At 44.7% G+C, this 121896-nt stretch overlaps 5 protein-coding genes and 1 long non-coding RNA gene across 15 annotated transcripts; 4 read left to right on the forward strand and 2 right to left on the reverse strand.

The window, feature by feature from the left end:
- Window positions 1-17926: 17926 nt before the first annotated feature.
- Window positions 17927-21088, forward strand: LOC148223018 (uncharacterized). The gene is made up of 2 exons (XR_015805147.1): window positions 17927-18081; window positions 18170-21088. It is a non-coding gene; the product is annotated as an uncharacterized LOC148223018 (long non-coding RNA).
- A 2394-nt stretch (window positions 21089-23482) lies between these two features.
- On the reverse strand, window positions 23483-44077 carry SCD (stearoyl-CoA desaturase). Its single transcript, XM_014875417.2, has 6 exons — window positions 43946-44077; window positions 39938-40223; window positions 33344-33474; window positions 29879-30084; window positions 28443-28675; window positions 23483-27239 (listed from the first exon to the last, which is right to left on the reverse strand). The coding sequence occupies exons 1-6, from the start codon at window positions 43970-43972 to the stop codon at window positions 27040-27042; spliced, it is 1083 nt and encodes a 360-aa protein (XP_014730903.1). The 5' UTR covers window positions 43973-44077; the 3' UTR covers window positions 23483-27039.
- A 552-nt stretch (window positions 44078-44629) lies between these two features.
- On the forward strand, window positions 44630-78702 carry PKD2L1 (polycystin 2 like 1, transient receptor potential cation channel). 6 transcript variants are annotated; one of them, XM_088169053.1, is made up of 16 exons: window positions 44630-46510; window positions 46892-47901; window positions 63779-63892; window positions 65214-65341; window positions 66479-66735; window positions 67564-67788; window positions 68167-68395; window positions 68777-68947; window positions 69635-69816; window positions 70782-70902; window positions 71477-71575; window positions 72309-72430; window positions 72746-72863; window positions 73089-73225; window positions 73978-74125; window positions 75122-78702. In XM_088169053.1, exons 3-16 carry the CDS (start codon window positions 63868-63870, stop codon window positions 75305-75307), a joined length of 2148 nt encoding a protein of 715 aa, XP_088025179.1. In that variant the 5' UTR covers window positions 44630-46510; window positions 46892-47901; window positions 63779-63867; the 3' UTR covers window positions 75308-78702. The 6 variants fall into 6 exon arrangements, with proteins under 6 accessions (XP_088025179.1, XP_088025180.1, XP_088025178.1 ...); XM_088169054.1 differs by having other exon boundaries at window positions 47716-47901; XM_088169052.1 differs by having other exon boundaries at window positions 44630-45515; window positions 46322-47901.
- Window positions 78703-85032: 6330 nt separating this feature from the next.
- On the forward strand, window positions 85033-104533 carry LOC106852651 (broad substrate specificity ATP-binding cassette transporter ABCG2-like). 4 transcript variants are annotated; one of them, XM_088169056.1, is made up of 17 exons: window positions 85033-85217; window positions 87121-87176; window positions 87739-88022; window positions 88583-88642; window positions 89931-90045; window positions 92252-92404; window positions 93110-93267; window positions 94333-94484; window positions 95698-95814; window positions 96644-96909; window positions 97476-97558; window positions 97927-98016; window positions 99447-99571; window positions 99933-100087; window positions 101477-101566; window positions 102703-102815; window positions 103654-104533. In XM_088169056.1, exons 1-17 carry the CDS (start codon window positions 85163-85165, stop codon window positions 103799-103801), a joined length of 2220 nt encoding a protein of 739 aa, XP_088025182.1. In that variant the 5' UTR covers window positions 85033-85162; the 3' UTR covers window positions 103802-104533. The 4 variants fall into 4 exon arrangements, with proteins under 4 accessions (XP_088025182.1, XP_014730909.2, XP_088025183.1 ...); XM_014875423.2 differs by lacking the exon at window positions 87121-87176 and having other exon boundaries at window positions 85079-85217; XM_088169057.1 differs by lacking the exons at window positions 85033-85217; window positions 87121-87176 and adding an exon at window positions 85473-85681.
- Window positions 104534-105151: 618 nt separating this feature from the next.
- Window positions 105152-108736, forward strand: BLOC1S2 (biogenesis of lysosomal organelles complex 1 subunit 2). 2 transcript variants are annotated; one of them, XM_088169058.1, is made up of 5 exons: window positions 105152-105253; window positions 106018-106134; window positions 106955-107074; window positions 107567-107745; window positions 108193-108736. In XM_088169058.1, exons 1-4 carry the CDS (start codon window positions 105202-105204, stop codon window positions 107728-107730), a joined length of 453 nt encoding a protein of 150 aa, XP_088025184.1. In that variant the 5' UTR covers window positions 105152-105201; the 3' UTR covers window positions 107731-107745; window positions 108193-108736. The 2 variants fall into 2 exon arrangements, with proteins under 2 accessions (XP_088025184.1, XP_014730898.1); XM_014875412.2 differs by having other exon boundaries at window positions 107567-107671.
- Window positions 108737-111334: 2598 nt separating this feature from the next.
- Window positions 111335-119079, reverse strand: LOC106852644 (cytochrome P450 2H1-like). The gene is made up of 9 exons (XM_014875411.2): window positions 118785-119079; window positions 117663-117825; window positions 116662-116811; window positions 114751-114911; window positions 114182-114358; window positions 113614-113755; window positions 113194-113381; window positions 112592-112733; window positions 111335-112144 (listed from the first exon to the last, which is right to left on the reverse strand). Exons 1-9 carry the CDS (start codon window positions 118959-118961, stop codon window positions 111963-111965), a joined length of 1482 nt encoding a protein of 493 aa, XP_014730897.1. The 5' UTR covers window positions 118962-119079; the 3' UTR covers window positions 111335-111962.
- Between the last annotated feature and the right edge of the window lie 2817 nt (window positions 119080-121896).

Consider the following 121896-nt stretch of genomic DNA (forward strand, 5'->3'; position numbering starts at 1 on the left):
CTGAGCTGGGGTGCAGTGGATGCTCTAGGGTGGGGGGATTGGGTTCAGGCTGTCTGCATCTGCTGCTTGGGTCACAGATACGTGATCGTTGTCTCTGCCTCAGTCTCCCCCAGAAGCCTATGGAAGACCAGGGCCAGTTCGTACCTCCATCTGCTTCTCCTTCATCATGGTGATCTGCTCTTTCTTCCCATGTCCTGTTTGCATCAGGCCATCCTCACCCCAGGAGAAAGGCCTCTGACTAAGCCTACCTATTCCCCCTTAACTTTTTGGTTTTGGCATTTCCTATAGAGCCCATGGGAGGGGATCTTTGGTTTGGAAGGGTTAGCAGTCTCTCACTAAAGGCTTATCCCAGGCCAACAGCTGCTGGAGCTACTTAGAAGTGCATCCAGCCACATGGGACTTCCCAGTTACTGTCACAGCACCCACTACAGATACCCCGACTGGCCCTAAACCAACATGACTAGTTGTATCACTATGCCCCAAAGCTATAGGAAGATCTTCTCCACACTATACAATTGAATTTTGTGCTGTGGACATGATCAGCCAAAACATGGGCTGAGACTAGTCCAACTCATTTCATCCATAGCACAGCTACCAAGCAGAAGTGCTGGAGCCAGGCAGGATTTGAAGAGGACTGGGACCCTGTGGCTGAGCCATCAGGCAGGGCTGGTGGGAGGCTGAACTTTGCTTAGGGATGCCTGAGGTGGACCAAATTCCCTCCTGGGTTGCACAGCCTCAGGAAAGGAAAACTGCCTGGCAGAGATTTGCTGTCTGATGGATTTGGGCCATCCCACACTAAGCTCAGTGGTGCTCAAGCCAGGGAACCCCAGCTAGGCACAGCATGTAGGACACTGCTGGCAAAACACTACCTTTGCCCAGAGTGCTGCCTGTCCAGCCAGGGCACCCCTCACCCCAAGGGTGGCTGGGTAGCTTGTGGACACCTAGAGGAGAAGAAAATGCAGGTGGCAGCAATTTATCCCAGGACAGCTGTGCCCCCAGCTGTGTCCTATTACAGCAAGACCGATGGTATTTGCACTCATTAAAGCCTCAGGTCTTGGAGCCCTGAGCATTTAAAAAAATGCGTTATGTATGCTGAGAAAAAGCTTGAGAATTTGTTTAGTAGAAGATAAAACTGCAAAAACTGAAAGGGAGGGAAATTAGTCCTTTAGTCTTAAATTATTTTTTAAGAATGCTATTTTTAATTATTAGTTATATTGAAACAAAATTTCAATGCTGTAATGTTTAGAACAGTTCAATGGTTTTGGTGGTCTAATTCAAGTAGCAGAGGTAGCTGTGCTCCCCCTCCCAGGCTGTCCTGGACTCGGTATAGAGAGCAGCTGCAGAGGCTGATGCTGCCTCAGGGGAGCTGAGGGTTTGCCAAGGGGCTCATTCCCACTGGGACAGCACTGGTGAGAAGCAGGAGATGCCACCATCCTGCATTTGGCATCTATTTCTGATGGTAGAAAGGGGAAGAATTTTCCGTTGTTTCTTGTAAGTCTCCAACAGTCTGTTTCAGGATTCTTGAGCTGGAGTTTTCACATTTCTCATGTCCGGCAGCAACAGCATTTTGAAATCATGCAACACTTCAGACATTTCTTGACCAATTGGAAAGGAAAGACACCATTTGGTTTGCTGGTATGAGCTGTTTTTGTTACTCCAAGACAAATTAAGTAAGAAGATTACAAAAAGTAGGAAAAAAATAATAGTAGGTGGATCCAAAATAAACAGATGCAATTAACTGTTTTTTTTTAACTGTTGCAAGAGGCACCCAGGCTTTTCTCCAAGCTCACAGAAGCACCAGCAGCTTTGGAAACATCAGCCTCCTCTGCCAACATCTAATTCCAATTAAATGCAATACTCTACTGGAAACAAGCGTGTTTTTCAAACCAAAGAAGCTGGAGGCAAAGTCTGAAACAAAACTATCCCAAACATGTTTCAAAGTATTTAATTACAGTTCACAAAGGCTATTTAAAAGATTCTATAAAGTACTATCTAAAGAAACGGGATGCAAAATTGTTTTATAATATTCCTCAAATTTTGTTATTGTTACTGACAAAAGCTCTGCAAATTTACTAAATGGATGCAGAGAGAAGTAAAACACATTTTATGGCCAGAACTGGTACCTTACCCCAGTTGACCTGCTGGCCAATACAGATCTTTTCTGACCTTTGCACTGAGTACTGTAATGTGTGTTTGACTATTTGTTCATCTCCCAGAATGGCTTGAGGACAACAGCAAATAGAGAACCTGCCACCATCCGCAGAATTGCTTCCAGTTTATTAAAAATAAAATAAAATAAATATTTTTTTAAAAAATTTAAATCACCAAAATTTTAATATAATATGTCTAAGTTTAATTTCCAGAGTACAGAGAAAATGTGAACTATCCTAAAAGAACTTGTACAAGTAATCACAAAAGTCAGAGAAAAAGTGGAAAATAAGGCCTTTAACACTCCTCTGCCTTCTACCTCAGTACCAATGCAATTGATGGATATGAAAAAAACAGTTAAGAAATAGACATAATAATTCGAAGTCTGGCTCACTGATATCTCAAAAGTTTCTTTGTGTCAATGCAAAATGGCCAAAAGATATATTTGTTGAAACAAAATGGCCACTAAAAAAGGTCAAGAAATAATTCAACATTTCTTCTGTTAAAAGATATGTAAAAGGTATGAGATCAAAATAAAAGGAAATTAATCTTATCTAGGCAACACACATATTTCAAACCTGAAAGGGCTGAAATAGTCCCAGGAAGGTCCAGCTTCCAGTGCAGTAAGTGAATTGCAATTACTTTGACAGAATTTCAATTGCTTTGCCTTTTGGACCAACTAAATGCATCTTCAATAGTGCCTAAAGTCTGTCAAAATATCCATCAGCACCCCAAGAAGGTGTACGTGTTGCTCACGATCCTGTACTGAACATGCCACGTGCTATTCTGCTTCTTCAGTCAAGTGGCCCCAGAAACAAAGCCAAATAAAGGCGGGGGAAATGCAATAGCTTTCATGAGATGACTGACATGCAATGGAAGCAAACATGGAATTTTTATCATTTTGGCCCTGAAAAGGCAGGAAAGGTGCTGGTGTGCCCAGAAGCCTCTTGTTTATTTTTGTGTTTAGCTATATCAGTCCGAGATTGTGCCATTAAAGACAGTATTGACACACCAAAAGATGACAGCAGTGATGTGACCTCTTCGCTGTAAGCTTGATTTTGTAACCTAGCACTGTTCCCCCACGCTGTTCTCTGCCTGGGTGACGCACGCAGAGCAGCCTCCTGTGAGGTCTGCTTGTGCTTTACCAGCACTGAGAATATCCTCACATTTGTAGGTTCTCCATAGGGTTCATGCAGGGACAGCTCAGTGGATCCTCGTCCACTGCAGTGAACTGTGGGATGGGACACATCCATTACACATCATAGGAAGTGACTTCACCTGAGGAAGCAGATCTGAGGAACCCCAGAAAAATCTACTTGGGAGCTGCTTAAGCAAGTCCACTGTCACAACATAGATTTTCTTTCCATTTCAGGCTCTCAATGCTCACTTCAGTATTATTATTATCAGGAATATTTGTAAACAAAAGTACATTTCGAACTGTAAGAATGAAGCATTAAAAAGACTGCCCAGTGCCGTGCTTCAAACTTCTTTAGCTGAAACTGTTCACAAGCTCTGCAAGAGCCCTAAATAATTCCAGCAGACTTACAACTGGATCTCCTTCACCCAAGTCAGTTTGTTCGGCCCTAGTGCAGAAAGACTGGCTGGTTTGGAGTCCCTTTTGTGAGGCTGACAGGAGGAGGTTTAGCTGAGGGATTTGTCCAACCCTTTGATTTTTCATCTCTGATTTGCTATGCAGTCTAATGAGCATGCAGCAGCATACGCAGCTATGGGTTACCCTGTAATTTGTCCCTGTGACGAGCCAGCCTGCCGTGTCAAAGCCGGCAGATGGTGCTCCCAGCTTGGCCTGCGGCTGGGCTGCGGCTCAGCACTCCTGTGGAAGAGCGTCCCTGCATTGCAGGAGTGCAGGGAAATGCTGCTCTGCTAGACATGGCCATGTCCAGCACAGACAACAGGCTCTGAACAGGATCCAAGCTTAAAAATTCTCCTTTCCTCCTCCCTATTTCTCCAGACCAAGTATCTTGAGGTCTCAGAGTAGGTAAAGTGCAAAGATGATTCTGATTGGTTGTGTCACAGCAGTGGTGTGGAGCTGCCGGTGGCTGTGCCCACATCTGGAGGTCAGCAGTGCCACAGTGCAACCACCACCCGTGTGCTGCAGCATGCTTCCCACAGCCAGCCACTGTGGCAGCCAATGAGACTCCTACCAACATCTGGCCTTAGCCCAGGGATGAGCAGATGCTCACCAGCTCCCGGCAGCAAGGTGGATGTAAGGCTGTCAGCAGTATGCACAGATCTGTATCCACACTTTCTCACTGGTGTGCCCCTTAAGAGGTGCTGGGACAAACCCCAAGGTCAGGGACAAGCAAATCTGGTTTAGCTCTTTGTTCTACAACAGCAATGAAAACTGCACTGGGTAAGTCTGGTCAGGTCCTTCCTCTTTGCCTACAACTAACTATCGTGACTAACCTTCTGCATTTATCCAGAATGAGTCAGACCTGTAAAATCACAAGACCAGCTTGAAAATAATACACAATGCAAGCTATTTGTGTCCAAATCTTTAATGTACTCTTGGGGCTTGTTTCCTCTGGAAATGGCAGAGCTGGGAACATGCTGTTCTCTCATAAAAAACGCAAACTGACAGTGCTGGGCTCCAGGCAATTGGACTTTCCAATGAACATCCAATGTCAAAAGGCTTGCCAGAAATTATGGGGGTAGTGAGACTGAGCAGGCATATAAGGCCTCTCTGTGTTGACCAAAACTTGCTGAGCGTGGGTCCTGGCTGTTTGCCTGAGAGATCTCACACGTTCAGTGTTGGTATACTAAAATACTGGATACTTTTTGCTCTGTCCTTGGCCAAGAACTCTTCTTTGGCCTTGCATTGCTATACTTGTTGCTACTCTTCACCTTGGGAGTGGCTGCATTTTAGTGGTGAACATCAGATCAGTCCATGGGGTGTGGTGGCTCCCAGTGAGCTGGAAGGAAAGCTGAATCACTTTCCCATAAAACCCAGGGTACAGGATCTGGCTCCAGCTTCAGTGTTCCCCAGTGTCATCTGCATTGACGAGGACTATTTCTTCTGTCAGAATAGTCAGCTAGTCCCAATAAATAGTGATGGTGATGATGATGATGAGCTTGGCGGCTGAATCAGGCAGCCAAGATGAAGAAACAGCTCCAAAATGGTCAGGATAAACTGGCACCACAAAATCTGTCACCAATCCTTTGCAAATGTCACTGCTGACAGAGCCACTCTCAGGCTTTCTGACACAATCTTAAACATGAAGCACTTTTAATTATGGTTGCTGGAAAAATGTTACAGACAGACTGTTGTTGGACAGCCCTGGCCCCTTTTATAAGTGTCCCAAGAAAGAGGCGTAAATAATAAAGCATCACTTTTGTTTGCCTGTTTGGAACAACCCCTTGGCTTTCATACTGCCAGCCTGGACAAGGTTTCACCACTGATGTGGGCCAGCACAAAGACGTGCTTTATTGAAGCATAACACTCTCTTAAGGACATGTTCTTTTTCCCATCTAAAATGAACCAGATATTTTGGTTACAAGTTAAGAGCACGGTCTGTGTCCTAAGCAAGATTGTCCCTGAGTCCTAAAAACCAGAGATGCAGAGAGTGAAGGAAAGAGAATTGTGGCTAGAAATAATAAGCTTTTTAGAGTGCCACTGTTGAATCACAGAAAGGAAAGAGGGCTTTGTGCTGTCAGGTGCTGCTGAGGGGAGTCAATACATGGCGATGAACTTTTGGCTGGTTATGTTCATTTGTCACAACTGAAAGCAGTCAAGCCTACTTTGTATAAATCTTTTGCAAAGTCATTCTTATCTCACCTCCATCACTGCAGCATCCCAGGACATGGGCTACTGCAACTTCTCAGTATATCTATGAAGTGTCAGCTGTTAACTAGAGGCTGGTAACTGAGGCATGACAGAGGAAATTATTTGCCCAGACTTAGGCAGCCAAATGCTGTCTCAAATGGTACATCTGAGATGAAAACCAGGATATAGCCTGCTAATAGTGAAAAGAAGAGGGAGCTGAGGGTGCCCATACAACAAATCACTGCTCAGAAGGAGGGTACCCTACAGTAGAAGATGTAAGAACATCCTGGCTTCTGGCCAGAGTTTGCTGTGAGCTGAGACCCCAGTACATTGGGATGGCACTGCCTCAGGAGTACAAGAGGATCCTGTATAAAGTGAGCTTTTCCCAAGCACTGGCATTTATACGGGGACCTGTATCTGATGTCAGAATGAAAACCAACAGCAAAGTTTGTATTGATTTCACATTAACATATGCAAAATAGGAATGAGCCCTACTTTGTGGAGGACAAAGCATCTCTTGCCGTGACAGAAAGCAGCAAAAAACCCCAACCACAGCATTAGAAGAAACTATGTATATAGTTTCTTTATACAAATGTTCATATTTACCCATCACAGGGTGGTATTTTTTGGAATAATGTACTTTACATAGCATTATCCTTACCCATTCCCACTGTGAAAGACGAGCTAACTCCCAGACTTTGTGCTGTCAGATTGCAGTACCCGTTTAGAGACAGAGTTCAAGTTTTCCTCTCCTCAGTTTTCAGAAATTTGGCAACAAAATTCAGACTTCATGCCATCAAGGTGACCGAAGGGGAATCTGTAATTCAGACACATGGCGCCTGCAGTTCCCTGTCCGACTCCAAGGTGGCGGTGCTGCCTCAGCTCTTACTCCGGCTAATAATGCTCACTGTGCACTCCGTGAAGGGATTTTTTATTAGCACCACAGGGTGTGCTGAAAGGTGATTGCATATGGAAGGAGTAATTCTTACAACCACGGTCCGCCTGTTTTTGCTACATCTGAAGCCTTGCATGTAGCTTCTGGAACAGCCCTTACCTGCCCATGGATTGTTACCAGAGGAAGAACGGAATGTCCTAAGAAATTATACATGAGATGCTTTTTATTATGAGTATTTACAAATGGTGTCAGTCATTGGTAGGTGGTTATGCTAAGAGGAGATAACAGATCCCACCCAGGACACAGGCTCTTCTAATTCCAGGTCAGCCTTTGATCATGGATAAATTATTCCTCTTTCACATGCCTTAGTCTCTCTCCCCATTCAAATGTCTGCTTAGACTGCAAGCTTTTGGAGACAGTGGGTGTCTCATAGCGTGGAGATACAGAATGTAGTACTGATATTGTACAGCACCCAGAACAATGGAGACCTTGATCTTGATGGAAGCCTTCACTCATTATCTTAATAGAAGCATCCAAGTCAATACATGGGACAATTTATCTGAACAATCCTTTGGTCATACTGACTTCAGATCAGACACGTGATAAGAAGTGATAGAGGAAGCTGTGCGTGTGTAAAACCATTTTATGCCTTTGAAATGACTGAAGATGTAACTTTTGCAATAGGGGGAGAGGTGAGCATCCTCCAATGAGCATCGCTGCACCTCGCATACATTTGTGTGTGCCATTTCTATTGCCTGCTAGAAGCTTTCTCCTGAGCAGAGAAAATAAATTAACTCTGTCTTGGATCCCAAAGGGCAATTTTGTAGCAATTATGGTGGCTCTCTGCAGGGAGCAAATCCTTAGAGAGCTGAGCTAATCCTACACTGGCACCACAGAAGGAACCAGTAGCTCCCTTGCATGGGGACATTCTACCCATCTGAAGAGGGAGCAAAAACACAGGCTTGAGGAGACTGGACCCTCCAATCCCTTTTCCAGTTTCAAGTACACTCTAGAAACACCATGGGAGATAGGGATCATCAGTTCTTAAGGAAAACTTCCTTTTGACTAAAAAAATCTCACAAAGGGCATTTTAATGGGGAGGTTTTGAGCACAAGTTAATACCGTTTCACCATCATTAAGAGAGTGAACTTCCCATCTTGTGTGGCAGAAGAGCAGACCTCACAGTGTCCCCCGCCTCCAAGGGTATGTCTTCTAGCTTTGCTGGGCTGCGGGGAACAGATCTGTGTGCAACCTCTACTAGAGTTTGTAACACTGGTGTACTACTACCTATCTTAGCCAAGACATCAGTCAGTCATCCAAAAGACCCGGTAGTGCTTCCTCAGGCCAGTTTTGTGTCTTATGTGTCTCCTCCACCTCAGCTCAGCAGACCCATATCCACACTGTGCAGGATCCTCCTGGCAACACTAGGCATAGCAAAGCAACAGTGAACCTCTGTTCCTCATTTGCCAGGCACTTTCTAATCCAAGCCTTGCTATTTTTATCCAGTTCAGATTTCTTCACTCCTTTATTAAATAAATAATGTGGCAATCTCTCAAATGTCTGGCCAAAGGCAAAGCAGTTTGCAGTCATTTCTGGTCCCACTGCCAGAAAACAACTGACTAATCAAATGGCATCTTGCTTGCTAAGCTGACCCCAGTAACAAGGTTCTCCTCTCAGAGGAAGCACCTGCATATCAGGACTCTGTCAGTATTTTCACTAAACTCAGGGTCTCTTTCCCCTTCTCTCCCAAAGCAACTGCATTAATCATGTAGTAGAGGAGAATTCAGCAGAATCCTACCATGTGCACCATTTTGCCCAAACACCAAAGCAGCAAGTGTCTTATATGCCTCTAGGGAGTTTACAGGACCTCCAAAAAAAATCACTGAGCCCTCTGAGATTCCTGCCCTCGATGTCCCAACAAATGGGAACAGTGTCCAGTGCCCTGTCCTCTTGTGACCTTGGTCCCAATGTGCCCTAGATGTGATACCTCTCATTGAGAGCTGAGTGTCTCTTCTGGCTTGGACCACCAGCAGACACAGCTGGGGCTTCGTCTGAGATGAGTCAAAGCACACACATTCAAAACGTGCTAAGCCCTATAATAACAGGGAGAGGGTGGCCCCAAATATGTTGTTTGTAGCATCAGCTAAATGCTAATTTGGAGCTGGTTTTCCTCCCACTTTGCTGGGTTATCTTGACAGAACAAAAGCCAGAGGAACTAGCAATTACTACTGAATTTCCAAGGGCAGAACTAGAAAACATCTAAGGAAAAAAAAACAAACCAGCCATAAAAATCTCTGATTTCTGAAAAACAGAGTTCCTCCCCTCTGAAAACTCTGCTTCACACTATCTTTGGTAGGATTTCCAAAATCATCTGTATATAAAAGCCTTGGGCTGGGTGTCCTTTATGCAAGGGTAATATGGTGGATCATTCTCTTATGGTCAGTCAAATATGTTAATACATTTCTTTCAGGCCTAATTAGGGGCTCAGCCTGTGCATTTTAGGGTTTGTACTGAAAGTAGCACAAGGTGGCAACTACTCTGCTGAAAAAAGGTAGACTGACCCCTTCTGAACTTCAGCTATGCCTTATCCCTCCTTTCAGGTGGGGGGATTTCTAGAGAATAGAAGGCAGCTGAGCAGTTGGACTTTTCTATAAAAGGAGACTATGGGAGTAGAACTTCTGGAAGATTGGGGGATGTGGGTATGTAGGGTATTGATGATGGTAGGGAAAGATGGGTTGCAGCAAAACTGTTTGGAGATTATGCCTTAGAAACTCTGTGGTTTAGGCTGTTGTTTAAGGCTGGTGAAGCAGCTGCTATAGAAAAGGGGAAACAGATGAATTTGAATACTTCTTATTATAACTGGTTCTGTGAAGGGGAAGGGAAGCAAAGCAATGCATGGTCTGCTCTAAGGGAGGGAAGCATACTTGGTTGAGTAGAGCCTACCTTTTTTAATTCTCCCTTGTTTCTATCTCTTTTCTGTAATTAGGTGTGCTCTGGATAGTGTAAGGGAAACTTTTCTGCTCTGATACTGGGAGCCTGCAGCAACCCCGAGGCCCCAGAGCCTATAAATGTTTCTGAGAGTTTAGGGTCTCCTGCTGTTGTAGAAAGCAGTGCCCTCATCCCTAGCCTTACACGCAATGAAGGATTGTGAAAGTCTCCTGATGATGATATGGCAGTCTGACCTCCCATGTGGCCTTTCTCTACTTATTGCTGGGATATCATCAGGGTCTAGAAGTTTATGAATTACTTCTGGAGACAGAGCTGGTATTTTAAGTGCCTTTGTTCCCTCTTCCAGAGGCATAGGAAAACTATGGTTTTCAGGTCTCTGAACATCTTAATAGCTCATTTGTAGGCTCTCCCTATGCCAGAGCAGGTCTGCTGTGGGGTCTCTTTGGGCAAGCCAGGAGTATTTCTCAGCTGATAACCTCTCAGATATCGGGGTGGAAGGGGCAGAGCTCCAGGAAGTGCCATCAGAGTGCTGGAGACTGAGGCCACCCTCGGATGAGGTCTGTCACTGACCTGCTATCTTGGTGGGGTGATGTCATCCTTAGTGAAGGTTGGTGTGCTGGCAGTGCCTGCTCAGGACATTTCACTTAAGTAACCCCTTGTTCCTCACACGTCAGAGAGTGTGGGGGTGCATCAACCAGCCATTTGTCTGGCACTGCTCTTATCTGAGGGTTACTGTGCTCAGGTTTCTGTGCTCAGATAAAGATTTGGCAACTCCCTAGTGCTTGTAGCCAAACAAAATTTGGCACATGTGTTAGTGTGACCATGTCCCTGCAGTGGTTGACAGAAACTGGTCTGAGGGAAAATGACAGATTTTGATCTTCAAACAGTGTGCAAGGGGACCCCTACTAGATCTGAACAGTTATCATATCTCTGATATCTGAAAAGCAGGTATTAAGGTGAAAGCCTGCCAGCCGCTATACCTCTGTTCTTTAACACTAAGCAAATAAACAATTTGCAAACCTTTTTATTACTTAATGATGTGAAATTTTTAAAGGCTTTTGGGCCTGAAATTTATTTTTTCATTCATTTGCACAAAGATCTTAATAAAGACTGCAGAATCAAATAGGCTGTGAATGGTTCAAACCCAACTGTTCTGCCAAGCCTCTGGCCATCTAGGATAGGTCCAGTTATTCCTTTATTGAATGCAGCCGGATCACAGGCTACAGCAGGGGTTTGTTGCACAGGACTAAGTGCAGTTCCTTCGTGTGAAGAAAGAACATGTAGACATGGCTGAGGTTGCTCAGCTGATCAGTGGCAGAATGGGTATGAGCTCCAGTTCATGTTTTATGCATCAGGTGAAAAAAGCACATTTTAAAAATCCTCATTAGGCTTTTACAGGGGTAAAGGGGAGTTGGAAATTTCTTCCCTATTGATGGAGAAGCTGATATGCTCACCTTGTTGCATACAGAGCCAGACCAGAGACACTTCTCTGAAGGGAGGGAATAGATGTAACTGGGTTTAACTTGAGTAGGTGTATAAATTACCTCATACATGTTCCCTTCCTCTGTAATTAATTAAAGTCCTAAAGTGATGGGATTTAATCTTAGTATTGTTGCTGGCTTCCCTCTGGCATTTCTGGCAATATAGTCTTGGAGAACTCTTGCTTGATACCCTAAGGCTTTCTAAATGCCACAAGAGGTGACATCTGTTTAGGTTGCTGGCAGCAGCAGTGTGGAAGATTAAGAGGGCACTGGAGCCATGCCATCAGCTGCCATAATGCTGGCGCATGGGGAGAGGTAAAGGCACGTTGCATTCTGAAGTTGGGAGGCTTCTGCTAGAAGTGTGAGGTTTTGACAATGTTTTGGCATTGGTAGAGAGGATTGGAAATTAGTTCCTCTAGTTCTACAGGTGCTTACACCCCAAAGGCTTTCCTTAAAGTCTGAGGCAGAAGTGGAAGCAACAAAGCTAAGTAAAGTTATCAGGACTGTCTCAGCAGGACTGATAGCACCCATTTCACACAGATGAAAAAGATTAGAGGAAAAAGGAAAGCAAGCACTGAGAACATTGAGTGAGTGTCGGGAAGGACGAAAATTTAACAGAAAAATTTTACAGATATACAGAAGCTTCTATAGGAATGAAAGCAAGTTTTGACATATAAAAGATGCTTTTAGGGCCAGTTGTTGCTGAAACAGCTGAGAGAACAAAGGTTTAGTCGACTTGGAAGGAGTTTTATGACTAAAGTCTAAAGACTAAGTGGTCTTCAAACAAAAGGATAAGTCTTTTTCAAATAAGGCATGTTTTCTACCAAGCAAAAAAGCATAGGCAGAGAGAAAGATGGTTTTTTACCGAAGCTAGAAGAAATTTCCACTGCAAAACAAGTCCCAAAGTTTAACATGTAACTACTAACTCAGATGATTGGCTAGTCACTAACATAATATGGTAATTTTAGCAGTTTTGATAGGTTATATGTAAATGTAAAAGGTATTGTGTATGATGTTGATTAGTTGTTATTAATAAGATGCACAGCAGAGAAAGAGATATAATGCTTTGTAACATGAATAGAATCAGGCTTCAGGACACACAGCTTGCCTATAGCCAGCAGCTATAGGCTCATCCACGACCCTCAACTGCTGTAACCTCGTCTATGCAATAAACAGCATTTTAAGAGCCATCTGAAGTCTCCATCTCTCCGTCAGGCTCTTACAAGTGAGTAAAAATTTGTGACTAATATCATTAAAGCATAGCTGAGCCAGCTCATTTTCCCTGATCTTCGATCACACACTATTTGGCTTCTTTTACCTGAGCACTAAACAAATCTAACAGCTGTAAGCAATGTGTAGGCTCAGGAGGTCCCACAGCCTGGGGGGGCCTTCCTTTGCCCTCAAAGTGAGGTGCTGGGCACAAAAGCTAGCATTTCATTGTCTGCCCATGCAGGCAGGTGACAGTGGGAAGTCAGCTGCTGATTGCAAATGTTTGCTGACCACAGCTTGCCAGCTCCAGCTGCCAGCACCCAGAAAGCTCTCAAAGCCAGGACCTCATTAGTGATGACAATGGTGGGGGAAAAGAAACACTGGAAAAACTCTGTTGCATGTCTTAATAAATCATAATGTTGCTGATAGCAGTGTGCTGGTCCTGAAGGAGTTACTGGAGGCAATAGGCTCATCAAGCAGAAAGTTTTGCTTGAATGGCTGGGCATGAGCTAGCACTGTGCTCATGCACACTTGGAGGTCAGGTGTGCATGAGGGATTTCAGTGATCAGGCTGAAACAGCATCAGAAAATCTGGAAGGAAATTTCATCTGTCAAAGCCTTTGTTCCTTTAGTTTAATCACTCTCATTATGTTTTGGACAGATAGTTTTGAAAATATATCCCAGTGGCAAGAGACTGCATTTGAGTCTCAGCTTTGCCATGAATGCTCTGGGCTGTCCCTTGCGAAGCAGCTCTGTGCCTGCATTTGTAGATGGGGATTTTGCCTCTTGGGTTATGGACTCTCTCTGGGGTAGGAGCTGCAAGATTGTCAGATCTGCTCAAACCTTTCAGCACTTACGTGGAAGGAGTGCTTCACAGAAGGTGAGGTCATTGGTAGTTATTAAAAATAGAGGTCCAGATATAATCTGGCTGTTCTTCTATAGGTCTCAAAGCATCTGCTGCTGGCTGTGGTTAGTCAGAGGATACCTTTGGTCTGACTCAATAAAGCTAGTTTTGTTTCAATAGTTAGTTAAACAGCCTCACATTCTTTTTATGGATGGAAAAATCTGGATGTTGCTTAGTTGGAGGTACAAACTTCACAGTCCTGGAGAGATGGGAATGCAGATTACCTGGAGGCAAATAAAAAGGAAGGCTTACAAGATAAATTGTCTGGGTCTGACTTATTTGCAGCAGCAAGACTTCCAACACTTGCTACTTCCCTGCATTAGAAGTGATGAGTTTGCACAGATTCTCTGGACATCTGTGGAAGCCACAAGGCATATGTAGATGCTTTAGTAAAACAGCAAACAGCAACGCCCATGTTTGCAGAGTGCACTAAGTGGCAGAGCTGAGTCTGCCAGTTCATGGTCCCCAGTCATGCATTGAAGCATGAAGGGAAGACAATATGTGGGTGACAGAGCAGAAACCACTTAGCTGGCTCTTACGTGGGACCTCCTCCTGTAGAACAGATCTTGCTCTTACAGACATGCACGTGGTTCCTGTCAAGTCCCTTCACAGGGCTGAATTTGACTGAATTTCCTATGGTACATTTCAGGAGGAGGAACATGTTTCCCACAGCTACCAATTCTCTCTGGCAAACAGTAGCATGTGTTACACTGGGCTTTCCACAAACCATTTCATGGTTTGTTTGGTCACAGAAGCTGTCCTGTGCTAGCACTGTCTGTCCTAGCTGGATCTGCAGGTGCCACCATGAAGAGTTATGCGTGCCACACTCTCTCTAAAATGTTTTTCCCAAACAGGTAGTATAAGGTCCTATTTTCTTTGATATGGAATACTCCTGGGAGAAAACACAGATTACAACTGCTATTTCTTAAAATATCTTTTATTCATTAGCTGCCGTTAATAGAATCAAGGTATTACAAGTAAAGCAGATAACCATTCACACAACACATCACTCATTCATGTTCACTCATTAGTGGGAGCAGCCATTAGAATGCCAATCCTAATGTGAATGCTTGGAAGCAGAAAGTCATCCTGACGCACCACTGCCTTCTGGATAGGTCTTTAGAAATTCCTTCAGAGGGCACTTTGTTTCACCAACTGTATACATAACTCTGTATTCTTAATCTGTGTAGAGCAGCCACTGCCCTCCTGGGTGTGATCCAAGTTATGCAACCTGTTGCAGGCTCTAATGTGTACTGGCAGCCTTGCAGAGCATTAAATGCTGGTGGTCCAAGTTTATAATTTCCTGCAAATTCATGAGGACTAGTTATCTCTGAAGCTTATCAGCCCCTAGGAAACTTTCACATAATATCTGCTTAGCATATATCTGTCTTGACTTCAGCCTGTAATATTTCTTGTAACCATTTCTCCATCTGAATCTATAGAAACATACAAACTCGTACAAAGGAGGCTTTTATGACACCAGGAAATAATACTTCACTGGGGTAGTGGTGGAACATGTACATCCTCTGCAGAATATGTGATACTATGCCCTGAGGTAGGCTCAAATTCATTTGGAATAAGCTGGATGGATAGCAGTACTTGGGCACACTGGTGCTGTCATCTTCTCGTGGATAGAGCTGACATTTACCTACTCCAACTGGTTTAAGAGTATGTGACACACAGAAAGACTCTCTGCCACTTTCTCTCCTTCATGTTTTGCAGGCTGGTTGGGGTGATCCAACTCTCTCACACATGGAGGGATGACCTCCTCTGACAGCTCCAGCATGGCTGCTGGTGCAGAACAGAATTCCCTGCAGACCCCAGAAGGGTTAGGAGGAGCAGTGCAATTGCATAGCACCCAATAGATACCAATTTACATCTCTGCCCTATATGGGAACTTATCAGAGCAGGATGGCCCAGGCTTCCAAATCAGGAGAGAGCTCTGTGGGATCCCAGCCATATGGCATGCAGTGCTGGTTACTCATGAATAGGTTTGCTTGGGGCTTTCCTATACATGTGGTTAATGAGACAGTCTGCTCTTTTAGCAGGTCTCAGTCTGGCTCCTTTTTTTGAGCAGTACTAGCTCACACTGGTGCATTTGCTAGTGCTCCTGGTTGGCTTTCTGTGGTCTTGCCCAGACGAGTCTTGGTCCTCTGCTGCTGAAAGAAAGAAACGTATTGCTGACTGCACAGCAAGCATCTCCAAAGAGGTCTGAGCTGTAGCTAGTGTGGAGCTGGCCGGCCAGCTAGCCTGGAGAAAGGAGTATTACCATCCTTGGTGCCCACAGTGCAGGAAAGGGGTAAGTTTTCTGAAATTCTTCCTGAATCCAGCCTTGCCTTTTCACCTCCACGAAGTCTGGCCCTCTGAAGAGGCCCCTGTCCTGAAAAACCAAAGGGGATGGGAATAAGGGTTGGGTTAAAGGAGCACTGAGATAGAGAAGTTTGAGGGCTCCTGATCACCATTACATGGGCCCTTCCCTACTGCAGAATGCCTCAGATCTTGTTCCCCGTCTTACCAGGAGGGCTGGCTTTCAGTGCAACTGCAGACCCTGTGGATCTGATCTATCAGCAACCTGGTACTCTGATCCACACAGCCACCATCAGGGCAACCAGGATGCATGGGAGAATCTGACTACTGTAACCAGGAAACAGGAGGAGTGGGCTTTTTAGGAGGACCAAAATGGAGAAATATTCTGAACTAGTAAATTCATTCACCACATAGCACAGTGGAAAAAACCAAGAGGGTTGTGCTGCTGTGTGTGACAGCTGACTGTGTAGCTATTTCCTGTGATGGTGGAGGTGAAGTCGACAGGTGTGTAGGTTAGCATACGTTCCATGTCTTTCCATCACTGGCATTTTCTGTTAGTTTTCAACAACATCCAGAAGTCTCACACAGAATTATAAATTTAAAACATGTGGTAGCTTGTGTATCATATGATAAAGAGTATAAACCAGCAGGAAAGTGTGAAAAGACTACGCTGACATGCCAGTGAAGCAGAGTCACTAGCTGTGGATTTAAGTGCTAAGTGAAGTGCTACAGGTTATTTCACAAAGCCAAGTTTCTTACCCAGCTTACTACAGAGCTGTCATTTGGGAAATCAGAGACACATGCAGCCCTTCTTGACAGATCATGTTCTGCATTGACTTCACTGGAGGTTTGCACTGTTAAGTGCCTTCTCTTCTTTATTTATTTGTCATTATGATAGACACCCTGCCAGCCATGGCAACTAAAGCATGTTATCTGTCATGCCCTTAACTGGAATTAGCTCCCACCCACTTTTCCCTGCCGGTTCAGTCAAACAGCTCTTCGGCACCCAGGTTATTTCTCAGCCTCTGCTGATGGTTTCTCTGCAATAGCACTCTTGTAATCTCTATTTTGTAGTAAGAACATTTTTGTATCAGTGCCCCTATCTCCCCCAATAGGAAGAGCTGCCTAACCCTGCCCTCTCAGCCTTGGAAAAGTTATTTGCAAATACACCAAGAAGGAGGGACTTTTTCAGTCGTTACATATCTGAGCTTTTACCGGGAGGTGCTTTATCTATGCCAGCTAATCTAGAGTGTCTCAGTACTTTACACTGAGGATGAGGGTAATTAAGTTAACTCACTTTCTAAGTGAGCACCATTCTCTTTTATGGCTGCACTGTGGCCTCCTCATGACCAGGAATCAGTTCTTTCTCTGCAGTAGTCTCCTCACAGAAGGGAATGAGTACATTTAATAAGCTAATGTGCTCTGAAGTGGAGTTTGTGTTAAAGATGCAATACCTGATCACAGACTGATCTTATAAATATTTATTATTTTATATGCCTGGAGCAGTCTTATGCATTTAAACACTGGCAGTGAACAGCAAGCAGATTTATAAGGATGTGTGTGGTACCACCCTTGTGCTAGAGCTGATGTCATGAGGCCAGGAAAGTTCTCTGCCCTATCTCTTGGGGACCAGAGAAGGCCAGAGGCCACTGACACCATACTCTGAGCCCAGGCAACATTCGGTCTGGAAATGTCTGTATGTGCTGGCCACATGGGAAGGAGGTATATTTTTAGGATGCAACTAAAGGGCGAAGAGGCTGAGCTGAGAGTTCTCCTGTGTCCCAGCTTAGTGGCTCTGCTGCTGCATGGCAGAGTAGCACTGGGCAGGAAATGCAGAAGTGTTTCTCCAGCCAAACAGAAATCCATCACACCACAACACATACTGAAGCTGAATGAAAGTAACTCACCAGGGCAAGGAAAACTCAGGTTACTGACAAAAATGTGTCAGGCAATTAGTGATCCTTGCAGTATGTCCTGTACCTGCTCAGATAGCAGAAGGAGCTGACAGAAAACATGCTCTTAAGAAAAATGTGTCCAGTTCTCATGGCAGAAGCATTTATTATCAGTCTGTGCTGCCCTGTTAGCTCAAGGCATCCAGATAAGGATGAGGGCATAGAACAAGCTAGGAGAGCTGTGCCTCAGCCCATCCATCATTCAAAAGAATTATATATTTAAATGTGCAATCAGAACTGATTTGAGTCTCTTGAGAAAAAGAAACAAACCTGTACTTGCATCTCCTGGGAGAAAGTGCTTCGTTTCAGTGTCTTTCATTGCACAGGAGTTGTGTTATGGCAAGGTTTTCTGCAGTAACAAAGGGCTCCGATTTTCCTCAAAGATTGAGGGATGGCCTGAGGACCTCCCTTGTGAACTTCAGAGAAACAAGAATGGCTGAACACTTAGTAAAGCAGGTATGATGGAAGATTTCTATGACAGCTCTTTGTCTAAAACCTCCCTAATCATGCTCCTGCTTCCCAGTGCTAGATGTAGAACATGAAGTCTTTTGTCCTCAGAGCACAGCAGAAAACCTGGGAAGGAGGAAAGCAGCATTTTCCCACTTCATGGAGGATTAAGAGACCTGCACAGCATCACGTAGGAAGTCAACAGCAGAGTGGGAACCAAACAAAATCACTAGTAGTGAGTCAGACTAGAGGCTGGCCCAACCCAAGTCATATAAAACTGCATCATCCATCTAACAGGATAAATTCCACCGAGGGAGACACCTGCCAGCAGAAAATGTAGGCATCATAATTGAAACACCGTTTGAAACCAGAAGGAGAAAAAATACGTTGTGGACATTTTGAAATTTCCTCGTTTGGGTATTTTCAAAATGAAATGCTTCTGGATGTTGCTTGGAAAAGACTCTTCAGCTGTATTTGTGTGCAAAGGTGGTGTTCTTACATACTACTACGTGGAATGGAAGGAGTCAAATCAAAGACAAAGGAAAGCAAACACTTAAGGCTGAAACTGCCTCGTGAACAATCAACCACACAAGAAAGCTGGGAACTTTTTTCTGTTTTCAGATAAATCCAAAAAGGTTTTGTAAATTTTTCACCTTTCTGAATTCAAATTAAAGCTAATTGTGAAACAAAAATTTCTTTTTGATGCTTCTCTATTATAACCTCTTACGCTCGGCCAGCATATGACTCAGCTTAATTGGCATTGGAGAGACTAGAGACAAAGAAAAATCTCATAAACACAGAAAAAAAATCCCACACAAATATTAAAACAAAGCTACATTGTTACTAGCAGTTCAAGAGACTTATTTCCTGAAAACTCTCATGTCTGCAGTATCTTCCACAGCATCAATCCCAGTATGTTACTGGGTTACAGTGGTCATTAGTCCAAAGAACAAATTCATTTATGAGTCCTAGATGGCTTTGTTAGTCAGGAGTGGCAAACTCAGTTATGAGTTTTTTTCCCAAAGATTCAATATTTATTATGTGCCATCAAACATCTTGATAATTCGATGGCTGGCCTTTTTAGAGGCTTGGAGTACTCAAACAAAGCCTGGGGAAGAGAACTGGAAGATCTGGAAGGAATGACATGGAGGAATAGGAGTACTGCCTCCAAAGCTGAGTGGGATCATGGGATCCACAGTGATTCCAGCCCTCTGTGTCCCCAAGCTGCAACAGGGGCTGTCATGAAAGCAGAATTTAGAGCAGGGTAGCTACTGGCAACTACTCCTGATCCTGCTGTACATGCCTGCCATGTCATACTTTCCATCAGTGGCAGCCAGAGAGGCTGTTTGAGGCTGTTCCACGTCTGCTCCACTCAGAGCACCAACGTGTGCCCGCAAACCTTTTGTATGTGTTAGAGTGCACATCTTTGCTTTTACTATCTGGTTATGGACCTTGTTTGCTGTGAGTCTCCCTAAAGCATGGGTGAACCTGTTGATGCTGTGGAAATTGGAAACAATTTCCAGGAGTTAATCACCCCCAGTAGGAAAAACCAAATGCTTGTATGTCAAGTGCATTTAAAATTTCCACTAATTCTTGGGGCATTTTAAAACTCCTTAGCTTCAAACAAGGATGCTTAGTCATAGAACAAAGCCACTAAGATGTCTCAGATGACATGTTTCTCACTCTGAGCACTCAGAGCCCATGCTTAGAGCTGAGGGCTCTCCTCATTAATATTCAGGTGTAGAAGCCATTGTGCCAAACTCACCCAATTGACTCATGTCAATAAGACAGGCATCCAAAAACTAATCCAGGTATCCATATATAGAAGTTACAGATGCACCACCAGCAGATGATCCACCCTTTTCCAAAACAGGTAGTCTCAGATTACTGTTGTGAATCACTGTGAGCACCACCTCCCTGTCACCCCTGACTAGAAGATGCTTATTTAACCAAAGTGGATTTCACACATGTTTAAAATTGCTGAAGTTAATTGAAACCTGTCCCCACTATCCTTGCCCTGTGAAAAGAGACACGTGAATTCTGAGTCATCTTGAAAGACTTTTGGCTGAAGGGGGATAGTGGACAGGTGAGTGAAGGGCAGCCTGATGTTCCTCACCTGCCTGAGATGAGAAAACATCTTGACCTCAGCCACAGTTGTTGTCATTCAAGGCTTTTAAAGGAATTATCTTGGTTTTCTAATGATGCACCTACCAGTGATCCCCCAAGAACAATGCATCCAAGCATAACTTCTTTGGCATGCAGGATCAGGCCAAATCTATTTTAGCTGATAATATTGTAGCAAAACATGTGATATTTGAATCACCAGTATGTAATTAGGCAACTCAAAAAGACGAGGAAAAAGAGAAATATGATTGTGTAAGTCCCCTCCTGTTTCTGAATGTTAAAAGTCACATGACAGGGGTTACCAGAATTGTGTGATTAGCTTAGAATTTTTAAATTTTATATAACTGTGTAAATGTGACAGAATGTTAGACCTCTCTGCAGATGAAGGAACACGTAATTAGGATCATTTTGTCAAAATTACAATTTCACTTAGTCAGCATATAACGTGCCTGAAGCTCATAGGCATTTTCAAAGGGGATAAAAGGGCATTTCTTCTGTTTGAGTACTAAAGACCAGAATTTTGTAAAAAGCTATTTTAGGAGAAGTGCGGGGGAAAAAAAAGTAAACCAAACAGCTGTGTTTGTTACAAAGCCAAAGTGGCATGTAAGAGCTGTTGTCACTGTGTTCTCTATTATGAAATACTATTTGTTCTGCAAAGTTTTGTATCTTTCCATGCAGTTTAAAAAGAAATAAAAGACACAGTTTTACAAGGTTCTTTTTTCAGTCAAGAATTAACTGAATAAAAGTGAGGATCTGTTTTTTTCATATAAGGCCAACTTTCAAAATACAGTTACAAAATTACCAGATTATAACACAGCTAACATTTTAATGTATGAAAATTGTAATTTTAAGCCTCTATGCAGAATCTAAATATTTTGCTTTATGAATGATACTTTTGTGTTATTTATGTATGTATATATGTCCATATTTGAGCGTGACTGCATGCATCCACACGCATGCTGAATTACAACTTTTTGCCTCCCGGATTTTTTTCCTACGGTCTTTTTAAAGCTAAAACTGGAGCTCGGTTTTAAACACGCGCTGAAAGTGCTCGCATTTCCCACGACTCCGGCATCGGGCGCTTTTTTTCAGCAAGGCCAGGGCGGGCTGGGGCAGGGCCGGGAATGGCGCTGGGGCCGGGCCAGGCGGCGGGCGGGATTGGCCCGGCGCGGTCAGGCGCCGTGGCCTGTTCACACACGCGGCTCCGGGCCCCGGTGACCGGCAGTAACCCCGGGGAAGCCCGGCCCACTGCGGGTGTTTCCCCCGATGTTCCCTGCCTGTGCCCGGCCTCTCCGTCTGTCCCGGGGCCTGTGCTGCCCCCACAGCCCTGCCTCGGCCTTGGCAGCCGTGGGACAAGAGCTCCCTCAGCGGCTGGGCTGAGGCCGTGGCCGTTCAGCACATGCCATTCCATCCATCCCTCTGCCCTGCAGGGCTGCTATGGTGCCATGTCCTCCGCGTGCTCTCTGGGACTTTGTTCCCTCTTTCAGAAAGTCCCCACGGGCCTGTGTGGCCGGCATGGAGGGTCAGCAGCAGCTGGGGCTTTCTCGCTGTGGTTGGAGCGTGTGGCTCGGAGCAGAGCGGGTACCCAGTCCTCTTCCTAGGCAGCTCTTGGGGGGATTGCTGCCTTCTCTAGGCCACCCTCCCTGGCCCTGCTCCTAGGGTCCTGGGCTGGACACACTGCGTTCCTCACAGCTGTGTTCACTGCATCCCACCCCTGGGGAGTGGATTGCGGCTGGAATCTGGTCTCCCCCTAAAGATCACCTTGGCATCTTCTGCACGTTGTATTCAGAGTGAAAAGATGTAGCAAATTCTCCCCTGACAGCCTGCAGCCCTCCCTGCTCTCCCTCCCTTGGGTCTGAACAAGCAGGCACTTGTTTGCATGTTCTCTGCTACTCAGCAGAGCTGGCTTCAACATTAACTCTTCCTTTCCCTCTCCCCTGTTGGGTGGAAGATTTTCAGAGGAGCAAAGTTGGGGTGCACTGGAATTGCAACCCAAATGTGCAGATTACATAGGAAACCAAGAACGATCGTGCATTAAATACTTCCAGGCAATGTCCTAAAAATGCTGAGCTGACACTGCTGGAGGGCTTGATAGTATATGAAAACATATTTTGGGCAGGGGACTTAATAACAGTCTTTAACGAAGAGGGAGAGGCTGCGATTGGAGTTGTACTCATGAAATCGAGGCAGAGGGATCATTAACTTTATTTTTAGGCTTGGCTGAATAATCAGGAGTTTTGAAGACTTGACTAGCCTTCTCTGTTTCACTTGCTTTAAGGAGGGGCTGTGCTGTGGCAACTGGGATCAAAAGTGCACCAGATTACCAGAAGCAGTATTTCTCTTGTCACTTCCAGGGACATAGTGCTGTGACCAGCTGATGAACAGGAGTGTATGCTTTGCTTTTTTCTACAGCTCAAAGCAGCCACATGTCAGATTGGATGGGCTGGTCACATACCTCCAGGTGAGAGCACAGCTGCTGGAAGAGCGTCAGCCTTGTCTGAGTAACTCTCTTTTCACTCCCTTGCTCCAATTTGCAGTGTGCTGGCTCTGGCCTTCCCACCCAAAGGGCTTTCCAGCAGCAGTAGCTGCAGCTGGAAACCAAAGCACGGGCCTGTTTTTCCAAGGGATTCAGCGTTCCCAGCTGCAAGGGTCTGGCAGTGCCAGCAAGCATGGGCTGGATGAGGGGTCCCTGTGTGCTGCAGGTGACAAAGATGGCACAAACAAGGCCATCCCCTCTGCCCGCTGGTGCCATGCAGAGATGGCCTTACTCGCCACTGTGATCAAAAGGAGTTTTGGGTGGGGGTGCAGGGAAGCTACTGTCAATTCAAGTGATACTTGGTCAGGGGATTTCCCACTTTTCCTTTCACTTCCCTCCAGCTGCAGAAGGGGTGGGGATAATGAGGGACACTCGCTATTGCATGAGGAAAATTCCCCTCGCAGAGGCTGATGAACCCGCCTGACGGGAGGCGGCTGCCGGTATTACGTGTTGTGCCGCATGTGTATCCGCCAGCCACAAGGCCCTGGCAAGGGGCCCCGGCTGGAATTAACCTGCAGTAACCCCGGGCGCAGGGGCAGCCTTGGCGGGGTGTGCCTGCCTGGCCTGCGCTGGAGTATGAAAGCCATTATAATCCACTCATTCATGATGCTTAAAGAGCCAGAGGCATTTTTCCCCTGGTTCTTCTGGAAGAGAGAAGGGTTTGGAAACAGTAAGGCACTGCGTTCCCCATCCTGATGGAGCATCTCGTGCTTTACCAAGGCCCGCCCACCATGTCATCAGTCCAACAAGTTTTAAAGTAACATTTATCATTTTTATTATGAACAAATAAAATTTCAGATCAGCACAACCAGATGTCTGTTTCCATATTAGTAGAAATTATTTCAAAAAGGTTTTTTTTTTTCAGTACACAAAACAGAGATACTACTATGCAGAAATCCCTAAGCTGTGAAAAATCGTATCCTACTCACATTTCAACAGTGACAGAGCTTAGACAATGTGCAGATTCAACTTTCCAATCCTTCCCTGAACACCCAACACTTAGACTTCTGCTCTTCACAATGCCAGCAGGGCTGGGAACGGTTTTGGAAAACAAACCAGTCCATGCGTCTGCCAGCAGCGGTGCATGTGGTTTGTACTGTTCCTTCCTGTGCTCGGCTGCTCGGCAGTGAGCCTCACCACACCTCTGGGAGGCAGGGTGTAACCTCCGTTACAGATAGGGAAACTGAGGCACAGAGAGTTTTTAAGTGACTTTGTTCCAGATCACGCAGTGAGCGAGTTGTTAAGCTGGGAACAGGTCCCAGCTGCTTTAATCATGAGGTCCCACTGCTGCTTTTTCTGCTTCTACCTTTCACAGACTCATTTAAGCTAAACATACAGACAATGCGTCCAGGACGCAAACATGCCACCAAAAATATATATATATATTTATAGGTATATATATATATCTCAAAGTTCTACTTAAAGTGTTGTATCTGTTTCTTAATCTAACAGAAATTCTAACTCAAATACATTCAAAATCACCTGCACCCACAGTTCAATGTAGGCAATTAAATAATTAAGAAATCCCTTGAATGTTCATAACTCAGGAAAAAAAACAAAAAACAACAAACTGCAAATAGCTGTCAATACTTCTATGTATATTAAAGAAGGATTTAAGGCACCCAGAGATATTTGCCAATCTACCTTTAAAGTGACTGGACAAACACCAGGACTGTTTGGTTACTGCTCCTCAACTTCCACTCTCATTCCAGATTCTGGACCCGAATCAGCACTTGAAATTTGAAAGGAACCCTTGATGTCAAGCCCTGCTTCTCTGCTAAGAGGATGTGAAATACTGCTGCATTTCACAGCATGCATCTCTGCTGTAGGGTATGTCACACTACACCTTAAGGGCACCAGGAGCAAGGAAATCATTCTCCCCTTCTGCTCTCCCCACACCCCTTTCAAATTACTGGCTGGAGCAAATTCATCCTCTCTAGGGACTTCCACGAGTTCAAAGGGGTTTACACTAGAGCAAAGTCAGCCCACAATTACAGAGCTAACAGTGTTCCTCTTTTTTTGGAGAGCTTTTTCTTTTTTTCAAATGGTAGGATACTGCTCTAGCCACAACTCCCTTTGCTCCAGCCAGCAATCAGGCAGTCAAGAGCCTCAGAGCAGTGAGGACACTGTCTCCTGAAATCAGGAGCTGAAGGACTCTCTTCTCCATTTGTCCTTGTTCCTCTTTGCTGGAGACCACATCACTCCTTACGACTCAAAAACTCAAAGGGTCCCATTGCTGAGCAAAAACAAGGTCATGGTGGTGGTAGGGAGGGGAAGGTGAGGAGACAGACTCATTTTCTGAGTAACAAGCTTGTTCTTGTTAAGGAGAACATCACAGAGCTATCCTGGCTCCTGGCGAGTTTCACTGCAGCAGGAGGAAACAAAGCTGCAGACACTCGCTCCCGTGAAGCTTCCCTGGCTGCAACATGGCAGAGCTGAGGTGAGGAAGTTGGCATCTGCACTGTCTCTGCCTTCCCTGGCCTGCCTGAATAAGGGAGACGCTGCAAACCCCACTCCAGTAACACTTTGTTCCAGCTACCTCTTGTGCTTTCCTCCAGCTCCGATTGATGCATTGAAGCAACAAAAACAGTACTATTGCTACAATTAATAATAATAATGGTAATTAAAATTAATAATAACTAGGAGAATTAAGGGGGAAAAAGCATGTTCAGCTCAGTGAGGGGCGTGACGCCATAACATCCAGAATGTAACCGACTGCCTGAACTCAAGCTGGTCTCTGCAACTTGCAGGAAACAACACCCACACGGACTTTATTCCCCAGCGCCCTCCAGCTGCATGCCCACATCGGCTCAGTGATGTAACTGACCTTTCTGCAGGCTCAGCCGCCCTCGCTGCCTGGCTCACTGGCAAAGAGTGAGGTGGCGAGATGGCTCGCCGAGGGGGCTGGGAGGCAAGCTAAGGGACTGCTAAAGGACTAACAAGGAGCTGGTTTTGCCTCTCCTTCCCACTCCCTCTGGGCAGCAGGGAATGGCAAACCAACACAGTGGACCCTGGGCAAGAAAGCACAGAGGTAGCTCACACTGGTGGCAGTGTCTCACCCTGAGGTCTCAACTTCCTCGAGCCCCCTGTGCCATCTGACCTCACACTGGTGTTTCTCAGGCACTTGTTGAGTGGAGCCCCCAAGTATAAAAATACCTGCTCCTGTATCCTGTAATATCACCTCACTCCTTCCTACACCTGCAGGTACTCCCTTGTCCTGTGCTGTGCTCAGCAAAGATGTGGATCTACCTGCCACCCAGAAGGGACCCTGTTATTCTAGCACATAAAGCAGCTTAACTCAGAGGTGGAGCTTTGGTTTACATGCTTCTCCTCCTCTCCATTTTGGCAAAGTCCCATTTGCCAGCAAAAATCTTAGCAGTGGAGGTGAGCAAAACTCACTATGGGCTGGTGCTGCCCCTTGGCAGCCAGTGGCACACCCCTCCATCTGTCCTCCTCCTTACTGTGGCTCTCTAAAACAACTGTGGAGCTCGGAGTCATACTCTGCCTTCAGCCCCTTATGGCACAGAGGGCAGTGCAAGGAGGGAGGCTGTGACACCAGAGGGAGTTGGAATTAAGGCCACCAGCACTCCCCCTCCAGTGCCCACTGCTGTTACCACATCCCCTGGTCACTGGTGGACCTGTCTGGGATCTGAGAGAGTCTGGGCACTCTCCTCTCCCCAGCCAGAGTGGCTAGATGGTGAGGAGCAGGGGAGAACACTTCCCAAGAAACATCATGGATGATGGCAAGAACAAGGGATGGGGCTGCTTTTCCCAGGAAGAGCAGTTTGGCCATGTCATGTCTGTCAGCAGCCCTTGAGAAAAGAGTAGGGACAGTGGCAGAAACTTTAGGGGGAAGGTAGTGAGAAGAGGGTCACTGACTTTGGCTCAACTCTTCGTCTGGCTGGTACAGGCTTCCCTTAACTAAATATTACATAGCCAACTGCAATGGGCCTCCCCAGGCGACTTCCCACCAGCTTCTCTTCCAGGTAGAGACTGGGACAATGTATAGCAGGAGACAGGTTAGAGAGGCTGGAGAGGAAAACAGAGGAAAAGGAGAGGAGGGAAAGGGTGGCCTTGTGTTACAAAGGCAGAGTCCTAGATCTTAAATACATCACGCAAAATGCAGCGTGGGAGGGGGGCATTAAAACTCATTATCATTATCTTAAGCAAACCGGTAGCATTATTCAGTAGTTAGTTAACAAAACATTAAACTTTTGTCCAGCGTGTTTGGAGGGGTCAGGAAGGAAGAAAGGGAGAAAAAAGGAGGAAGGAGAGGTGTGGATGTGTGTGTGAAAGGGAGCAGGAACTCAGCCACTCTTGTGACTTCCATCTCCAGTCCGCATTTTCCGAGCCAGGATGACCTCCTTGGAGACCTTCTTGCGATCGCTGGCCAGCCCCAGGAAGCACATGAGGTCAATGAAGGCCGTGGTTAAGTTGAAGCGCCAGCCAAACTCACTGGTGGAGTAGTCATAGGGGAAGGTGTGGTGGTAGTTGTGGAAGCCTTCTCCTGAAAAACACAACCAGGGAGAGGATGTTGCAGAGCTCTAGGTGATAGACCCTTTATCTTGACCCAAAGCACCATATTCCTGTAATGGGCTCTGGCCTGAGTCCAGGTTCCTTTCTCCTCTCAGCCCAATTTCAACCTTCTGCAATTCACCCCATCTCGTTTGGGCTTGACTCAGCATGCCAGGGCTGGCCCAAATGAGGCAATGACAATCACAGAGGATTTTTGGTGCTTTAGAGGAAAACAAGCATGTGGCAAGGAACAATGGAAGGCCCTGGGTCCCCAGCTGCACCAAAACACCTGGGGATTCCTAATAGTTTTTCCCCTGCTACCACAAGAAATCTTCTAGTATTAATTCAGCTACCAGCTAGACCAGCAGCAAACCCCCAACAAACCAGGTTAATCAATACTCCTAAAACACTGGCAATCCTAATGCCAAATCCAAAGGACATTTCCAGATGGGGAAAAAAGCAGATACTAAGCAGACGCTTCTACTAAGCAATCTATACCAGTCAGCCACCATCTGTTCTGGACACTGTCAGTATTGGCTTCAGAGCTTACCCCTTCAAAGGCACTGCCTCAGCTCCTGCTCCTATCCCTGAATCTCTGCAGTTCAAATCCCTCTCTACTAAAATTCCACAAGCAGATGCTTTGGTGGTAGAAATCAATGGAATTTCAGTGGCGCAAAACAAATGAGGATTTAGGCATGGGAAAACAGATAAGGGCATATGCTGGTATTGGGATGTACTTTCCTAGATCTCCAAAATTTCAGTAAAGCCTCTATCTTGTCTTACTCTCAAGTGCCATTAAAACCACCAGCTGACCTGAGAACATGTCAAAATGTGAATCTGCTGGTTTTCAAGTTGACACATCTCAGACAGATAGGCAGTGACTGCAGCACGCGTTTTTCAGTCTAGTGAACATGGCAGAGAGACCTCTGAACAGGGTAAATAAAATATTGCCATTGAGATAAGAAGGTGCTAAGTGTAGCCTGGAAAGAGTCTGATGGGAGCTGATAACCCCAATGCCCTTATGTACTCACTGGCCAGCACGGGAAACACCCCCAGATGCAAAGGCTGGAAGGGAAGGGTGCAGGGGAAATAGGGACACCTGGATTGATGGAAATTCCTAGAAGCAGTTGCAGCCCCAATACGCAGTCCCTGTTCTACAGTTCCCCTGCAGCAGAGACACAGATGCTGAACATACCTAGGGCCCCCAGGCTGACCAGGGGGTTCTCCCGTGGGTTGATGTTCTGGTCATATGGCCGGTTGCCAAACATGTGAGCAGCACTGTTCACTAGCCAAGTGGCATTGAGCCCTAGGGTGTAGCGCAGGATGGCTGGAATGAAGAAGCTGATGATGATGGATTCATCCCAGAAGTACCAGGGCACTACAGCTGGCAGTGTGAAGCACAGCAACACCACTGAGGGCTTGTAGTATCTGGAAAGGAAGGAACCAGGAGGAAGGTGTTCAGTGGCAGAGGCGGGACAGGAAGGACTGATTCACTCCTCCATTTGGAGGATTCGTGCTCAGCTGTACAGGGAAAATCAAGTGCAGAAATGCCTCACTCCTGAGCCTTGTATCGTTTGCTCTAGATGTGCAGAAGCCATGCCTGGAGATTCCCAAGTCCTATCATCAGGCAAGAGACTCAGACTAAACCCTGGTCTCCTTACATATGCACAAAGCAATGCCCCCATCACCATGAGTCCAGACACCAGCTGCTGCTTTTGGCCTCATCTGTCAATTTTTTCTCAGTTACACTGGTCCCTGTAAAGGCAGCCCCATGCTTCCAGAGTCCCATACATGGTCCTTTCTCTGGCTTTGGCCCAGTGCTGCACCTCCTCCTTGCAGACTTGGCTCTGCCTACAAATACACCCCATCAACAAGTGCAAGCAAGTGCCACAGATGAGCATACAGATGAGCATGTGTGTTCTCTCACACTAGAAGAGTGGGAGTAGAGGAAGGTTAACCACTCTGATGGCCCACAAGAAAAATCACTGAACTAGGGACTTCTTGACTTAGGCTGGTTACTATATGGGTTCAGTCCCACATCCCTGCAGCCCTGGTAACAGGCTTACCTGCTCTGGGTGTCAGTCCTAGTATAGCTCAAGATGGCTGAGAGATACCCTACCCAGGAGGCACCAGTGAATCAAGACTGTCCTTCTCATTTACTGCCCCTCTCACATCTCCATTTTCAAACTTTCTTTCACCCTATTGTTTCCAGAAGACTGAGGGAAGGGGGGCACACACATGGCCTGGAAGGTGTACAATCTCCAAAGATGTCTCAGAGGCACCTGTGTTTGGGCTCTGGGCCAGCCAAAGCAGCAGCTGGGCTGTGGGGTGAGCAGGTGTGTGGTGGGAAGCTCAGCCTGCCTTCCTGGCAAGATGCTGCAGGGTAGGCAGGCAAGAGAAGGGTGTGGGAAGGCTAGAGGTGGCACTGGACTCTAAACACTTCCCATAGGATAGGAACAGCTCATTTCTCACAGTTCATTCACAGCAAAGCCTTGGGCATGCTGAAGAGTCACATTTCTCACAAGATGCCCTCAATCCTCTCACATTCCATCAAAGCCACTTGAGATCCCAGCCCATTTGTCCCCGCTCCATTCCCCATGGCTCACCACTAGGGTTGACCCCACCACTCACCTGCGCTGGAACATCACCACTTTGTCAGCCTTTATGTCACTCAGGTCCAGCTTCTGTCCCTTCTCGATGACATCCGGGTGCTTGCGCACCAGCAGCCAGCCAATGTGGGAGAAGAAGAAGCCCCGCATGGCGTTGTGTGGGTCCGCGTCTGTTTCCGAGAACTTGTGATGGACACGATGGTCCCGGACCCACTCATAGATGTCATTCTGCAAGTCAACAGGAGCCAAAACTTAATGGTCAGGGCTGGAGACGTTTTCTTCAAATGACAAAATGGCCTGAAATGTTTAAATACTTAAATCCTATTGACCTGAACTTGTATCAGTGGCATAATGCCTCATCAGGGTTTGGGGTTTCTGGCCTTTAAAACAGAGATTGGGTTTTGGCTGCACCTCTCTGATTTTTTGCTAAGCTTCTCCAGGGGTGCCTCAGTACTGCTCTTTGATTGGCCAACTCAGGGCTGGGGGTTGCACCACACCCATGGTGCTGCAGGCTCTGATTGGTCAGCCTGTGCCCCACCCCTGCAGCAGCCACTCTCATTGGCTGGCTGGTGCCCCACCCTCCTATACTCAGCTCCTGTCCCATCCCCATCCCTGTCCCCATCCCTATCCCTGCACAGTGCCAGCCAGGACTGACCTGCCCCTTCCCTGTACCTGACATTTCCCATAGGTCATCCTGCCTTGCTTGTCCTGGGATTGCTTAATCAGGTGTTTAACTTGGGGCCAAGGCTTTTTTTAACTTTTTTTTTCCATTGGAAATCAAACAGTCTTAAAATTAAGGTCTCTTTTTAGAAAGAGAACAAACACACCATTTCAATGCCATTTCTCAAAAATACCTCTCTTCAGCCCCATTGCTGTTCCTCTTAAGCAGCAAAATCAATAGAGTTTGGAAAATGTCAATGCTTTTATCATTTGTATTATGAAATGATTGCTTTGGCTGGTTTTAAGAATAGATTTTCATAAGCCTGTGATCATTTATTTGTATCAAGATTTCAATGAGCTTAAAGCCATGTATTACACCATCCTAGAAAACATGAAATAGAGATCCAACCATGGCTCTATTACCTGTATTACACAAGAGGCTCCTTAATCTCCTACATACCCAGGACTTTTCCTGAAAACACTTTGAAGGTAGGGAAGTGGCATAACCATCCCTATTTCTTGCCTCAAAAGACTTAGAGGCTTGTCTACACAGGGAGCCTGTGACAGAGACACGACTCCTCAAGTCCCTTTCAAGTCTTGTAACCACTCCTCCTTTAACTGAGATAAAACGATTTACCTGCAGGCCATTCAAGAAGGCAATGATAGACCTGGGCCAGGATTAAACTCTCACTTGTTTCCAAATACTGGGAACCGCTGCCTTCCTTCCAGCCAAATATCTCCAAGTATCAGCAACCTTTGCTGATCTTGGCCAGAGCTTGGTCACTCAGCATTCCCCCAGAAGAGGGTGGCTCATCTTCCCTCCCTATCCAGTAAGCAGAGAAACTCAACCAGTACCCATGCTGGAAAAGTTTCACCAGTGACCCTACACAGCATCATGTAACATGAGAAAGCCCAGTCTGAAAGCTGACAGACAACTTGGGTTTGCACATAGGGGTTTGCACATCTTGCTGGAGGCAGGAGACACAGCTTTGGAAAGAGACCATGTAATGCAGCTGGATCATGGTATGACTTCATCCACCACACCCTGTCTACAAACAAAATCAGGAGTCTCAAACCTGAAATATCTATATCTTCACCCAAACTTTAGCTTGGATCCCAAACTTTTTGGGATCACCTCTAACTGTGACCCTGACTGAAAATCATTACTTTCTGAGAAGAGCAAGCAAAGCCAAGGAGAATGTCTTCCTTGGGAGTTTCCAGCTACAGGCTATAACCATGACAGCTTCTGTTGTGCTGCAGCTGACAGGTCTTGCAGGTGGAAAAGCCAGTTAGAGGCAGAATTCACAAATTCTCTGAAATTACAAGTCATAGGTCTCTGAGCAGCCAACAGGCGTTTTCTGGAGGACCTAAGATAAGACAGTCCATAAACTTCTACAGTCTTAAGTCACTATCTCCTCTGTTGCCACTAATAGGAATGAGATAAATCTTTTCTTGATCTCACAGAAAGTAACTATTAGAAAAAAAAAATCCATGGGGAATAGTATCAAATTTTCACTAAAACTTTGGATTAGTTTCTATTGAAGCTGAAATATCTGTCTGTCTCTCATCTTTGTCTATTCCTATCCCCTACAGCAATAGCTCAGCAAATTCTTTCCCCCTCTGCCCTATAACCCTGTGAAAGATGGTCTTTGTACAGGACTAGCTAATACACAGCAACCCATCCTGTTGCCTTGCTCAGTACTGGACCACTGGCTGGCATCAGCAGCTTGGTCCCTCCCCTTCCTCATCAAAGACTGCTGTTTGGTACCATCAGAGAAGAAGAAATTCAATTGTTTTAGAAAGTTTTTCAAGGCTTAAAAAATTTTACTCTGTTTTGGTTATATGTAAACAAAGTGATATACTCTGGAGAATTACTTAAGAGCACAGCACTGATACTTTAGTGTTCACCTTTTTATAGCAGAAAGTGCTGCATTCTGACACCTTCTGAGTACTTGCCACAGACAAGCAACTCTTCAGTACAGCTGAAGGATGGAGTGTTGTTAGGACTGACTTACAGCAGCAAGCTGGAGAGGATTTATTTTTCTGTGCCATGCCAATCTGGGTTTTCACTCTGACTTCTACAGATTTGCAGTTTTGTTTGCTTTGTGGACTGTGAAGTACTCTCACAGTAGTTAGGCAATATCCTGAGGTTAGTGCTCTTTGAAAGGTGAAGTAATCTCCCAAGGTGCTTAACAGTGCCCGCAGTCACTTGTGCCACTCTGAATGGGCCCAACCCTTCTCTCCTTAAAATATCACTGACCTGGGACAACTCTCTGGAAGCCAGTGGTGTGATTTATAACATGATTAGTTCTAAATATCACTCTCCTGACCGAGAGAAACATCCCCTAAGTGTCAACAAGTTCTTTGTCTTGATGAAGTAGCAAATTCTACATCCTGTAGAATTCTACATCCTTGGCTTTGAAAATGTCTTCTCCTTTTATCAGCCACACAGCAAAAGGAGAGTGAGGCAACACCAGGAGAACACTTAACACTTCAACATCTCTTTCATGGGACCCGGTGCAAGCACAGGGAGACCACACCTTGAGAGATAGGTACATTCCTGCTTTAGAGAGCTTTCTTACCCCTGGTCTTGGCCAGTTGTCCTCTCTCCATCGTGTTTGTCTCAGAGCCAACCTCTGATGGGACAAGGTAAAGGCAACGAGACAGATTCTAGCACTGCAGTGTTAGATGGAAAGGGCCAAGTTTTTCCTAACAAGAGGTAGTAGGAGAGAGGAACCTCTTCATCAGATTGTGTCCCATATCTGAGACATGGATTCATGGGAGCACTTCCTTCTGAGGACCAGTGGCACATGGAGGAAGCGCTTACCTGGAAGGCCATGGAGTTGGCAATAGTCAGGAAGATGCGCAGGGGCAGCGTGGCTTTGTAGGAACGATGACTCCAGAGGCGGTGAGATCCAGCTGTGATCCCCAGAGCACTCACCAGGAAACACAGAACAGCTACAAAGGAAAACAAAGTGTTTAAGCAGTTAGAGCAAAGCTTCAGGCAGAGCAATACAAAGGTGGGCCTTCCGTCAAAGCTGTATAAGCAAGAGAGCAATCCACAAATTGGGGCAATAAAACTCAATGTGAGAGTGCCCAAACTACCACAGGCTTCCTAAGCAATGTGGGGCAAATGAATTCAGCTCTTCATCTCTAACAAGGAAGGAGGCTCCCCCTTAGAAGACTTGTCACAAGGGTTGGTTCTTCAGCACAGTGCCATCTGTCACGGTGCAGAATAGTCAAAACTGTACAAAGTGGCTGCTTCCATAAAGCACTGTGGTAAAAGCACTGCAGTCCACCAGGGAACAGCTTCTCCCTTTCAGTCCATCCCAAATAATCCAGGCTCTTGCTTTCCTATCTCACCACTCCCCACTAAATCTCTTTTGCATTACTTTCACCTAGAGATGGTAGATAATCTTAGCATTCTTGAGGGGGACAGCTCAAGCCCAGGGTTAGGCTTTTCTTCTGCTCCTTTTCTGAGCAAAAGCTGGCTAAAGAACAATCTAACCTATCCTCCCACTGAAGCCTAGGCTTCACCTTCAGCTCTAGCACTGGCTTAAAATCTGCCCAGAGGTTACCTTTCCTAGGTAATCCCCCCCACTGCTCAACTCCTGCACCTTTCACAGAAGGAAATCCCAGGGCTAACAAGTCATTGCAGGTTGTGCCCCTGGCAGGGGCAGATGTTACTGGGCCCTGTTGAGCTTTGAGGCTGCTTCATATGCTCCCTCTTCACACAGGACAGAAGGAATTCCTTGCCCCTTTGGCATCTAGTAAAAAAACCACATCCCTCTCCCAATACATCATGTGTTCATATTTGCCCTGGTCTGTGTGTCCGTTTGTCCTCCTGGGAATTTTGGAAATTAACCTCAGCTCCAGCATCTAAAACTAAAATGGAGAAAAGACTCCAAGAGTTTCATAGCAGCATTACCCTAGGAAAGTAGGGTAAGAAGAAAATTGGTTCTGCAAATTAACTCTTCCTCTAGGAAGGAAGGGTCAGGAAGTTTGGCAGAAAGAGAACATTCAACAGCTGGTTTGCTCTGCAAGCTCAGACACAAAGAGGGAAGGGTGCACATCTGTCAACAGGTCAACTGATTCACCTCTAGTCCTCTGGGGAAAGCAATGCCTTCTTACCAGTCCCCCAGGGAAAGCATTCCTGGTATAAATTTGCACATTTCAGCCCAATTGTACCATTCATGAAAAGAGTTCCTTATTCTAACACATAAGTCCATGGATAAGAATTGCTGGTAGTATGCTTGACGTTCAGCCATTCAGCCCAGCCAAATGGCTTTAATCAAGTTTACCTTGAACCCAGAAAACCAGATACTCAGAAACTTGTCTGGAATCAGAAATCTGTGACCTGTGCCAGGCATGGCCCAGTTCTTTCATTCACAGTAGGGAAAGAGCCCATCTGTTCACTGTAGGGCAAGCAGGCCCTATGAATTGATAGTGTACCAGGGACACAAATAAACTATGTGATTTTTCATGATCTTCAATAGCACAAGAAAGCAAATGCCAGGTTAGATGAGAAGAGGCCTGATTCATAGCCCTGAGTTTTCAGCTTTTCTTATCTGGTGAATCCTGACATGCTGACTGAGTATATTTTGGTAAAAGAGGCCTCCAGGAAGATGACTCTGGCTGACAACTGTTGTATTTAAGCTTTGAAGGAAAGAAAGCTCATCTGTATCTCTTTTATACAGACAATTCTCAGAATCTGCCTGTGAATATCCCTGTTGGGAAGAGATGACACCAGCAACAAAGATATTATCAGCAAGCACAGGGAATCACAAAAGAGATGTGATCAGGACACCAACAGACTCCAAACCCAGAAAACCCAGTATCTGCCTTTGGGTATCCTTTCCTGGAAGCTTTTGTAAAAAATTGGAAGAGTACCCACTGCTTTTGGGTGTCCTGGTATAGATCAGACTCAGCCTCCATCCAAAGCCCATGAACCTCAGCAGTTCATGTTGACTTCTCTTGGAGCTGCATCCCAGGTCATACAATGGCCATAACTCTCTAATTATAATCATGTGCTGCCTGGCCTCTTGCCCATATACAGAAGCTGTAGTTTATCTAAGGGACAGACATTTTCTGTGGGAAAGCAGTTGATTCTCAGTCTATGCATTCGTGCTACCAGCCCTACAGAAAGCCAAACCCTACCTGGAGACAATTAGGTCCATCAGCCATCTCTAAGAGTTTATGTGACAGTGACAGGATATGCACAATGACTGAAATCCTTGTAGAATATAAAAGAATCCAGCACCCTTATGATTCGCAGAGCTCACCCCCACAAACAGGTACAGTGATGATCATTGCATAGTCAGGGAATCAGCATCTCACAGAGAAGAAGAAAAACTCCTCCAAGATAATCCACTAAGAATTCAAATGGAAAGAGAGTAGAGAAGGTAAAATAAAGTAGCACAGATTTTCACACCTGCCCTGTGATGCTGCCCCAAACTGAAGGACTTAGGGACTCCATCAGCTGAGGATTCAAAGTCATCTTCTATACTATGCTTTGAACTACACGAGATTCAAAAGATTGGCAACTCACAGGTGATATTCCCAGTGACCCATTCAATTGGAATACAAAGAATTATGACCACTGGAAGTAATAAGCACTCAATGCTCCAAAAATTAAACAGAAAACATTCCACATTTAGTCATAGCTATGACTCATTAGGCTTTACCTCTTTAAGGGCCCAGATTCAGACCCAAGTTATGATGAGAAATTAGGAATGTGCTGAGAGCATTGTCACCTGCAGTGGACACCAAGGATGTTTACATGAAGAGGTGTTCCTGCTCCAGAAGGTGTCCTTGGGCTTTCGCTCAGTGCAAGACTGTTCCCTCCTTGCTGCCCAGTCCCTGTGGGCCAGGTGAGTCCTGCTATCGTCAGGAGAAGGATACCAGGGGCAATGAAATTTACAGCATTTAAGGGGAGCAATAGGATCTGCTGTCACTGAAACCTAACTTCCCTGCCACACTCAGAGGAGCACACCACCTGCTACTGAAGCCTGGAGGGAACGCTAAGTGGAAAGGTGTTGGCACTTGTAGTCTTGATGGGAAAGTAAAAAAACTACTGTAAACACTTTGCTGGTCCTATCTCTGGGGGTAGTATGGGCTGAGATTTTCAGACTGTCAGAATTGCCTAAATTATCCAGCAAGATTCACCTTGGTCCAAAGATAATACAGCAACAACAAAATATAGTATCAACCCATGCTTCTAGAGCCTCTGGCACTGCAGGGAACTGAGGTGTTGACAGAGCACCATGTTGAGAGGAACCAATACTGTTTACAGACACTGCTGTCCAGGCCAACAGGAGCTAACACAATTACTGTCAGTCTGCTGCATCCGAAGGCTAAAAAGACTACCCACAAATCACTTTCTAAGGAGGATCTGAGCAATTAGAGAAGAAACTGTCCATCACCTTTGCATCCTGCCCTTTTAGACTCAGTCTCTGTGCCATTTGGCAAATGATATCAAATCCGCCCATGATCCTTGAAAAGACTAAGCAAGACTTTGAGAAGTGCAGTGGAGAAGACAAATAAAAGGGGAACTGACTAGAAAGCCAGTGCTGGACAGGCTCGGAGAGCTCTTGTGATGGTGAGCTCTCACCTGATCAACAACCCGAGCTCATTCTGGGAAGCTCTGTACCAGAAAGAGATCAGGGGATACAATGCACACAGCAACGCAGAACAGCAAACAATGATGAAGGCAGGGCTGGGCAGCTTGAGAGACAAAGAGGAATCAGCACATAGAGAAATGAAAACAAAAGAGGGCAGTCACCAATATAACTGGTTTCAAAGGGACAGGAACATCAAGGAGATGGTGGCCTGGATGAAGTGAATATAAGCAATGGATAAATTATAGAAGGTAGATGAGCCACCAGGCCCCCCAGCTATCTGTTGTAACACAACAGAAAACATCTGGTACTATGTTAATCTTGTATTATATGTACACAACCTAAGGAAGAAATTACCTGAAAAACAAACAAAAAAACAAGCAAAAACTCGAGCAGCTCCAGAACTCCATTGCTAAAGCTAGTCTGGTACGAGCACATGGTGTACTGCCAGGAACAACCTAAGTCTCTGCTGCACTATCCTTGTGTGTAACATGGGAGCTGTAGTCCTCTCCTTGCTGCCAGAGGGTGATGGGAAAAAAACAGCAAGTCACTGACATGATAGCCACAGATGCCTTGTATATGCCAAATAAAGGTATGAGCTGAGAAAAGGGCAATGCAAGGAGCATTCTTGCTGAGAAGGTAGATGTGGAGGATCAGAGTATTCCAGTTCCAGTTGGTGCTGGAGGATAATGGACTATAAGGGAACTCTGACTTGGCTGCAAGGTGCCATGAACGATGGTCCTTTCCAGGGGAAGGGAACAGGAGTGCAGGACAGGGAGCTTGGTGGAACTACTTCAGATTTGGTAAGGCAGGATTGATCTTCAGCCAGTCCAGAACAGTGCAGCTCTGCCAAACACCATGTCCTCCTCCCATTCCCAGAATATGTCACTCCAGAATCTACCAAGGAATCTTGCAGTGCCTCACAGTGGCAGGAGAGCAACTGGCACTTCACATCAGAGTTGACTGAGCAAGAAGAGCAGGAAGGATTGACATCAGATAAAAAGCAAAGCAGATTCCTAGGAAGTGCCAGGAGATGCCATACAGACACACACATGGTTGCAAAGACGCTGCCTCAGAGACCATTTTGGGGTTTAGCAAAATGCAAAACAGCATTAACTTTCTGGATAAAGATGCTCAAGCCCTCTTAAGTATCCCAGGGGAACTCAAGGGAGAAGGGTTAGATGGATTTGGGAATCATGGAGCATATTAGCAGCTTGAAATGAAATCAGTAAATTCAACTCACTTTTCTTCCTCTTCCTTGTCCCAACATCCTGAGGTTATCTGACTGGAATTGGAGGACCCAGGCTGTCAGCCCAGTGAGTGAGAGAAGCCAGCAGTCTTTGCTTAGCCTCCAGCCCAGAGATGGGACACACAGAGAACAGGACCAAGAGCCCTGAAATTCTCCTCCAAGGTCAAGCTGAGGCTGCATGTTCTGCCCAGCTCTGACAGGCCAGGGGAAAGTACAGCCTGTCAGGTTTTCATAAGGGAAAAGCCCAGCAATGTCTTCTTTCATAACATCCTCCTGAAAGGCCATGCTGGCTGCACAAGGGAACACATCAGTGCTTCTGCTTTTGCAGATGCTGTAGCCAGACTCTGGCTTTTGCCTGCAGTGAAGTCCATCCCCCAGACCTCTGCCTGTGAGAGGCTGATATGGCTCAGGAGGAAGAGCCAGCCTGCCCATCCAGGAAGCCATCTCCTTCCCGGTTCAGCTGTGACACTTGTTGCACATAGCCATCAGGAAGACAGACTTTGAGAGTGTGACAGACTAGGTGGATCGCCCAAGGGCCCATCCATAGCCCGGCTGACCAGGAAGCAGGAGCACTACTGAACCCAAAAGCCACCCCAGCAGGCCTCAACCTAGACTGCTGCTTTTTGTTTCAGGATGTTCTGTTGCACAGGGAGGCAGGGGCTGGATGAAATCTCTGACCTCCCTACTGGGAGCCATTTGGCTTCTGGACTCCTCCAGGGGTCCACACAAAGGCTCGAGGAAAGCGAGCTCTCCTGCAGAGTGGCCCTGGGCCCAGCTGTCTTTCAAGCAGTCAGAGGAGAAGTTTGGTTCCTACCCAGGGCCAGATCTCTGAGAAAGCAGAGTTTTGCCTAGCTACCCTCTGCTGGGTTGTACTTGCCACTGGAATTTGCTGCCTGGAGAGATGCTTATTTATTTTCTGAAAGTTGTCAGCCATAGTTCCGGGATGACGGTGGCTAATCTGTGCTTTTTTAAGAATGGTACGAGACCTGAGCTTCAGAATTAATTCTTTACTTTTATCTTCAGCACAACCGTATTTTTCTCTTTCCCCTCATACACACATTAAGGCTCTGTGGGATTTATATTTCCCTGGTAAGGGCAGGAATGGTTCTCATGTCTGGGCAGCAGTCTCATGCCAAATAGTGCTCTGTACCTTGCTTCCCCAAACACCCGTTAATGTGCTCTTGCTAGCATCTATCTTCCTAACTTTCTGGCACTGTCACAGTACTCTATCTAACAGTTTTTGTGCATCACCCCAGAAGCAGCTGCACATTCAGGATATTTCCAAGCCTAATGTCTGTGAATCAAGTTTGTTCTTTGAGCAGACAAGCCAAATCCCTGCCAAATCTTCCCCTCTCATAGATCACCTTACAAGAGACACTAGCAAGCTCTTCCACAGCTTGCTACAAATCTGGCTGAAGAGCTGCTTCTAGAAGAAGCCCACTGCTTCTTTCTCTCTCATCCCCGAGTCTGTGGGCCTGGAGGAAAAAAAAAAAAACCCACCCAACAGATTTTGGGGGTTGCAGATGCCAAGAAACAGATAGAGGAATGTGCTTACCCCATGCTAGTGTCTGGATCTTCGCAGAAGGTATCAGTGTCAAAGCGAATAGGGCCCCGAGGTGCAGCAGGCTCATGAGGATGATATTCCTCCACACATATCGCAGCGGGGGCTTGGGGCCCTCTTTCTCCTGGTAGGTCTCATCAAAGATATCATCTACCATGCCCCGGTCTCCTGCCAAGTCCTCATGATTGAGTAAGTCCTTCTCCACGACGGCATTTCCATTCTTGGTCACCCGGGAGGTGACTGTGCCAACAGCAGTGGTGCTGGAGGTGGAGGAGAACTCCTTGAAGAGGAGCATTGGTATTTTCAAGAAGGGAAAAAAGGGAAAACAAAACAAGAAGTTGGTGGTTATCAATTCAAGAAATAGAAACACATGTATCTAGGCAGTGTAAAGATTCACAGCCTGTAGTTTCCCTGGAAGGCTCCATTCTTTCAGCTGAGCCCTTGGCACAAAGAAGAGCCTGCTCTGGCCACATGGAGTCATGGCTGAGAGGATGGGGACCTGGTCTTTCTGGAGAGGAGGCGAATAGTAGGTAGGGTGCCAAAAGTAAAGAAAAATACTTGAAAGCCAGTGGCTTTCTCTTTTCCACCAGTGGCTTTAGTGAGATCATTTACAGACTGCAAGGATTTTCATTTTGCGTCAGTTTGACTAGTGGGTGTTTTTAGGTGGGTTTGTGGTCTGGGCTTGTGCATAAGCAGACAACAATAAATGAAATCTTGTAAATGAACAAAGAGGTGGGAGAGAAATATGGTCTGAAACGCAGTTTTATAATAAATCAATGGGCTGCTCCTGATATCCTACTTATTTGTGCCACCCCACCAGGGATCACAGGGGGACAGCAGTAAGATCCATAGGGGTATTCCTCTGTGGTGCCTCCTTATATCCCCTGCCTCACCTTCCAGGATGGGATGTGGCAACACCAACATGCTTGAAGATTAGGGGATAGAGGCAGTCAGGTGAGGTACTTCTAGTTAGAACTGCAGCTACTTATCCCATGCCTGCTGCTAAGACTCTTATCCCTCTCTCATTTCCCACCCACAGGCAAACTGAAGCAAGAGAAGACAATCCTCTGATCTCTGGCCACCAGCATGCAGAGAGGAAGTTTTAAGAAGCAAAGTTGGCTCAGCTTGGCTCCTGGCTCCCTTCTGTAACTGTGACACAACATTCCCTCAGAACACGCTTGTTTGCCCTGGCTGAGTGACAGCCTGCCCGATCAGGCATGCATGACAAAAGGAGCAGGCAGGACTGACCCTAATGAGACAGGTCACTGAACCCTGAGTCACTGATTTCCATCTCCATCCAGACTGCCATGTGCTTGTGTGCTTGCTGGTACTCGCAGCCCTTTGTCAGCACCGAGTCCAAGAGCCCAGCACGGCTCAACCCTGGGGGTGCCAAGCACGTGGGATGGAGCGGTGTGTCCCGCACACATCACCCCCATCCCCTGCTCCCTGGGATCCTGCCTAAGGGATACATCCCTCTGCTGCCTCCACGGGGAAGGGGCACTAAAGGTCAGGCAGCAGAACAGGAGAGCTGAGACTGTGGGAGGGAGCATGGTCAAGCTGCAAAAGCTCCTTTCCCAATAGAAATTCTCCTGAATTAACAAGAGATTGCCACTCAGGTGTTCAGGATTCATAAAAGACCACCATCCTGCCATGGCCTAGTTTCCTGAGGGAGGCATTAAAATCAGGCCAGGCAGCTTACGTGGCCACCCCAACTCCTCCCTTTCCCAAGGCTTGAAACTAGAGGGTTACAGACATACCTTCCGATGGGGAGGAGCTGGCAAGGCTGACAGATTCCCCACGTTTGGGAAGTAAAATGATCTCTACAGAAAGAGCGCTTTTAGTTTTTCCTTGGGGAACAGAAGGTTCAAAAGGAAAAAAACTGGACACAAAGTATCTTGCTGCCTTCACTGCAGGCAGGCAAGCTGCTGATCTTGGGACTGGCTCTTCTGCATCCTGGCTATAGGCTGTCTCTGCCTGCTTTCCTAAGTAATGCTTTGAGGCTATGATACTCTCATCTGCTGGAGAATTTAGAGGTAATCCCCACACCAAAAGGGCCATGAGAAATGGCTTCTAATCCAGACATTAGGCAAGGAGAAGTCCTGCCCGTTCCCAAGTGTTAGATATTCTCATCTGGATTTTGGCAGAAAGATACCATTTTCCTTCTTGGCTGCAACACAATCTACCAAAAAGACCCAAGACTTGTCTATGCAAGAAAAATTCCCAGCAGTGACTGGTGGTATAATTAGACGGGTAACACACACCCCATATGGACATGCTGCTTCCAGAGTACGAATATGGGGCTGGAGTTGCATTTTTCTCCTCCATGATAGCTTATGTCACTGTCAAAGTTACACAGGGGCAGAGGAGGAGGAGAGAGAGTGCAAAGAAAACAGCAGAGAGGAAAAAAATCTCTTCCAGAGTTGTAGTAGCCACATGAGGAATTTTACCAGCATACCTATGCTGCTGGAATTACCCTGATATAATCAGACTGGTCATTTCTCACATGTAAACTAACCTTGAACAAAAGTGTTATAAAGTAGCTGTGAAACAGACTTGGTAGCAGGAGCATGGGGGAAAGAGGGGGGAAGAGAGGGGCAGCTATTTAGGTAGAAACGGGGGAAACGAGGAAAGAAAGAAGATTTTTATCCCCTTATGACCATAGTGGCTCCTACCGAGGAAAAAGGGATGGAGATTGATCTGGGGTCTAGGGCTGAGAGAGGGAGGAAGCCAGCTAAATAATTTTCATTAGCTTTCCCTCATTTCTGAATGACTTTGCAGCTCTCATCTGCAGAACAGATGTGTTTCCCCACCTACACCCCCACCTCTCCATCACTGAACATGCCATAGGTGATCCTGGCACCCAGCCAGCTTATACAACCAGCTGCAGCTCAAAGGCTCCTGCACTGGGTACAGTGGACAGGCCCCAGGGCACTGAATCTCGGGTCCAGTTTATTTGAATATGCCCAGCATGACCCAGGGACAGGATTCTTTCCAGCTTCCAGGATATGACCCAAAATACATGCCAAAACCATGAAACATGGTTTGAGCACATTGCCCTTGACATCCATTTTGGGAGGGGAGAAAAGTAAAGTTCTTTACATCACAGCATCCCTGGAAGGTCATGGCACCTGCACAAAAGGACCAAGGGAGACCCCGTGTGCTGGTGACACGAAAAGAGCAGGGCTATGATTTACATCCACTTCTAGGCATTGGCAGAGGGGGGAAGGATGAGAAGGTGAGAGCACAAACACCAGAATCAAGCCCTTGCCTCCTCCCCTTGGGCAAAGGGTGGCTGCCATAAGAGTAAAAAAAGAAAATCTTTAAAAATCCAACAGCTCCACACATCTTACTGGTGTCAGGTTGTTATCCAGACCTTCTTATGCCAAAAATGGGCAGTCTCCCTATTGTATGCTTGCTTGGCTCAAGCAATGAAGACACAGTCATTCATTTAATCTGGGCAGTCGGCTTTCACCTTGCGTGTGTCCTAGAGACGCTTCCTGCTGCAATATTTGGTTTGAAAACACTGCGAGTGAAGCCCCTTTCTTTTTAAAAAGAAAATTAATTACGAACATTTTTTAAAATCCCAGTCTGAGTATTATGAAAAAACCTATTACTTCTTGGCACAAAAGATTTTCTTGAATTGCCCTTCCTGCTATTCAGGCACCCAGCGTGCTTCGATGGGTGTTTTCAAAATAAACCTGTATTTTATGCTCAGTCTACCGAGAGCATAGGATCCAGGAAGATCACCTCAAAGGCGGATGTCTCCGCTTCATCCCCGGGCTCCGCATCAGGCTTGGGTGATGTCTTAAGTAACCACGGAACCCTTTGCCTCACGGCAGCGAAGCGGTGCGGAGAGGACACGGGCACACACGTGTGAATACGTGTGTGTGTCCAAACCTTCTTCCCCAGCACCGCAGCAGCGCAGCGCTGCCGGAGCCGCGGGGATGGAGGAGGAAGGGGCGAGGGGGAGACAAAGCACCCGCAGCCCGGGGCCCCGCTTACCTCCTCCTGCAGCAAGTGCGCAGGCATGGGGCGGCCCTGTCTGTGCTCCTGGGCGGCGGAACGCGGGCGCGCAGCTCCCGGCGCTGGCGAGAGTCTGGCTCCGGTCTGCTCCTCGCTCGGAGAGCTGTGCGGCTGGCGGAGGCGGGTGCGGAGGTATTTAAGGGGGGCTGCTTGCTCGGCGGCTGGCGGGGCCGGGCTCTGCGCGCCCCGGCCTCCCGGTGACCCCCTGCCCGCGGCTGGGATGCGCGGGGTCAGCGCGGAGGGCGGCGAATCGAGGCGGGGGCTCGGCTCTCGGCGTAGCCGGGGGGAGAGGCGGGGCGGAGCGGGCAGGGGGGCGGGAGGGAGGAAGGATGCTGAGGAAGAGGAGGATGACGAGGGCCAGGCTCTCTCATGATGCCTGGCTGCTTTTTTCTTTTTTTTTTTCTTTCCTTTTTTTTTTTTTTTTTTTCCTCCACTCCCTCCCCCTCGCGAGCTGATTGGTTGAGGGAAATTTGGTGCCACCTCGGCTTGCCCTCGCCATTGGCTGCCCGCAATCTGCTGTTCGCTCCCCGCGGCGCGCACCCTGCGCGCCCCGCTCCGCGCCCGCCGGGGCTGCTGCGGTCCCCCGAGAGCCCCGCGGACCCCCGAGAGCCCCCTCCGCCGCCGCCAGGGCTGCCCCTCACGAAATAAGGGGCTCCCGAGGGGTGAGGGATGGCAGGGAGCCCCGCGCCCCGTCCCCAGCTGGATGTGGGTTGCGGCGGGGGAAAAAGGGGATCCAGCGTGAAACATCTGCTCTGTACTGGGGATCTGTCTGGGGAGCATTCTACATGTATATGCGTGTATAGAAATCATACATTTCTGCAAAGAAAAGCACTCCACAACTTGTGTCCAGATAAGCATGTATGTCTGTGTAGATGTTCATCACGATATGCACAAATAGTTTGGAAACTGTTGGTTGCAAGGTTTTAAAAAGAATCCTGTCTGCTGTCCCCAGAAAACAGTGCCTTCAGCAGAGGATGGAAGGAAAAAGTAGTAGATCAGTTTTCTATCAGCTATTTTCCATAACAACCTCCTCGCTAGCCAGTAATGCTAGCAATATCCGGCCTCTGTCCAAAGTCCAAGCTCTGTCCGAAATTCAAACTCTATGCCACAGAGATCTTCACCATTAAAAGTGAAAAGCAGGGCCCTTACAAATCAAACCTTTTCGGTGACAGAGCCCGGAGGCAGCTCTCCTAACTCCACCGTGTGGTCACTGTGCCAGGCACCCTCAATAATTTAGCACCAAGGCTTAGGGTACCCTAATGCCATCGCCTTGGCCAGGACCTCTTGTAGCTCCTTCCCCTACTCAATAGTTTGTCCCGTGTTCCGTTTCTGTCCCCTGCTGACACATGAGTCATTTTGGGAGTGGAGCAGGAATGTGAAAAGCTAAAAATGTGCCCATATCCTTTGACATATATCCTGTCTGGAGCTCTCCTGCAGTGATGGAGCTGACCACACGAGGTGAAGACAGACAACCAAGATCTTGCAGAGTCCATCCCTGGGCTGATCCTGCTTAGATATATCGTGGCTTATTCAGTGACAGCTGTCAAAAGTGAGTTGCATTGTAATCATTGGAAGGGAAAAGTGGCAATGAAAAATAACAGTAGCCCGTTTGTCCTCCAGATTTAGAGGTGTCCAGCAAAGGAAAAAGAAAATATGTCCCTGCTTTTTCATTTCACTGTGATGGATGAAGAGGTCTCTGAGGAGTATGTGTTTAAATCTGATATTAGGATCTTGAGTCATGCCTACCTTTTGAGACACAATATTTAAACAGAGAGCCCAAATCAGAAGGTGCTCCTGGATGGTGAAAGCAAACACGAGTCACACGAGGGACTTTCAGCCGTCTCTTTTAAGACTGTCCATTAAACGTTTGGTTAACAACACTGAGGAGAAATTATGTTTAAATTAAAGATTGCACCTATTTTCTATGTGAGTGCTGAAAATTGAGCTAAAAACTACTCTAAGGAAACTTGACTCTTGCTATTTCCAAAAGAAAACCAGAAAAGAAATAGATTTTTTAAAAAGAAGGGGTACCTGATAATTTTAAAAAGGTAATCTCCAGCTCATAGTAATCTCAATGTCATGAACCAGGAGCAGACCTGGAATTGCTACCAGTGGGTGACAGTGAGGAATTCAAGGTTTGCAGTTTTGCAGATACTCAAACCCACCAGAGACCTTTCCCTTTCCATGGCTTTCTTTCCTTAGACATGGAGTGCAGCTAAAATTAAATTAATTGCTATCTAAAATTAATAACACATTTGGCTGCTCCCTCACAACGGGAGTAAGTTTTCTGCATATTCCCCTGTTAGTCTGGGGGGGGTAACCATCACTTTTTTTTTTTTTTTTTTAATTGCATAGAGGAAGAGATGGATCTTGACCATCATTGGGGCTGTGCTCAGCTGGCAGGTTTCAAGTCTTCTGTGCCAAGGACAGTCCCAAGAAACGCCCTGCACAGCTTGGCCAACTTCTCCAGCTGCCATTTGCATTGCCTTTGAAACAGGTTAATGCTCCTGAATGTGGCCACGAGGTTCAGACACTGACACCTTGGTGAGGAAGTGGAGAGTGTGCAGCATGGTTTGCTTTTCCAATGTTTGGATTGCAGCAGATCTGGCCTTGCTGTCGAAAGGCTTCTTGGCACTATGTGGGCTAAAGGCTTGGCCATGCTCTGCCAGCCAGGCTGCCTCCTGTGGAGAGCTGCTGGCCATGCCAGTGGCCTGCACCCTGCACAGCCCCGGCCCCACCACCCAGCCCTGCCCATCTGAGTCCCAGCTGCAGACTTGTGTCTCAGCTCTGCTGCTCAAAGGCAGCAAAAGACAAAAGGATCACTGGGCAGCCCACGTGGGAAAACAGAAATGTCTATATAAACACAGCAACAGAGCTTAAATCGGGTATTTCCCACTCTCCAGATGGGCTTTTCCCTCCTTCTAGGGAGAACTTCCCAGCTGAGCATTCAGCAGAATTACATTGCTTGTGGTGTACACCAGCTCTGCTACACGAAGATTTAGCTTCAGCCATCGTCCTCAGGAAACTGATCCAATTTTTCTGCATCTGGTGACTGCTGCCTGGGGTCATAGTCTTTCATAAAAGAGTTGATGCAATGCCAGGGCCACGGTGCAGAGCAGCAATGAGCAGAGCTGTGTCATGGGCAGCACAAGCCATGAACTTCAGCACCGGATTTCTTTAGAAATACATGGTCTAATGTAAGGCTGTTTCCACCTTCCTAAGACCTCCTCACAGATTCACAACTCAGCTGAGCCACTGGGCTAGTGAAAAATTCTTGCAGAATTCTTGTTGTCAGAGGGTCACACAGTTTTTCATCAAGGCTGGGGAAAACGAGGCACAAGCTAGCAGTGAGATTTACCACAAGACAGTATCAGTGAGCAGACACCTTAAGAGAAAGAACTGTCACATTCCTCTCCTGAGATGCACTAACCCACCCTGGTTTTGCTAACACAGTACCAGAATGCAGATAAAAGCATCAAAGCTAAGGTAAGGTTCTTTTACCATAACACGTTCTCTCCTATTCTCCCCTAAAAATAAAAAATGCTTTTTCATTTAGCAGTAAGTTTTGCAAGGGGATTTCATCTGGTGTTGACATCTTGGAAATTTTATTGGATCTCCTCGGTTACCCCCTCCAAAACTGTTGAAACAAAAAAGCTTGCTGCAAGGGGCTTTGCAAGGTTTGTTAAATGTTGTTTATTTATCTTCTTTAACAACATTCCCTGTCTCCCACTTTATCTTCTATTTCACAGCTGGAAGTTGAAACAAGAAGAGGAGACTCAAGTAATGAGGGAATAAGCTGAAAACTGGGGGAAGAAATGAACCCTATGCCAAAAATAAAGACTTGCAAAAACTTTCCTAGGATTATTTTCTGCATCTCTTGCATTGATTTCCTGAAGAAGTATGAAGCAATTCCAGCTTTAGAGCTTTTTCTAGAGGTAGGAGAATAATGCCATGGGTCTTTCATTCAAATAGCAATGCTGGGGTGGCTTTCTGTCCTTTCACCAATGCTTTCTCTCCTCCTTACCCTCATAAAGAATCTGCTCTTCAAAGGGGTCCAGCCCACTCTGCAGAGCAGATGAACACTGCTGTCATTCACCACTGCTGCCAGTGGTCTCTTAGGTGTCTCTGGTTTTGACAAGTTGACTTTTGGGCACAGGTATGTGTTGCAGAGAAATAGGGTAGGGGACCGTGGCTACAGAATGAGTTGGGACAAGACCTGGCTCAGATTACATGAATTCAGAATTAACAGCTACTCGAAAGATTATGGCACCTGCTGATCTTTTGGGGTTGTCTGTTCCAGCAGTTCAGGTGCCAGGGATCAAATGACAGCTCATGGGACCACCACATTTGTTTGATATTGTTTTCTCCCCATGCTTTCTTTTGGAAGCTGATGATCCTGTGTTATATTTTCACACACTCTGCCTTGTCTAGGAGAGGTAGTAAATGGCTTTCATATTTGAAAGGGAAAGCTAAGAATTGTTTAGTCACCTGGCTCCAGACAAAGTGACTTGAGGAGCCTGGTATCATGGCATTTACCAAAAGTGCTATTTATGTTTACAAGAACTGGCAGCATTCACTTGCTTGCTTTCTATCATGTTCCCCCCACCACACACACATTAAGACATCATCTGTTCTCTATAAATTCAATGGCTCCCACAAATTCCTGAAGATCCCCCGCTCTATCCTCACTCTTCAAGCATGGCTAAGCTCAGTATGGATTACCTGGGCTCCTCAGCTGGGAGCACCCAGAAGAATAGCAATGGCCACTCTCCCAACTGCCTTTGGAAGGGCAAGGGCTGGAAGAAGCTGATGCCTACCTTGCCACCCTGCTGCTGCTAAGTGGGAAATGTGAAATTAAAGGTAGTCAATAAAGCGTCTGAAATCACAGGTGTCTTATTGCCAGGGTTAGAAGGAAATGCAAACGTAACTGGGGTGATGGCCATGGCTCCAGGCTATGACCAGGATGGCTAAATTCCCTGTCACTGATGAGAGAATAAGTGCCAAGATAATCTTATCAGCACCAAGAATTAGGCTGATAACATGCTGATGATTGGGATAGGGTGCTTATCTCTGCACTTTGCTCCATCCCTTTCAGTCTGACTCAATGCCAGACACCCTGGCCACCCTCCTCCCCTCCTGTTACCCCAAACAGGCTTTCTCCCAGTCCTCGGGCTGCCAGCAGCAAGAACCCAGCCGGTATTGTCTAAACAGGGCCATACAATGGGCAGCATTGTTGATACTGGATTTTTGCCCTCATTGAAGATGACCTCACAGCCCACCCCTTGGCCACTTCAGCCAGCCCCTCGGGACTGTGAGGCTGTCTTTTGAACTCGGGTAAATAAATTGGGAGAGGAGGGGGAGAAAGGGATGGGGACCAGAGGAACACAGTGGTCTTTGTGTAGCCACCCTCTCTTCAGCACTGGTGCTCTCTGGTGTCCTACCCACATCAGATGTGGCAGGCCAGGTGCCAAGGAGCCGCATGCCGAGCGCCCATCCCCACCCTCGCTGGACAGCGGCACCTCTGCGCTCCTGCAGCCTCCCTTCTTTGGGCTGCAGCGTGCTCTGCTCATCTCAGCTGGCCTTTCTCCTCCTCCGGGCCTTCCGTGCCTTCTTTTCCACATGTGCATCCTACATGTCCTGCCCGTCTCTCCAGGCTGCGACCGTCCTCCCCGGTACCCCATCGCCTGCTGCCAGCACCATGGAGTGCTGAGCAGGGATCTGCAGAAATGCCACCTTCGTGGTGACAGGTCTTCTGACCCAGCTTAGGTGACATGGGCATTGCCACGGTGTCCCACGCCCTGGCTTAGACGCAGCTAACACATCCACGACACCCGCTGTGTCTGCAGGTGGATCTCCACCTGTACGGGAGAAAGGTGATGCTGCGTGGCTGTAAGCGTGAGCCCTGGGGACACATTGCCACATAGTCAGCACATGGGGAAACTGCAGCACAGGGGAATGGTGAGGGCACATCCAAGGTCAGTTTGCAGCTGCCTCTTGGGCAGAGCACAGTGTCCCATGCCACTGTTTATCCTGTTTGTGTGCGTGCTCTGCATCATTGCTTTCTACCCTGTCTCCTTGCTGCAACAGCAGCCTGACCATTTGATGACTGCCCCAACATTTAGGAGAACAAATAGAGTTTATTGAATTAAAAATAACCTGGGGTCTAAAGATTGGAGAGACATCTCCCTTACGTACTTGCTGGCTGAATCTCAGATATTCATTTTTATCCTGGAGATGTTTCTGATAGACTACTGTTAGGAGAAGCAGGCATACCCTGACAGGGAGACACTGGTGGGGTTGCCCTGAGAATGCATACGTGCTGCTGGGATGAGAAGCAGGAAGGACAAAGGAGAAACTTGCTGTACCCTCAGCCCAATGATTCCTACTCTTTAGGCTTATCAATGGCACACAGCCAAAAACCTCAAAGATTAGATGTGCTTCTCCCTGTCTGCTGCTTCTGACTTTGTCTACATCCATACCTCAGTTGCTTTTAAAGTGAATGTTTTCTTTCCTCTTGGAGAACAGGACTAGAGCAGAGAGCTTTGTACTACGCCAGAAGCCAGCTTTGTTTTTTTTTCTTTTCGGTCTCTGCTTATCCCAGTGAAGGGCTGTATATTGTCAGCAACATTTTATTGGTTTAGGGATATTTTTTGCTACAAGGATGGTGCTCCTGTCTTTGTCTAAGTCCATTTGCAACTGAAAATCCTTCAGGATTCCCCCCTGAGCCGAGTGCCTCCCCATTATGGTGTATGGGCTGCAGCAGTATGCATGGCTGGCCCAGTAAAGGACATTTTGAGTGCTTAAGGAGAAATGTCCTACAAGCTGTTATGTTTCTGGCCAGGAACATTTTTAGGTTTCCTTGCTTGTTCCCTTACCTGCCTGCCTGGAATTGCTGCCTTTTCAGGTCTTTAAAGAACTTGTCTATCCTGTCTCCTCTAAAGAATGGAGCTGAAAATACTCTTGCCTTTCCATGTCTACCTTCTCACTTAAAGTAAAGGGCTGCAGACTTCTGGGTTCCTGTTAATTTTCTGGGTAAAAATGTCCCACGTTAACCTAGTGTTTGTGTTTGGAGCGTTAATAGGGGGAAAGTTCTGTTGCAAGTGCAAAAGAAATCCTGAGCAGGTAACACTGAGGGGATACTGATATCATCTGCTCTTAGCTACTTCTGTTACCTTTTTAAAGCATCCTCATTTTGTCTCTAAAGTCTTGTGATTGTACTAGCACAGCAGTCTCATTCAAATTGTCAGTCTACAAACTTCTTCTTACAAAGTCTGGTCCTCGTGTCACTGGACAGGTGAGCAGATGACTGACCACCACACGCATTCACACATTCACACATTCACACAGCAGGCATTTGGTGTGTTTTGGGAGGTGTGTGTTTTCCTTTGTCCAAGCTCTGTTTGAGAGGATCATGTTTACAGAGGATTCAGGAATAAACTCTGAGAACAACTAATGTTGGCACAGAAATTACTTCAACTTTCTCTAATTGATAATGCCAGGTGATTTTATTCCTGATTCTTTGAGAAAATAAAGTAAGGTAAGGGTGAGGTAGCAGAATTTTATGGCTTTTGGTATAGAGTTATATGACATTATCACAACTGTTCTTATCCTGCTAATTTTACCTAGATGAAGATAGTTGTGAAGGTGTTGGGAAAGTGGGCTAGGAGCTCCCACTTTTGGTCTGAGGGTTCCTGGAACAACTCTGGGATCCATAGCTGGAGTACAGCTACTTTTAATTTCCCTCCTGATACACGTGAAGAAAGACAGACCAAACTTCTTCCTTCTGTAGACTGTACTGGACTATGAATAGTAGAAAATATGTTGGAGGTCACCCTGCTTAGATTTCCAGTAAGATCTTGGCAAATGGGATACATGGACTGAACTAAATAATAGGATGCAATTCACTAGACAAGTACAAAGGTCTAGTGTGAGGTGACAAGTCAACTATCTGAACCTGCACTGGAGAGTAACTTGGTGAGATAGCAGATAAGAGTCTGGGGGCAACAGTGGAGCATCTGCTCACAATGCCACACTACAAGCAGAGCAAAGTGTAGGTGTATAAATAGTCCCCTATGATAGACACAGGGAGTCTGGGAGACTGTCTGGTTCTGCTTGGCACTGGGGACACCCAAGGTCTGAGGGTTTTCTTTGTCTACTGTGCCATTTTGCTTTTTAAATAGCCTGCTGACTCTGTGGTGCGTTGGGAATAGGGCTCTGAAATAGGATTTGATGTTAAGATTAGCAACCCTAAAACTTGAAGAGCCTCCCTGAACAGCAAAAATATCACACAGGGAGAATCCAGGCAGAATCCTTTGCTGCCTGTCCTGCAACAGCAAAGTTTTGGTTTCATGTGTGATAGTCAACTGTACAGCTTTGGGGGATAAATGCCTGTCAGGATGGCACCCCTCAAACCACTACCAAGGGACTGCAATGTCTCCTCCACAATGTTGTCTCTATCTGATCACAGCTTCTGAGATATGCTGAGAGCACCCCACAGGTACTCCAGGATCCCACCTAACACACCTGAATGCATATAGACAGAATGAGTCTGGAAAGCACTGGAACACAGATAGAAACTAACTGGTGTGCAAACACACGATGTTGCCAGAGATTGGTTTGGCCTCAACTTCTTCACCTCCTCTTTCTCAATCACTCAAGTATATCCTTAAAAAACTGGCTCAATCAGGTGATTGGATCATCCCTTAATATCGAGCACATGCAGCACCTAATCCCAAAACTGATGACAGACTCTGAGTGTTCAAATGGCCACCTAAACCTTTCCCATCTTGTCTTCCTACCTATAAAACATAAACTTAATGGATTATTTGGAATTACATGGTGAGGAATAAGTAGAGAAAAATAAGTAATGTACAGCATGGGACTGTGCAGGTTGAATGGATATAATTGCACTGTAGAAAAATGACTGCCATCTAAACAATGATTTGGTTACAGAGAAACAGTGAACAAAAATAGAAATGTGGTGAATAATTTGCAGCTCCTGAGGAATCTGCCTCTCTGGTCTCCAGCCAGGACTTGGCCAGCACCTGCCCCCAAAAGAACAGTGGAGTGAGCTCAGGATGTGCTGAGGTAAAACTAGAGCAGCTCTTTAGTGTCCAGAGGGCTCCTGCCTTGGTTTCCAAAGATGTCAGGATTCCTTCTTTTGCATTTCCTCCCTGGGGCTCACAGCTGGATCTCAGGAGGTGCCAGGCCTTCAGATGCAAGGACCCTGCCCTGCTTCTGGTGCTACTGGATGTATCCCAAACATTTCTTTCATCCCTGGAAAGAGGTTATCTCCTCTTCAGCATGTGTTAACGTGAAGACTTAGCCATAGACTATGAGAAAAACAATACCAAAATGTCAACTGCTGACAGCTGCTGAAGAAGGGGGAGAGGGATACTCCTGCAGCAGGTATCAGAGATGCCTGATGTTTTGTCCTGGATGACCCTGATTTCAGTATCTCTCATTGCTAAAGTTTGCTCCAGGCATGACAGGAACAGGCAGGGTGAGTTCCCTGTCCAGGAATGAGTTACATGACAGTTAACCAGTGCTGAGGATTTAAGTTTGAACTGCTGATCCAGTTTTATACCCCTAGCCCCACCCTTTGGATTTTCCCTAAATTATTCTCCATGGGACATCTGCCTTGTCTGCTCTTGCCAGAGGCCCTGAGAGGTGGAAATATTCCTAAAGTCAACATGCAATAATTAAACTGCAAAGCACCTGGCAACTCTGAGCAGATGGCCATTGTATGTCCTCCATACCATATCTGCCACTTCTGCTGTAGCTTGTGCATGATATGCAAGGATCAGTAACCAGCCAGAAAAAGTTTTCCAGGTGGAATGAATTGTACTTCCTTCATCCCAAACACCTTCACTGGTCCTCAGGTGGGATTGGTTGATGGCTGAGTGCTCTGCTGAGCATTTAAAGAAGCCTGGCCGCCTTGCTCCTGGCTGTAGCATATTGTTGTGGCTCTGTCCTGGCAAGGACAGGCTGGGTCTTGTTGAGGCTGTGCTGGCTCTGCCTGTATTTGTTAACCGGGGTGACAGGCAGTAATTGACTGAGCCTGATAAAGGACAAGCCCAATGTGGTATGGAAGGTGAATTCTGGTGCGATTGGGATTTCCAGTGCTTGTGGCTGTGGGGGAATGTAGCTTCAGGCAGAAGAGCCCCTGAGGAGGGGAGGGAGCAGTGCAGTAAGGGGGACCACGGAGGGCACAAGATGGGGAGGCCCAGCTGCGCGGAGGGCACAAGACGGGCGAGTCCTGGGGCTGCGCTGCCCTGGGGCCCTGTGGCACCAGGCCAGCGGTGGTCGGTGCGTGTGGCCATCGCCACACTGGGGAGACACCCGCTGGGACCAGCGCTCAGCAGCGGCCACCGTGTCCGGGATGAGGGAGCGAGCCGGGGCCGTGTCCGGGATGAGGGAGCGAGCCGGGGCCGTGTCCGGGATGAGCCCGAAGGGGCGGAGCGCCGCTGCCACCTGGCGGCCGGGGCCGGGCGGCGCAGGCGGAGGCAGCGGGCACGGTTCGGTTCGGCCCGGCCCGGCCCATCGGCTGGGGAGAAGTGGGGGCCTCCTTGGAGCATCCCACGGGGTTCGGCTGAAGAATTTCACCCAGAGGGGTGGGCTGGACTGCCACCGCTGAGAGATTTGAACCTCCTCCTGCGATTCCTCCACAAAAGCAGAAAAGATCAATGCTGCTCCAAGTGAGCTTCCCGAACAGGGCAGCCCTGTGCCAGTTTGTAGCCATATGCTAAGAACTGCCCAGCAAACCTGGCAGTGGTGGTCACAATAGTGAGTTTAAGTGCTTTGCTAAACTCGTAAATATGTAACTGGGGGGGTAGATGAAAAGCACTGAAGTATAAATAATAGCTAATGAAACCAAGCAATATTTCAATGCAAGTTTTACTGTGAATAAACAGAAAAAAACTCACAGGCATTACTTATGCTTCAGAGATCAAATGCATTAAAAAGTGCTGGTGCATCTAAAAGTGGGAACACCAGCAGGCACGCAAGTTCTGGAGGAGGGAAACAATTCTATAACAGAGACCTTCTTTTACTAGTCTCCTATTATATGAATTATGCTATTCCATCAGAACGCTGGATGTAGCACTGTAATTCTCCATCATGCTTGCTTCTGTTAACAAAGCTGATGGAAACTACAATCTCATCTCTCACATCTGATGCATCCTGCTATTTTTTACCCCCGTATATTAGTGCAACATTCCCCAAAAACCAAGAGGGATCACATTCCTTTTTCTCATCACACTTATTCAACACAAGCTTGCAGGCTGCTGTGTTCTCAGGGGTCTTATACAGAGACTCTCTTGCATCTGGCAGATAGCTGGATTGAGGAAGAAATCTTTGGTCTGAATCCTGCTTTGTCTTTGTAGGGACAGTGCAGGTGTTTGCTTGTGATATGCCATGGGACACAGCCTGTGTGTCCCCTCTTCTTGTTGGCTGTGATAAATGTGGGTCGAAGGAGCAGCCTGTATCCAAGCACCCTGTCGCTGACAGTAGCCCAGCCTATGAGAAGTGACTCCTTAAGCCCCTCGATGGAAGCTCCCTGACTTGTGACAAGTGTGGGTCACCTCTGGGAGTAAACTGTGGTTTGGTTGCCACCCAAGAGCTGGTTTCATAGCACAGGAGGAAATACCTTTTGTTTTGAAGCTGGTCCTCCTCAGGTGCTTCTGGATTTTTAGGTGTGGTTCTCACCTGGGTATTCATCCCTGCCCACGGTGTGTCAAAGACAGACTTTCACCCAGCAATGCCAGTTGGCCCAGACAGTTCCTAGGAGCACAGAGTGTGTTTGCTGCATGTGTGTATTTGTGTTAACATGCCCACACATGGATCTGCACGGCTGCATGTATCACAATGAAGCCTTAAGAAAACAACACCATGCAGAGTGACAGTAAAGCTTCTTCGTAATCAAAACTGTATTTAGAGATCAAGAAAATTTAGTTCTATATTTTAAAAAGAGGGAAAATCAACATTATCTTGTAAAGGACCTACCTGATAACTTCATCCTATACCTGCTTCTTTCTGCTCAGGTGGAGTTGCACGTGCAGAGTCCCTGTGAATTTGCGGCCAGCCAGTGTCCCCACTGAAGGCCACTGCACGGGTACATGAATGTAAGAGAGCTCTCCAATGTGTTAGGAAATTAATAAGTGTTAGTAGATATGTCTTTGTACAGATGTTTATGAAAACTTATTGCTAAGTTGAACATCATGGTAACAAGTTTTTATAGGTCAATTTCAATCTATCCTTAGCTAAAATGTCCTTCACTCTCTCTTCACCTCAGCCAGATCTACCTTGACAGGTTGGAGACATGTAGGGTTGATTACTGAAACATTTCTTACATCTTGGTCTGCAGAAAGCACCTTTTGTGCCGGTTCCTCATCAGGTCTCTCATGAGGTGGTTGGATTCCTTAATCTCTCAACATAACTAGCATAGGAATGGTATTATTTCAGTGTAGATAAAATCCACCTTTTTGATGCAAAAAAAGAGATCGGTGAGAAGACTTCATTTAAATTAAAATTTCATTTTAATGAAAACATATGAACTTTAATACACTATGCTGGGAAAATTTTCAAAATGTGTCATAAACAGTTTACTCAACACTGTACTTGAAAGTCTGTTTTTTCATTTCTGACGTTTAACAGTTGATTAGTGCTGTCACCACCACTTTCCCTTTCTCTATTCCTAATGCAATCCATAGAGATAACAACTATCTCTAGCTCTGTTTATGTTCCCTGGAAGTGGGAACCAAACGCTTGTGTTGATGAGAACCTGCTGAAAGTGGATTATTGCCAAGAGAATTAACATAGCACCCTAAGTAAGAAAACAGGAACTTGGCTATAGAATTATTTATGCATGGTTGTGTCTCTTTCTTTTTTTGTTTTAGTTGCAGTGAAGAGTGACTATAGAATATGTGCACTGCTAAACTTATATCCAAGATTTCTCAAGAACGAGGCATCTGTAAAACTTTAAAACTCAGCGATGATGATTAAGCTCCTGGAAGAAAACTAAAAGTATCGTTAAAAATCTGTGCCAAAACTGATTCTGTTATAGAGCTGGACTTCTGTCCTGGTCCTCTACCAGCTCTATTCAGCATAGAAAGTTGGTCTGTATCTGGTGTCCCAGCATCACCTCTAGCTGGTGAAAATGTTCCTGCCAGGGCTGCTTCAGCAGTGGCTGGTGAGCTCCTGGAGAGCCTGTCCTCTTGGGTCTGGTGAGCAGAGTCACCTTCAGTCCCAGAAAGTTATAGGACTTTCTTCTAACCATGAAATTGAAATGCTTTGGTAGTTCTAATTCAATGTTTGGTAGTGCCTTTTTTTTTTTTTTTTTTTTTTTGGGCGGGGGGGTGGAGAATTTATTAACTCTTTGGTGCTCTCTTTACACAAAGAAAGTGTGTGAGATTTTGTTTAAAGGTCTGTGGCTTAGCATACTGATAGAAAAACTTCTGTGACTATGGTACTTTGTTTTACCATAACATGCTGAATCCCACTGTGATAGTGGTTTCTGGTTTTAGAAACAGTCTTCCATGGGTATCTCTGAAAGGGTTCATCTAGGCCTGCTGAAAAATGGATCTCAACAAAAAAAGGAAAAAGAAGAATGGAGAAGAGAAATTCTGTTGGCTGGTTTTTACAAGAATGAAAGTTTGGCAAATAAGGCCCAAGGCACTGTAAGGAAAAGAGATGTTAGGTAAGTTCTCACAGATGCTACCAGACATACACTGTTCCTTAGCCAGGAAATACTGCTGCTCCACATGGGCTTACATCAAACACCACGTAGGGCAGAGCAGAGTGATCTATGAGGTCCTGAAGTCTGGATCATATTCTCCCGCAGCTGATATGTCTCACATCATTCAAGTTTACTGGCTGAAAAGGAGCTCTCTAGACCCGCATAAATTGAGTCACCTCATGCTGCCTGTAAAGCGTTGCATGTGTTTCCTTAATTACAGAGTGCTCTTTGTTCTGCCTTGTGTTAGGCTCTTCAAAATCAGGTGACACAGACATGACCTGTATTCTGGGCTAGGTGGGTGACTTGATCTTTCAATACAGGACAACTCTGCTTCTTTCACCCACCTGCTCTGTGCCCCAGCCACTGAGACAGCAGATCTGCACTATACCTGGGTCATGAAAGATGGGATGGGATGTGTGGTGGTGCTGTGCCACAGGCAGCAAGAGCTGCACTGTGAAAAAAAACCCCATGTTCCCCCAAAGCAGCAGCTCTGCACCTAAGTAATGCTACTTGTGCATGGGCAGGGCTATCTGCCCTATGGTCCCAGGAGTGCAACTGGATGTCTGCCTCTGGATGTGGCCTTTCACTGGGGCCTCATTCCTTAGTATCGTTGCTGCTTGGGAGCTCTGCAAATGCTTCCCATCTGTTGAACACGATGATTCCATGCCACTGCTTTCATCTTGCTAAGGAGTAATAAAACACAACAGGCCCTAATAATACCAAATTCAGTCAAAGGATCCAATCCAGACCTCCAGTGACTTTCCAGCCACTAAGGCTACCCTCTTAGTGCCCTTGTCTCACTGTTGTTCAAGCAGCTGCTTAGTGCCACGATCTTAGGGGACATCTCTGCATATCCCTGCTGGATTGGCAACATCACCTATATGAACGTTAGAGTCCAAAGAAAACATCCTTACTTGGTCCTACAGGAGTGAGAGTCATGTTGCTTCCTTGGGTAATGCCAGAAAAGTAGCAACCCTCAGTACCCATGGAGAGGCACCTGTTCTGAATTCTGTTTTCAGACCTGAGGAAGGACAAGGCTCAGGCTACACATTCTTTTGCAGTCCATCACCAAGACAGTGTGTTGTCCCAAGGCTAAGCTCTGGGACCACTCAGGGTGCAGCCACAGGACCTGTGGCGCCTGGCACAACTACTTGCTGGTGGCCAGTGGCAAGGTGGATGCAGGCAACTCCCAGCCACTATTATTGCCAGTTTTGCCTGTTTGTTATTTTGGTGTGTTTTGTGGGTTGCTTGGTTTTTGTTTTGTTTTTTGGTGGGTTTTTTGTTTGGTTGCTTGGGTTTCTTTTCAATCAGGCTTGCCTCAGGGCTGGCAGGCACTGCAGGGCTTGTGGAAATACTGTGAAAGCAGATTCCACCCCCTGGTTTCCAAAACGACTGCTACATTTACTCCCGTGTTTCACCCCTGCTCTTACAACCAGCCGAGGAAGAGAAAGGATGCTCCTGCTCTTTGGCCCGTCACTGAAAGTGTGAGCCCCCAGCCCCGAGCCAAGGCTGCTGTCCCTCCCTCTCCCAGGGCTCTCTCTCGGGATCCCCCCTGGAGCTGACCTGGGCTGCAGCACCCGAGGGGTCCGGCCACTCCTCACCCGCTGGGGCCGGCTCTTGGCAGCCTCCTCACGACGGCATCTCGGTCTGTTAATGCCGGTGAGAAGCAGAGAAGGCTCCTCCTGGACTTGTCGGTGTTCCCAGGGCGACTGGGATAACAGGGCTGACGGTGTTTCCTGACAACGGGTAGTGCCACCCCTCTGATCGGTGTCACCAGCTGAGCTGATATAAAAGAGAGAGAGGATGCTCACTCTCTGTGGGGCGCTGCTGGTGTGCCCTCTCCTGGCTGCTGAGGCAGACAAGCTGCTTGGCATTGATTATCCTTGCTAACCTTTAGTTCCAGCCTGGGCAGCAAATCGTCACAATTCCAGTTAGAAAGTACTTCTGCTGGCAAGGAGTAGTCATGAGTTTGTCTCACCTAAACAACAGAGCTGAGAGCCACTTTAAAGTATCAGAGGTCCATGAACTGGAGACAGTGGGAAAGAAAGCTTGGGACAATCCTGCTTACAATGGCTCTCCCTCCACCTCCCTGAAAATTCAAACCATTTACAACCCCAAGTCTATGCTGGAGAATCCCTATGATAATTTTGAAGAGGTTGGGGATTCACTTCCCTACCAGGAAGAACGGACCAAAGCTGGGAATGGGAAGACAAATCCTTTCCTCAAGTGCTGCTTCTACATCTTCAGAGGCATCCGAGGTAAATCTCTGGTATCTCATTAGAAGGGAGTTATTAGCCCTCAGAGTAATGGTGTGGGAGGGAGGGGAGGAAGAGAAGGGATGCAGAAGGTAGAAACCTCATAGTGTCTGTGTAGCCCAGGGACCTGTTCAACATGCAGTAGCTTTACTCCAGAGATCACCTTGGGCTGACCTGAAAGGAGCATCCTCGTCCTGTGTGCCTTGCTATAGCTTCATGATCTGTGTTGTTACCTTTACTACAAGGTAAGGGACTTAGTGGTGTGCCCAAAGTCATGCAGTTAATCTGCTGGCAGAGTTTAGGTGCTCTGAATCCCCAGGAGCCATCACTGTGGTGGTGAGACTATTCTGTCTTTGTGTGCATTTTCTAGATAGAGTGGTACTGGCCCCTGTGCTACAGTAACATAAGAACTGACATATCTACCAGAGAAAATTTAGCACTGTCAGGACTGAAATGTAGAGGATTACAGCAATGTATCAAATAATGCTTTGTTTGAAGGTAGCTGAAAGAAAGAGGTGCTGTTTTCCAATTTAAAAGACAAAGGGGAATAAAATATTATGTAGGTTTATTCAGAGGCAAGCAAAACCCTGGGGGCAAGATAAGTCTCCTGTCAGGATACAGTCCTGGGTATGGGCATTATTTGAACAGTTTCTTATAGAAGGCATAAAATTCTATTTAATAAACAGGAAAGATAAAGCAAAGAAAAAAAGTTCTTGCCAATGTCTCTTTTTTTCCTCTCTTGGAAGGCAAGAACCTTTCTCAGAGCCATACCCTCTAACACTACGATTGGGTGAATAAGAGTACAGCTTGGTCCTGAATTGCACTGCCCCTCTATGATCAATACTTTTGTCATTGCCATTACAGTCTAACACTACTAATTCACATGGAATTCAGAGCAGAGGCTTTAGAGATTTCTCCTGGCCAAGGAACTGTGCTGAGTGGGTTTGGTAGCTAATTACAGATTACTCTTAGGCAGTGTATCATTTACCTGGTTTATTCTGAGATGTTTTCTTCTAGGCATTGTTTGAGGCTTAAAATGGAAAAACATATCCATACTTTAACATCAAATTTCCATTTGTGAGCTGCCAGAGTTGAATTTGGAGCACACAAATGATGATAACTGTCATGATACTACATAATTTTGTTCTTCTGGCTGTTGCAGCACTGTGTCCTGATACTAAGGGTGGTAAATAGGGCTGTAGGAAATACCAAAGCTGGGAATCCAAAGGCCAGTACAGACAGACCAAAGGCTTCTTTGAGCCTCACTGAAGTGGGGACATTTTCCTCGAAGAATTTACTTCCTTCTTTTGCATGTTTACTAGGTGCTCATCCTTTTTCATTGCCTCTCCGTTGCTGGTTTTCCCCTTTTACATTTAGTCACCTTGGTGTCTCACATGGAAAATAGAAGTAGTACATATAAGTTAGTGAGACAATGAGAGTTAGAGAGGTTGGAATTTTACTTAAAAAAACATTTCCTGGGATTACATATCCATAGCTAGTGATAATAGCTGGATTATTAAGATTTTTTTCTTGTCCTCATCAGTTAATGTGCTGGGTTAGTAGTGAGTAGCTGCTGCTCCTAGTGCCACTGCTCAGGACCATTCCTCTCTAAGCAATGCCCAAGCAACTCTGTGTCCTGGTTCCTGCCTGCCTCCTGCCACTTCTGCTGTTTCATGGCCAGCCCATGGACAGGCTTTGCTGGGTATCTGAGTGCATAGTGGTTGATGAGGGATACCCAGCTTCCCACTGCCTTTGGAAGAGGATCTCCAGCTATACCTGAGACTGTGAGCTAGTCACTCACTTGGGTCACAAGTCTGGTTTAAAAACACACTCAGAAGATAATGTAAGTGTTGCCAGTAATCCTTATCAGTCACTTGTTACTATCAGGAAGGTGAGACTTATAAATTAATTGCATTCATAGCCTATTTTCCAGATTCTGTTATTTTTTCTTTGCTCAGCTGTGTGAATGCTGGATGGTCATTTCAAGGTGCCATAAGGAAGACTGGATATCTTCTAGCTTTGAGTCCTTCTACTCCAAATGTTGTGTCCAAAATAGCTGCATCCCCAGGGGGATAGGTGGTGCCAAAGGAGGCACAGATGGGGACATGCCTCATGTACGAGGTGATAGATTTCCCCGGTATCTTTCCTAAAGATACAGCTGACAGTAAACCTCAGCTGATACAGTATTACAACTACTGCATTCAATCTGAAAGGACTGGAGCAGCCTCGTGGTCCTCCAGGTATCATTTTGGGAAAGTCTCTGAACCAGGTTCTCAAGGATATTTGACTGTCCTTGAATTTAGGTGTTCCTGAGTACACTTCTGTTCTCAAAATAAAGAAGTGTACTTGCTGTGCATTTGCTCCAAACATATGGATAGTAGGAATTCCCTTCTCATGGAAAAACCCCAAACAAACCTGTTAAAAGATTGTGATGTAGTCATGTCTACAGATGAAGGCAGTGATTTAAAAGCAACCTGAAGAGATGGGCAAATTGTTTCCCCATGTTTTTCTCCATTGTGAAGATCCCTGTAGATCACATGATGCTTTCTCCTCCACAGGAGTTAATCCAGATCATCTCCAGGCTGTCATTTCTGTTGCTGGTCTGGATTGCCCAGAACAGCCTGGTTTGTCTGTCCAGAAGTGACAGCAGATGCTGCAACAGTCACTATAGTAGTTAATGGTGCAAAAAACTCTCTAATCTCTTGAGATGCCAAAGAGCTATCAAATTGACAAGATAAATGCATACAGACCACTAGAACACTTTTGCTTACTTCAGATAAAAAAGAAGTTTGTCATCTGCCAGAGATGACTTCAAATGTGGGGCCTTTGATCAGCTTTGATCTTGGTTTGCAGGAAGATGGTTGCTGCATTCTACTGGGGAAAGGAATCAAGGCTGAGCTCTCTAGGAGTTGCAGAAAGCAGCAAGACTATGGCAATTATTGACATGGCTTTCATCACTAGGCTTTTAATTGAAAGTTCTTATGCCTTTCAACTTCAGGAGCATTCCAGAAATCACAACAGGAAGCCATTACAAAAAGAACAAACAAATACACTAATGGTGTTAGGTGGCTCATCAAACCCAAAATATCAAGGCTCCTTTTGAAGGAAGCATTTCTCTCTTATTGATAACTCTGGTGACATTTAATGAGTTGTGTGAAGAAATGGGATCTTTAGCTGGTGCAATTGGTGTATTGGATTCCGCTAAGCTTCATTGTTAGATGTCTTGAAGATAATTGGGCTCTAAATGTTATACTGAAAATATTGAGTTGGGTTATTTGATTGAGTTTTATGACGAGCAAGAAAACCACAAGAGTTTTTAGGTAAGCAAGAGAAAAATATTTGGGGCCTAAAAGGAGTAATAGTTGTAAAACTAACGCCAGTTCTGCAATGGAAGACCTTTCAGAAGGTCAGCTGTTGGCACATGGGTGACTGAGATGAAATATCACAGTTTCAAGAGAATTTGTGACAAAGACTGAATTTCTGCAAAGAGTAAGCTGAAAAAGTCAGGAAAATATCAGGCTATAACAGAAAACAGAAGAAACATAAAACTAAATAGCGATTTAGCAAAATAAAAAGCCAGTATGTTTCAGTGTTGATTAGCCACAAATCTTTTATTCATGCTGGAATGGTTCTTCTTAGGGGTATTTAGCACATTTTTATGGGTCAAGTTTTGAAATTGAACGTGGCTTGGCCTTGAAAATCGACAAAACTTCAACTTCCAACAGTGGGTTTTTTGGTTTTTTTTGGAACAGGACTATAGCTCCTCACATGACCCTTGAGAATGGCCATGAAAACTTACAGTCCCTTCTTTATACCCAACAGGTCTGTGGGGCACTACGCTGACTGAGAACACAGCTGAAAACAGGGAGCTTTACGTGAAGACCACCCTGCGAGAGCTGCTGGTCTATGTTATGTTCTTGGTGGACATCTGTCTATGTAAGTAGCTGTCATATCTCATAGGCATCATTTCTGTGTGCAGCGTGAGGGGAATAATGTGAGATTTTTTTTGCTAGTCTTCCGTGCTCTGCTGTAAAAGGTACATTTATTGTATGGGCACTCACTGCAGCAAGAAGCAGTTATTAATCTACAGAATTGATGCTGCACAGAGAAGTAAAATTACTGATCAATGCTAACTGATGTTGGTCAGATTTAAGCAGTATTTTCTGATTGGTACTGTCAGTTCTAGCCGTTGACTCCACAGTTCTAGGAGAATCTGCCTAAGGTCTATTCTCAGTTTCACAGCAAATGCTCAACACCCAGAGAGCAGCTCTAGAAACTTCTTGGTATCAAAGACACAGTTCAGGAAGATTTTCCCCTCTGAGACTGGAGGGGTAGCTGAGCTGATAAAGCAGATGGCAGCTCACCCTGTTGTTCCTGAATGTAATGCGTCCCTGTACTGAATGCTAATGCTAATATGGACTTTGTGTCAGTAGGACAATGGTCATTTGGTTTTGCAAAGGTTTATTTGTTATCACAAGTGAGCACCTGTGGCATGGAACTGTGAAGAGGGTTATATTTCATGGACTCTATGGCAGGAGAGATGGACATACAATACCACCCTAAGTTACTATCATGCTGGCCCAGGGAGATAGTGCTTCAGTCACTCTTCCTACAGAACCAAGACACACGCACACAGACGTACGTGTTGTCACACACTGACTCATCCAGGAGGTGTGGGGGGTTGTGTCTTGAATGTCAGGTGCTTTATTTTCCTGGTGTCCTTTTAAGAGTAGGACATGTTCTTTGTGATCACCATGATGGATGATTTTATGAAGGAAGGAGCACTGGAGAATTGAAAAAACATGCTTGGGGAACTTAGAGCCTGCTCCTCTTGGAGTTTCTTGGTAGATGAAAACTTACCTGGAGCTTTTCACTTGGGAAAATAGGGTGGTCTTCGTGCCTTCATGACTTCACATGAGAAATTCAAAATATGGGTCATGGACTTTGTTCTGAGAAATAAAATTTCCCTCAGAAATTTTGTCTGGGAACAGTAACTGTTATCCAGAATAGTTATCCAGTGGTCTTCTCTCACTACTTAACTATTATAGTTGGTCAGTCTGACTGTTCAAACTCTGGAACACAGAGCAGATAAGTTTGTAAATCCCTAAGAAAGCAAAAAGCCCTAAGATTTATTCTCCTGTACTTTGTTCAGCTTACCTGTGAAAATATAAGGTACATAGAAAGTGAATATATAAATGCATTTATATCAGGCTCCAATATTCAGGTATAAGGAAGGACCCTCCTCTTGTTCTCTTAGTGACATATGGAATGACAAGTTCCAATGCCTATTACTACACCAAAGTGATGTCTGAGCTCTTCCTGCAGACCTCTACAGATGGCCGTGTCTCCTTCCAGTCCATTGGCAGCATGGCTGACTTCTGGGTGGTGAGTACAGATCTGGCCTGCTGGGGGAACCCTGAAACTCAGCTCGACTGGGATATTCAGTTCCCTCTGATGTACTATCTAGTGACTTTAGCAAGACATTTTGCTGCCATAAGTTTTTGCCAGCTACTAGAAATAGTTACAATAACATTTGCATGCAAAATATTAATTGATTTAAAGTATAATTTATCCCTGAACACTGTATCCAGAATACTGGCTAGGCTAAGTTTTGTGCAGAAGAATCCATTTCCCAGTATAGCAGGCAGGACATAACAAAATAATTTTGGTGATATAAGCATCAACTCATTGCACAGATAGGAAGTACTGGCCTAGAGAAGGCAAAGAATTTACTTCAGGTTTCCTTGTGACACAAATGGCTTTGAATCCTAGAGTTCAAGGTCTTCAAGCTGGTATCTTAGTAATAGTCTATGTCCATTTTCATGGCATTTTGAGAACATCAAAATTAACCTGCCTGTAAGCTCAGTGCCTGGGCTTGTATAATCCAGATTCTTTAGGAAGAAGATAGATTAAAATTTGCAGTGACTTTTATGAAAGAGAATTAAAGAAGGGGGAAAACATCTGGGGTCTAACATATTTTTGTTGAAGAATGAGTGAAAGAATAATGAGAGTCTCAGTGAAGGCCATTGAGTTATTGCAACTACTTATCTCTGACAGCCAGAAATTATTTGTCCATTAGAGTTGCCTTTTTCTGTCGTATTAAAACACTCCAGCAAACAATGGCACTATTGTTTCCCCACTGCTGTTTCCAGGACACTGGCACACTCACTTTCCATCATTCATAACTTGTGCCACGGCAATTACTTGAGACTTGTGCTGACTGAAGTAGAAGAGACAATGAGACTTGTAGGGCTCTTGTCTCTTCATCAGGCGTAGAAGGGTGCCACAGGCACATCACAGGCCTGTGAGAAACCAACAGTGACCCTGCTGCCCAGTGTCCCTCCTCTGCCACCAGCCCTGGTCTTTCCTGTCCTTAACATACATGCAACACAAACTTCTACTACTTTCCATCTTGGAGACTGTAGAGGGGTGGGTCGGGGTCTTACTACCTCAATCCCAGACTAAGAAAATTCCTCTGATGTGTGAGCTATGAAGGAGTTGTTCTTCTCTGCCTCTTTGCAGTATGCACAAGGTCCCCTGCTGGACAATCTTTACTGGACAAAGTGGTACAACAACGAGTCCCTGGCAGCACACAGCACCCAGTCGTACATCTATTATGAGAACCTGCTGCTGGGTGTCCCACGCTTGAGACAGCTGAAGGTGAAGAACAACTCCTGTGTGGTCCATGATGACTTCAAGGAGGAAATCTCAGGCTGCTATGATGTATACTCTGAGGACAAGGAGGAAAAGGTCTCCTTTGGGCTCATCAATGGAACGGCGTAAGTACATCTAATCCAAATTAGTCTCTTCTAGATCAAGTAAGAACTGCTGAGCTGCAGGATGCTGAGGGTGAGTTTCTCACATAAGCTGGAATTCGCCTTGCAGTCAGAGGCAGAAAGGCCTTTTTGTCTATCAATAAAGTCTAGTGTCTTTGTGTAGAAACACAACAGAATGAATTTTCATGTTGGGAAAGCCATGAAAAATCCAGCGGGAATATAGGAAGAAATTGTTGCCTATATTTAAGAGAGTGAGGATAAATAAAGACCTTTGGGGCCAGATCCATCAAATGGAAAGCTGGCATTCATCTGGCAAGTTACTGTTTGCTTTCCTCTGGGATTGCAGGAGCCAGAGAAAAGGGAGTGCATCTCTTTTATCTTTACAACCTGTTTCTATATAATAATGTTACGTAGCTGCAGTTTAATAATTGCCCACTGCATGAATCTTGATCCATGAATAAGAAGCTATTATTTGTTAGGAAATAAGAGTATAAGAGCATTCTAAGCAGGTGGTTGTTTATGATGTGGTAGAAGGTAATAGAGGAGATCCTGAAAATAACTTCCATGAAAACAAGACTGTTATGGCCAACAAACGTCAGAATTTTCCCTCGTTAATATTGAAAATCATGTTGTGTCACTGCTGAGAAGCACTAGACCAGAAAACTAACCATAATGGTTACCAGTATTATGTAGGGTTAGATCAGGAGTAAGAATTAGGTGCCAATTCTTCAATTGAAAACTGCTCTGCCCCTTGAAGATACAATTTTTTCTTGGGTATAAGGCTATATTCAAGCCTGAGCAGGTGAAGCCTTTGTGCCTTGTCTGTTGCAGGTGGAGGTACCACACTGAGGAGGAGCTGGGTGGTTCGTCTCACTGGGGAAGACTAACCAGTTACAGTGGGGGAGGATACTACATAGACCTCAAGATGACCAGAGAAGAGAGTGCTGAAGCCCTGCAAGTCTTGAAGGAGAAACTGTGGCTGGATCGGGGAACACGAGTTGTCTTTATTGATTTTTCTGTGTATAATGCAAATATCAATCTGTTCTGTGTTCTGAGGTAAGCTGAGTCCTGACAAAAATTCTTCAGCCTCTTGCATCTTCCTCAATGCCTCAATTTGTTTCTTAAAATGCAAATATTTTATTATGGCCCACCTGTGGGATGGGTCTGAGTGATGTCAGTAGAAATTGTATGGATTAGTGAGAAGTTTTGGTCTTCCTGAAATAACCAGTCACATTTCTCATCATGTTTCACCCTTTCCTATCACAGGCAGTGAAAAAGCAAAGATATGGCTGCATAAATGCATACACAACACTTCCACTCTTGGTCTGTCCCTCTTTTCACTCATGGATAGCTCATGCTCAAGTTTGATGCCTCTCAAAATTGTCTCTGAGCCTCCATCCCCTAGCTTGAAATTGTTTCCTTGTCCCCTTTAAGGTTAGTGGTTGAGTTTCCAGCCACTGGTGGTGCCATTCCCTCCTGGCAAATCCGGACAGTGAAGCTTATACGATATGTCAGCGCGTGGGACTTCTTCATTGTTGCCTGTGAAATTGTATTCTGTGTCTTTATCTTCTACTATGTGGTGGAAGAGGCTTTGGAGCTCCGTATCCACAAGCTTCAGTACTTCACCAGCATCTGGAACATTCTGGATGTAGTTGTCATTCTGGTGAGGATCCTTGCACACTTTTTGGGGGGAGCAATGGCAGAGATGTATAACAGCCAAAATAAATGAAGGAATGTGGAAATTAATCTAGACAAGAACTGTCACATGTTTTGCTCTAATGCTAAAATGGACAGCAGAATAAATGGACACATGCTCTTGTGTCTGGAAGAACTGCTAGGAGAAAGTTCTAAGAAGAACTTTCTTAGAGATGCCCAAGAGACTGTGAAGTCAGGGCATCATTCAGCACATCAAGACCATATTTCCATAGCCCATCACTAGATTGCAGCTCTGAAGTGAGATTCCAATGAGTTCTGTGACATTTTAATTTGCATGGAAAGCATAGGAACAGTGGTCACTGCAGACTATTCCTCTTCCTCTTTGCAGCTCTCCATTGTCGCTATTGGGTTTCACATCTTTCGCACCACTGAGGTGAACAGGCTGCTGGGAGAGTTGCTGAAACGCCCCAACACCTATGCAGACTTTGAATTCCTGGCATTCTGGCAGACACAGTACAACAATATGAATGCAGTCAACTTATTTTTTGCCTGGATCAAGGTACTGTAGGGGGTCTGGGAAGTGCCAGGTCTCCAGCCAGGCCTCTCCTTCTAGATAGTTTGAGGGTTGTCTCTTCCTTGCCTCTGAGTAAATGAGTGTAACAGCTATAGAACAGAGAATTTTCCTCAAAGTCATATGCTCTGTTTTGCAGTAAATCTGGGCAACTTTTCACCCTGCATTCTGAGGTCAGTTATTTGGAGATAACAGTCAGGGATATGAGCTCAGACACTGTGGTGTAAAAGTGGTTTTAGAAAATGCTGGGTACCGTGTAACTCTGTCCATCCTGTACTATTTTGGTACTTTTGAGGATAATCTTGCAAACCATGGTTTTTTTTCACGATGGTCACTCAAGAGCTGGAAGTGACTCATCTGTAGACATGGACTTTGCATTTCAACTAAAGCATCTTGGTGTGGTGAAAAGCCAAGAGGATCCACATCAGCCTTAAGAGATTTGTCCTTCTAGCAGTCCCTGTTTATATTTTCCTTTGACAGATGGAACAAAGTCATGTTTATGAACCCAGAGAAGGATGGTGGCACACCTGGGATAAATGTCCTAGCCAACTTTCTCCTCAATACAGCAGTGGTCCTGTAGTGAGCCTCTTGTCTTAGTAAGCATGTGCATCCATGAGAGAGACTGATCTAGCTGATGGTTTGGCCTAACTTTGTCCCCATTCTTCCATCTTGCAGATATTCAAGTACATTAGCTTTAACAAAACAATGACCCAGCTCTCCTCCACACTGGCACGTTGTGCCAAGGACATCCTGGGCTTTGCCATTATGTTCTTCATTGTCTTCTTTGCCTATGCCCAGCTGGGTTACCTACTTTTTGGGACACAAGTGGAAAACTTCAGTACCTTTGTTAAATGCATGTAAGTGTGTAAGTTAGTACCATGTTTCCATAATCTTATCAAAATAATTTTAACTGCTTTCCACTCTTCCCCCCATTTGCAAATCTTAATGTCAATTAGACACCTGTTGTATATTATTATAATAAAGCCACAATGGTTAATAAGTTGCTCACAGCCTTCTGGCTGTGACATCTTCATGGACAAAAGAATGCAATGAGAAAACTGGAGTGCAGATTTCTGTTTGTCTGATGTTTACCAGTAAGGACAAGAGATAGGGTGGATATTGCTAAGGATATCTACTTCCACAGAAATCCCACATATATTGATCAATATATCTGAGATGGAGCATGACCAGTGGTGAATGAGCACACATAGAAGGGAGTGTTGGGGAAGTGAGTTAAAATCCCATCTCAGACAATCCTGCAGTCCATGGGCCTGCTCAAGTAATGTATGATGGTAATGGAGGTATCTGCTACAGCAATGGTTTTCAGTTTGTGTTCCACAGACCTCTGGGCGTCCAGGTCCTGCCTTTGAGGGGTCTACAAGAGAAAACTGAGATAAGGAAGCTTGGGATCAATACACTTAAACTTTCTTCATTATGGGGGCTATGAGCTACAAAAGGTTGAAGAGCACTGTTCAGTTCTAACATCCCTCCAGAGTCTCACAGACTCTCCTGCAAGAGATGGCTTTGTTGAGTCAAATGCCTTTAATCAGGGAAGTTTTGGTTCTGACTCCTATTTATACCAAAACATGATTTGGACAACCTGAATTATGTGGAAACCATGTTTTATTTTCCACTTGCTCTAACCAGATCAGCTTGCTTCACCCCTGAAATACTATGGATGCATTTAACTTGACACTCTGGAGCGACTTAGACCCTGCTCTGGTTTGTGCCTGTGCCCATCTGGGCTACAGGCAGGTTCAGGTTCACTTCAGAACTGTTTGCATGTGCCTTTATGTGACCCTGGGCTCTTTCTTTCCCCCAGTTTCACCCAGTTTCGGATCATTCTTGGTGATTTTGACTACGATTCCATTGACAATGCCAACAGGGTCCTTGGGCCTATTTACTTTGTCACCTATGTGTTCTTTGTTTTCTTTGTGCTTCTGGTAAGCAATGAAGTTCTCCTTGTCCCTGTGTTGAAAGCAGTGTTTGAGAGACCCCTCCTGACAATCCCTGGGTTAGGTGCAAATGCTTAGAAAAGGAGTTTCGGTTACAATAGCTTTGCAGTGCAAATAGACCACAGTAGGCAAAGAGTGTGTTACTACAGTTGGGGATTTGATTATTAAGGTGATGAAAGGCTAACATCTGTTAGGGTGAAGGCTGAAACTGACTGGCTTCCTAGGCAATGGATGCAGAGGGATGCTCATTATAACCAGGTTAAACACCCAGTGTCAGGAGTCCATATGTAACAGAAGATTTTGCAAGAGAAGGTAACAAAGGTAGTATTTGAGGTGGGAACAAATGTACTTTCAGCCACTGCTTTAACTGCAAAAACTTAAGAAAACAGTGTGGCTGAAATGGGCCTTTTCTTCACCCTCTCTAATTTGCCCAAGAGATACCCCATAGGGAAACAACTCCTTGTTTAACTAAGTCTTGCACATCTATGTCTGTTTCCTGCTGCTTCAGCTGCTGGAGCAGGCAGGATGTCTCACTTCATCTCACTTCTTCCCCTTTTCCTAGAACATGTTTCTGGCCATCATCAATGACACATACTCAGAAGTCAAGGAGGAACTTTCGAGCCAGAAAGATGAGCTGCAGCTCTCTGACATCTTGAAGCAGGTGATGAATAGTTCAAGCTGTGCTACTTTCCAGCTAAATCATGAAGCATTTTTTGGAAGTCCCTGACCTAAGTGGAATTTACTAGTGAGAAACAATGGATGACAACTCCAGTCCTCTTCTTTGTATGCACAAGAGTCACAATTCCTTTCTGGGATAAATCAAGCTCCCAAACCCTCTGGCAATGAGAAGATGAGAAAGCAGGTGTTGGGGGAATCCTGTTACTTGATGTAGTGTTTCTGAGAGACTTTTCTTCCCAGGATGGTTTCTAGACAAAGCTCTTTCAGTCCTTCAAAAAATATACTTTGATCAATAACATGGCAAGTCCTGCTGTGCTAAGCTGAGCCTGTTACAATGGCACAAATTTAGCAGGTTAAATCTGGCTTTCCCATGGGTAAATTCCAGAAAAGTTCCTGGAAGCTCACAATTCTGTTGTGGGACCAATATTCTGCAAGGAATAGTATTTGAGACGTTATCTTAAACAGCTGATGTGTTGGGAAATCAGATAAAGGAAGAACTGGGACAAGAAAAGCAGAGGGTTAGTGTGTCAGTGTCACTCTGAAGGCATGATTCTAGTTTAGAAGTGAGGTTCATCCAGCAGTGATTTTTCTGCTTGTGGAAAACTTGAAAACTCCTGGTATTAGTTATTGTATGCTCACCTGTATTACATTGCCCACTCTGCTCTACTTTCCACTGTTCTGTGTGCGTGATTCTCTGTCTGTATCCTTGGTATCAGAGCTACAACCGGACACTCGCAAGGCTGAAGCTGAAGAAGGAGCAGATTTCTGATGTGCAGAAAGCCCTGCAGAATGGAACGAAACAATTAGACTTTGAAGACTTCAAGAATAGCTTGAAGGAGTAAGTGAATCAGTTAAAGGGATGCCCACTTAATCCTTTCTCTTAGTAATACAGGTAATTTTAATTTTCTGCTTTTCAAGACAAGGAGAGCAGTTAGCTCAGATCTGGGCAAGTTAAGACTAAAAAAAATTATCTTTCCTCAAATGTTTAATTTCCTGTTCTAAATAGGTTTGTATAACTATCTCTTGCCCATTTGGGATAATTAGGTTTGTCACTGGCAGGAGGAAACAACACACTGATTTCAAAATTCCCACTCTGTTAGAGCTTAACAGTATAATTCTACACTTTGAGCCTTCTCTTTCTATTCTTTTCCAGACTGGGCCATGCAGACCATGAGATCACAGCAGCTTTCTCCAGATTTGACAGAGATGGCAACCACATCCTTGATGAAGAAGAGCAACAGCAGATGAAGCATGACCTAGAGGCAAAAAGTGTAAAAAAAAAGGGCAAGGAAAAAAAATCTGTTTGGTAGACATCACTCCAAAGTGGCCTCAGGAATCTTTGGGTTTATGGTATAATCTAAGGAGGCAACTAAAATATCTTTCCAACTCTACCTAGATACCGCTGAGTGTATTGCTGCCTGTGAGGCTCTGTGTTATTGACAGCAAAGCTGACCACAGAGTTAGTATGCATATTTGCAGGAGTTTTTGTTTTCCAGGTTGCTCTGAATACAGAGATTGAAAATTTGGGGAAATCCTATGGTGACAACAACCTGGATGCGAATCTGACCTACATGGAAGCAAGGAATAACCAAACCAATAAGGCCACCTGGGTTTCCAAAGAAGAGTTCCAAGTGTACGTTTGTGCTGTCAGTAGTTTAAACACCCTGCAAATGAGGGGTCCAATTACTGCTGCTTCCTTCCCTGATGTAACTCTTTACAGTGGTGCTGAGCAGGTTCAGTATGATCTTGTCCCTTTTATCTTGCACCTGTATAAATAAGCAGGTCAGGAGATAACTGGGACTGTTCTAGTAATGTAGTTTGCTTGTTCCTGTAAAAGACTGAGTTAAGAAATTTTGCTTTCTGCCTCTTGAATAACCTCTGGAGCTGTCATCTAGCCACAGGCAACATGCTGTCATGTTTCAGGTCAGAAGGTGGCCCATATAACTGGGCCAGGGAAAGCTGATACCTTTACAGAAGGTCCTGTAGCAATAAATATCCTTGATTTATAGCCTGGTTGCCAGGTCCAAGAATAACACTTGGCTATTTCCTCCATAGGAGGAGCACAGGATAAACACAGCACAGAGAATTAGTGTATCTTGATTCTGCTACTGAGAAACACTGAGCAAACCACATAGGGCTCTATCAAAGGGGAGGCAGATGCACTATTTAATAATGGAGTGATACTGTGTCTGGGCTGGGATCCATCCTAAGCAGAACCACTAATTACAGATGAAAAGACAGTGTAGCAGGGAGTTATGTCACCAGTAGGTGACAAGTGAATCTGGGAGCATTCACTTGTATTTGAGGTCTCTGGGAGAGGTCTGCAGCAAATCCCTTTATTAATCACAAGAAAAAGATTACAAATGTTCTCCATGTTTCCCTCAGCCTCCTGCATCGTGTGCTGCAGTTGGAGCAGTCCATAAACAGCATTGGCTCCAAGATTGATGCAGTGGTGAACAAGCTTGATGTGCCAGAAAGAAAAGAGCTGAAGAGGAAGGATCTGTTGGGCAAACCAGTGGGTGATGTTAGCAAGGTTGGTAGCCCTCCACCATGCATTTGAACCAGCTTCAGAGCAGATGACCAGCCCTGCTGGGAGAAAGGGCCTCGTACCATCTTTGCTTTTCCAATCTTCACTGACTTAAGACAAAAAGGCTTGGGCAGGCTCAGCATTTTGTATGATCAATCCTTTTCTGTTTAAGCAAAATGCCACAAAACCTTGTTTTCATGTCCCCACAGTTAATGCTAGTACCTTTAAACACACCTTCTGGCTCCTTTGAGGCCAACCTCAGCCCTGCAGCAGTGGATAAAATTTGCCTGTCTTCAGTTGCTTTCTGACTGTTCATCCTAAGACATTAAAATTATCAAACTGTCCTTTCCAGCAAGAGCAGCTCATGGCTGTCATGAACTGTGATCTTGCCTGTGGATTATTTATCACACATGTGGTGGAAGATTGGTCAGCTGTGTGTTTATATCACTGCAGAATTGTGACTTTTGCCAAGGAGTGCCCATATTGAGTCAATCAGTGTATTTTAGATCTTCAGCTTTAAAGTCAAAGGCAGCAAGGCATGTGGGAGCTATGTCACTACTTCATGGTTTTGTGGCTTCAACAATGAGAATAGCCAAATAGCACAAATTGACCTAGCAGAGGGTCAGAAAGAAGCCTCCCTTTTGCAGAGTAGTCTTGTGATCCCTTCCCATCTGAAAGAGCGTTTTGGGAGGTGCTACTTCTCATGTGAACATGCCCAAAATCTTCTGCAAGTGTTTGTTTGCAGATTTGTTTTGCCACAGCATTTCTGTGAACATGCTTGCAAAGGATGAAAAGGGATGAATCTCTCCTTGTTTGTCTAAAATTTGAATGTGTATCCAGCAGTGTATTGGATCTTTAATGGATAGGCAAGGTTGTTCTAATTTCTGAGAGAATATGGGAAGGTATTTCAGTATCACAAGCACCTCGCCTCTCTCCTGGAGTGTTGCTAGACTTCTTGGTAGTTTGCTGACATTGCAGATCACACTTTCTTCTTGTTCACAGGAAGAAGCCAGTCAGAAAGAGCTGCACCCCCAGAGCCTAGACCAGCTGGAGAAAGAAGAAGCAGAAAGCTGGGGGATGGAACATGTACAGAGAAATAATCTGAGTGGCAACTCTTCCCAAAATAGGGTCTATCACATCTTGTCCAAGTCAAGTGTGCTGGGGTCTCAGGTGCCCAAGAACCTCTAGCCAGTCTGACGTGTACTTCTATAGGAGTGCTCAACAGCCTAGTGCTCCCAGTCTGGCTGCCATGGTACCAAGTTACTGTCAGTTATTCTCCCACTGTTAGGATAATCCAGACAGCTGGATACAGACACCACTGTTGCCAGGAACTCTTAATGTGAAAAATCGGGGACGCTCTTCTCTAGTGTAATGATACATCATGTCAGAGAGCTAGAACTTCTGCCCCCCTTCACCTTCTCCCCTGTACCCATATCTCAGGAAGAAGTGAAATTTGGCACTAGATGATGTATTAGATTTCTGTCTCTGAACAGGCTGGCATAACATTATTTATCTAGCCTTCCCCAAAAAATAGGGACGCCAGAACTCTGAACATTTATGTCCAGAGTGGCAACTGGTTCCCAACACATGATGGTCTGCAGGAGAAAGATATGGTTGTCTTGTAAAGAAAGCAGAATATACTCACTAGTGTGAAATGGGAAGAAGAAATGTAGTTGTTTCTACCTGGTTCTACCAGTTTTGTTCTGTTGTAGTTTGTTTCCAGATTACCTTGGTAAACCTTTCTGTACCTTAGATTCAGGTGTTGAGGAAAGAGATTACTAGTGCTTAACTCTGGGTAACTATAATAAGAGTTGACACCAGTGTAATTGGGAGGTTTGAAATATTCTAAAATGAGAAGCAGTTGGTGGAGTCCTAGGTCTCCTTGGAGTGTTAGGGAACAAATTTCTAGTTATATGATTTCTAACATAGCTATTGACACCAATAAATCATTGCCATTTATTTTCACACTCCTTAAATTGCATCTCAAGGTTCTTGCACCCCATTTATAAAGTTTGATGCTTCTTGTTTTTGTCAAGGAATTTGCAGTTGTGGGTGCTGACACCATTTGCATTGAAGAATATTGTGAAAATGAGATGAGTGTCAGTTTTTTTACCACATGCAAAATACTTATTTTCCAAGGATTTTTTTCTGTTTGCTGAGGCTTCTCTTTCCTTGTAATTGGTGCAGACTATTGCTGCTATTACAGGGCCATTGTAAATACATTTGAAATACCTTAATCACTGATATTCTGCAATAGTTAACCTCAAATAGGCTCAGTAGACTTAATAGAAATGTGAGCTGTACCAGACCATTGCTAATAGCTCTCATTAATGCTACACTCTTAAGTGTGCTATGCAGTGATAGGTTTAGTGGGGACCTTGTGCAGGGGCAGCTTGTATTGCCACCTTTTCTTAAGATGGATGTGTGACTGCATTCTGGGGAAAGCCTCTTCAGCAATGTCTGGAAGGACCTCAGGATGAGCCCTGTCCTCAAATGGCCCAGGTTTCACAGCCACAAGATAATCTTGATAAATTGAAGCAAAGTGTCATTCCACTACAAGAGCCCAGCAGGAGCTGTGAGAAGGAGCTTGTTGTCCAGCCCACAGGGAGATTAGATTTCAGACAGGAGCTGTGGAGGCAGGAACTGTGGGGTCTCATGACTCACTTCCTATCATCAGCTGGTCCTGCTCTTGGGGACAAGACTTATCTGTGAGATATTGACTCCCAGTTCTACTGAATTCAGAACTGAGCAAAACCTCTTACCTTCAGCTTTTCTGGCTGAAAACAGAACAACGGTGCTGCTTTCTTCTTTCTCCTCCCTGCATCAAAGCTATTATCTTATTCAGAAGAAAACAGCATGTCAGGAAAGCTTCCTGAAATAGTCTTTTTTCCCCCTCCAAATTTTAATGAATCAGAAAATTCATATGCTAAATTGTAATTGAGCAGAGGAATTATGTGCTCTATTATGAGCTCAAAGAGTGCACACAGCCCTTTGTAGCCAATTCATCAGGTCTTCTGTGTGTTGAAAAGCACAGAGGAAAGTTCTTACATATTAATTTTTAAGACCTTGTTTTAGATCCTGGCTCAAGAGCAGACTAGGAGTACCAAGGCATAATTGCAAAGTAAGAAAAAGAAAATTGGTTCTTTTGAAGTCTCTGAAGGAGTGTCTGCCTTTTCCATGGACTCAAATTACCACATGAGATTCTGAGTCTGTATGACGGCACAGATATCAAATGCTTGGGATGCTGATCTTTTAGGAACTAAGTCTGGCACTTTGGGAGAGATCCAAGCAGCAGTTGTCTGCTTCAGCTGTTTGAACCTGTGCTAGTAGCCAGTGTGAAACGTTGCTGGCTGAGGCTGATCTTCTTAACCTAGAAATAAGTACTGTGGAGGTAACAGGATCCTGAAATCATGTTCTGCCAAGAAAATGAAGGTAAAACTTATTATCTATAAAGCTTGGCTTTACAAAGCCCCAGATTTCTCACAAGGGAGAGTGTTGTTTAGCTGCTCTGTTCAACAGAGGTGATTGCCCAGTGTTTCTTTTCTGTTTCCCTTCTGAGCTGTGCCAGACCTCAAGACCAGCCCCACAGAAAACCTCCCACTGTGGCAGGGATGCTGTAGCCACAGCAGCACAGTGTAAGAGCCCTGCCTGTCACTACACAGCAGAAGATAACCTTCACTCCCCTGCTCCTTTCTGCACAGGGACTCCCATAACTATCATGGAAGGCAGGTGAAGTGCAGAGGTGTGAAAGGTGAACTCAGATCCATGGGACAGCGACCAACAGCATCAGGCAACGAGCTCCCAGGCACTGAGTCTGCTCTTGAGGGCAGCAGGAGGAGCAAAATGGTAATGTGCAGTGTTTGTTCATGCCTGAAACTTGAGAAGCCAGTTTTCCCCTGCAAAGGGAGAGCATGGGAGTCTCCACAGGGCCACTGCAGCTGGGAGGGATGTCTGCCTCTCACTCTGCCTTTCTGGTAAATACAGGAGACTCCAGCCCAGCTTGCCAGGGCTCTCCCTTTCTCTCTGGCAAGAACAGCCTGGCAGCTTCGTCTCTCTTGGACTTGGGGGACAGCAGTCAGCGTGCCATGTTGAGGAGCCCTAAACCAGTTCTGGCTGTGATGAGACAAGAACTGCAGGCTATAGTGGTCTCCCAGGTCACTCTTTCCCCCTTTCTTGGCAGAAAGACCACTTCCCCCTGTGCTGTGATATTAGTAGTGGCAGTGCTTCTCAGTGTAAAACAACTTCTGTTACTGGCATGTGCCTATGCCTGCAATAATCTTGTATTTCCTGTACATCTTCATGCCATGGTGCCTTGTCTGGTCATTGTTTGTGCTGTCATGTATATGATGTGTCCTAGAGCAGGCAAGGAAGTTACTTGTCCCCAGCATTTACTTTTGTTCAATTGTCAATTGTGTTTTCAAACTTGTTGAGAAATAGTATCAGTACACCAAATGGTAACTTCATACAGCTTCTCTTTTCAAATATGTATTGTGAGGACTCCCATCAGGAGCTGATATTACTTAGATGATACATGTCTCATGAGTAAAGTATTTGTTCCTCAAAAAAAAAAGATGCACGATTGTGTTTTGTTTCAATCTGCAAAGGGTAGCTTTCCAAACTGCACTGTGCCAGCTGTGCCTTGAAGTGGTTAAAATCTTTGGGAAGAGATTTGGAAAAGTATAAAGTGCTTTGAAGAGATATCAGCAGTTATCACTGTTATTTATGTTGGCTCTAGCAGTGGATGTGGTCTGAGGCCCACTCTGGCAGGTGCTGTGTGCACTCCTGATTTAGAGCCAAGGGGGAAGGAAGCAGTGTCCTACCATGATTTCAAAGTACAAGTGAGGCAGAGAGATTCATGGATATGTGCAGGGAAGGGCATGGCAGCGATGTCTGAGAGGAGGCTCAGGCATCTGGCAATAAGCAGCCCCAACCAGCTGTGCCCATGAGCGTGGAAAGCTCCTGGTCGTGTCTCTTTGCTGTGTCTCTCCAAGAACATGATGCTATAGTCTTAACAATGAGCAAGCATAACTTTTCATGTTTAAAAGGAAACACATAAATCCCCTGACCCTCCACAAATACAGCAAAGCTTCTAGTTACCTTATTAGTCTGTTTTGGTTTACCAGTAGATGTCAGTCAGCACTACTCACAACCCCTTGCACCTACACTCCCTTCTCTTCTGTTTTCAATGGACAGAAACAAATTTGTCATTTGTTTTACTGAGAGAAACTGAGATACAGAAACATTCCCTTCGTGGTGACAGAGAAAAGACAGAAGCAGAATCCATGGCTTCCAACAGGTACTTTATAATACTTGACCCTTACACTTGAGTATTTGTTGCAAACTTTATCTATCTCAGGCAGGTTATAATTCTCCCTACAACGTGTAAAAAGGGTTTATACAGGTTTTGCTAATTTTTTTTCAGTCTTGTGAAAAGTTCCTAATGAGTGCTATTATTAGCCTGGAGCTGCTGCTAACTGGTCAGTCTTTAGCACAGAAGGCTGTTAGCTGGAGGCTGCCCTGCCCCTGTCTGTTTTACAAACACGCCCCAGCAGGAATCCTTTACAAAGAAAAGTGCAACATCAGGGAACTATCAGTATTCAGAGTTTATCAACAACTAATGAAAAAGAGAGGGGAGTAGCCAGCACCTGATGACCTAGCTGATTACAAGCCCAGATGATGTGCCATCCTTTGGCTGGATACAGAAACCCTAATTCCAGGTCTACAAACATGAAAGCAAGGACCCTAAGGAGCCTGAGAGTGTGAGAGCAGTAAAAGTAGGAGGAATTTCGATGAGTGTCAGGTCCAGCCCCAGTTCTGGGCTCAGAGGTTAAGGGATACGCCGGGTTTTGGAGACATGGTGCAGTTCAGCGCTTATGGTCATGCTTATGGCCGGTTTTCAGAGGTGGCAAATGCCAGGCATAGCTCATTGCCAGCCAGCCACGCTGTACACATGCCAGGCACTCAGGCAGGTGACATAAGGGTGCCAGCCCCGCGGGGTGCGGTGAGATAAAGCCCTGCCCTGGCTGAAGAGTGCTGAAGGAAGAGCGCAGAAGTTCAGCTGACAAAACAATGGCTGTTCAGCGATGGGTCTCCAGCCTGCATCAGCCAGCTTTGCTGAGGCGTGCCATAGCAAGTTGCCAAGGGAGCCTATGTGCATGGCAGTAACATGGCTCTACAGCACAGGATGTCTCAAACAGCTCTGCTTGGTGCTGTTTCCTGGCCACTGCTGTCCCCAGAAGATACCAATCGCTACTCTGATGGTATACTCACTTCTAGGTGCCAGAAGGCACAGCAGCCTAAGAAACCCACTCAGAGCAACATGCAAAGCAGGAACTTTAAGCTGGCTTTGCTTGTGCTGCCTGAGAAGGGACTTCGAAGCCATCCCAAGTGATCATTTCTATCGGCTGTGAGTCCCTGTGGGGTCCCTCTTCTGCAAAAAACCATCAGAAATAAGATTGAAGGGCAAGCTCAGAGAGAAAAAACTCCATCTCTGTGCACACACACACCTGCAGACAATATTGCTGTAATGTTGCAAACCACCCAGGTTGTTCAGACATGTTTGAAGTTCACAAAGAGAGCAGGCTTTGAAAACACATGCAAAGACTTCTGGGACAGACTAAATGGCAGAGCTTCTTCTCTGTTTCCTACAGAATTGAGAAGTGTTATAGCAACAAGAGATGGTAGACTTTCTGAATCCTTTCAGGAATACTGCCTTTTCTGCCTCAAAGAGTTTTATTCTGTTCAGGCCCATGAGAGACCATGCCACCAGCAGTCATTCTTTACCATAAAGAGAATAGGGTGACTGAATTTAAAACAGAACAGATTGTACTTGCTTCTGTTCTCTTACCAAATACTCATGAGGAAGGAGAGATGTGCCCAAATGAACTGTTCAGCATTTGAGCACCAGGTCCTATGTCCAGGTGCTGTGGTCAGGACACAGAACAAGGAACACCAGCTAGAGACCTCTCATGTCTCCTCCATCCTTAGCCTGGTGATCATAGGTTGTTTATGAATGTGTCTTTTCACACGCTTTGGGAGATGACAGTGTTCAATTCCTTGTCCTGTCCCTCCTCTGTGAGTCATTAATATTTACTCATTGCCCCTTCTCTCCCTGGAAGAGAGCTGCCTGGAGTGCCTGGAGGAGCTAGCCCTAGATGTGCTGCTGTCCTGGTGAGAAGCTAACCTCAGTGTCATCAACACTTGCCCCTCCTGGTGTTCTATACCCAGACTCTCATTTACTCTCTATTCAGACCTATATTGGCACTTCTGTTGTGACTCTCTACTCCCTCTGCCTCTCCTGATTATGGAGAACTACCTCCAGCCCTAGGACACTCACTGGCCTTCAGTGGCTGCTGGGTGACTCTGGGCTCCCTCCGCCCCATTTGCATGTACTTGTCATCTCCACTTACACAGCCATGTCCAATGTAAGAGAGAAAAATTAAGTCTGGAGAGGAGCAGAGCAACACAGTCAGAAAACCTGAGATGCCCTGGCCAAGACAAACTCCAGGCAGTGGCTTTACTGAAAAAGCCAAATACAGTGATGAGTTTGGACACAGTGGAACATAACCAGTGAGGCCAGATGGAAGGTGAATACAAAGAACTCTGGCATAAGTAGCTTAGGAGTGTTCTGCTTTTTCCTGTGGCATTACTGGGTGAGTTGTGCAACCAAGTGCTTCCTTCTCTTTGTTCTCCTCTTTGTTACTGCCTTCATCTTCAAGACAAAAATCCAAACATTTAGTCTGGCTTTCTGTTTTGGATTTTGTTTGATAACACTTGCTACCTGGTGATTCCCTGCTTTTTTCCCTCAGTTTACTTGTTTATAAATGTGATTTTCCTGCAGTTTGCATCAGAGAAAGGGACAGCTGAGATTTCTGAGCCTTTGCACTTTTTCTCTCACCTACTGTGATGCTCTGCTCTGTGTCATGGCACAGTAGCTCTCTGTCAAGGTCATATATAGTACTGGTGGGCCTCTAGGAAGGCACAAAAGAAGGGAAGAGTTATGGATGAGACAGAGCTACTTTTCTATCTCTCCTTCTCCAGAATGCAAGCTGTTTGCTATAATGGTATCTCACATCTTACTATTGTGTACGGTCCCTTGGGGGAAGAAAACTCTGCAACTCTGGATGCACAGTACCTATTGCAAAAAAAAAGTCTGAATGTGTTCAGGGCTGCCACAACAAATCCTAATGGCAGCAGCTCAGGCCTTGGGAATAGATAAAAGTTAAACAGTTTTTAGGAATGTCTCGTAGGGCAGCCTGGACTTTGCTCCTGAGGAAGGAGGTGAAATGCCTACGTAACAATGTGTATGTCAACATTCATGTCTAACAAGGGAACTGACCTCTGCAGAGCTGAGTTGGGACAGATAAAACACACTTTAATCCTGTTAGCCTCCTGCAGGCACTGAGGCCCTCCAAAGGGAAGCAGGAGGATGGAGTGCCCATTCCTGACTCACAAATAGCAAGACAAACTGTACTTGAAGGAGTCCTGCACAGGAGCTTGGGTTGAGTGTGGGAGAAAATTGTACTGGGGATTGTGTGTTTGACCTTAATGCTTGGTGCACTTCTTGGTCTGAAGTCCTAGGTTTTGTCCTAAAGGCTTGAGAACACTATAGGGGCAGTCATGACTGGCGTCTCTCCCAGACCTGCTTGGCTAGAAGGGACATGGGAGCTTTCTTTCTCTTTAGCAGACTGCTGAACACATTACTAACAGCAAACATAGGAATGATAAAAATCCCAGCACGTTTATGATGTCATCTTTTTAACTCCTGAAGAACTTGGTGGATTAAGATGCACCAGGCATTTTATCTATGACATCCTTGGCTGATTACTTGCTTTACCAGATAATACTTCTGTGTAAATCTGTTGGTCCTATAGTTAAATTATTCATGATTTCTGTCAGAATGAAGCCCATGATATCTCAGTGTAGTGTTCTAGTGAAATACTGATTTCCTTTACTCTTAGATTTGCTTGAACCCTTTCTTATCTTTAACCAATTAAGGATTTAGTGCTACTTTGAATTCAGATAATGGACTAAATCATTAACAAAACTTGACAGAGTCAGATTTCTTCTACATAATCTGCAAGTCTTGCAAAAGTCAACTTCCCCAAGGCAAGCAGCACTTTAACCAAGTCGGGGAGGCCAGTCAGCACTAGCTTTGACATGATGAGCAATGAGGGTGGAAAAAGTACAATGAGTTTTTTTGTGCCTAGGGTGGTAAATTTGTGGATGCCCCAGATTCAGTACATGTGTACACATCTGTACAGGGTGTGTCTTTTGGAATGGTTTACTGGAGCTTTTGGAAAAGAAGAGCCCAGGAAGTACCACTCAAGGACCATGTCTGATATTGCTATCTTCTGCATTTATCTTAGAGGTGCTTTTATACAGTAAACATTGGGATCTTCTTATTGATGCATTCAGTAGAGAAGGCAATAGTACTAATCATCATACATTTCCTCCTGGACATATTTCTTAAGCAATCTTTTGCTAATTCAAATCCCTGAAATATTTTATGAGCTTTATGAAATTCAGCATTAGGTAGGATTAAAAAACACCCTGGATCCTCAGGTCAATGTCTGCTAGAGAAAGTAGTGGAGAAACAGCAGGACTCCTCAAAGCCTCACTTTCTGCTAGATCCCTTCCCCCATGCCCAGGTCCCTCATGGTCCCTCCTGCTCTGCACCCTGTAATGGCAGCCAAATCAGAGGCTCAAGGCAGCAGGAGCTAAGGACCAAAAGCAAAAATCTCAAACCTGTGCTAAAACCTGCGTGATATCTGAAACATGACCCAGGCTGTTCTTTCCTTGCTATCACAACATATCAACTCAAAGCCTGTAGCATTATTTGTTTAATGTCACTCAGTAAACGCACCAGGGCATTGTAGCTTGGTGCTTTCTAGGGCTTTACACTGGGCTAATGCTTTTGGTGTCTTTCTGTGAAGACCACATCCTTTAATCTGCATTAAAACCTGACAGTTTACAGAGCAAATGCCCTTCTCAGGGGATGAGGAGCACAAAGCAGTGCTGGCACACCCACCAGCCTACAGAGTGGTGGACAAGAGAAAAGTACAGTAACACCAGGTTGTCATCAGGCTTGTTGTGAGTATTTATCTTAAATAACTACAGCCCTGGCCACTGTTTTCTATCTCTGTACTGGCAGAAACCTCCCTCAGCAACAGTATGAGGTAGGTCAACTGGATTAGTAATATGATACAGTAGAAAAATACTCCTAATTGGGGTGGGAGATGAAACAGGCTCTCTTTGAAGATGCCTAGAAGACTGCTGCTTGAAGAATGGGCTAGAGAAAAGCCAGAGCCTGCAGCCAGATCCTGTATTTGGCAGATTTAGTTTCTCCCCGTATCTGAGGTCTCTGCTTATTTCTTTGTCATTGGATGACATGGGATGAGCATAGGCACAGGGGACACAGAAGTGGATTTTCCATTCCATGAAGTGTGGGAGGAGCAGTACTGTTTCCCAAAATTACCAGTATGAAGGCACCTACCACCTTTGTCTGAGGAGGAGATGTGCAACTGAAGCTGTCAAGAATAACCTGAACTTTTAATTGTGCTTCTCGAGTGAGCTGTTCTCCTGCACCACTGTGCAGGCACTATGTGGAGCAGCAAGTTCATGAGTCAGAAAATGCTCACCTTTGTTCCCAAGCACACAGGCTCTGTTTGTCTCACTGTTGCAGGCATGTGACAAGAGAAGGTTGCCTCTGCAGCTTGTTGAGGGGTAGTGAGAATTTAGGATTGAAATATTTTTGGAGACAGAGATGTGCATGCTTGGTGAAACACTAGGGCAAAAGTCTTCAATGTAGGCAGATATTCCTCGAAAGAGGAAGTTAAATCATGTAGGAAACATGAACTCAAGTCCACTTCTTCCCCACAGAGTGACTAAAGTTAACATTCAGCAAGCCTATGGCAAAATCTGCTCTTCTAAGAGATCTCTCGGGCTATTTCATTACCCCCAAAAATCAACCTGCTGACTCCTGTCAGTCCTGAAGAACAATGCAGCTTCATAGGATGTGGGTGTCTTCTGCCTAACGCATCAATGGCATTGAGTATATCAACATACCCAGAGGAGGAAGGTGTTGGAAAAGGGAGAGGTAAGCCTTTGGGGTTTTTATTATTGTTATTGGTTGGATAGACAGAGGTATATTTTACCCTAGCTGAGCCTTAAATTGATCTAGCAAAAGGTGCAGTTAGAAAAAAAGCAATGCTGTACAGAGCTGCGGAGGGCAGTCAAACCGGAGGCAATTAATATGATGATTTGACAGCTTTTCCATAAATCATATTTATAAACCATAAAATTGGGCTTTTCCTGCATTCATTACATCAAGGAACGTGGGGAGACAGAGCTTATTTATAAAGACAGTAGTCTTTGGGAATGGGAAGACAAGGAGAAGGTTTGAGCACAAACTGAAGGAAATCCGATATTCCCGATTTCACACGTTCTCCTACCTGGGAACACATGGCAGCACAGAGAGACAACCTGATGGACACCGGGTCGTGCCAGCAGGCTGTCCTGACCCCCTCGGGGCCCACCAAGGAGCACAGTGCCAGGGAAGAGGTGAGCTCGGAGAGGCAGTGTCACCCTGGGAAGGGCTGCTAGGGCTGCCAGTGGCCCCAGCTGACCTGGCCGCACTGGACCCATGCCCCGGGGGTGATGACCTTTCCAGGAGGTGGGAGGGCAGCAGGGATAGTGGGCGCTGCCTCCCACTCCCCGTCTGTCCCTGCCGTGCCGGGGTGCGCAGGGCCATTTCTCCGCGCTCCACGTGTCCGACGCCCACTGCCCGCCTCGGGGGCTCCCAGCGAGCGAACACCGCGGCTTTGCCCCGCTGCTCTCCCCGCCCTGGGAAGGCGGGCAGGCAGCGCCGGCAGCCCGCGGCACCCCGGCACACGGGGGCTGCTCCGCGCCGCCGCCCCGGGCCCAGCGCGGGCCTCACACAGCGGGCGCGGCGCCGCCCGTGGAGCGGGGTCCATCACCGACCGCCACCGGCGGGGCTTGCGTGACACCGCCGGCACTCCCCGCCGCCGCTTTATGTAACCCGCCGCTCGGACCCGCTTATAAAACGCCGCCGAGGCAGAGCCGCCGCCACTCCGAGTGCCGCGGCAGCCGCGAGGTAACGGCGCGGGCCGGGCCGGGGCCGGGGCCGGGGCGGGGGCGGCCGAGCAGCGCTCCTGGCGGGGCCGGGGCTGCGCCGCGGGCGGGCTGAGGGAGGAGAGCGGAGCGCGGTCGGCTGGGTCGGGTCGTGGCTCCGGCTCAGTGGCGAAAGCGGCCCGGGGGGCGTGGGTGGGAGGCAGAGGGGCAATGCCGTGAGATGCTGCTGCTGCTGCCCGAGCCCACATGTAGCCTCTGTTAGGCTTTTCTCGTCCTCCTGCCGTCCGTGCACACGCCCGCTTGCCAGTGCTAATCGGTAGCTTTACAAAAACCTGCATAGAAGGGAGTACGGTGAGGAAAACCACAGCACCTAGTCAGTGCAGATACAAGAAGAATGTTCAAAAGTCTAACAAGGTCTTTGTCCCTAGTGTCACTGTCATCCTGTTGAGTTTTTTTTTTCTCATCATCTGTTGTGCAACCTTTCAAGTATATAAGCCATGTCTTGCTGATGTAACGAGCATATCCTGTGTTCTCTCCCATAAGCAAGTCTTTCCCAGGGGTGTCTAGCCTTAGAGTTCAATATGGGTCCAAACTAAACAGCCTTTCCTTTGCACTTATTTTTCTTACACAGGAAAAAACTTATGCAACTTGTTGAGCTTTCCGTGATAAGAAGAGACATAGAGGAAAGGGCAATTCTTGCTTCTTTAAATTTCGCTTTTGTAGCTGCAGTTTCCTAATAGGGTGATCTCTCTCTGAAAAATCTACTACTGTTGTAGTGGTGGTCCTACTAGTTATCATCCTCTCAGTTCTGGGAGGAATTAACTGCAGATAATGAGAAAGGGGTGGTTGGTGGGATACTTCTACCTTCACACAAAATTCAAGGAACTAGCAATTGTGTTTGTGGACAGGTCTTTCTCCTTGCGCTTTTAACCTGATGAGCACCTTGGCTTTGCCCAGCATCACAGTAAGTTTTAGCATGTGTAATTGTTATTTTAATCACACTGATACCTCTGAAAGAGACCTGTGCAGCAAACAAGATGCATGTGACTGGCCTTCATTTTCATAAGCACAAACATTTTTCTTGCTGTGTTTCTTTATATGGATTCATTAATAGGCTTTCTCTGCAGGCTTTGCTGGGGGGTAAGGGGGTAAGCATGTTGTGACTGAAGAAGGTGAGCTTGAGTCTTTAAGTGGTAACAGCTTCCATTAGTGGTACTGACTGTGTTGCAAAAGATGGTGACCATCATAGGTAGGCTTGGTTTTGCCTCATGAGATGCCCTTTGAGCAAGCATCATTTACTTCAAGAACATACTTCTTGTTCTTAAAGGTTAGTTCTAAATCTGTGGGTTTCTGTGCCTTTGGGACTCCTGGATGTCTTCCGGTGCGGATGTCCATCCTTTTAGAAACTTGGCACATGTACTGATTGGTGTGGTGTGCATGAACTTGCTCTTCCAAAACACTTTCTGGAGAAATCTTTGTTCACATGTCTCCTTCCCTGCGTGTTTCTGTGTTCTTTGTCTCAACAGATGGAAACTACTCAGAACGACAGTGACCTCAGAAATCTCCATGCAGTGGAGCTTGATCTGTGTAACAGGGACATGATACCAACCACATTTGATCACAGTATTGTTTCTGTTGGCGAGGAGGAAGGAGTAGGCAACTTCCAACGTTCTGTTCCAACACAAGAGTCTCTCCGATCTCCTCGTGGCTCCATTGTGAGCTTCCATAACATCCAATACTCCGTTAAGCAGTCCAGTGGATTCCTTTGTAAACGGAAAATCGTGGAAAAGAAGATCCTTCACAATGTTAAGTAAGTGTTTGCTTAAATGAAATACTAGAGGGAAGGAATTAATCTGCTGCTGTGAACCAGTGACCTCGTGTCACCTTCCAGATCCAGCTGTGCTGGTACAGAAATTACTGCCCTCCTGACAGTCAGCAGTTCATGTAAGCACTTTGAGTTGCTTTTAGACAAAATAACTGGGTTATAGCTGAAACAGTTTCAGTTATTGATCTGAGCAAATTAGGACCAAATTTGTGTGAACTCTTCTGCCAGAAGATGGTTCAAGATGCCGTCAGAGGAAATGAGCAGCAGAGAGCAGTTGTTGCTTCTTTTCAAGACCCTGCTGAGCAGGGAAGACATTAAATTTCTGTCTTTTGTAGATTGCTTTTCATGTCCACTTCTGATTCTGTTCTGACTGGCAGTCTGGGACAGAAAGCAAAAATGCTTATCGATTTCAGATCTAAGAAGTTTTTAATCTCTGAAGTTTTTCTTTCAACGGCATTTTGTTCACATTCCACATCTACTAAAATCTGCATATGAGTAGTCCTTGTAAATGTCCTTATTTGTAAACAACTCTTTCCTTCTTCCAGTGGCATTATGAAACCAGGCTTGAATGCTATCCTGGGGCCAACAGGGAGTGGGAAATCTTCGTGAGTACCTTCTGCTCCTTTAAATGGACAATCAGCTGTTCAAAGTATATTTGGGATTCTAAGGGTTAAGGGAGATGTAAGGTGTCTGCATGCCTTTGAGATACCTTTGCATGCCTTTGAGAAATCTGATGATGCAGTTTGACCTCCTGCCCCTCTGTCAGCTTTGCTGAAGTTCTTGAACTGTGACTGTGTCACATCTGCTCCAGTTGGTGCTCCCTATTACTGCAGTCATCTTTGGTGGTGGCCTGAGTTAAGATACCAGGCAGAACTGGGGTGACTGGAGCTCAGATGTAGGCTCTGTTCTGACTGGCAATGGAGTGGGGATGGGGTATAAGCTCCCCTGGGGTATGGAAGATGTCACCCCCTCTGAACTCTCTGCAGCAAGACTTCCTTGAAGTTGCTAGGCCAGACCCCTCTCTGACAACTGACAGGAATATGGTGTAATGCAGTCTGCAGGATGCTCTGGATCCTTACCCCGACTTGGCTGTCACCTGCTGGTGGGGGTGCACACATGCTTGAGTTGTTTGGATGAAAGCACAGAGAAATACCATGTAGATTATCTCCATCCAGTGCTAATGCTGTTTTCTCTTCTGTGGTAAAAGAGCTCTTTGTCATTCTCAGACTTTACGAATGTCAGACACTCAAAAATACGCTGGGGGTTCACACAGATGTGTCTTCGTGGTGACCATTGATCTTCTTTTCTAAGGAGACTACTGGTTAATCTTTCATCTTGAAAGGATGCTTTCAAGAGCAGCACTTCATCAGGGCAGTTTACTTATCTGGCAGACAGACTGGCCTCTGTATTGGCAGTAAGGAGAATCCAGTGATACGTTAAAAAAATAACTTTCAAAAATTAATCTTAATTCTTGTCTTGTTTATACCCATATGGATTAATTTCCTTGAGATCAGAGGAGTTAGTTCAGCGCTCCCCTGGCTGGAGAGCAGCTTGCAACGACTCAGCAGGGTGCTTTTGTCTCTGTGCATTTAAGGTTATCTGTAAATACACAGACCAAGTTTATGTCTGTAGGGGGTTGTCTGTTGTGAATTACGAGCGTCTGTACACTGCCATACTGCTGTGGCACACCATGTGCTGGAAAATCCTGGATGTACACCAGACTTTCTGTACAAAGAGCTAAAGCCTGCGGAGTAGGGAAAGCCCCTTCCTGTGCCCTCTGGTTTGCAGCACACTGTGAGCAGGCTGTAACTCAGTCCTGGCTGGTGGTACTTACCCAGTCAAGGGTAAAAACAGCAGTTATTGCAAAACCTAATGCCTGGTGTTTGTCTGAAGTCTCCTAGATGTGCTGGCTGCCAGAAAGGATCCAGCAGGTCTGTCTGGAGAAGTGCTTATAGATGGCATCCCACAACCTCCAAATTTCAAGTGCATCTCCGGATATGTTGTGCAGGTGAGTAACTGCCTTGAGGCCTGGGAGATCTTAGGATGGAAGACCACATAAGATGAGTAAACATGAATGACTAGTTTAGGTAATTGTCAGCGATCCCTCCACAGAGCCTAATTTGGTATCTCAGATGTTACAGTTTTTAGTTTTTATCTGGGATAGGAAAAACATTAAGATCAACCTGTTAACTCCAACCTTGTCAAGCACAGAGGTGTGTCGTCCCACAGCCACACAGATGCCCAAACTGCTGGGCTACTGTGACTTGTCCTTTGGGCTCTGCCCTGAAGTGCTAGTAAAAATTTTTTAAAAAGGGAGGAAAAAAACCATGACACCCAAAATCTCTTGTTATTAAACTCAGAAGCAGTTCTAGCTGGCAGAAGTATCTTCAAACTATCAGACAATAATTCTAGGAAATAAATAGATCCCTGCTGTTCTTCCTCTGATTCTAGCTGGCTGTGACAGAGGTTCATTCCACTCGGAGACAGGAAAAGCCAGCTGAATCTGTGGAAGTGGGTGGAGGCTTGGACCAATAATAGACCCTCAGAGCCCTGGGGAACCTGGGGAGAAGGGGATTCTTGGCAGCCATATGAGCAGCCAAATCTGGAAACAATCCAGGGTTCTGATGCAGGCAGATGTGACACAGGCAGCTGAAAGCTGCCAGCTGGGGGGCTTCGGGAGGATCCATGGGATGAGACTGGTGCAGGTCAGAGATCCCCAAATCCTCAGTGGCTGATGAATAGCCAGTAAGTTTCTTGCAAGTGGTTCCAGTTAGAGACATTTGTCTCTCAAATGTCCAAAGCAACCAAACATAACCTTAAAATGATAAGCAACTTGGTGAAACGTTAAATGGTCTCTCCCCCTTCCTACCCCATGTCTGAGTCCTTGGATCAATAAAGATGGACTAAAAACTACAAACAACACTGAAGTCCTAAATACATAATTACAGGATCATTTTTATGCAGATAAGCATATAGGCATGCTAAGTCATGTGTTATCCCTATGAAACAGCTGGTGATCCCTCCATTCATGGTGAGAGAGTGAGGGTGTCATGCCACTGTTGGTTATGTTTGGTATTAAGTTTAAATTCACAGTTTAGTTTCCAGTGTAGTGACCCAACAGTTGTATTGGTGGATCTGAGAGTGGAGAATGGGAGGCTGGGGTCAGAGACGGAGGGGTTGTGAGAAGGAAAGGTATGAAATGCCTAAACCATCTTTGGCAGCAAAGCAGCACATTCTTGTCTTCCTCTGTTAACTCCAGTGCTAAACATGGTTGACTGGTATATCACGTGTGCTAGTGATGCACTACATCTGGTGTGTAGAGTCCCGAAGCGGGCAAGAATCTGCTGCCCTTCAGCTTTGGGGGACGTCTTCCAAAGATGGCTGATGTAACAGGCATGTTTCTCAGCAGCTACCCAATGTTGCAGCCCTTTTCTCATCATATAGTAGGATACAGAATTGGTACAAATATCAAAGTGGGGGTGATGGAGACATGTGGAGCTCTGAATGGACCTGATCTCTTATTTGGCTCATGGTTGTTGCACTTTACTGTAGGCTGCCCAGGTCTTTGATTTGATTCTCCTTCAAACTGCACATGACTGTTGAAGCTTTTGTAAGCCTTAGAATAAAGTCTTAGGTCCAAGAGTTGTACATAGCTGAGACATGGCAGGAGCATCTTGGTGCAGTATTCTTGCTTCTCTGAGAAACTGTCAGTGAGGAGCTGGGGAAAGCTCCTTGTTGGCAGCTGAATTCAGCAGGTGCTCTGCACCACAACGAGGTATGGCTTGTAACTGGGAACAGAGGTGACCAGGGTGATTCCCTGAATGTCTCTGCCTTGAACACTGAGCACTAGCAATGTCCTTTGGCTCCAACTAGACTGACAGAAGTTTAACTCTACAAAATCACTACCTGCTCTGCCTCACTTTGTCTAGTAAGAAAAATGCACGTGCAGTACCAAGCACTGTCTGCACTTCAACTTCTCAGCCTGAAAGCAGGCTGGGGGGGTACTTGGTGTAAGCTGTGGGGCCTGCAGTCTCACCTTGACTGCTACTGAAGAACTTTAAATTTCACGTCATGTAAAATTTGAAGGAGGAATTGTCCTTTGGTCTGGGTTCCACTGTGGTCTGCAAACAGCTTATCCAGTAGCTGCCACTAAGGGACTTTGGTGCCCACTCAGCAGCTGGGGAGTCTTTCCAACTGTCCATTTGTGCTTACAGGATGATGTTGTTATGGGCACGATGACGGTGAGGGAGAACCTGCAATTCTCTGCTGCGCTGCGACTCCCCAGCTCCATCAGCATTAAAGAGAAGGAAGAGCGAGTCACCCAGATAATCAATGAGCTGGGATTAAGCAAAGTGGCTGATGCTAAGGTGAGCAGTGAGAATACCTTTCTCAGAAAACACACTACCTCTGGAAACCGAACAACCTGTCTCTGTGCTGTATGGTGTATGTAGTGCATTTACAGGAAGCTAAACAGGAACCTGACTAAACCGTTGCATGCAAGAAATCAGTCTCCAGCTCAGGAGGGAGCTTGAAGAGAGATATTTGTATTTGCTATTAAAAGGGGAAGATTTTGGACCATGTCCAGCATGTTGTATAAATTCAGAAGGGAAAGAGTCGCTTAGTCATTGCATCTGAGAAAGTTGTTCAGTCACTTCCTGGCTTTGTGGAGCAAGACAAGAAAATTGTTTTCTCATTTCTTAAAGCTCTGAGGGATGGAAAACTGGTCTTGGGTGGAAAAGTTCTGTGCAGAGCTTATATTAACAGGCAAGATACCAAAAAAAAGGCATCCTCACACACCAATGTCTCCTCTGAATGCTGTGGCCTCACTCTCTCTTCCTTGTCAGTGTCATCCTTGTTCCCTGAAGTCATAAGGCACCTGGTACCTCTGAAAAACAGGCTCAGCATACTGCTACACGGTCCCTCACACTGAGTCAAACTCACCTGCTGCTGGCCCTAGAGTTCATTAAAGGCACTCTGAAAGTGAAAATGGCTGCTGGGTGTGGAAAGCCCACAGCTCCAGAGCATGTACTGATTGGGTCTTGTTGCAAATACCTGATTTCTTCTGCTTGCAGGTAGGAACTGAGTTGATCCGGGGAGTGTCTGGAGGGGAGCGGAAGAGAACCAACATTGGGATGGAGCTCATCACAGAGCCACCAGTCCTTTTTCTGGATGAACCAACAACTGGCCTTGATGCCAGCACAGCCAATGCAGTCCTCATCCTTCTGAAGAAGTAAGAGTCAGTTCTTCAGGGCTGTGTTGCAATTTGGTTGTCAACTCAGTGAAAAATGTATGTTCTTATAACTGAGTAGTTATAGTGCCCCTTTAAAAAAAAAAACCAACAAAAAAACCCAACTAGACAAATATACTCAGAAGTAGTGGTAATTATTTGTTTGGATCTCTTCCAAAGCCTTTTTAAGCCTATGGGAATCTTTCCACAGCAAGCATTGGATTGGAGCCCAAAAAGCAGATGTAGCTTGGATAGCTTCCCTTTGCTACAACGAAGGGTGGACTGGGAGGTCGGGCCTTGCAACCATAATTTCTTGGCCTTCCATCTGAGTCTATTACCTGACAACAATCTAGAACTTAGATAAAACTTCACCTGCAGATTTACCCTCAGTGTCCTATGTTTTGGAGATGACCTGTCTTCTGACAATTGGAACAAAGTTACATGCAAGGAGAACAAAATAGGCTTATTTAATGAGAATGACTGTCTAATCCTCCTCCTGGGTTTGTGGCATGTTGTCTGGTTTTGCATGTGGGGGTTGCTTTGCTCTGGTGTTTGTGGATTTAGGTCTTTATTATCAAGAGTCCTTGTTGGGCATCAATGCTAAAGCACTTAAAAGAGCATCTGACAAACCTCAAGGAAAACTGGTTTGGAATTTTCTTAGAGTAAATTGTCAGCAGAAGAGCTAAGAGAAATCTCAGCTTGCCAGACTTTCACAGCCTCATAAGTAACACTTGGTTCTGCCATTGAGTGCAGTTAGTCAGGTTGACATTTGGTATAAAAAACATGTAAGGAGGGTTTATACACAGCTGTGGCTTCAGGCTTTACTAGCTACAGACAACATTGTACTTTGGCTACCTGGACTGCAGTGATGGTCTCCTGTAATGATGGGTGCTGTTTGAAGGTCTTGCAGGCAACATCTGACACAGTGACAGAGAAGGGAGAGAAGGTTTTTCTGGGTAAAGAACCTGAGAAGTTGCCAAGTATTTGTCTTGGATTTTGATACTTGGAGTTTGCCTTCCTGAAATTCAGAGTGTGGTGTATTTAAGAGATGTTTTGTTTCTATTTCAGGCTCTCAAGAAGAGGGCGAACCATCATATTTTCCATCCATCAGCCCCGTTATTCCATATTCAAGCTGTTTGACAGTCTGACATTACTGGCTTCGGGAAAGGTGCTGTACCATGGTCCTGCAAAGCATGCCCTGGAGTACTTCAGTTCTATTGGTAAGTCTTCCATGCCAAGAGCAAAAGCAACTGGCTCATGAGTTAAACCTGTGTGTAGATTCTTGCCCTAGCATGGGATAACAGCCCCATGCTTTTCTATCACTAGGATGTTAGAGATTGTACACAAAACAGTCTGAGTAATGCTATGTTAGAACAGGAAAAAGACAAAATGAGAGACCCAGAAATTTTCAGACAAGAGAGCATGGCTCTCTCTTGCCTTTGTTTTGCCTTGCATGAGGACAAAAGCCAAGAATCACTTGGACATGTATAAGCATGATGTCCAACAGACAAGATAATGCTTGTAGTTGTACAGGCCTCAGTGGCAGATCCAGTGGTTTTTGAACCACAGCCTGCAGATTGGCAGCAATATGTACGAATTGATCCAAAAATATACTCTAGACTGAATGCGGGTGGGCAACCAAAAGGACAAAATTATGGTTTGTCTTATGATGGTTTAATAGTTTTAATAGTTGGACTGTTGGGGTGGCTGCCCTCTCTCCAAGTAAGCAGGGTGAGGGTGTCTGACTATTAGGAGCGGAAAATGTAGAGTGAACTTCCAATCTTTAGATGCAACCATGGACACATTAGATTGTAAGCTTCCCTGGCTTTAAGGGAGGTGCTTTAACCAATGTCAGTACTATTGCTTCTCCTCTTAGTAGCCCACTTCCTTTCTCTCAGGGAAGCTGTAGAAGCATCTTTGGGTTTGTTTGTTTTTAATTTCCTCCTTGTCCTGTACTTAGAACTGTATTATAAGAAGCAGCTCTTGGGAAACTTTTCTTCATCCTTGTGACCAGGGAAACACCAACAAGAGTTGAGCCTCTCGAAGAAATATCTGAGTCTGTAGAGCAGACATCCTCAGAGCAGGAACCTCTGCTGAGGAACTTTGTGTCTTTTAGAGTGGAATGTGGTTGAACAGCACTGGGAAGGATGCAAGAGTTCTCCATACTGAGCAGAAACAAGTTAGAGATTCCTCCTCACCTGAAATCAGTGAATAAGGAGCTTTGAAGCTCTTTAGATACCCCAGATTCACCATCTCCTAAATCCTGTCCATCTACCGCTGTAAAGTAACACATGGAAAAGCAGGGAAGTTTTCTGGTATCAGGGTTATGGAAAAGTGGTACAGTATTAGACTTGATCTTCTGAGGTGTGCCCTGTTCAATTGAAACATGTTGCATTTGTGGTTTTGATTTGGTCTGTTCTGTTTTTTTTTAAGGATATGAGTGCGAACCCTTCAATAATCCAGCTGACTTCTTCCTTGATGTCATAAATGGTGATTCAACTGCTGTGGCAGCAAGCAAGGAAGATCACAGACCTGTGGGCACAGGAAAAGGTAAATTGTGAATAAGAAATCCACTGCTGGCTGGTATAAAAGGGAAACGTATGTGGTGATGGCAAGATTTTATTCTCTGGGTTTCCTTGAGTTTAAGGACGTTTCATTATCTTTTTATTTTTCCTACTAATAAATATACTTTGTTCTGGGCTTCTTTAAAGAGATCAGAAACTTCTAACATGGGTTTTTTCACTTCAGTAGTGTAGGAGAGCAATGACAAGTAACAAAAATTTTAAAAAAGCCTATGAGGGAAAGACTGGAAAAACTAGAACTGCTTAGTCTCAAGAGGCAGCTGACAAGTTTTCAGTCACATTAGAGGCTACTGCAGAGAAGACAAGGTAGATAGGCTAAGGAGTGTTGGATTTACAGGAGAGTGAAAGAAACTGGAACTGTTAGAGAACAAATTCTCTACCAATATGGTCAGTGAAATGTTTGGAAATACTTGCTTGGGGATCACATAGTACATCATTGACTGAAAGATTATAAGGGAACAGATTTTGTAAAGCAGTTTTCCGTGATGTGAATCAGAGCAAACATTGATTTTTCCCAAATTCAATGGAACTAAGGTTTTCTGGTGCCATGTTATAAGAATATGACCATTGTGTGCCAGAAAGAATGGGCGGATCAGCTACGTTTGATTAAAAATGTAGGAAAAAGCTCTCACTCAAGCTAGCCCCTTAAACTCAGAGCTAAGGCTTGAACAACTCAAATTCTCTGGGCATTTCTGCCTTTTTCTTCAGCCTCCAGAATTGCTGACCTTATTCATGGGCCATATCTGAAGGTCAGGTTCATAGTGAATCACAAGCCATATCTTGTCTTTCTCACTCAGAAGTGAGCAGTGAAAATGGTATGGCTGAAGACAACGTGGATAGCAATGTGGTGGATGTGCTGCACCAGAAATATCTCAGCTCCAGCCTATATCAGAGCACAAAGGAAGCACTGGGGAAAGTGGAGCTTGGACGGGGAAGCAAGCAGAGACTATCCAAGAAGGAGCATGAGATTACCTATGCAAATGGATTCCTCACTCAGCTCTACTGGGTGTCTAAGCGCTCCCTGAAAAATCTCATCAGGAACCCACAGGCCTCCATTGCACAAGTAGGTGACAATTGCTAAAAGTCTTAGATTCTTGGTGCTCTCAGTCCCATAATTTGCAGTTTGTAGGACAGAATCATGTTTTCAAAGGCAGTTAGGGAAACAGAGAAGTCCTGTGCTACTGCCATGTAAGTGGAGTGAGATGCTCAGCTACCTTTGTGGCCTTTGGAAAAAATCTCCAGTTTAGTTTAGCAGAAGGACTACTGCACTTATTGGGTTACAATTGAAGATTGAGGTGGGGGGAAAGTACTCCATTCTCTGGGTCACACAGGGATCTTCTACTATGTTAATTTTGTGCATCACTTTAAAATTTAAACTTGGTTATACTATAAGCGTGTTTCTACTAAACACTCCAGCCAAATAATGAAGTAGAAAAGTGAAGAGGATAAAATCTGAAAAACTGTCATGAGGATTTTAATTGTGTGTGTCATAAGTATACATTGCCTCACAAGAGCAAGGCTGTAGGCAGATGTGAATCTTAAACCCTGCATATGACCTAACAATATTAGTTCCTAATTTTTTTACTTACCTGAAGGATTTCCTTTTTCCTTTCTTCTTTCCACTTCCAGATTGCAGTGACTGTAATTCTAGCCTTGGTTGTGGGTGCTATCTTTTTTGGTGTAAAACTGGACCGAAGTGGCATTCAGAATCGGTAAGATGAAAAGGCACAGCTTTGCTCTTTTTTCTATCTGTAGCAGTCAGGTTTGAGGCACAGGGAAGGAGGGCCTTGGGATCCACTTGAAATACAAAAGAGGGTTGGGTTCATAAGTCTCAGTGCACTGCAGCATGGAATTGCCAGGGGTCCTAAAGGGATCACAGTTCTGTCAGGCTTGCACATAAGTACAAAGAGGATATAAAAGGGAAGATAAAGGATACAGCTAAGATTTAAGTAGCACAATTAAGTATCTCCATTCTATGGACAGAGAGAAGCACTGACTTGATGGTATAATGATGTCTCAGGCTGCCAGTGTTTGATCTGGTTGTTCTCTCACTTTTCCACTGTTCTGATTTGCCTTCTAGGGTTGGATCCTTGTTTTTTGTCACTACAAACCAGTGTTTTTCCAGTGTCTCTGCCATTGAGCTATTCATCAGAGACAAGAAACTATTTGTGTAAGTAGTAAGGCACTTGGACTGTCTCATACTTTGGAATGAGACGGGGCAGTATCTTGCATGCTGAACAAAATTATTACCACCAAAGACTTGATTGCTCCCTTGCAACATCAGATCATAATAGTAATGCTAAGTTAGTCAGTAGAGCAGGGAGCTGAAATGCTAAGAGCTGGGGGAAGGAGGAAATTATTTTGCTTGCTTGCTGTGTGACAGTTTACTGCTTTTCCTGTGCACTTTTGGTAACAGCTGGTTTTGAGGTCTGCGTGTGAATCCTGCAGACTGTAAATCCTTCCTGCCTTCTTTCTCACAAGGGCTGACACACAGTCTTGCAATGGTCTTAAAGTGGCAAGACTGTGCAAGGGAGAGTTCCTGGAAAAACTTTCCAAGGGATGCTCAGATGAAGGGGGCCACTGTCTGACTTAGAAGATCTTGTTAATAATCAAGTGCATCTCTCTGTTTAGAGGGATGTGCTTGATTATTACATTGTTGTTATAAGTAATTAATATATAATTAAATATAGTTATTGAACTTATTACTTTTAATTACTTATAACATTATGTATAGTATTTTATAATTATATTTTTACATATATGTGTATGTTTTTGTATGTGTGTATATGTATGTAAATGCATGTAGATACAGTATACACACATGTATACATACATATATGTTGAAAATGTAGTTTGGAGGTGCCTCCAGCTCATGCAATAAGAGACAAATCCTATGCAGTAGAAAGGAAACTAGAGATTTATGCCTGGAATGTACATATCCACCCACAGACTACTCAGAGCAGCTTGATATTATCCCTAACAGCTGGTCAGGAGTGAAATTCCCCCACACTGCCATTTCTTGCTAGTCTGCCCTGCTTGCCAGTGTAGTTTACCAGCTGTGTCAATGGGGATTTAGGCACCTCACCTGTTAAAGCATCTTTTCATGAGCTCCATTAAGCAGCAAAACAGTCATAATGACATTTAATTGCACTGTGAACTGGAGTTGAGATAATGTCCCAAAGGTGTTTTCCCATTGTTGGGTATCATTCCTTCTTCCCTGGAAGCAGCTCTATGAGTTAGCAGTAGATGAAGCGTTCCCCCAGTTTATAGAAATTTAATGCTTCCCTGTGCTCTTGTATTAAGGATCTTTTTCTCTGAAAAGAGACTTAGGAGTTTTTTTATGATATTTTATTTGGCAATCACACAATTTTTCATTCACTTTCCTTGGAGGGATGTCAGTTTGATTGCAGGGTCTGAGAGACAGATCAGCCCTTACTTTATAGAGTGCCAGTGACAGCAGAGAATATAAGCAATTTGCATAGAGAGGAGTCAGTGGTAGAAAGAGTAGAAAACAAATCAGGATAAATCAAACACACACTCTAGTCTACTTCCTACAGAACCTCTAAACCTGTACAACTCCCCTCCTTCCTATCCTCGCAGCCATCAGTACACCAGTGGATATTACCGTGTGTCTGCCTACTTCCTGGCCTTGATGATAGGAGATCTGCTGCCCATGAGAACTACTCCAGCCATCATATTCTCATGCATCAGTTACTGGATGATTGGTAAAGAATTGATGCTTTCATTGAACCTGTCATCTTCCAACATACTTGATTTCTGCCTTAGCAAGATTTCTATATCCATAACATACTGCTACTTGAACCCCCAGCTGATTTAAGTGCTTGGCATCATAGCTTTGGAGGACTCTGGGGCAGGGACAGAGACACCAGCAATCTAACACAGAGACCTGTCTGACAATGTCTTTTGGTAATGCTCTTTGGGCCTTTGAAGCATGCATAGTTCCTGCCAACTCCAAACGTGGTCTTTCTTCCTGATTTGCCTGTTTTGCATAGGAATCCAAGGGCACCTCTCTGGAATTCATAATGTGGTTGTTTACTGGACTCTTACCTTTCTGTTTTCTGACAGGATACCAAGCTGTTGCAGGGCGGTTCTTCTTCTTCATGCTGACCCTGATACTGGTGTCCTACACTGCCACAGCCATGTCCCTGGCTATCAGTGCTGGGATGGATGTAGTGGCTGTGGCCAATCTGCTCATCACCATTTGTTTTGTCCTGATGCTTGTAAGTATATTAGAGGTTGCGTGCTCCTTTGGTAGAGGGGAGGGAAGAGCTGAGACCAGCTGAGAGGACTGGGTTGAGCTACCCCTAGACAGGCTAAAATATCCATAGTCCAGTGGCACATCAGCCCCATGCTTATGATTTTACTGTCACTGTAGTCCAAGATATACTTCTGCCAGCTTGTAGTCTAAGGGTTAGGTGCAATTTAGTAGTTGTGATGCCACCAGAGCTTTCCAAATAGTGTTGTTTGTTTTTATTAAATAGTCCTTACAAAGATTAATTTTTTAAAATCTTGCATCTCCAGTATTAGAAATCTAAGTGATCATTTAAAAGGAAAAAGCCTTGAAATAAACTTTTTCTTTTGATTTTTTGCATTAATATTTGCTGCCCAAGTGGGGTTAGAAGGCAGAAACCCTTTCTTTTTTGTAATTCAGTATTGCCCTGGGGTTCAAGAAATTACTTCATTACTCTTCCCTAAGGATTTTTTAAGGAAGAGAACAAGAGAGAGAGAGAGAGAGAGAGAAAGGAATTTTGACTACTCGTACATGAGAGCTGTGAATTCCTTTTCAAAGAGGCGATGCTGGTGATGAAACTTCTTGACTATGAAACCTACCAAGTTACGTATTTCTTGTTAGATGATTCCTGTCTGTGTACATACTCTGAGCCACAGTACATCCCTTATTCTTGAATTTGCAATTTAACCTGCTTTTGCAATAAGCCAAGTGATAGTGCACTGCTTCAACTGCTCACTGTGGGTGAAAAGTGTGCATGTATAGTGAAGGGCAGCTGATGTACATTGAGTTAAGTCACACTGTATAAGGAGTGACACATGCATGTCTTGAAAGTCAGTGGGGAAGCACAAGATCACTTGTGATGAAGCAGAGGCTGAAATGTCATGTTTAGCTATGAAGACCACTTATGCTAAGAAGTGAAAGCAAATTTTATTCCAGAAAAAGAGAAAGCATGGATAAAATATGTAGGTCAGAGGGGAAGACTGAAATCATAACAGCTCTTAAGGCTCCCCATTTTTCTCCTTTTTGATTCTCCACTTTCTCATCTCCCAGTCAACCTTCTTTAGCCTCTGGCTAGCTCTACCATAGGACAGTCCTCCTGAGTAAGAGGTTGTGATCATGCTTCTTAGCTCACATGTGGATGTAGAAAACCTTTCCGACCTCTTTGCAAGCAGTTCAGCTGAAGTACTTGGGCGTGCAGTTGGGCAGAAGCATGGGAGTGCTGCAAGGCTCCAATTCATGTCTGTGGGTACAGGCATGACAGCAGTAGTAGGTCCATCAATCTCAGTTCTCTGATGAGAACTGCAGCATCTGTGCAGGAATGGTTTTATTTGCAGTAAACAGAGTTTGTTACTCATCAGTCTCTTCTGTTCTATTTCAGATCTTCTCTGGCCTCTTAGTGAACCTCCCTTCAGTAATGGGCTGGCTGAACTGGCTCAAGTACTTCAGCATCCCCCGATATGGCCTCACTGTGAGTAGAAAGTAGCACTGGTCTCCTCTGAGTAATGTAGCCACACTGCTGCTTCCTGGAGAGGTATTGAGTATAAAGTATGAAGTTCTCTTAAAAGTCAGATTTGGTTTGTTTTGTTGCATGAATTTGGTAAAAAAAAAAAAAAGAACAAACCAGCCAGCCTCAAAAAGGAAGCGAAAGTTAGAACTCTGACAGCTGGAAGTCTCAGACTGAACACTTCGTACTACAGAATTAGTGCTGCTTGAACAGCAGCAGAGCAAGCTGTCCAGTCAGGCACTAATTCCTAGCCTGAATAGTTGATCCCTGTGGTTTAGAATAAAATCAAATATTGTACAGCCTCTCCAGACAGTATGCGTGTGTAGCCAGTCTGAGGCCAATGACTTTCCAGCTGGTTAAAGGATTTACTATAGTGCATGAGTGTCTCAGTCTTCAGCGTGGCTTCCTGTGAAGTGAAATATGACTTTTCTGAATAGTAAGGAGGTACCAGAAATCTAAGGGTGCAGCTGCTTGAAACACAATAAACAGATAGAGCAGGTCACAGGTGGGAGTTATGTTTGTATCTCCTGTTTGCATCCTGGCCAAGCCTCATTGGGAGGAATAGTGTCCTACTTTGAGTAACAATAACTGAAATGAATGCTGTAGCTGGTGCAAGATGTATGAGACCTCATTGGGTATCACTGAGGTGTTTTATCAGTGTTACTCACTGTGGAAGTGTCCTCTGAGATAGCAGTGAGTGCAGGATGCCAGTGCTGGGTAACCTCTTACCTCTTGCTTTGGCTGACTGTGCCATGCCTTCAGTGTGGTGGTGCTGGGGTGTCTGCATGCAGCCACATGGTTTTCTGGATCAGTAGACTGACCCAGGTGAAAGAGGATGAACAGGAACTTGTAGCTGGCCAGACAGAAACCTGTGGCTAAGTAACTTTGAAGCCAAGGCCTGGGACACCAAACCACCCTGCATGTGGAACTTGGAGCACTTCCTAAGAAAGGCAGTGATTAAGAGCTTGAAAATAAAAAGGAACATGAACATATGGTTCCAAGAATGGGGGTATGTGTTGTCTAATAATCAAGTTCCTTTGAAGTGTTTCAGTTTTAACAACCCAAACCTCAGCAAAAATCTTGTCTGCCTCTTTCCTCAGGCTCTTCAGGTGAATGAGTACAGAGATCTCTACTTCTGTGGTGAGAAGACTTCAAATGCTACAGTGCTTGTGGGAGATACAGGCAGTTGTCCCCCCAATATTTCAGAAGAAATGTAAGTAACTCTTGGTAGTTTTGGGCCTAAATCATGATGACTTGCTTAAAGGGAAGTCTGACTGTGTCAAATTTTTATACTATTCACAGAACAACCACTTACAAGCCAGTCTCAACAACATGTCCCGAAGTAATATATTTTAGGATTACACAGTAAAACTCCACAATTACCCAACAGTGAAGTATGGATGAAACTTTTCTTGTAAAAATAGGCAGATGAGCTTAAGTTTTGTTTTTGATAACCTAGCCCTGATTGATCAGTTTTCCGTAACAAATCCGGGGGCACTTAACAATGGAAATGCAGCGTGTGGACAGCTACAGAGTTGCTGGAAAGCAGTAGACCTAGGATCAGAAACATGCCTCCAGCATAGAACTTAATAACCTCCCTGCAGGTACAGAGAGAGCCAAGGTATCTCTCTCTTGCATTTTGCCCCATTTGAAATACTCCTGGCTATCAATACCTTAAGCTGTAGCAGTGCAACTATTTCGTGACACATACTAGAGAGATGGCAAACTGAGTGTTTTGCAGAGAGCACTGTTTCCACAGCTTTTGGACTTCAAGTGATTGTTGAGGAGAAATTAGTGCTTCTGTACTTACCATGGTTTAAGGTGGTTCTCAGGTTTCCTTATACATTGACAGTTATCTATAAAGAACAATTAGGTTTCTACTGAAAAATTATGACAACTAGAGATCTAGATTTGGTGATGTGTTCTCTATTTCTATCACCTGTTTTGCAGAATTGAGGGTAGAAGGATCTTTGTGAAACAGGAATGAAAGTAATAACCTGAACATGTGTGCCACATAGTAATATGAACTTGTGCCCTGTGCTTTTCTGCAGGTGTTCTGGTGAAGCATACCTTTGCAGCCAAGGAATCGCCCCTACCAGCTGGGCAATGTGGGAAAACATAGTGGCTCTCTTCTGCATGACTGTTATCTTCCTTATTATTGCCTATGCAAAACTCCGGTTTATGAGGAAGTTCACATAGACTCCTGTGTTGCCTTGCCCTGCAGCTTCTCAGGTGTTAAAACTGCAAAGCTTGTTAGGGCCTACTGGAGATTGCCAAAATGTTTCAGCTGATTTTGCTGGACTTCAGATGGGAAACCTGTTCCCCTGTATCTGGAGCATGACCTCCACAGGATTATAGGTTTTAAGAAGAAATGCATTAATGTACATTGTGTAAGTGATTTTTCCTAAGACAATATAATTCTCATAATTCCTTAGGTACATATCAAACTTTATATTGTAAACCATTATTATTCTGTGGCCAGCTTACACACAAAGTATTCCATTGAACATGTGAGCTTCTCCATCACAAAAGGTGGAAGGTGATGGTAGCATTTATGTATTGATATGTTGCCCCTTGTTAGTGCCTGTCACATCTGAGGAAAGATAGAGACCATTCACAATTGTTGGAGATGCATTTGAGTTTGAGGTCAGTACAGAGACCAAGCACTCATGACCAGGAAAGAACAATTATCCTTCTAGTAGCTTCTCAGTGGAAGCTACTTACAGAAACAACTTTAGCTTCACTAAAAACTAAACAGCAGTGGTGTTAGACATCTCACCTAAGAAGAGAGATATATACTGTTGTACTGCAGAAAAAGAAACCAAAAAACTTTCCCCTGCACTGTGAACAGCAAGAAATATATTTACTAAATAGGAGGAGAGGGAATACCCTTTTTCTTTATTTTTTTCTAAATAAAAATTTGTATACTTACTACTGGCAGAAGTTTTTAACAACAGACTCAGTTCTTAGCTGTGCTATCTCTATATAGTGCTACTTACACTATGGACTGAAAAAAACATATAGACACTGTTGTGGCAACTACAGCAACACGTACCTCAGTCCTCACAGGACAGACCATCGCGCTGGTACTTGTCTCCTGACCACCTCATCAGCAACAGAAGAGATACTTTTAAATCGCATTAAGACCTGCAGATGTACGCGGATCACCTAAGCCAAAGGAAAACATGCTCAAACACAGGGCTGAAGAACGTGCCTGTGAGGGTCGGGCTGGCAGCAGCCCCTGAACCGGGCGTGCGGTGTGAGAGTCCTGCCGGCGCCCTTGCAGTGAGCGGTCCGCTTACGGTGGGAAGGGGGAAATGATCGCCCTGACGGCTCAGCCGCATCGAGTACAAACCAGGCGCTCTCGGTTCTGCTTCACTGCCTTTAACAGCTGGTTAAAGTAACCTCGTACCATGTTGTACACCTCGGTATTTGTCTCCTTCCTGCAGCCGCGTCCCCGTAGCGCTGGCACCCCGCTCACCCGCCGTGGCCACCCCTCAGGAGGCGGAGGCTCCGGGGCTCCTCCCTGCGCCGGGCGCGGGGCGGGCCCGGGCCTGGCGCGGCCCGGAGGAGGCGGCTCCGGGAGCTGCTCCGTGCTCATGGCGGCCGCGGCGGAGGGGCCGCCCGAGGCCGGCGCGCAGCCCGCCAAGCGTAAGGGGCCGGAGGACCGGGACTGGGGCGTAGGCCGGGCGTGCCCCGGGGCCGCGGTGCGGGGGGGCCGCGGCGCGGGCAGGAGCTGACGGCAGGAGCTGACGGCGAGCCCGCGGCCTGGCGTGTGCCGGCCGGGCCGTACGCCCGCTCCCGCTGCTGCCCCGGGGCCCGGCCGGGTTCTGCCCGCGCCGCCGCTAAGGTCTCATGAAGCCGAGGGCCTCGGGCAGCATTCGTGTGCGAGCCGGCAAACGCTGCCAAAGGTGGAAAGAGCGGCCTGTAGGGTTGAGGAAGAGCTGCCCGACTGCTCCGGGGAAGGGCCAAACCCGGGCACGTTGTGGTAGAAACGGGTTTGGGGAAGAAGAGAGGGCATTGCCGCTCTCCGCAGGTGGGGATCTGTTGTAGCCCATATGTTGTAGCTGCCCACTGTGGCAGCTGTGCTTCGGTTCCGAGTCAGTGACTAGAAATAAACAGCAGCACCATGCACAGCCGCTGAGAAGTTCTCCCCAAATTGCTTTGCTAAGCACAGTGCTGTCCCGCCGGGGGCCTGTCTCTTGAATGCTCCCTAAAGTATTATTTGGAAATAATGTTGATGCTGCTTCAAAGAAGCTGCCATGGTTTCTTACCCCTTAGTGTAAAGAAGACAGCTTACATGAAAAGTAGCGGTAGGCAGCTTGAAGGGGGAAGAAATGGGACCATTTAATCTTTCTCTTGTGTTTCTGGACACATAGTTTGTCTTAACCCTGTAATGTCTTTACCCTGAGTAGAGGATCCTTCTATTGAAACTGCCGAGGAAGCTAAGGAGCCAGCGGAGGCAGACATCAATGAACTCTGCAAAGACATGTTCAGCAAAATGGCCACTTACTTGACAGGTGAACTGACAGGTAAGGCATTGCAATACTGACCTGCAAGTTCTTTTCACTTAGTTTCAAAGAAATCTGTTGCATAGCTTGTCTGAACTGTAACTGTTTAGATCACATCTGGTTAGATTGGCAGTCCAAACTTGGCATGTTGCTAGGCTGCTAACAACACTAAGATTAGTTGTATTATTTTAACAAAGTCCCAGAATAGCACAAATATTTTTCAGAACAATTGAGTGTGATATCAACAGCTTAAAATAATTCTTTTTTGCCTTGAAGAAGTTTGTACATGGAAAATCAATCTAACTAAAGCCGTCTAGGTTAAGACAGAGTAGGAGGCATATACTACAGGGAGCAGAGTTATTTTTTTCCTGAGACCAAGGCTCATACATATTTTCTAACATTTATACTTTAGAATAAACTGCTGTGCAAAGTTAACTGAAGCAAAATAAACTGCTCACCAAGTTAATGCATTGCATAGGTTGTAATTTTGAAAGCACAGTGCTACCGATTTGCACAGACTTGAAGGATATATGATGCAGATCACCAGTCTGGATTTTTGCTATCAGTTTTGTAAGTGTCTGACTGACAGAATTAAGAGTAGAAATATGAGGACTTAGTAAATTTTTCCCAAAATAAGTTTAGAAGTTAATTCATCAGTGCAGTTGATTTTTGCAATTCACAAAACGACATCTTTTTGTAGAGTGTATACTAATACCTGTATTGCCATCTAAACTGTTGTGCTTTGTTTGGCTATTGGTTTGAAATTGCTTGTCCTCTTGAAGAGTCTGCACACAATTCAAACCACATCACCTTTAATTAAAATAATCTTTTTTTTCTTAAGCTACCAGTGAAGATTACAAACTCTTGGAAAACATGAATAAGCTGACTAGCTTGAAGTACTTAGAAATGAAAGATATTGCTATAAACATAAGTAGAAATCTGAAGGATTTAAACCAAAAGTGTAAGTACACTAAATAAGGTAGGAGTTTAATGAATGGTGGACTTGTTTGGGAAATAAAGCATCTTAGAGTCAGAAGGTTCACACTCCATTAGTGCTTAAGGAAAGAAAACTCATTGATTTAGATGTGTTGCTATACAATACCAGCCTTGTATATTTCTTAACAGTTTTAGATTCTGTAGACTACTGTAAGAGAAAATACATCTGAATTTGTGTCCTGGTTTACCCCAGATTCTGGATCTGAGAGGAATAACACTTCTTTTAATTGATGTTCTCTTGTTACTTTTGTTAGAGACTACGCAGTACTCTTAAACATTGCATATTTTCTTGGAACGTGTCTGTCAGAGTCACCACTTAATTTTGGGGCAGGAGAGGGGACCTTTTGAACTGTCCTATCTGAAGAATGTAGTAAGAAATTCTTGCGTTTCAAGTGTGAACTGTTTCTTGGAAGTTTATTACTGAGAACTAACGATAAAATTTTTATGCTTTTTTAAGATGCTGATCTTCAGCCATATCTGGAACAGATAAACCTAATTGAGGAACAGGTTGCAGCTCTGGAGCAGGCAGCTTATAAATTGGATGCGTATTCAAAAAAACTTGGTAACTATCGTCTTCCACTGTTAAGACCTAGCCGCATAGTGCCTTGCAAGGGGATTTAAAAAGAAAGAAAGAAGGTAAACTCTGTTTTGTTTAACAAATCTGAGCTGCAGAGTTGCCTGTGCTGCTTTTAAGCACAAACATTGCATGTGAAGTGATAAGCATTGAGAAAAGATTAGTGTGATGAGTTATGTTGTGGTGGACTAGTACAGGTGTTATTAAACTATTGGTTATTAGTGAGGCTTGATTTCTTTTTTGTGGTATGCACTGACTTAAGTTTTACAGACTGGTGTTTAACTTGTAAATTGAGGGATTCATAATGTTCCACCAGGCACCCAAGCCCTGTTGGCTTAAATTAATATTATTGTCTGACTTAAGCACCAGGTTCTTAAAAAAATTTACTGTACAATTATATTTGCCTAAATGCATTAGAGAAAAAGGATCTTGAATGTTACAGTAAATTAACTTACAGGATTCAAAGCTTTTACCTACCCAGTACTAAAATACTATTTTTCCTTCTGCAGAAGCCAAGTACAAAAAACTGGAGAAACGATGAAAGTACAACAGAATATAAGTTGGAGTTGGGCAGTGAATCAGACTGATCTCTGGTTTTGCACAACAGCAATTCTGTATGTTGGCAAGGATTTGGTTACAGCTAACATGGAGACTGGGAACTTTTTCCAGCTGTTGAATACAGTAAGCTGTATTCAGGCTTAAGGCTGAATAATATTTTCCTATTCTCAAGGGGTACTGTTCCCTCAGTTCTACAGTGAAAAGTAGAAGCTTGTCCTTAAATCATGTCGATATTGGCTATATGTGTGTTAGTCCTGTTTTCCACATGAAATACTCGCTCTAGGGAAAGTCTTCCATAACCTGTAAAGGCATTTTGCCTTAGTAGCAGCGGGACCTAAACTTCAATTTTTCCTTCATTAAGCTCTGTTTTGGGAAGATACCTGGAACTTTGGACTTAATGGGTGGGGTATTGAAAGCACTTCATTTTGGTATCCCCTTTTATCTGTTTGAAATAGAGAGACTACTTACAAATTTACAATAAACTTGCTGCATTTATTTCTCTGGAACTTCAAATTCTGTTGGAAAGATTGCACAAGCTGTTTTTATTTTTTCAAAGGGGTCTGTTAATAAAGACAAACTCCTTCAAGCTACTAGAGATGGTAGAAGAGAACATGTTTTAAACTCTGCATCAAGTATTCCTGCAATTTTATTCTTTGACTGTCTGGACCTCTGGTAAAATTTCAAGACATATTGACTTATCGCATGCTCAATTAATTTAGCAGACCCTTTCTCTACTTTGCCAGTGAATTTTGATCCTACTAGTTTTTAAAGTGGCAAGCCTAGCACGAAATCTGCTTTTCTACTAGCTTAACAATGTTCCAAATTGCTTATTTGGAAAAGCCCTTTGTACTGAACAGGTATTCCTCCTGCTCCAAGGATATTTTTTCTGTACCTATTGACTTTAAGTAATTCAAGCTGTTTTTTGAGTAAGTTGCAGTTGAAGACAGTATAAATACTGATACGCAGGAAAGAAGTGGTTCAAACTTCAAGTGTTTAAAGGAATGTCTAGTCAGGTGCCAGTGTGATAAAGATCATCTTGTTGTCAGGCTGTGTACAGCCACTAATTAGTCAGGATGGACACTTTTCCGTAGTGCTCTTTAAAAAAGAGTGAAGTTGATGGCTTTTGAGAGCCTTCACCATCACTTTGAAAATCCTGGGTTTGAAATATAAGTAGCATTTCTGTGCTCACGGTGTTACCTGGCAGGACTGCAGGGGGACACAGGGAGGCGCTGTGTCAGCAGGGAAAACTGATCCCGCAGGAGAGGCACAGTACGAACCATGTCCTGTTCCTGTTGGAAGAGCTGGTTTTTTGTGTATACAAAACACAGTGCCATTTTAAAACTACAAGGATGAAAACCTCCAGGGACTCTGAAGATGGAAATCCTTCTAGCTATGCACTGTCACCAAGTGCTTAGGGTTTTCAGGTAAGAAAGGTAAGAAATAGTTCCTTCACAAACTCTTGAGCTCCAGGAAGCAAAAATTAGAGAAGGGGCTTGTCCCACAATTTACTTTCTTTTTGATAGGAAATTTTAGAGACGGACTTCCTGGCTGGCTGGAGGACTGTCTGACAGAGTCAGCTCAGTTAGGCTGACAGCTATGTTTCCAGTTTCCAGTCTTTGAGTAACTGTTCCCCTCCCTGCCTGAGGGACCTGTCTGTCACTGGTAGAATCCAAATCATGCCAACGATGGCAGGTCCTTGGAGAGTATGCCATAGAAGGGACATAGGTGTGTGTGAACAGCGTTGTACTGGGGAAATGTATAGTCTATCCAAAAGCAAAACCGTGACTTGGTTACTGCTCAGATGTTTCACCTGAAGAATCCCTGAGAAATTCTAGAGGAGGTATAGAAGGAGATTAAATCTCACAGTTCTCCTTTGCAGCATTTTCTGGTGGAAAATTGAGTAAGAAAATAATGGGTTCTTAGAGGGAGGTACAGGAGGAAAACAGAAAAGGGAGGGCTGATGGATGAGAGTCCAGGGCATGATCTGCAAACCACTTTGGAGCTGAAGTAGTTCTTGATGGCTTGGACTGCCACTGCAAACCAGGAGATGAAAATCAGCCTAGCAAATACAACTCTTCTGGCAGAAGCAGAAGAGTTCAGTTTCAGAAGAGAATTCTTTTTTCCCAGCATCTTAAGACAGTTCTGCACAGCTGCTCTAACAGGTTATTCTGAAGTCTTCAAGTTTCAGAGCAGTACTTTGTGGAGATATCCAGTCTTCAGAATCAGGGCACATGGCTTTGGCCCTCCTCTAATCCCAAAGCCCACTTCATACCCATTCCACATGGTGGAGTCTACAGGTGCTAAATCTGTTTTGGTGATCTGCATTGGCTGCCTCCTTGACTTTTCAACATGGAGGAAGATAAGTGGAACAAGAAAGCTGTTCCCTCATTTGTTTTTGCTATTTTAGTCGTGGCACAGCTAGAGGAAGTATAGTGCTTCTTTTTATCTGGTGAGAGGGCTTATTTCTGTGTCTCTTTGCCTTTGCAATGGCATGCTAGTAAAACAGTATATCTAGCTTATTAATTTTTGAAAGGAAGCAAGTTCTCTCTCTTGCACAGAAACAGTTAATGGCATTGTGGTAATATTACAGTTCTGTCTTTTCCCACATAGTACAGATTCAGCTCTCTGTCTTTACTGTAACTACTATATATTATACATTGATGGGAATGTGATCACGACAGGAAATGCCAGCCATTGATCTGTATGTATATGCTTGTCAATTGTATATGCAAGTCAATTTCCCGATTGTAACATTGCTGTAGTGATCTTTATGTACTTCATTCATCTAGGAAAAGGCACTAGGGGGATCGTGGTATTATTTAATTTGTCCCTTTTTTCCCCAATGAACAGCTTTGTAACCAGAGTTGGGGTTCTAATAGATCCCATGGGGTCAGTGCAGCTTTATCCCATATTGGGAATGGACATTTATAGGTCATTAGCCAGATCATTCTTCAAGCTATGCTACATTTCATATAAGTGAGTGAAATGAAACAGTCAGATGTGTACAGCATTTGAAAGAGATTTTGGATTATAAGTTTTGTAGACACTGTTTTTTCACTAAAAGATGTTCTGGGATATCAGAAAAACAACAACTCAGTATAGTACTTTTTTATTTTGCAATATAAATTGTAATTTCACATACCTTCTTTGTAATCACACAGAGGATGACCCATCTGCCCAGTCATTGATAAAGTCTATCCCCACCACAGTAGACAGTAAGCACTGGGGCAAGAATACAATAGATGATCATTATCTATCACAAAAAAACCCTCAGTGTTTTATGTTTGCCTTTACAAATAGATTAAAAACAAACAAACAAAGAGAGGTACTTCAAGCAGAGTTTGTCAAAACCCTGGAGTACAAGCATCTGCTCTTGCTGGAAGCCCTCAGGTAATAGAGACAGCAGCAGCAGGGTTCTCAGAGAACTAGTGACGACAGCCTGGCATGTCAGGAGCCAGAGCTGGGTGAGGTAGATGCAGAGAAGAATCTGTGAAATATTGCAAAGGGAGCTGTGTCCTTCCCTGTGTGATTGCCTACTCAACATGTTAAGAGCTGGCTGTGGTGATTATAAAAGCACCAAACTATTTTATTTTCTAAGCACTCTTCTCTCCATAAAGTATCTACCAAATGGTCTTGAGTGTTTCCTTCTCAACAGATTGGGGAATGATTCATTCAACCAGAGCACTAGTGAGTTTGGGAGCTGGAATCTCTCTTCACTTGCCTAACGTGGAACAAAAGAGACCTCATACTGTCGGGGCAAACTTGCCATACTGGTGATTACTGGGCTAATGTCAATGTCTTTGTGATCCATAACAGGCTTCAAAGTAAAGTTCTGCAGTATGGATGTTAAAAATATGAATAGCTCCATCCGGGCCAGACCTTCTCCTGCACAGACACGTTTTCCTACAAGCAAAAAAAGAAAGAGGTGACAATGGAGTATTCTGCTGATACCTGATTTTAACCACAGTTCCATGAAAGTTCAGACATCTCAGAATGCACAGGCAACACTGCAGTATTTTGGGGAAGCACAAATTAAACTAGGAACTAAAGGTCTAGAACAATGAGAGCACTCAGTGTGTAAAGGCTGTTCTGCTGCTGTTTGATGGTTTGAGAGACAAGTTGCATGGCTGAGTCTCACTTCATATACATCTTGGAGAAGGCATTGCAGGAGCTTTTGTGTTTGCTAAAAAAGGAAGTCAACTGGATCTCTAGTGCAGGGGTTAGAGCTGCCCAGAAGTGACTCCAGCAGATGTCACCTGACATCACTGTACAGACAGTGGTGATGGAGCCATGAAATCTTCAGATTTCAGGAGAGGATGGTCTAGGATCTGAAATAGCAAGAGGTCTTACCTGTAGAAAATGGCAGGAAGTAGTCACTCTTTTTAAAGGTACCATCTGCATTCAAGAAATGTCCTGGGTCAAACTTTTCTGGATTTGGAAATTCCTTGCTATCATGTAGGACAGAACTTAGCATAGGGAATATAATAGTGTCCTGAATTAACAAAAAAGAAAGGTACAATGGAGATATGTTAAAGCAAGGAGGCACTAAGAAGTTCCCAGAGCTAAACAGAAGGGTAGTCAAAGTTTAACCAGTTTTAAATGAACATTTAATATGTGAAAATACATGCCATTGGTATGGCAAAGATTTTTTTTTAGTGAATTTTAATAGTGAGTCTGTTAAAAGTACTTAATATTACTTCCAAATAAATTACAACTTACATTGATGTAAAACAAAAAAGAAATATTTCCCTCTTCATACAGAGGATGAAAAAGTATTTTATTCTTTTTTTTCTAATACAAGGGGTTGGACTCAATAACTTCCAGAATCCCCCTAAAAAAAGTTAAATTCAATATCACATTTCAATGCTTTTGAAAATAAATAAAATATAAAGAACAAAACTCATCATCGTTTTCAAGAGATTATGACCTTTCTCAGACACAGTGGAACAGACCTTGGGGATAAAATAGCCTCTGAAGATGGTGTCTCTGATTACAGCATGTGGGACATTAATAGGAAGGAAATCAATGTATCTCTGCACTTCATGGATCACAGCATCTGTAAAGGGCATCCGGCTCCGATCTGACGCGCAGGGGCTTCGGTCTCGGCCAATCACAGAATCAATCTCCTTTTGCATTTTCTCTGTTAAGAAATCAGTAAATGTTGAATGAACAAGTAGCCCATCTGTTTGCCTGAACCTCTTTCCATATTTACTACAAGATTTGCTTTTAGCACACCAGGAAGATATGAATATACTTAATACTAACATCTGCTTCCCGTGAAGATAACTAAGACTTTTACACATTTCCACACTGCAAAATATTTCCTGATCCCACAACCTATTAAAAAGTTTTAAACTATTTATTTCCATTACCTACTATCTCTGGGTATTTGTGGAGAATCAGAATTGCAAATCTCAACGTGATGCTTGTGGTCCCAGTTCCGGCAAGGAACAAGTCAAGTGTGGTCTTCGTCAAGGTCTCAGTGGTGAATTTTGTGTCAACATTCCCTTTCTCCTGCAGGAAGATTTTGCAGAAGGTTTTGAATGACAAAGCGAAGAAGTATGTTTAAAAAGAAAAATCCTGTACCCATAATGTGGGTTTATGAACACATCTAATATTCTTTCAAAAATATGACATTCTCCAGAACACCAGCATTTATGGTAGGTTTGCTGAATAATATTGCGAACCTTTCTTAATACGGAAGGAGCATTGAATTATATTAACCAGATTGGTCTTCAGCTTTCATCACTCTGGCTCATGCTGTTAATCCTGTTTAAAAATCTTTGATAAGAAAATGGAGAGGATAAAATGAAGTCAATGTGTCAGGAAGAGCAAGTTCCCCTCTGTATTTGCAAAATCCCAATGCCCCATTACAAGTTAAAAGATGTGATTCAAGCAGTGATTTCCGTATAATCCAATAAATCTCTACTCTTACTGTACCTGTTCCATTTTATTAAGGAAAGAATCAATAAAATCTCGAGGACATGTGGGATCCAGGGTTTTCTGGTGTTCCATTACAATATCTGTTGTAAATTTATCAACTTTTTCGAAATTTTTTATCAGTCTTTGATGAGGTCCAGGTAAATAATCCATGACAATTGGAAAGAAATTATAAAGCTGTAAAAATAAAGCGATGAAAAAGCACATTCTGGTTAACGTGATAAAATAAAATGTTCCCCTGATTGTAACTATGAAAATGGGGGAGCTAAACTTTTGGGAGTTTTGGAACAGTAGGTCTTTCTTACTCAGGATTTTATGGCTATTTACTTTATGGTTTCACTACATTCAAGGATTTGAGCAACTTTTGCAATGATAGCCTTTGGACATCCAATGGCAATTCCATAAGATAAGGAAAAAACAGCAGGAATTTGTTTGACTGCCTTTTTCACTTCCAAATTTTTTTCGAATTTAGGAAAACCTACTGCAAATAAAAACTAATAACATTAATAAATATTCCTTAATAAAATACTATAATAACTAACAAATGTGTTAAATAAAACCACACACACCTGTGTTTGTACAGAGGTCTGGAGCCTGTTGTTTTCCTCTATCCAATCAATTAAAGTTAGAAATTTCTCATTCTCATAGTCAAACCGGTCCCCAAAGACGATGGAGCAGATGATGTTGGAAACAGCATGGACTAGGAAACGGCCAGGGTTCAAGGGTCGCTCTGCAACAAGCACCAAAATAATACTTGCTTTCAGTATTTCATGGATCATCCCCTGCTCTGACATCACATGGTAGTTTCACATTCTCTGAGATCCAGAATTTTGCACTTTGAAAGGACAGTGAAGAGCTTATCCAATTTATCCTTTTCTTGAAGTGAACTAATTTCACTCTTACAATGGTTTAAGTATCTGTTCTGTCTTGTTCTCAGAAGAACACTGGTCTGAGTGCCTTAGTTCTTCTTCAGATAGCACATGGCTATCTGTCTTATAGCCTAAACATTACAACAAAATCCCAATGAAACCATGGGGGCTTTGCCTGAACTGTCTTTAGGTTATTGCACTCTCCATATTAACTTTATTAGCATAACCTCAGTTGTATAACCCTCTCCTTGAGGTTGAAATGGCTGTGATCAAAAGTCTAGTTTTGATAGCACAGCTGCATAACTCCTGTGAAGAGCATTATGGTGCAAGCAAAAAGCAAGATTAGACCTAAGAAACAGAGGAAAGCTACAATTACAGACAGTGGTAGGATGCATCTCAAGGTTTCAAGATGAGAAACAATAACATGAAAAGGTATAAAATCCTGAAAGAAAACACAGAGTGAGAAGATGTCAACTTGGTTCCAACTATTCCAAGGAAAAATAGCACCAATTGTCTGCCTGACTGGTGACTTTGTGGCCATTGAAGACTCAGCAAATGTTTCAGAGAAGGTGAGTACATTAATGCTGAATGTAGAAGACACTAGTCATAGATATTTATTAATTGCATTAAGGGTAAATAATGGATTTCTATTTTTTGCTTGTATATATCTTGCTTGTAAAATCTCTTAATACACAGTAAAAGATGCTGTAACAGGTGAACCAGAGTCAGAGGCTTGCATAAGGGCATAAGAAATATAGTATTACTGTGATAGTCAAAAGATAAAAGCAATGCAGGTGAGAGTGTTTTTTCTGGTTTATAAAATGAATGTTTATCTGAGAAGCCAGATTGAATTTTTTAGTGGCTTATGGAAAACAGTGATGCTTAGTCATTCTTTTAGATCCATCTACTTTCCCCCTCTCAGAATAGGCACCCACTGAGAGCCAGCAATGAAAAGGAAGTCTGAGGTCCAGGTTGGTACTCAGACCCTCAGAGGACACACTTAGAAATAACACTGACTTATAAACTACCAGAAGACACATTTACAAGTTGAAACCAAGTGGGTCACCTTATACCCTGCCCTCAGAACATTTTATATCCCTTGTTCCCACTGCGCAGCCCCACCAATACTGGGACATATTGTTTAGTGCTCAGATTGACTGGACCCAACCCCAAATATCTGCAAATGAGTTCTCTGGTCACCTACTTCTTCAAGATCTTTTTACATAGAGCTGCAGGAGACAAGGTGAAGAAGAGCATACTTGGTTACCTGACAGAATCCTGCACATGGCTGAATGGCTGCATGGCTGAATTCCATCAAACCCTTGGTTCTGTGGCAAAGCCATTCCTTTTGCCACTTCCTGTCTTGTTCCTCAAGCAGAATAGGTTAAAAGGTGCTTTCCAAGCCTCTCCTACTTTTATCCCCATACTGTCACAGTGCTTTTGTTTGATCCACTGCCAGGACTGATAACTTTGCCTACAGAAGCAGGGAGCAGGAACAGCAGCCATATGCACGCTCCTTGGGCCATAGATTTTGTGAAGCAGCCCCACACCCCTCATTGTCTCATTGCAGATATGCACAGTGTCTCAGCAGGCACAAAGTCCTTATCTTACCATGTGTGTTCTTGAGCCTTTCCACCAGAAAATGAGCTTCCTCCTGGATCCGCTCCTCAATGCCCCTTTTCCCCATCCCAAAATCCCGCAGGGTGGAGATTGCAAATCGTCTCAGCTGCTTCCAGGTCTCCCCATTGCTGGTGACAATGCCTGACATAGGGAGGAAAAATAGATCTTCATAATCAAACAGGTTTTTTTTCTCTTTAATGAGAAATACACAGTAAGTACTTAGCATGTAAAGACACTTCTCTGTGGAGTTGCACTGTAATGCTATCTGCCCAAAACCGTAACTTCTCTGCAATTCTGAAGGTGACACATTTGATCCATCTGTCACAGCACTTGAATAAAACTGACTTTATTCCCAGGATAAGAAAGACTGTTAGGAACTAAGTAAGAAGTAATGCTGAATTGGTCTTGGGCACAAGGCCTTTACACTGACAAAGCCACTCAGCTGTTCTGCTGTGCATCTTCATAGAGCATATCATTATTGACAATACCATTGGTACTGCACTATATATGAAATACCATGGACTATGTACTATAAATGCCATACCAGGGACTGACATGGTGAATAATCTCATGACCTAATCTGGACTGTGACCCTTACTGGGTCATCCTATATTATCTTATCTTTGTTGTGCTGTGGACTTTGCTTTTCCTAGTTCCTTAGCTGTGTGTATATTCAGAATATTTTCAGAAATGGGAGAATGAATATAAGACCTTAAAGGTACATTTAATGTACAAAATTTTAGCCAGAGTTTGAAGCATGCTGGAAATAAAAAGGCACTCAGTGAAGCCATCCTGGGACCTTGAACAGTTCTCCAGGGGACCAGTTTACTCAAGGGTCCAAGTAATGAGCTGGATTTTTGGCCTTTAATTGCTAATTTGTCTGTATAAAAGTAGTAAACAAAATCTACCGTTCCCCCCTGCACTGCCCTCTCAGCTGTGTTTCTGAAGCTCTGAAAGCACCTGTTTTGATGTTGGCATTACCACAGACGTACCTGTGCCTCTGAAGAGTTTTTTAATGAGTGGTAGAGAGCCTCTTCCACTGAAGTCATCTCCTTGATCAATCAGAGCTTCTTTTACAACATCATAACCGTACAGCACCACAACCTTTTGTGGGCCCAAATGTACCGTGAAGACAGGACCATACTTCTCACTGAGCTGTAGGAAAGGTGAGCACAGAGCAACAGGACAACATGAATGATAATCCCGTCATCTCTGTAGCAAAGTCTGAGAGGTGATGTATCATCATCCCAGCACTGTTGAGACATGACATTGATTAACAAAAGTGCAGAGATCTTTCAATTATGAGTTCCGGACAATGGAAGAGGGAATCTTACAAGAAATCGGGAATATGAATGGAAATGGCACGTATCCAGTCCAAATCTAAAGAAAATAGCCCTTCACAGGGCTGGCAAAATATTTCAGAATGCCTTTGTGCAGGGCATAGTGGATAACAATTTACATGAGCTCTAAAGTCAGTTATATACACAATGTGGAAGCAAATGCCTAAAGGGTTTTTGACCACAAACAGCAAAACTGTCTCTTAAAGGGGTATTTTTGTCAGATGGGTGACATCAGTCAGGGGAGGGAATGGACAGCACGATTCACCTCCAAACATTTTTACTTCAATTTCTGTGCTTGCTACGTCTACTCCCAGGAGATCCTACACACCTGCAAGGGAGCAGAGGTAGCAAAATAGAGCCGGGTTCTCCCCCCAAAAAGGGTCAGGCTGTGTTGCCAGCACAGTGAGAAATTGAGCACAGGAGGATTATACTGCAACAGCATCAGTGCTGTGATTGCAAATCCACTGCAAATTGTAGTACTGTGGTACAAATTGTGTGGTCAGCGCAGGACTCATTTCACTATGGTCATTGCAAATATCTAGACATACATATATATATACACATACACCTGTAATATATAGACTTAGAAATACAATAGATTATTGGGATATATAGATTTAATAAGCATATAAATCTGGGAAACCTTTTGTTTCTATTTGAATCTAACATTTGGTCAGTGCAAATTAAGCTTGTGAATTTACCTGAGACTGGCGGGACTGGACTTTGTTTTATATGCCATGAGAAAACATAGGAAAGAATAACATAGTCCTTTACCTCTTTGAAGCTTTCAGGCAAATTCCATGCGTTTATCTGGAGCAGGTTTCCAACAATGGGGAATGCAGTGGGACCAGGAGGCTCCTTCCCTTTTGGAGATCTGCTTCTCCATGTGGCAAAAAGAAGGCACGAGATACATACGAGCAAGAAAATAGTGGTCCCTCCCAGGACCTCCATGGTGGGCTGAGGAAGGGGAGTCAAGTGTCAGAAAAGCCTGATGCTGGACCTGTAAATCCATGCTTATTTATATGCTGTGGTGCCAAAGCACATGCTTGGAATTAGCCAATAGTGCCTTACCATTCCTGTTGAGATATGAGTTTACTTATTAATCTGTTCATGATAAGAATGAATGTTACTAAAGCTGAGTTTGTGAGTTATGTAACAGTCCTAAAGCAATGGTAATTAAGACCCAGCAAAGTCCCGGTAGAGAAACAAACAAACAAGGGATGAGAAGATGTGTAGAGAACAGACGACAGTAAAAACTGTAGCTTAAGAAGGGGAATGGAAGTATTAGTGGAATAAAAAAAGAAATAGGTTTCATTACCATAGGAAGTCTCTGAATAATAAGAAAGATACACGACATTACTCCTGAAGTAATCCTGAATGAGAATCTGCAGAAGAAGACTGGTTATCTCTCTTTATCTCTGATCTATGAAACTGGTACTCAAAGACAATGCAGTGGATAATGCTGGCAAGAAAAATTAAGTGTGTTAAACGCTTACAGAATATTCGTAGTTGGAAGGGACCAACAAGGATCATCTAGTCCAACTCTGAAGTGAATGGCCCCTACAGGGATCAAATGCACGACCTTGACATTATTAGCACTGTGCTCTGATCAGTTGAGCTAAGCTCAGTACGAGTTCTCTGTAGCAAAATCTCTCTGGACAGTTCTGTTTGAAACAGCTTTCTCCTTTTTATTCTCCCTCCTCCTCCTCCCACCTTCCCCTCTGTTTTTGAGAAGCTTTATGTTTTACAGCCCCAGACCCCTAGCAGGGAAATCTTCTTTGCTATGCTCCTTGGGCTGCTAAACTCCCACAAAAGAGCCCTCACCCATCACCCCATGGGCTCTGGTCACACTCTGACCATTCTCCTGCTCTTTGCTTCAGATATCTGGGTCTCTGTAAAGCACCTACTGACAGTGGATGAGCATTAAATTAGTGTCAGTGTCTTCTGGCAGTGCCTGTTTCTTTACACACTAGAGAGGGAGCTCATCCAGATTTTCAGACAACTAATGTCAGATTAGGGGTATTCCACCCAAACAACCACGTCAGGGACCATTTCAGTCAGAGAAAGTCTCTGACACCTGCCAAGACTCTTCCCATCATATGACATAGCCAAAGTGATACTGACCCCTTTGATGCTGTGATGCTGGAAGGATGTGTTAAATGCATATAATCTTATCTATCCTTATATATCCCATATATAAGAATATGTATCCTATACATATGAATATATATGTATCTTAATCTCTTCTTTGTCTCCCTGGTAATGGTAATGGAAAGTAATTTGTCTTTCTGCATGAACGCATTGGCTTAGAACTTGAGTCCACACTTGTTCAGTTTTTGAGTGTTCATATGTACAAAAATAGCCAGACATGCTGTAAACACCACACTGTTGTTGGCTGAGTTGTCAAAATGGGGTTTAAGGATGGGCAGATTTTATCTTCAGCCCAGACAGCTGATTCTACAGATTCTACTAGCAGATTCTACAACAGTGAGAAAAGAAACATGTCCTGCTTAAATTTAGATATTAAAAAGGTGGGTGTACAGAGCTGACAGTCTCCCCTGTTAGTGGAGAAATATTGATACTTCCAGAGAACAGGTCATCTCACTTTGCTTATGAGCTTATTTTTGTGAAATGAGTCAGTCACTGAAGAAGTTTGTTTCCCCTGATGACTACAAAGGAAGGCTCTGGAGACATACAGATTTACATGTCTGTCTGTTAAGGATATATTTTGAGGCAGATGATTCTAATTCCCTGCTCATTTCTCCTGGTCCTAATGGGTTTTTTTATCAGCCACAAATTCTGCAAATTCTAATACAATGGGCATTACTTTGAATAGTGCACACCAGGGTATTTAAAACCAGAAGTGGGCAGATGGGTGAAATTGAAAGGAACCTTCTAGGCTTTGGAGGGATGATTATATTGCTGAAAACAGTTTTATTGTCATCAAGGAAAAGAAGTTGTCCTCTTTTTCTTTTCCTTTACTTTTGTAGATAAAGTGTCTTGCATTCCTCTATTGGCAGACCTGAGGGTGAACAACTTCTGTGAAGCCTAATGCACTGGAAAAGCTGGGCTTTGCTTGCAGCATCATCCCACATCCAGACATGACTTTTTTATTATTTATCTAATTACTCGCATAAACCCTGAAAGGTTTCAAAATGGTGTTGGGAATAAAGCCAGAGCTGCTTGGAGAGATCCGTCAGTTTAACTGGAAAGAGATTTAACTGCCAAAGGTCTTGGGTCACCTCTGATGAGAGAAAAACTGGGATTATTTGAGTGTGAAAGGCTATTTGAGTATGAAAGGCTTATCTGTGTTTGAAAGACCCATCCTGATATAGTTCACATTCACAGGAAGCACCTAAAAGACTCTGCTTTCTTCCCAGCTTTCTTCCCAGTGTGGTAGGAAAGCAAATGCTGGGCCTCTGGTCTTGTTACAAATTGGCACCATTCTCTGGCTCCACCTGCGAATTCAAGCTCAAATTGACAGGGTGGGATGCTGCTGTATGAACCAGTCTTCCAAATTCCAGGCCTTCCTTAGAATTTCCTTTGAATGCCTTCTGGAGTTTGCCTAGAGGCATGTATGGGCCAGCTCCCAGGATTCCATCCTGTGTTTACATGTAGCCTTTAATCTAGGACTTGCACTTAATTAATCATGAGCCTTCTGGTGGTGAGTCTTTGCATTACTTGTTTATTTTTTTCCTTCTCTTTGTTTAACTCTCTTTATCTTGACCAGGAAATTATATAATTTTTATTCTTCCAAGTTGCTCCTTCATCCTATTAGAGAGAAATCTAGAGTTTGCATGATGGAAAACTGGTTATAGCTATTCCTTCGCATCCAGGCACAAATAAATGTAGCAACTTTTGGTATTTGTTCCTTTCTATACTTTCA

This window comes from Sturnus vulgaris, chromosome 8, assembly GCF_052056855.1.
Source record: "Sturnus vulgaris isolate bStuVul1 chromosome 8, bStuVul1.hap1, whole genome shotgun sequence".
NCBI lineage: Eukaryota > Metazoa > Chordata > Aves > Passeriformes > Sturnidae > Sturnus > Sturnus vulgaris.

Excerpts from the sequence above, each read along its gene's own strand:
- LOC106852644 (XM_014875411.2), bottom strand. The coding sequence starts at position 118,961 with ATGGAGGTCCTGGGAGGGACCACTATTTTCTTGCTCGTATGTATCTCG. Across the intron at positions 113,382-113,613 it reads CAAATACCCAGAGATAGTAG|AGAAAATGCAAAAGGAGATT; the intron begins GTAATGGAAATA and ends ATTTCTTAACAG. Across the intron at positions 112,145-112,591 it reads CTTCCTGCCATTTTCTACAG|GAAAACGTGTCTGTGCAGGA; the intron begins GTAAGACCTCTT and ends TTTTGCTTGTAG.
- BLOC1S2 (XM_088169058.1), top strand. The coding sequence starts at position 105,202 with ATGGCGGCCGCGGCGGAGGGGCCGCCCGAGGCCGGCGCGCAGCCCGCC. Across the intron at positions 106,135-106,954 it reads CTTGACAGGTGAACTGACAG|CTACCAGTGAAGATTACAAA; the intron begins GTAAGGCATTGC and ends TTTTTTCTTAAG. Across the intron at positions 107,075-107,566 it reads GAAGGATTTAAACCAAAAGT|ATGCTGATCTTCAGCCATAT; the intron begins GTAAGTACACTA and ends TGCTTTTTTAAG.
- SCD (XM_014875417.2), bottom strand. The coding sequence starts at position 43,972 with ATGCCTGCGCACTTGCTGCAGGAGGAG. Across the intron at positions 40,224-43,945 it reads CGCACTTGCTGCAGGAGGAG|GAGTTCTCCTCCACCTCCAG; the intron begins GTAAGCGGGGCC and ends CTCCTCTTCAAG. Across the intron at positions 27,240-28,442 it reads GGTCAGCCTGGGGGCCCTAG|GAGAAGGCTTCCACAACTAC; the intron begins GTATGTTCAGCA and ends TGTGTTTTTCAG.
- PKD2L1 (XM_014875301.2), top strand. The coding sequence starts at position 59,665 with ATGAGTTTGTCTCACCTAAACAACAGAGCTGAGAGCCACTTTAAAGTA. Across the intron at positions 65,342-66,478 it reads GCATGGCTGACTTCTGGGTG|TATGCACAAGGTCCCCTGCT; the intron begins GTGAGTACAGAT and ends GCCTCTTTGCAG. Across the intron at positions 74,126-75,121 it reads CAGTGGGTGATGTTAGCAAG|GAAGAAGCCAGTCAGAAAGA; the intron begins GTTGGTAGCCCT and ends TCTTGTTCACAG.
- LOC106852651 (XM_088169056.1), top strand. The coding sequence starts at position 85,163 with ATGGCATTGAGTATATCAACATACCCAGAGGAGGAAGGTGTTGGAAAA. Across the intron at positions 88,643-89,930 it reads ACAGGGAGTGGGAAATCTTC|TCTCCTAGATGTGCTGGCTG; the intron begins GTGAGTACCTTC and ends GTTTGTCTGAAG. Across the intron at positions 96,910-97,475 it reads CACAGGCCTCCATTGCACAA|ATTGCAGTGACTGTAATTCT; the intron begins GTAGGTGACAAT and ends TTCCACTTCCAG.